This window comes from Stenella coeruleoalba (assembly GCF_951394435.1).
Source record: "Stenella coeruleoalba genome assembly, chromosome: 15".
Classification (NCBI taxonomy): domain Eukaryota; kingdom Metazoa; phylum Chordata; class Mammalia; order Artiodactyla; family Delphinidae; genus Stenella; species Stenella coeruleoalba.
The window spans coordinates 25,683,122-25,818,439 of record NC_137161.1 but is presented as its reverse complement, the minus strand read 5'-3'; the positions used below and the strand labels follow the sequence as shown (position 1 = coordinate 25,818,439).

At 48.4% G+C, this 135,318-nt stretch overlaps 3 protein-coding genes across 17 annotated transcripts; all 3 read left to right on the top strand.

Annotated features, from left to right (window-relative positions):
- Positions 1-30,595: 30,595 nt before the first annotated feature.
- DNMT3B (DNA methyltransferase 3 beta) lies at positions 30,596-54,409 on the top strand (the record flags this gene model as incomplete). Of its 13 annotated transcripts, none has more annotated exons than XM_079943990.1 (22): positions 30,596-30,625; positions 30,811-30,973; positions 31,902-31,963; positions 33,452-33,559; positions 34,695-34,820; positions 35,468-35,677; positions 37,032-37,190; positions 39,474-39,581; positions 40,481-40,625; positions 42,502-42,627; positions 42,763-42,807; positions 44,002-44,081; positions 44,384-44,496; positions 44,859-45,042; positions 45,583-45,667; positions 46,589-46,734; positions 47,064-47,154; positions 47,475-47,623; positions 48,459-48,544; positions 51,090-51,159; positions 51,901-52,019; positions 53,381-54,409. In XM_079943990.1, 22 exons carry the CDS (start codon positions 30,596-30,598, stop codon positions 53,520-53,522), a joined length of 2,547 nt encoding a protein of 848 aa, XP_079800116.1. In that variant the 3' UTR covers positions 53,523-54,409. The 13 variants fall into 13 exon arrangements, with proteins under 13 accessions (XP_079800116.1, XP_079800122.1, XP_079800114.1 ...); XM_079943985.1 differs by lacking the exon at positions 30,596-30,625 and adding an exon at positions 41,331-41,390 and having other exon boundaries at positions 30,784-30,973; XM_079943993.1 differs by lacking the exons at positions 30,596-30,625; positions 34,695-34,820 and adding an exon at positions 41,331-41,390 and having other exon boundaries at positions 30,784-30,973.
- MAPRE1 (microtubule associated protein RP/EB family member 1) lies at positions 51,141-95,568 on the top strand. Of its 3 annotated transcripts, none has more exons than XM_079944000.1 (7): positions 51,141-51,159; positions 65,029-65,152; positions 75,635-75,780; positions 77,486-77,693; positions 81,574-81,695; positions 86,484-86,636; positions 88,286-95,568. In XM_079944000.1, the coding sequence occupies exons 2-7, from the start codon at positions 65,032-65,034 to the stop codon at positions 88,340-88,342; spliced, it is 807 nt and encodes a 268-aa protein (XP_079800126.1). In that variant the 5' UTR covers positions 51,141-51,159; positions 65,029-65,031; the 3' UTR covers positions 88,343-95,568. The 3 variants fall into 3 exon arrangements, with proteins under 3 accessions (XP_079800126.1, XP_079800125.1, XP_079800127.1); XM_079943999.1 differs by lacking the exon at positions 51,141-51,159 and adding an exon at positions 59,997-60,110 and having other exon boundaries at positions 88,286-95,567; XM_079944001.1 differs by lacking the exon at positions 51,141-51,159 and adding an exon at positions 60,056-60,076.
- Positions 95,569-102,138: 6,570 nt separating this feature from the next.
- Positions 102,139-132,925, top strand: EFCAB8 (EF-hand calcium binding domain 8; the record flags this gene model as incomplete). Its single annotated transcript, XM_079944623.1, is given in 24 exon segments — positions 102,139-102,148; positions 102,679-102,834; positions 109,090-109,242; positions 109,382-109,392; positions 111,215-111,558; positions 112,941-113,005; positions 113,907-114,118; positions 116,829-116,934; positions 117,155-117,239; positions 117,774-117,870; positions 117,874-117,898; positions 119,873-119,946; positions 121,955-122,085; positions 125,774-125,841; positions 126,167-126,318; positions 127,705-127,860; positions 129,230-129,343; positions 130,496-130,578; positions 130,580-130,721; positions 131,487-131,557; positions 132,382-132,412; positions 132,416-132,527; positions 132,530-132,585; positions 132,911-132,925. Coding segments are annotated over 24 exon segments (2,469 nt in total).
- Between the last annotated feature and the right edge of the window lie 2,393 nt (positions 132,926-135,318).

Sequence of the window (135,318 nt, the reverse complement as noted above, 5' to 3'; positions counted from 1 at the left end):
GATATTTAGGGCATGCCTCCTAGATGCCAGGCACTGGGGATGGAAAAGTGAACAGGCAGGCCAAGTGTCTCTGGGAGAGCTTGGGTCAGAGCAGAGCAATGAAAGTTCAAACTTGGGCTTGCACCAGCATCATCTGGAGGGCCTGCCGATTTCTGGGCCCCACCCCCAGAGTCTCTGATTAGAAAAGCCTGGGATAGAACCTGAGAATTTTGCATTTCCAACAACTTCCCAAAGACCAGAGTTGGAGAAACTCTGGAGTGAAGGAAACACTGACCCAAAGAAGTGCCAGGAGTGTGATAGTGCCAGGCAGGAAGGTGGTCAGGTTGGTGGGGGAGATTATTGAGACAGTGATAATCACTGTAGCCCCTGAAACATTTTAACCCCCATGCTCTCTTCCCAAGGACCCCTTGCAGCCCGAGATAAGTATTAATTACCCTGATCCCCACTGGACAGATGAGAAAACCAAGACATGCTCCTTGGAATCTAAGACCTGAGCCCTGCAAGCCCCAAAGCATCTTCACCTACCCCTGAGCCCAGCCTTGAGGGTAGGGAGAGGGTTCCTAGATACCTGGGGTGGGGGAGTGTGGGGAGGATTGGCTGGCTTTCTCCACCAGGCTTTTTTCTCTACGCTTTCCTAAAAATCCCTTCGGAAATGGTATGAACAAATTCCTTCATACATTCATTCAACAGATAATCCTGAGTACCACCTGTGGGGCAGTTGCCCTGGCAGGTGCTGCGACACCACAGTGACAAAACCAGATGCAGTGCCTGGCCTGGGAGAAGTCAGAGTTTAGTCAGGGAGGTAGACACACACATGTGAAAAATCACGCGTGGGTGAAATTATGAAATGATGCCAAAAAGTACAAAGTGCTTTGAGAATGTATACGGGGCACCTGTCCAAGTCCAAGGTACCTGGAAGAAAGTAAACCTTCGGGTGACTGACAGACAGGGACTGAACTCAGACCCCCTGACTCACTGTCCAGGAATTTAATTTAAAAATAGTTTTAACCTATTAAAAAAGATCCCTATCAGGGACTTATATTTCTTCATATCTTTAAGTATTAAATCAACTTTGTTCAGGTATAAATTATATACAGTGAAATGCACCCATTTTAAGTGGTTTATTTTTAACTTAAAAAAAATAATAACCTTGAGGAAACCACTGGATTTCCTTCATTTCTGCTCCCACAGTGACTGGTGCTGAGACACTCAATAGATATGTGTGGAATTGAATGTGACAGAAAATAGAGGAAGGGAAAGAAATTCACTTGAAACTGCAGCCCGACACCGCAGTAGGACAGTAACTGTATTGTTTTCCAGTCTTTTTCCACATCACAGATCATTGGGACTGCTGTGATTTGTTTGGTTTTTACATATTCAGGGCTCTCCCACTTTGCCAAGCTATTTATTTATTAATTAATTATTTATTTATTTTTCTGCCAAGCTATTTAATCTCTGGTACTCAAAGTGTGGTCCTTGGACCAGCAGCATGGACATTACCTAGGAGCTTGGAGGAAATGCAGACTCCCAGACTTACCGTAGACCAGCATTTTAAACAAGATCCCCGGGTGATTCATGATCACATTCAAGTCTGAGGTACAAATAATCACCGTTTTAAAATGCCTACCACATGCTGGGCTTTATTTTATGCACCCAAAGACACCCTGTGTATAATGTTAATACTTTGCATTGTCTCTCATATTATTTCTATTTTAATGTTTATCACATTGTGTTTTTGCTGTCATTTACACGTGTCTCCTCTGCTTACTAATTATGTTGTCTTGGGCAAATTACTAACCTTTCTGTGCTTCCATTTCTTTTTTCATTTGTAAAAATGGAGACAATAATACAACCTACTAGAAAAGATGAAATGAGATAATGCTTGTAAAACACTTAGCACAGCAACTGGCCCATGCTAAGTGCTCAATAAATGCTTGTTATTCATAGTATTCCAAATTTTCAATCTTATAAAAGGAAGATGGCAATAAGAACCCTGGTACACAATTCATTTTCCACATCTGATTATTTCTTTAGGAGAAATTCCTAGAAGGGTTAAGGATATCATGTTCTGACTTTCAGGGTTCAAATAGCACTAGGATGACAAACTTTCAAGTTAGGGAGAGACTAGACCATGATTGATCTGAGAACACCCAGAAATTAGCATTTCAGCCTGAACAGGAACCCGGTAGCAGGTTCATTTCCCTGATGAGGACCCTGCTCTCCTAACCCACATTCCTCAACCCTGAGAAGAATTCCAAGTCCTCTAAGAGAAACTTCAAAGTCTCACACAACAGCATTCTTGGTTTCAATTATAAATGCTACAAAAACCTCATCATAAAATGCGGCATAATATTCTACTAAGCAAGAATACAATAATGCTCATAATGAATCCCCATTGGTTGCCTATTCAGATCTTTACAATTTTTCAATTTTATTATTAAGAAGTTGGCAACTAGCAAGGACAGTAGATAAAAATTATCTTTCCAATGTTGTCCTTCACAATCCACTGTCGGATAGAAAGGAGTCGTGATTATTGTTAATGAGATAACTTTGTAGCAGGAAATGCAGACCTGGGGCCAAGCCTCCTTCTAGAGAACCCCCGCCCTCAGCAGCTCCCATTTCAGCCTTAATGAGGGACCTTGCTCCCTTCATTCACTTTAAAATGTCCCTGCAGAGGGCAAAGGAGGCCCCCTCCCCCAACCCCTGCAAGTGAAAGGAGTTCATTAAGAAGTCCTTTCTCAGGCTGGAGGATTCCCACTGGGAATTTCACCAAGGGGCTAGGTTCTCCCTGGGAGAATTGTTGACACTTCAGGCTCTGAAATGCCAAAGGGCATCTTTTAAAAAATTAAACTTTTAATTCTGAGACAATTGTAGATTTACACTTACACTTTTAAGAAATTATACAGAGAGGCGCCTGTACCCTTTTCCCAGTTTCTCTCTATGCACAGATCCCATCTTGCAAAGCTAGAGCGCAATCTCCCAACCAGGATAATGACATTGATTCGGAGATACAGAACATCTCCATCACCACTGGGATCCTGCATTTTAGCAGGAGGGACAAACTCCAGATGCTCTTTCTACCAAAAACTAGGGGAAAAAGTACTGTGGATATTTTTATGTTTCCATTTGTGATTATCCTCATCATACCTTCAATATTATCTCCTTTATTATAAAAGATAACAAAAGCCACAAAATTACAGTTAGCCTAGACTCTTCAAAACACCTATGTCATGAAAGTCATTAACAAAGGAAGGCTAAGGAATTTTTCCAGGTTAAAAGAAACTGAAAGGATAAGGTGACTACGTAAATGTAATGTGTGATCCTAGATGGAGGCAAACAATTGCTATAAAAGATACTATTGGCACAGCAATATGAATATCCTTAACGCTACTGAACTGTATGCTGTACACTTAGGCAAAGGGAATTCCCTGGTTGTCTAGTGGTTAGGACTCCGCACTTTCACTGCCTAGGGCCCTGATTCAATCCCTGGTTGGGGAAATAAGATCCCACAAGCTGTACAGCATGGCAGAAAAAAAATGAAAGGAAAGAAGGAAGGAAGGAAGAAAGAAAAAGAAAGAAAGAAAGAAAGGGCTAAGATGGTAAATTTTATGTGATATATATATATTTTTTAAGCACAATTTTTAAAAAAGACATTATTGGGACAATTGATGAAATTTGAACATGACTTTAGATTGGATATAATATTGTATCAATGTTTAATTTCCTGAATTTTATCATTGTACTTGATTTATGTAAGAGAATGTCTTTTTTCTTAAGAAATATATGCTGAACGTATAAGGTAAAGAGGGATAAAATGGTTCAAGAAAAAAATGAGGAGGGGGTAGTGCAAACATGGCAAATGTTAACAATTGGTAACTCTGGGAAGAATATACAGGGATTCTTTGTATTGTTCTTGCAACTCTTTTGTCAATTTTGATTTATTTGCAGAATGCATTTTAAAGGTTTTCTTTTAAAAAGTTAAATGATCTTTGTTCCCATCCTATGATGAGAGAAATGGTTTTCTATTTTAACTCATATATCTTTGAGTACTCACTCTGAGAGAGGTGCCTGACATTTATATGCATTTTCTTCCTTAATCCTCTCAGTAACCCCACCAGGAGGTCATAACTCATCCTTGTTTTTATAGAAGGGGGGATGGGCTTAGAGAGGAAAGGTGCTAATCAAGGTCACTTGCTGGTTAGGGGCAGGACTGAGGTTGGAACCTCCCAAATGTGCTCTCAGGATCACTCTGGAATGGCCTATTAGACTTCTTTCTCCATGTTATTTATTTATTTATTTTGAACTATGGACTCATATATACACTGTTTACACTACTTAGCATCTTGCCTTTTCACTTAGAAGCATGTCTTGTAGCCCTATTTCCTTTTCAATAGCTGTATAGTCTGGATGAATTCTATCTGATTTAACCAGGCCCCTATTGATGGACACTTAGGGTTTTCCCATGTTCGCACTGTTACAAACAATGTTAGAGGAAACATTCCTCCCTGCACAGACACTTGCACTCTTATGAATGGAGTTGCTGGGCCTTAGAATGGAATTGCTGGGTCAGTACCTTTTTTTTTATTTTTTATTTTTTATTTTTTGGCCATGCCACGGGGCTTGCGGGATCTTAGATCGCTGACCAAGGATCAAACTCGGACCCTGGCAGTGAAAGCACAGAATCCTAATCCACTGGACCGCCAGGGAATTCTCCCTGGGTCAGTACCTTTCATCTGGGGAGGATTTGCTTAATGCCCAAGAAGATTTGAAGTCAGCTTTGTGGAGACATTTGTCCATTCATGGGACACGTCTTTATTGAACACTTATTATGCCCCCATCATCGTGCTAGATGCTGGTACAGAGCAGTGAACTAGAGACAAAAACTCCTCTGTTGGGAGGCTGTTAAGGGCAGAGGAAATGAGATGCTTAAAATAGGAAGATTTAAAAAAAAGAAAGATAGTAAATCAGGACCAGGTCGGAAGCAAATTCACCAACACATGGGGCAGCGGAGAGATTACTGATTAGTTTTCAAATTGGCTCTGAGCTTGTTTGCAGCCAGGGGAAAGGAGTCAATTCCACTTTTAGTTTTTAATCCTTATACATGTAAATGAATGTAAACAATCCTCTATTGTTAGACTCCTAGGACAGTTCCTATTCTCTGATTTTTGTATGGGATGTGGTGATATACTTGCTTGTCTGTTCAAAAATATTTCTCCAAATCTCAAGATTTTTCCTTGAGAAAAATTTGAGAAGTGGAATTCCTGGGGTAAAGTTTAAGCCTGTTTAAGATCCTTGGCCTAAGCTCCAATGGACATTTACACCGTCCCCTCTAGAAATTTGCTTTTTAAAGGGCCCTTTGGCAGTTCCTAGTTTTGAGGGTGGGGGTGATAATGCCTCCACCTTTGGGGAATCTCACCCCTTATTTCAAATTCAAGGCGGGATTCACTTTGCCTGAGAAAATGAGGGCTTGGATCCCTATTGTCTGCTTTGTTTTTCTCCTCAGGACTATTATAAAGTGAATGCCTGCTCTGGGCCCTGATTTAGGACTGCAATGCAAATTGCTGCTGGGTGTTGTGAACACAACCTGGGTGTAACCTTGGAGGAGTTCCCCGGGGGAACTTTCTCTTCTAGACCATTTTGATTATCTGAAGGCTGGAGGAGTCCATTGACTCCTTCAGACAGCAGATACTTATTGAGCACCTACTATGTGCCAGGCCCTGTGCTAGGTACCGGGGACACAACAGTGAACAAGACAGGCTACTGTTCCACCCCTGTGCAGCTCCCAATCTGATGGAGGAGATACGCCGTATCTGAAGAGTCACTCAAAGACATTACAAAGGGATAATGCTAGGAAGAGAGTGGGGGCTTGTGAGCAGGTTCAGTTGGGGTAGGGGTAGAGGAAGCCAGGCATGAGTAGACCTGAGAGATGAATGGAGGTTAAGCCGAGTCGTCAGGCCTTGAACATAGGAACTAAACAACCCAAGGGGAAAGCCCTGGGGTCTTAAGCATGTCACCCAGCCTTCTCCCACCACTCCCCAGGTCAGCACAACTCACAGTCATTTTCCAAAGCCCAGCCTGCAGGCAGAGTTATTGGCATGCTGTGTATATGGACTTCCTGCAGCTTGGAGGGAGAGAGCCTGCCCAGAAGAGATCAGGGAAGGTCTGGACATGGGGGAATCCATCCCCTCTATGCTTATCCTGAAACAAAAGAGGAGGCGGAGTCCAGATGCAGAGCAAACTCAGGAAGTAGAATCCTTCCTTTCCAGTCCCTCAGCAGCAATAACAGTTGTTATTATTACTACATATCAGGCACTGTGTTAAACACTTTCCACATGGCTTCTTGTTTAACCCTCAATAAACTTCTGAAACAGAGATCAGCAGGGCCAGGGAACTTGAGTGGCCTGCCCGAGGTCACACAGGTGTCTGAAGCCAGTGCCCTGAGCCACAGGACCTCTCCCTCTTCAACCTGTGGGCAGCACTCTATAACAGGCGTCCATGTACCATCTCACTTTCACAATGAGGAAAACATTGGGACCCCCACCCTTTTTTAAAAAAAAATAAATCTATTTATTTATTTATTTTTGGCTGCATTGGGCCTTCGTTGTTGCACGCAGGCTTTCTCTAGTTGCGGTGCGTGGGCTTCACGTTGCGGTGGCTTCTCTTGTTGTGGAGCTCTAGGTGAGCGGGCTTCAGTAGTTGTGGCTCACTGGCTCAGTAGTTGTGGCATGCGGGCTCTGGAGGGCAGGCTCAGTAGGTGTGGCGCATGGGCTTAGTTGCTCCATGGCATGTGGGATCTTCCTGGACCAGGGCTCGAACCCGTGTCCCCTGCATTGGCAGGTTGATTCTTAACCACTGCACCACCAGGGAAGTCCCGGGACCCCTTTTAAGGGAGGAATCCAAGCCTTAGAGAAAATGTGCTAGAGGTATGTCCCAAACCCCTGTTCCTGACTTAACCAAGAAATATTTCCTGAGCACCTACTAGGAGCTAGGCCCTGTTCTAGGTGCATCAGGAACAAAATATAGCAGTAGTCAAGCAGACAAATAAGCTGTCCCTCATGGAGCTTACACCCTAGTCGGGTAGACAGACAATAATAAGTAGGTGAATACACAGCAGATTGGATGATGGCAGGTGGAAGGGAGGTGCGGAGTGCTTGTGGAGGAAGGTGGAGGTTTGCTCTGTTAATGGTGGCAGTGAAGGAAGGCATCTTTAATAAAGTGACATTTGAGCAAAGACCTGAAAAAAAATGAAAAAATAAGCCACGCAACCGTATAGGGGAAGAATTCCAGGCATGGGGAGAGAAACTGCAAAGGCCCTGAGGTCAGAGTATGCTTGCTGTGTTCCAGGAAAGCCATGAGGCCAGTGTGGTGAGAGCTGCGAGGACGATGCAAGGTGAAGTCAAGGTCGGATTGGGTCAAGATCATGGGGGCCCTTGTGGGCCATCAGAAGCACTTTGGTTTTTGCCCTGAGATGGGGAGTCATGGGAGGGCTTTGAACAGAGAAGGAGGGTGGTCTGCCCTAGGTGTTGCAGAGACCCTTCTGGCTGCTTCAGAGGAGAACACAGGGGGCAAAGGAGAACACAGGGGCCAGGAGTCCAGGAAGGAGCCTGGTGTAGTCTTCTAGTGAGGAGGACGGTAGCTTGCTAGCTTGTACCAAGGTGGGGGCAATGTAAGAATGGTGAGGGTCAGGTTTTGGATCTGATTTGAGGGAAGAACTGTCAGATTTCCTGCTAGATCCAGTGTGGAAGCATGAGACAAAGGAGGCAAGAATGACACTAAAGTTTTTGGCCCCATTCCACGCTCTACCATCTGCCTTCAGTGGAGGAAGCAAGTGCCCAGAGGGGGGAAGACCCTTGCACGAGGTCACTCAGTGGGTTAATGGGAGACTAAGACCAGAGCCCCAGGCTGCCGACCTTCTTACCCCACCTCAGGAGTCAAGCCTGAGCTTCCAAACATAAGGGAAGGCCCCGGGGTACTTGCTGGTCTGTCTGAGAGTGGGAGAAAGATAATAATGAGTCAGAGCACCTACTGTGGGTAAATGGGGTCCTTGCTCTCAGGTAGCTCAAGGCCTAAATATGTGTATCCCAGAGAATGAGCAGTTAATTGTTTATTGGAACTCAGAGAAGGAATGGAACTCATCTGGCCAGGAAGAAATAAATTCCTTTAGGCATTGGAGAGGAGGTAGGATATTTTTTTCTCCCACTAAAATACAGAGAAAAAAAATACGTGAGTGTACAGGGAGTATTTTTTTTTCCTTCTCTTTAAAAAAATATAAAGCTCTAAAACAGGCAGTCCATGATGGAAAGTATTAGAACACTGATTGTCTCTGTAGGAGTCGGGGCAGGGATTGCCTAGGAAGGGACACCAGAGAACTTTCTAGGGTGATGGTGATGTTCTATATCTTGATAGGGGTTTGGGTTACACAGGCGTGTGTGTATACGTGTGTGTGTGTGTGTGTGAAGGTTTAACAAATGTACATCTAAGATTTGTGTGTACCTTTGTACGTAAAATTTACCTTGAAGACAAAAAAACTGTAAACAAACATTAAACTTTAGTGATATGCATGTTGAAATGTCTAAAGGGAAGTGTATTGATGTCTGCAAATTACTTTGAAATGTTTCAAAAAATAAGATGGATGGATGGATGAATAAATGGATAGATGTGTAACTTGGGTGGTGGGTATAAGAGTGTTCCTCATAATTTCTTTCAACTTTGCTGAATGCTTGAATGTTTTCATAATAAAATGTTGGAAAATTATAAAAATAATTAATTAATTGTTATATAGTCATCTGGGACAATTTAACAGTAACTCTTAAAACTGAAAATATCTGGGAGTTCCCTGGTGGCCTAGCAGTTAGGATTCTGGGCTTTCACTGCCAGGGGCCAGGTTCAGTCCCTGGTTGAAGAACTGAGATCCTGCAAGCAGTGCAGCTCAGCCAAAAAAAAAAAAATTGTAATGGATTATAATGGGGAGAAGTTGCAAACACACTCATTGTCCATTAACAGGATAAACTGTTAAATAACTTGCAGTTCATTCATACTGTGGAATTCATACAGTTTCAAAAGAATGACAGAGTCATAAGTGCTGACACAGCCATTTTCCCTTGGGTTGACCAAGGAAAGGGCAAAATGTGATACACACACAACATAACATGGCCTTCACCCTACCTCCGGGACTTTGGTTTTTGCTCTGAGGGCAACCGTGTACGAGTTCTAAGCAGAGGCTTGAGGGTAGTGGGGTAGGGGGACTAACGCTTTATAATTCAGCAGGACCCCTAGGCATCTGTCTGGTGGTAGCAAACAAATGGGAACTTCAGGTGGCAACCCTGGAACCTGGACAGTGGACGGGGGAGGACAGACATCTCCTGGAGGCCCCAGAATGCAGCTGGAATGGACACTAGGGCCTGGAACTTGCAAACAGTGAACATGGCCTTGTTCCTCGGCACCTGTATTCCCTGTCCCCATCACTACTACCGTCTCAGCTGACGTTTCTTCAGGGAGGACTCGAGGCTGAAGTCTGTGCTGCTGTGTGTGAGGACATATGTGAGGCTGTGCATCATCCCCTTCAATCCTCACCAGCCCCTGTTTTATAGATGGAGGGAGTGAAGCTCAGACAGGTAAGCTCGTCAGGCCAGATAACAAGCGGCAGAAACAAGACTTTTACAAAGAGCTTCCTAACACTAGAAACCTATCAACTGTGGATGAATCAAAATCAATGTTACCTCATTTCATGATCATCACAAAACTTGGAGGGGCCGTGGGGCACTCTCTAAAGAGTAAGGCACCGGATCTGTTTTTCTTTTTTTTTAAAGATTTATTATTTATTTATTTATTTCATTTTTATTTTTGGCTGCATCAGGTCTTAGTTGAGGCTTGCAGGCTCTCTGGTCGTGGTGCGTGGGTTTAGTTGCTCCATGGCATGTGGGATCCTAGTTCCCCAACCAGGGATCGAACCCGTGTCCTTGCATTGTAAGGCGAATTCTTTACCACTGGACCACCAGGGAAGTCCCCCTATCTGTTTTAAGGCTCAGGATGGAGAAAGCCATCAGTGGTTTAGGCCTGGGCTCCCAGTCAAAAGCCACAAAGACCAATTACGGACAATTCTGTGGGAGTTTCTTTTCACAAGGGCCACTATGAGGGGTGTGTTTCAGGGCAGTGGACAGTAGGGCTACGTTTCCTAAATCACATCTATACCTTTAAAAAATCATCATCTTGGGTAATTCAGGGGAGGCAAGTTAGGAGTAATGTTATCATTGCTACTACTACTACTAATGAATAACTTGAACATTCATTCATTTGATGTCTGGCGAAATGGGGATAAAATGTTATCTGGATCCAAAGACTTGCAGAATGAAGGGAGGGCTTTCTTTCTTTTAAAATTTTCATTGAAGTATGGTTGATTTACAATGTTGTATTAGTTTCAGGTGTACAGCAAAGTGAGTCAGTTATACATATACCCACTCTTTGTGTTTTTTTTAGATTCTTTTCCCATGTAGGCCATTACAGAGTATTGAGTAGAGTTCCCTGTGCTATACAGCAGGTTCTTATTAAGTTATCTATTTTACATATAGTAGTGTGTATATGTCAGTCCCAATCTCCCTATTTATCCCTCCCCTACCAAGGGAAGTCTTTCTTGCTTTCTGCTAGCTCCCACTGTGCCAGACACCATGCAAAATGCTTCATTCATATATGATCACATTACTAACCCGCCTGCTGAAAACCTTCCAATGACACCGCATGACCTGGCCCTGCTTTCTTCACCAGATTCCAGCCTCCTCTCCACTGCTGCAGCCACGTGGGCATCCCCTCAGTTCCTTGTGTGGACCAGGTTCCCTGTGCTCTAGGACATTAGCAAGCGCTGGTCTCACTCCCCCAAACACTTTCCTCTCCTGTAGCCTCCTAACTGCTGTGTTCCCTCAGATCGCTGCTTGGCCACCACTTTCCCAGGGCGGTTTTCTCAGGCCCCATCACTGAAAATCCTTCCTCTTATTATACCCTGTGCCTGTCTTCTTAGCATTTAACACAACTGTAATCTCATAATTTCTCATGAGATAAATTTAATTAATGTCTGTTTCTCTTACTCACTCAATTGTAAGCTCCAGGAGGGCAGGACCAGGAAGGAGTCTGTTTTTGTTCTCTGTTTTATCCCCAGTCCTACTACAATAGATTCAATAAATATCCACACCCCTCCTCCTCCAAGGCATCCCATTCAGTGAGGGTAACAAGGAAAGAATTTCTAAGCTGGCTTTGCAGGGGATGGAGAGGGTGGGCTCTCAGGACAAGGAGGCAGGGTATCCCCCACTTCTTATCCCAACCCCCATCCCCACTCCAGGGCACTTCCCTTTCTTGGAGGAGGACAAGGAGGAAGAGAAGGGAGATGTCAGCAGCAAAGCCGCAGGATAGTTTTCCTGGCTCAGAAGATGGGGCAGATTCACCTCCCCAGGCAAAGGAAAGTTCTGGAGCTGTGCATTGAGCAAAGGGCTCTAGGACCTAAGGAGACTCGGGATCCAACCTCCTGCCCACCAGTGACTTGCTGTGTAACCTTGGGCAAGTTACTGCTTCTTTCTGAGCCTCATTTTCCTAAGTAAAGGGCCTCCTGCTCAGTAATAAGAATACTAACAATAGCTAATATTTAAGGAGCACTTACCAGGCACCATGCTAAGCCTTTTATGGGGTAGCAAAGTGGTTAAGACCACAGCTTGGCATTTAATACGAGTTTGCAACACACTTCCTGGAAGTATGACTTTGGACAATCGCTCTACCTGTGAACCTCAGTTTCCCCATGTGTAAAATGCAGATACCACTCCTTCCTACTTCATAAGACTGCTATGAAAGTCCATGTGTAATACGTGTAAACCCCCCAGCTCAGGGCTTCCCCGGTGGTGCAGTGATTGAGAGTCCGCCTGCCGATGCAGGGGACACAGGTTCGTGCCCCAGTCTGGGAGGATCCCACGTGCCGCGGAGCGGCTGGGTCCGTGAGCCATGGCCGCTGAGCCTGCGCGTCCGGAGCCTGTGCTCCGCGGCGGGAGAAGCCACAGCAGTGAGAGGCCCGCGTACCACAAAAAACAAAACAAAACAAAAAAAACCAAAAAAAAACCCCAGCTCAGCGTCTGGTACACGGTTATTTTCTCGATACAATAGCTACTGTTAATGTGATTACTTATTTATTTATTATTTTTTTTTGCCACACCACGCGGCTTGTGGGATCTTAGTTCCCCGACCAGGGATTGAGTCCAGGCCCTTGGCAGTGAAAGCGCAGAGTCCTAACCACTGAACCGCTAGGGAACTCCCCCTAAGACGCTTATTTAATAATAATTATTATAAAGAATAATACCTGGCCAGATGCTGTGTACTCATCTAAGCAGGTATATTTAAAGCAACTATTTCAATGGCCCATTGGGGGATTTAAAAAAGCAGAAAAGAATTCCTTCCATCGTCAACTGGGGCAGAAAGGAGTCTGGGTGTTCCTGTTGAAAATGAAAGGTGAGGAACCCACTTAGCAAATGAACGTGGCCTATAATGACACTGCAATTAAGACTGAGTACCTTACAATGGGGTTCTTTCACATACATGGGCTCTGCGAATCCCCGCAGTCACTCCGGGAAGTAGGCATCACTATTATTATTATTATTCCAATTAGAAGGGGAAGACGACAGAGGATCAAACTCCTTAGCATAGTATATGTGGAGTGGGGGGGGTCACAGGTAGTGGGGGTCGAGCCAGGAGTCTAGTCCCTGAGCTGCCACCAACCAGCTGTGGCTCAGACAAACCGCCTCACCGTGCAGAGCCTCAGTCTCCTCGACTGTAAAATGGAGCTCATTATGCTAGACGTGGCTTGTTGAGGTGAACTGGGCTGGCCTCAGCAGCTGGGAACCCAAGGGACAGGGTTATGTCCCTGAGAAGGCAGGGAGAATGCTCATCTCTGCACCTGCCGTGAGCTGGGATGGACAGGAGCGCGGTGAAATAAGTACTCGTTACCAATAACAATGTATTTTTTTAATTTAGCAAGCACTTTTATGGTGGTTTCCATGTGCCAGGCACTGTTCAAAATGCCTCACATGTATTTTTTCTTTTTTTAAAAAATTTTTGGCTGCATTGGGTCTTCATTGCTGCGCGCGGGCTTTCTTTAGTTGCGAGGAGGGGGGCTACTCTTATTTGCGGCGGGCTTCTCATTGCGGTGGCTTCTGTTGTTGCGGAGCATGGGCTCTAGGCGTGCGGGCTCAGTAGTTGTGACACGTGGGCTCAGTAGTTGGCCTCACATGTATTAACTCATATAATTCTCACAACAACCCTACAATGTGGTACTATTACTACCTTCATTTTACAGGTGAAGAAATTGAGGCACAGAGAGGTGAAGTCACTTGCTCATAAAAATACTGACCATATATGGAGAAGTTAACTGCTCATCAGGCACTTTTCAAGTGTTATTAAAAACCTGTAGCTGCTCTAAAAGCTGAAAAGATGATGGTATAATTCTATACAAATATAATATTTAATCACAACACAGGCAAAAGCCCATCAATGTGTCGATTTATTAGCATGAGGGCATCAAGGATGTCTGTATGTATGTGTGTTTTTTCTTTTTAATGTTAATCTTTTGGGGGGGAGATAATCTTTTTATTTGAGATAATCTCTAATTTATAGAGGAGTTGTACGACTAGCACAAGGAACTCATGAATGTCTTTTTAACCAGATTCTCCATTTGCTTACATTTTTGCCCCATTTGCTTTCCATTCTCCCTCTCCCATATACATGCATATTATTGTTTCTGAACCATAGGAGGGCAAATTGGTGACATTGTGCCCCTTTATGCCTCAATACTTTCGTGTTTATTTCCTAAGAGCAAGAACTTGCTCTTATCTATGGTTTTTTGATGACAGAGCAAATGTCCTTTAAGCACAGAATTTTTGTCGTTTCCTTAATAAATATTGATTAACATCACATCATGATTGTGATCTGTTACAATAAATTTTTAAGTAAGCACCGTTGCACCTGTATGCAACCAGAGGAAAATGTGAAATCAATCTAGAAAAAAAAGTTTGTGCGCATGTAGTAACATCTATATATATATTTTAAATATCAAAAAGCAAAATCTTGGGGGTCTGGGAGACTAAAAAGCAAAATCTTTCTTAAAAATATTTCACTGGCGGCCAAAGCCTTGTCTGCCTAACTGGGTAATCCAGCATCAATGTGTTCATTTAAATGCATTCAATGGTCCCAGCAGCAATCCCCTGAAGTCTTCTCTCTCTGTGGCTGAGGAAAACTGAGGTTTGGAGAGACCAAGTGACATTTATCAGATTCACATGATCTTAGAGGCTGGATTCAAATCACAGTATCTGATGAAAGGTCCCCCTCTTGGACATGGGGCCAGTGCCTCTGAGAATGGATGCTGGGGGTGAGGGTGTGGTGTGGGAGATGTATATGGTACACCCTACCACCCAGACAGTGTGAAGAGCACTGGACAGAGAGTTGGGGGACCTGGGTGCCAACCCAGCCCGTGCTGTGACTCCACATTCACACGGCCAAGGCAGACCCACTGTGCTCCCCTCCAAATCCACAGTCTGCAAGCCTTCCTCATTTAGGTAAATGTACCACCCTTCGCGCTGGTGCTCAGGCTAAAACCCCAGGGGTCATCCTTGATGTCACTCTTCCCTTTACCCACTGGAGCCAGCAATACCACTTGGCTCATCCTCTACGATCTATCCCAAATCCAGTCACATCTCTCCACCTCCTCTGCTCCCACCACCGTCCGTAGTCTTCCAGATCAGGCACCAGACTTCTCCCCATCCACCTCCCTACTCAGGTCTGTTTTAAACATCTGAGTCAGAACATGGCTCACGTGGTGACATCCCCGCCATGGCTTGCCAGGTCTCACAGGACATGGCCACCCTGTTATTTTTTCCCTCCTTACTTCCTGTGCTCTGGCCACACTGGCCCCCTGGCTGTCCCTCCCACATGCCAGGCTGGATCCTGACCTGGGTCTTCCCCTGGCTATGTCTTTCCAGTCTCCATTTTACAATATCTTCTTCCCAGATTTATCCACACCCGACTTTCTCTTGTTTGTTTATTTGTGTTTATTTGTGTTTCTTGCCTGACACTCCCTAACCAGCGTGTAAGCTCTGAACCTTCCTGTCTGAATTCCTAGCCAGGTAGCCGCCACATAGCAGATGCTCAATCAAGGTCAGGCTGCATGGCTGACTCACTTTGCACAAGCCCTTCTCTTCTGTGGGCCTCAGTCCCCTCATCTGAAATGGGGCTCCCAATTCTCCTTGCCCTGGCTCCTCATGGAGTGGCTGAGAGGCTCAAATGAGGTGGTAAATATGACCAAGGAACTTTGCAAACTATAAAGTCCTGTGCCATGGGGAAACATGCCATTTTTCTTTCACCTCCTTTCCAAATGACAGGACAGAGACCATTTGCTAATTCAGACCTTATATGTTTTTCTTCCTGGAGTTAGGTGGTCTGCTGTCCCTAGAAATGCCTGCCATGTCCCCCCAAACCCTACTCTTTGGCATCTTAACTACACCTTCCAGGCATTCCTGGTGGTACACAGACATCCTTTGCCATGTGGCAGGTCTTAGCTTATGGACCAGAAAACAGAGACCCAGCAGCCCTCTCCACAGGCCCACGAACTTCATATAATTTCTTTCCTCTGAAGACTTACCACAGATGGTGGGCACAAGCCACAAGCCCTCTTGAGAGATCTTCTTCCTGCACCAACTGACTGGAACCCAATTTTGGATGTTTGTGCCAGAAGGTCAAGGAGTTCCTGCCACTCATTCACATGAGGCTTTCCTGGTTGCTGAGTCCATTTCACTTTCGAATCTCCTTAGCCTCTCTCTGGGTTCCTAGGTAGAAGAAGATCCAGTAAGTTTAGAAACGTTTGCCGCTTCCAGAGAATTTACCATTTACTCATTTGCAAATACCTGGTGAGAGATGAAGGGAAAAAGCTGTGGTTTTCGGAGTCCAGGAGTCAGGAAACCCGTGTTCATTCATTCAACAAACTTGTATTGAACTCCTTGTAGGCACTAGAAACAGAGCTTGGAACAGGACAGACAGATGCGGTTTCTGCCCTCATGGAGTAGAGTTTACAGTGTGTGTGTGTGTGTGTGTGTGTGTGTGTGTGTGTGTGTGTGTAAAACAAGAATAAGAAAGATGTAAACAAGGAAATATGCAAAGCAATTTCAAATGGCTATACGTGCTACAAAGCGAATGAAATAGGAGTGAAGGAGGGGAGACTGTTCAGGCAGGTTGGTCAGAAAAATCTTTCCAGAAGGTGACATTTTGGGAGAAAACTGAATGGTGCAGAGATCTGGGCAAAGAACATCCAGAAACATGCTTGATGTATTTGAGGAAGAGCAAGGAGGTGAGAAGATTAGATGAAGTGAGGGAGGGGTGAGGCTAGGAGACGCCTGGGAAGGCAGGCTGGAGCCTGCTCACCTAGGGCCTTTGTGGGCCATCTTGTCATCATTCATTTGTTCTTTCATTCATTCAACATTTATTCAGCATCTAACTGTGTGCTGAGACACACTGAGACCTTGCCCTCACAGTCTCATACCTGGAGACACACAATATGCAGGTAAACAAATACTGTCAGCGTAAATACCAGGTATGAGAAATAACAGGAAGTGGTTTCCAATAGTTCAATGCCCCTTTAAGGGCAGAGGCCGTCGAGACCTCTAACAGACTGGGGCTTCTCCTTCGAGTGATGCCAGTTGTACCCCAGAACCCAGCCAGGGACCTGTCTTCGCTCCTCTGCTCTCCCTCCCCTCCCGTCAAGATGGCCGACAAAGGGCCAGCGGGGTAGGAGGGAGGGAGGAAGGACTAGTCCGAGGGTCCAGAGCGGGATGACTGACCCGCGGGGACACCGCAGGGCCCAGGTGGCACTGCGGCTGGAGTGGGGGTAAAGGGGAGACCCGGCTGCTGTGTGACTCCGGTGGGGGCTCTTCCTTCTCTGGGCCCCCGCATCCAGACCTGCGCGTCTGTGTCCGTGGTCGGAGTGGGGGCGGGGAAGACGGGCCCTGGGAGGAGTCTTGAGGGTTGGGGGACGTCGGCGGGGTCCCCTTGAAGGCCTGTTATCCCGGGGGTGATTTAACCTGCCGGGGGGCCGGGAGGCGGCGCCTGTGGAGGAGGAGCGGAGGGGTGGCTCCGGAGTGATTTCAAATTTCCCTCGTCCCCGCCCCCCGCCCTCCGCGCCCGAGGTCCGGCTCTGAGTGGCTGCGGCGGGGGCGCCCCCGGGCGGGGGCGGGGCGAGTGTCGGGCCGGGGTTACAAGGGGACTCGGCACCGCCCCCTCCCCACCCACTCCAGCTGCCCGGTCCTGCCCGCGCCGCTTCCTCGCAGCAGCCGCCCCTCCCACGGCCCGGCGGCCGCAGCCCGCGTGGACGCCCCGAGCGCCCCCCGACGGACGCCACCGGCCCACCGGCAGGCGGGCGAGCGGGCGGCCGCCGCGCCCGGCCGGCAGCGCGGGGGTTAAGTGGCCAAGTAAACGTAGCTCGGCGATCGGCGCCGGAGATTCGCTAGCCGAGCGCCCTGCGCGGCCGCCCGCCGGCCTCCCGCCAGCCTGTCCGGATCCGCGGCTAGACCGCGGAGCCGCGCCCGAGCCAGGCTCTCGGCAGGTGAGCGCCCCGTGGCCCCGGGGAGGCTCGCCAGCCCGAGGATTCCGTGGGCTGGTGGGGGAGGGCATAGCGGCGGGGTCCCGGGACTGCAGGGAGGGAATCCCGTTCCGGGACCTCCTGGGGAGGCGGCTCCCATCCGGCTGGAGACCAGGCATGCTTGGGGAGGAGAAGTCCCTGATCCTACTTGGGGGAAACGGGCAAGAAGGATAAAATGGGCGGGGAGCATGTGTCTTACAGCGATACGAGTGGAAGGGATACTTGCTGTGTTCCCGAGACGCAGAGGAGCAAAGAGGTTCGTCCCCAGGGAGGGCGATGGGCGGCCTTCCTGGGGTCTACAGCCGAGGGGAGGAGGTCTCCCACTGGAGAGAAGTGGAGTTACTGGGGAGGGGTATTCTTACCTGGCCTCGGCTAGAGAGGGAGCCTCCTTGGGGAGGGGCACGGAATAGAAGAGAGTTCGGCCAAGGAGGTGAGCGTCCGTCCTTTATGACTTGTACCTGGGGGTTCTTCTGAGGGACTTTTTTTTTTTTCTTTTCCGTCCCAGGGCTAGGAGAGAGCTTGTGGATGGGTGCGGGCGAACAGGTGGGCCGGGGTGTGCGCGCTTCTCGGGGGCGTGTGCCAGAGGGGCGGGCTCGCGGGGTACTCCCTAGATGAGCTACGGAGAGCGAGGCGCTGCGGGGCTGCAGGGATGCCCTCGGGAGAGGCTGCCTTCTCCCTGTGCACACCTGGCCCGGGAGGCGCCGGTCCGGGGCGGCGCTTCCCTGCCCCGGCCACGCTGCCTGCCCTGGGGGCTCACTTTCTATTTTCCCCTCTTCCAGAGTCAGGCTGGTCCCACTTCCCAGACTTGCAAACTGAGCCTGAAAACTTCCAGCAGTACCTCCGTGCCCGTGTGATTGGTTCGGCGAGGGAGGGTGGGTGTTGAGCCCCACTTCACTGGGGAGAAAGTGGAAATTGGGAAAGAGCCGGCCGATTTAGCAAGTTAGCAACAGAGAGTTGCTCTTGGGCCTGGGTTTTCCCCGTTGGAGTCACGCACCTGTGGCAGGGAAGGGCTGCAGGAGTTCTGGGCCCAGCCTCAGGCCTGGGCCTCCACTTGGCCTCCTTCCCTTATCTGGGCTGAAAGAGGCTGGCTGGGCCGTTGTGCTTCCCCATCCCCTCAAGCTGAGATGTGTATGAATTAAAGAGAATTAAGGACAAGACTATGATTTCTGACTTTCCGCCTCCTGATTTCTGGATGCTGTGAGTTTTGGTGAACTGGTGGTAATTGTTTTTGGGATCCCTGGTGGGGCCCTTGCTTCCAGGGCCCAGGATGCCGACCTGCCTCTGCCCTCCGCCACCAGGACTGCTGTGACTTCTTGCACCCCAGCCATTGGAATCCCCAGGTGCAGACTTAATTCTTCCAGCGTTGAGATGACGCTACCTGTTTTATAGGGCTGGCATACAGTAATCCCTCAATAAAGGCTTGGCATCATTATCTAGTGTGTGGTCTAAGCAGGCTGCCCTCTTTTAGGGGAATGCATAGGTCTTTGGCATGTGTTTAAATCTGTCCCTGTAAATCTGTTGCCCTGTGTTCCCTAGTTATTACATCTGTGAAATAGGAACAATCGTGCTGATAACCCCAATTTGTGTAAGAGCGAAACTAGTTTTTACATGATTTAACCTCTAACCCTCAGTGTTTCCTCAGATGCCTGACAGAGGTAATAGCCCCTATCACATTAAGCTTGGGTTAGGACTCAATGCGATAGTGCTTGGCATAGCAGGTGGTGAACGTTGACATTGTACTAATTAACCGCTAGCCCCTCTTTTTAGGGTGGCCATTAATGAGAATTGGGGATGAAAGGAGGTACCTCCACTGGCCCCTCCTTTCCTGCCTTCCTCCACCAAGGTATTCCTCTGAGCTGTGAAAGCTTTTCCAAATCATTGTCTTCAATTTGGGAGTTGGCAGGAAGGAGTGCCTTTGTTCCTTTTTGAAAGGAACATGTTTTTGTTTTATGGGTTGGGGCCATTTTTACACCCCCGCCCAAGTTTGGGGCCTACCTTGAAGGTGTAGAGCTAAGTGAGATCCTTTCCCTTTCCCCATTGGGGTGGAGAAGGCTGAGACAAAGGGCCCAGGGCTGGGGCTGGCTGCCTCCCGCTCCTTAGAGCCATAAGCAATACCTCCACCCCTTGCAATGTTGGCTAGGAGGGGAGGAGGGTATCTGGGAGCTGCAGGGGGCGAAGGGGAGGAGCAAGGGAGGTGGGGCTGGGAGAAGCTGCTTCCCCTCCTTCCTCTCCTCCAGCCACGTGGGGCCTGCAACCCAGAGGGGCCTGTCGCGCTTTCTTACTGCAGCCCCAAGCTTCCTGATTGGGGGGTGGGGGGTGGTTTGGGGCAAGTTCTCCTTCCCAGAAAACTTGCCGTGGGACTGACTTCTTTGTCTCAGACCAGCACTCCTGCCAGCTGTCCCACCTCCAGGCTCAGATACTTGGAAATTTCACCCGAGATGGTCCTCACTAAATCTGAAACTCCTCTTGGTCCAACAGCATGGCAAGCGGCCCCACCTCAGCCTTTGAGAGGTACAGGATCTCAGGTTAGGCACACTCTTGGTGTTGAGCGAGTTTTAAAATCATGAATTTAGGGTGATTTTTCAGTTTCATGGTGGACCAGGGCTGGAGGACTACAGAGTTCCTCGTGTTGTCAGCACCCTCTTTGTAAAGTGATGGGCTGATGTTCTCACTGGGCCGAAAATTTGCAGCTGATGGAACTCAGGGAGATCCAGGTACTTCGGCAGCTTGGTGGTTAGTGCTTTTCAGAACTTTCATATCTGCCAGTATCCCAGGACAAGAGTTTGTCCTTCCAGAAGGGAACAAGCCCAGTCCAGGTGTTCAGATGTGTCTGGCTGTGGCTGGAGGGAAGTGGCCTGGTAAATGCAGAGGGAGCCCACACATGGGGCTGCTGTGCTGGATTACCTTTCTGTGACGTGGGTACAAGTACACACACACCCAGTAGAGTTGGTAGGAGGATGAAATGCAATCCAGGGACCTTTTAGCTTAGCAAGCCTTAGGGTGCTCTTTCACAAAATGAGTTAGGTGGGGGCCCTAAGTATTGTAAAAAGCCTGTTATGCTCTAGGTCATGTTAGTCATTGGAGTCAGTACACTCACGGGGCCTGGGCTTTGGAATCAAATCTGGATTGGTATTCCTGTTCACTCAGTTTATAAGCCGGTGATGAGCCCCAGTTGCTCCATCTGTAAAATAGGGATACGCTGTTGGCCAGTTCCAGGGGATGTTGAAGTCAGTTGAGACGCTATAGATTAAAAAGTGCACATACTGAGGATTCAATAAATGTCGCATTATGTGGTAAATACTGAAATATTAGCAAGTGGTCATTATTTACGTCTTGAGAGAAACAATCCTGGTTAGCATTCCTGAGATTTTCCTCAGGGAATAAGCAAAAAGTGAGGAGGACCTGTTCTGTGTAGGGAATTGGAATATTTCAAAAAATGACTTTTATTGTGTTAGATACAAATGAAAATCAAATTTACCATCTTCAGATGCCAAGAAAAAAACGGGTCACGGCCTATAATCTCACAGTCCCAACGTAATGAATGTTTTGCTTTCATTGGGGGAGAGGGTCCTCAATTTCTTCTAGAAGTGGAGAAAAGCGTAGAGAGGACCAGCAGCCCTTCCTTAGTGAAGGGATGAGAATGCAAGGAAAGTACAGAGTGGTGAGGAAAGGTGCTCAATTGGGGAAGGTGCCCACCGTGGTCACCTTTGGGGCCGGCTTCCCAAGCAGATGGAATTAGCCATTGAAAGATTATGATGAGCGGGAAGTTAGAAGTGCATTTTCAGAAACGACTGATAATTGATGGGTGTGAGGGATCCGTGGGGAAATGTTCTTGACCAACAAATTTCCTTTTGGGGACAGTTTGATGCTGACCAGGTGTGTGGGAGGAGGAGATAACGGGAGAAGTGGGCCCAACATTGTTGGGGACTCTTCTCCTGAAGTTGAAGGAATACATTTCCTTGAGCCATTATATCCCTTGTTTTTTTCTACTCTTTCTATAACTCTTATTTATCAGACGTGGTTCCTCCTGGCCTGGTAGAATTTTGGCCATTTGTCCTTAAGTTCTGCTTTCTGTTTTGAAGGGTTCTTGTCCTACAAATTCCATTTGTAATGATGTCTTCATCTTGTTTTTTGGACACATCCCTTATCTCCCTGAGAATCTTCATTTAGCTTTCAGTGCTCCCTCCAATGTTTCTGAGTATGTCTTTTTGTTTGTTTTCACTGCTTTCATTTCTCATATTTAAGTTTTGAAACTTATCTCCATATTTGAGAGAGACTGAAATTATCTGTGGGACTTAAACTGGAGGGTTTCTTTGTGGGATAGGGACTTGAACATGTCTTCAGGTCTCCCAAAATCTGAAGGAAGTTCTCTGATATATTGGTTTGTCTTATTCCCCGAGGCAGAGGAATCTTTAGTGCCCTGCCTAGAGAGATGTACAGGCCTGGCTGTGAGAAAAAGGTACCAGGGAGTTCTCAGTTTGGTGTTAATCTCTCCCCCTGATCAGGTCTCCTGTGTTGCAGCCTGGGTGGAGAAGTGGTTGCCTACCTGTTTCTTTTCCATCCCTCCCTGCAGCCCCACCTTCTGAGGTTAACTGCGCTTCCTAAGCAGCATTTATTTCCCATTGCGTTTGCTTCCTGTAGCAAATGGTGGCATGCTGGGGCCAGAGCCAGGGCCTTCCACTGCACTTCAGCTCCTGGGAAGGGATGATGCCTTCTTGGTCAGTGTTCCCATTCCTTAGCACAGTGCTGGGGCCCCTGATGTCCTGGCTCCATGAATGTGTGCTGCGTAACTTGAGTAAAGCAACAAAAGCTGGCCTCAGTCAAGCCTGAATGTCCTGTAGCTGCGGCACTGAAACCCAGAGGGGACACCGCAGGTGAGCAGGAGACCTCACCTGGGACACGGTGAGAAATGCAGTGGTAGGCGAGATGCCTGAACAGGCAGGTGCTGTCCGCAGGGATTTTATGGGTTGTTCTGGGTTATATGGGAGGCAGGATGATAGGATTTGGAAAATTCTGAGCAAATGTACATAGAGGTATGGGTGAAATCTTGTCCTCTGTAGTGTAAGAGCAGAACAGGTTTTGGGGGTGAGCCTACCTTGTTGTTATCTCCACTGTCCCCTGGCCCTCCCTACTCCCCAGTTCCTAACCTCAACCCCATGAGGGCAGGGGCTGGCTGGCCCTTGCCTGCCTTTGATACTCCTGCTGAATGAACATAGTTCCTGAAGCATAGCAGGAACTCCTATCTGAATGGATAAGCGTGGCCTTTTCCAGGGTCCTGATCTGTCCTAGGATGTTATGTGTGTTGGTCTGAAAGCACAGTACAGAGTGACTGCTCAATATTAAAATTGTCGCCCTTACCTAAGGCCACACAGCTAGCAGGGAGGGGACTCTGCATTGAAATGCTGTGAAATTTCTGAGCTCTTTGCCTCTTCCACCTGGCTTAGACCCACAGAACTGGCAGGATGCAGTTGGGTTAAGATGCTCTGGAGTTACCTGTCTGCTGACTGCTTTGTCTGCAGGCCTGATTCACCACTGCGTTGAGGTGGGCGGGCCCAAACCCCTACCAGGTAATTGTGGCTGGTTTTTCCAAAAGCCGTGTATGTGAGATATCATGGGCTTTTATGAAAAAGCCAATTTAGTGTGCAATTCCATTTTAACCTCATATAGTTACAACTTTTTTTCTTGTGAAAAAAGACCTTTTTTTTTTTTTTTTTGGCCTCGCTGTGTGGCTTCAGGATCTTAGTTCCCCAACCAGGGATTGAACCCGGGCCCCCACAGTGAAAGCCCCAAGCCCTAACCACTGGACCGCCAGGGAATTCCCATGATGGGAACTTTTAAGATCTACTCTCAACAACTTTCAAAGATACAATACAATTTTGTTAACCACAGCCACCGTGCTGTATGTTACATCCCATAGTAACATACATAGGGACTTAGTTACATGCATAGTAACATACATAGGGACATAACATAGGGACTTAGTAATAACTGGAAGTTCATACCTTTTCATCACTTTCCCCACTTCCCTCATACATTGTACCTAGTTTTTCTTTTTTGTCTTTTTTAAAAATAAGTAATGCTCAAGGACTAATTTTCTGATTAATCTGTAAGTCCTCTCACGGAAGCAACTAGGAATGATGTCTAACGTGCATGCTAAGCTCCCTAGAAAAGAAATCTAAGGGCCAGAAGAGGGAACTAGAAACAAGAAAACCCAAACTGGGGCTTCCCTGGTGGTGCAGTGGTTGAGAGTCCGCCTGCCAATGCAGGGGACACGGGTTCGTGCCCCAGTCCGGGAGGATCCCACATGCCACGGAGCGGCTAGGCCTGTGAGCCATGGCCGCTGAGCCTGCGCGTCCAGAGCCTGTGCTCCACAACGGGAGAGGCCACAGCAGTGAGAGGCCCGTGTACAGCAAAAAAAAAAAGAAAAGAAAACCCAAACTAAGGGATGTCCAAGACCTTTAAGGAGAAAATCAATGAAACTTCTCAATAAGGTTGGCAGGCTTGTCCTAGCAGGTATGAGCATTTATTATAAAGCTACCACGATTAAAAGAAGTTGCAAGGGGTAAATACCAAAAAAGAGAAGTGAACCCAGAGACATCCCATTTATATACAGGAACTTTATAAAAGAGGTGGAGTTGGGACATACTAGTTATTATATGTGTCTGGCTTTCCTTATAGGGAAAATTGAGATCCCTACCTCAAACCATATATAAATAACTTCTGGTTAACTAAACTTGAACAGTTTCAAAGGAAGAAATGTTTCTTGGACAGTGACATTTTTAAGTTGACATTCTGATTGTGAAAGTAACATGAGGATATGGTTGTCCATTCCCCCACAAGCTACCTTCCTGAGATACCTAACTTTTTACAGTTAGAGGAAAAATGCTGGAGGAACTTTGCTTAATGCACACGGTAATGAATTAACAAATGGGATTGTATTGTGAGGCAGACTTTCACTTTACATGGCTTCATCTAGCAACAGTTGCCCCATTCTTTGCTTCTCAGTGGTCTCCCCGGTGTGGCTGCATATAATTTAGTCAGTCTCCTATTGATCATTTGTTTGCAGCTTTTGCTACAGCAAAGAAAGGCAGTGCCGATCCTGCCCACAGGTTTTGGTGAGAGCTTTGCGTTGAGTCAATTCCTCGCAGTAGAATCCTGTGCAACAGGATGCAGACACTTGGCATGTGAGATCATACTGTCAGATTGCCATTCTCAAGGCTGAATCAATATCCCCATGGCATTGGTATGTGGATGGGCTGAGATTTAAGGCATAGGCTGAAGCAACGGGTGCAGCCTGCTGTGAGGGGCAGAACTGAGGGGGTAGCTTTTCAGAATAGTGATCTCCTTTCTTCCCTTACCCCTTGGGAAGAGGGCAGAGGGCTCTTTGGCTCTGGTTTTGCCAAGGAGGACAAGGCCACAGGAGTGGGCATGGCAGCTCCCAGAATCCTCTGCGTCTCATCATGCCCCACCTGTCATTCTGGGTGACCTGTGGCTTCCTTGTCCACATCTGCACGTCCTTCCTAGGGCTTCCCAAAGAACTTGTAGGGGAAGGGGGCTGTTTGCTTGCATTTTGTTTACATAGGGTAAAAAGTTTGACTCCAAACTCCAGTTTAAGCTGCCATATCTTTCGGATCTTTCTGTACGTTCCTAGGTTTTCCTGTGAATTATCTAAAAGGTAATGATATATGATTTTACCACAATCCATTGGCAAACATCCAGGTATTTGTTAGTATTTTGCTATTAATGAGCAATGCTGCAAGGAGCATCCTCATAGTCAACTTTTTTACTTGTCCAGTTTGACCCCTGCTGGGATCAATTCTTATGATGATTCTGATAAATATGCCAAGGACCAGCTATCACTGTACAATGACAGTGGTGCATGTAGCCATGACCCAGAGGCACTGAGCAATTCTCCAGACTTCGGAATCATGGATGAAGGGATGCTTCCCTTTGTGAGGCAGGACTGGGACGTCTGGGAAGACAGCACACGAGAAAGTGTAATCTCCAGGGGTTTTTTTTTTTTTGCAGTACGCGGGCCTCTCCCGTTGCGGAGCACAGGCTCCGGACGCGCAGGCTCAGCGGCCATGGCTCACGGGCCCAGCCGCTCCGCGGCATGTGGGATCCTCCCGGACCGCGGCACGAACCTGTGTCCCCTGGATCGGCAGGCGGACTCTCAACCACTGCGCCACCAGGGAAGCCCAATCTCCAGGTTTTAAGGTTTTGTCGTCTACTTTGGGATCTGTAGCACCAACCACCTAGGAATTAGGTGGGGTCACTTCATTTCACAGACTATCAAACTGGGGCTTGAGGAAGACAGGACTTTTTCTTCCCGCTTTCCTGTGAATCTGATCTCTTAGGAATTTAGTGGAGATCCCTGATCAGGCAAAGGCACTGAACTGGGACCCTGTGCTCTGTGTGCAGCCAGGTGGGCAGCCTATTTCTGGCCTCCTTGACTTGGTACTGTCCCTGCTGCCTGGCTGCCTCCCTCTCCACTCACCTGGGTGAGCTGTCCCTTCTGGGCTTACCTTTTATATCTATGCTTACTGCATCGTTTTAAAATGTCTCTAAGATCTGACTTCTGGACTAAGGCCTCAATCTCCATCACTTAGTCACTCTGGAAGCCTCAGCAAGGAATCTGCTGATCTGTTTCCTCTGAGCTTGTTTACGCATCTGAAAAATGGGGATCATAAGAGTAGCTCTTTTTGTGAGGTACATATTGATTGCTCCATCTCAGCTATTTCTGGGGAACAGCTAAGAAAAGCTTGAGTAGTTCAAGGGCAGGAGTCAGGAGTCAAGATATCCCTCCCACAGGCTGAGAAGGAGTTTGTTTTTTTTTTTTTTTTTTTTGAGAAGGAATTTTTTAAACAGGGGAGTTGGGATTATCTTTCAGCCTCTCCCTTTTTACTTCACCAAATCTCTAAGCCCTGGGTGGACTAACCATGGGTAGGGATGCCCAAGTGGCCTCCCCGCTTCCACCACTTCACCATCGTGCCCACCTTCCCCCACTTCCTGCACCGTGAGTTTAATTAATGCAATTAACATTTACAAGGTGCCAGGGAAATAGTTCTGCTGCTGGTGCCAGCCTGGAGGAAGTGAGTGACATCACTTCTCAGCCTTATAGCTGGGTTGGGGAGTCCCTCCCTGAGTCTAGGAGGCTCAGGAGCCTCCTCCCTGAGTCTAATTAGGGGTGCCACCCACCCTTCTGTCTGCCACATTGCATTTGGATACGTCTGACCTGGTTCATTCGGGACACAAGCACCCTGCACTAATGAGGCAGGGCCTTGCAGGGGGAGCCTTGTTGGTGAGCCCACCCGGCACTGCTGCCCACCCCCAAGTCACGTGCTGGACCCCAGCCTCTGGGAAAGGGTCAGAGTTCACCTGCATCACGAGGACGGACCACTACCTCCTGTGAAGGTGAACGCTCAGCTGCTGTACCATGTCCCTCAGCCATAGGGCTCCCGTAGCCCCTGGGATAGATGGTGCATTGTTCATAACTTGTCTTGGGCACAGCAGTTACAGGCACGTGCCCAGGGCTGCCCGGACGTGAGTTTGGTGCTTCCACTTTGCTGGGTGACTTAATTCATCTGAGCCTGTTGACAGCAGGTTGATGAGAGGACTTGCCTCAGGATGGGGTAGGGGTTAGAGGTTTGTGCTGCCTTTAGCGTACAGTAGGGGCCTGGGAACTGTTAGAACAGCCAAGCGGCAAGGCTGTCCTGAAGCTGGTATGTGAGCCCCTCTGAAAAATCCCTTAGGAAGGCGCCACCTCCGTCAGGGAGGTAGTCCGGCCAGTTTATCCTCCAGCGCTGGAACCATCAATCTAGATGAGGCAGCTAACTTGTGTTGGCCATGTTATCTGGGAAATGCCAGTTTTGACTCATTACAAGCCAAACAGCTTCATGAGGGAGATTTGTATCTACCATTAGAAACCGATGCCTGGTGCTAATTTCTTCCTGTTGCCAAGAGCATGTAGCTCAAATTCGTGTGTTCTTATTTAATTTCCCTGGACTCTTTGAGCACCTTTAAACAAATCTCACTGGTCAAGTATGTATTATGTTGCCTAACCTCAGTTTGCCCATCTGTTATACAGGGATAATAATATGTACCTCATGTAAGGATTGCATGAATTAATACAGGTAAAGCACAAAAAGGTGCCTGGCATATAGTAGTAAACGCTGAAAAAAATGATCAGGTGAGAGGATTCGTATGTCTACATGGAGAAGGCCAGATTATCACTTTCTGAAGCAGAGACCTATGAGAGAACCCTTCCTGGCTTTTTAACTGTGGTTTTTGAAATCTGAGTATGTGATAGGGAGAGATGGGGAGGGCTTCCAGGCCCAGGACCAGCAGCAGCACACGCCTGGAGCTGGATCTCTTTGACCTGTGTGTAACCTGGACGGGAGAGAAACCGAGCTGGGCATCTTTCAGTCATGCCGGTTCTGGACGCTGGTGCGTGTGGTGAAGCTAATGTCATTGCAAATCCAGGGTAATGAAAACTACAGGGAAGGAATTTTTAATGAAATCACATTGAATTATGCCACTAGAAGTAATTATTTTACACGCCCAGCTCACCCCAGGGCACCCAGGTAGCACCAACCACCCAGGTTGATTTCCTTTCCTGAGTCTTCCTCCAGTGCCCATGGGTTTGGTTCTAGGGGCAGGATTTTTCCTGAATGTTGAGATCTGGCTTTGGGAAGGAGCTCTGCTCACTTGTCCATCCCTCTTGGCAGGCTGGTGGACAAGTTAGCACTGCTGAGGCCCTGGGGAAGCCTGAGGGTGGTTAGTCATAGTTAATCATTGTCAGCTCCAGGCTGCAGGCCCCAAATGGGTCTATCTAAGAGGGAGACTCCCATTGATCCGGTTGGGGGCTGTCTGAGGGAATCCTGGGTCCCAGATGAGAGAGAAGTCTTGTCCCTTGATTTCAGCCTCTAACCTGATACCAGCTCCTCACTAGAAGCCCTTTCTGCCCCTCCCCCGTCTACAGAGCTCCCCTTGGACCCTCCTGGTATCTTGTACCCCATGGCCCAGCCTCCCACCCCCTGCCAGGCCACCCAAGTTATTTAGTTCACTGGTTTGGCCTGAGGCGAAACGCTGGAAATTAATCATTACTTTGAACCACACTCCAGCAGTTTTCCTGGGATACTGGCCACTTGGACTCACAGGAACTGGCCATAGGTCAGACAACGTGTTCTTCCGGGTCAGGGCTTGAGAGTGAAAGGGGCCTAGAAGTAGCTGGGTCAGGTGCTCCTCCTTTTCCCTGGGGCTGGTGAGAGTCCTTAACATGTGTTGAGAGAAAACACCAGGAACTATGAACCTGCATACATACCCTGGACCACATGGCGTGGTTAAACTATATCAGTGTATACGTTTGTGACCCAGGCAGTGTTTCTTTTCTTTTCTTTTTTTTTTTGCCGCTCCGAGTGGCTTGCGGGATCTTAGTTCCCCTACCAGGGATCGAACCCAGGGTCCCGCAGTGAAAGCGCTAAGTCCTGACAACTGGACTGCCAGGGAATTCCCAAGGCAGTGTTTCTTTAACGTGCATATTGATCACCCAGGGATCCTGTGAAAATGTTGATCATGATTTAGTAGGTGCGTGATATTCTGCAGTTCTAACCAGCTCCGGGGTGATTCCCTGGTCCTTGGTCCATATGGGGACTAGCAGAGGTCTAGTTGCCCCACAACCACACCTGGGGGATGGACCGGTGCAGAGGACTGAATTGAGAACCCACGTGACATCGCAAATCCTCAGTGGGACACTGCAGGCCACATCAGTGAGCCCCACAGCGCCCCCTGGTGGGTATGGTGCCAGTGTCACCACTGCAGCTTGCAGCCTAGACGATACTTCTGGAAGGTACCCTGGAGGCTAGCTTGGTCATCAGGCACCATGTGGTGAGTCTCCAAGATGGGGAATAGGGGCTGGCAGTGATCAGGCCCCATAGGCAGCCGGTTGCTGGGGGAACTTTTCCCAAGCAGGGGTCCAGGACAGGACAGCGTGGCACCAAATACTGGAGCTGTTTGGGGGAAACAAAGGAATGGGAGCCTGGGGGCCTCACCCTTCCGATTACATGTGGTTTCTTAAAAAAATTTTATTTTATATTGGAGTATAGTTGATTAACAATGTTTCAGGTCTATTACTGTGATTTTTTTGACTTTGGAGACTAATCAGGTCTGTGTGTCAGTTTTCCTTTTCTATAAAATGGGCCCACAGTCACATTAGGAGGAATAAATGAGAGCAAGGTGCAGGTTCTTGAGGCCAACATGTCCCAGGCAGTGGGCCAGGTCGAAGGTCGCACAGCCCTCCAACGCATCACTGAAGACCTGGCCCATCCCTGAAGACCTGGCCCAAGCTGGTCTTAGCTGAATAGCCTAGTGATGTTGCGGATACCAGGGTGGGCAGCAGTGGGGAGGCAAAGGCCCAGAGGTGGGATGTGGCTGGAGCAGATGGGGAGCATGCCCCTTGTTAAATGCCCCAGTCCTTCCTGCTGTGTCTCCTCCATCCCTTCCCTTCTTGGGAACTTGGGACTCTGAGCCCCAGCTGGTAAGGGAGGAGGAGAGTGAGCGACAGGCCAGCAGACCAATGGGCCCCTGAGGTTGGGGTGGGGCGGGGCTTGTGCTGCCATGGAGAGGAGAGAAGCTGTTCTGTGGGGGAGGAGGGGGCGGGTGGGAAGAGGACCTGGAGATTGAGGGGAAGGGAGAGAGCAAACAAAGGGGTCAGGAGGGAAAATAATGCACTGGCTTCCTGAGGCCCTGCAGAGGCTGGGCAGGGAGAGAGGGCCAGGGGCAGAGGGGACCAAGGCTGGCGGCAGGCAGGCCGGGGCAGGCGGGCCCTAGATGGCATTGTTTGAAGTGGCCGGCTAATTGCACAGAGCAGCCTGAGCCTCATACCACGGCCCAGCCCCCTCCTCTGTCCTGGGTGCTGGCTTCTGAGCCTTCAGGTCGAGTGGCCACATGGAACCAAGTCCCGATCCTCCGAGTTTGGTGAGGGGGCCAGGCTATGGGGGGCAGCCTGGGCGGGGTCCTTGGGCGGGAGTATCACCCTGAGGACAAGTCATGGGGCCTCTCTTGGCCTGAGGACCTGGAGCCATTGGCGGGAGGTTTGGGGGCGTGCTGCCCCCTTGTGCCCTTGCTTCCCTGCTACCCTCCTCATTCTGGCCCTCCCGCAGGAAACAATGAAGGGAGACACCAGACAGCTCAACGGAGAGGAGGACGCCAGCAGGAGGGAAGACTCCATCCTCACCAACGGGGGCTGCAGTGACCAGTCTTCCGACTCCAAGGACGCACCCTCGCCCCCAATCCTGGAGGCTATCAGCAGCCCGGACATCAGAGGTGGCAGAGGTGGAAGAGGTGGCCTGGCCTGTGGGGAGGACGGGTGGGCAGGCACTGGGGACCACAGCTGGCACACGAGCCTCCGAGCAGACTCAAGGCAGGTTGTGGGGCAAGAGCCTCATACCACGGCTCTGGGGAAGCTCCAGGGAAGGGAAGAGGATGGAGGCAGAGCCCCTGGCCTCCCTATTTTCCAGTCACCTCAGCTGGGACTCTGAGCAAGTGACCCCAAGGCGATGACCCTTGTTCTTTTCCTGACACGGGGGTGGTTGTGGCATAGACAGACTGAGGTTTTTCGCCCTTTTACAGGGGCACCCCTCTCCCCTAGCAGCTGGGCCTGTGATTTTTATGGGAAGAAATACGCTCGGGCAGGGAGCGTCTAAGGCTTGCTGCCAATCCCACCCTCTCCTCCCTTCCCCTATGCTGCTCCCAGATCAGATCCCTTGGGATCCTCCCCACTGAGATTTTCTGGCCCAGCTGATTCGGAAACCCCTGTATTGTCCCATCCTGCTATTGAGAACTCCTCAAATTGTGCTGTCCAATAGCACTTTCCAGAGGGTGAAAGTGTTCTATTTCTGCATTGTTCACTACAACAGCCAGGAGCCACGTGTGAGCACTTACTGTGGCTGCGATGGCAGGCACTGGAATGCTCATTTAAGTGGCGTTAGTGACCACTGACTGGGGCAGCACAGTTCTGGAAGGAACGTGTCAGGAGTACCACCAGTAGTGTTTCGGGTTCTATATTTCATGCAGGCCTTGGGTCCTGTTGCCTTACTGATACATTGAGAGGACTATGGGTCCCGAGGGGTTAGGAGTTAAGCCCTGAAGATGCCAGTGGGTTTAGGGAGACCCCAGGCCACAGTCCAGAGAAGAGACAGGACAGCCTGGCGGCTGCCCCTTCCTCAACAGACTTCGGTTCTTTCCTCCACAGGCCGCCGCTCAAGCTCACGACTGTCTAAGAGGGAGGTCTCCAGCCTGCTAAGTTATACTCAGGTACCCGCTCCACGCTCGCTTTTTGGGATTCGGGGGACTTCTCTTTGGTTTGCATCAAATAGGATACCTGAGGCCCACTTAAATTGGTACCCAGTAAATACTTGTTGAGTGAGGAATTTGAACATTGCTAGGCACACAGAAGACTTCCAGCAACCTCACTTAGGATGCCATTTGCTGCCGTGATTTGCCAAGTTTTTGAAATTATTTTTCTCTCAATCTGGATGATCAATTACATTGATAAATTCCTACTGTAGCAAGCTGTCCTTTTATTCCTGGAATGAGACCAACTTGCTCATGGTATGTTTTAAATTGGATGTACTTTAGCATCTATTCATGAGTAAAATGAATGTATGATTTATTTCTTGTAATAATATCTGTGTCCGGTTTGATAGCAAGATTGTATGGCCATGTGGCCTCAAGGATTTTTTTTTTTTCACGTTGGAAAGAATTTGCCTGGCTTGTTTTAGTGGATTTGCAACAATCACTGAAATATCTTTTACCACTTGTTGCAATATCAGTGTTTCTGCTTGATTAGTTTTTTCCAAGTTATAGTTTTTCCATGTTTTTTTCACTCTTGACATTATTTACGCCTTCTGTTTTCCTATTAATCATATTAGTTTTGTCCATTCGGTTACTTTTTCAAAGAACCAGTGTCAGGCATTGGGACAAAGTCATGGACAAAAGTTGTGGACCAATGAAAACCTACCCTCATACAGCTTCTCTTATCCTCATGGAGGACAACAAGTGGGCACCCATATGATGAGGAATGAGAGCTGTGTGGGGAACTGGGAAGGGACAGTGCTGGATCAGAGGCTCAGAACAGCTGTTTTAGCCTCTGAGCACTTCCTCTGTGCCCTGCCTTGGGCAAGCGTGCATTATTTGATTCTCATTATAAGCCTGTTGTTCCTTTATAAGGGAAGAACCATTGTACCAATTTTAAAGAGAGGAACGGACTCACTAGAGGCCTTAGTTGGCAAGTGAAAGTCAAGTTCTTAACACTCCGGCAAGACCTCGAGCCACTCACCACTGCTCTGGTTCTCATGCTCAGTTTTTGTTGGGTTTGGTGTGCAGCATGGGACATGCACTTGACACAGGATTGGCACCATTTCTTCTTGGTCACTGTAGCAAGAAGCATCTTCCTTGAGCCTGTGATTTCTCCCAGACACTGTTAATTGTGGAGATTACGTCTCCCTAGGTCTCCCTGCTGTGCACAGCGAGCTAGTCTAACCATGGTGTGGGCACGGAAGGCTTCACGATGCACTTCGCATTGACACCATTTCTTTGGTTTTCTAATTCCACCAAGGTTTCTCTTAAATTCATGATCATGTGGTAAGCCACTGCAAAATATCTTTTGAACAAAATGAGGTTGAAAATCTTTTTAAGTCACTCAGACCAATATTATGATTGTTTTCTATATGATTGGCTCTTCATTTTAAAACTATTTTGGTTATATGACATCCTAAAATTCATAATGTTTCATTTGTAAAGGATCTGACGGGTGATGGAGATGGCGAAGGGGAAGATGGAGACGGCTCCGACACTCCAGTGATGCCAAAACTCTTCCGTGAAACCAGGACTCGGCCAGAAAGCCCAGCTGTAAGTGCCAGCCCTAAGCCAAGGCACTTCAGCCACACGTCAGCCTGCGTTAAAAACCTGGTCCAGGGCCTCCCGGGGGGAACTTTGTTTTTGTTTTTTGCGGTACGCGGGCCTCTCACTGTGGTGGCCTCTCCCGTTGCGGAGCACAGGCTCCGGACGCGCAGGCTCAGCGGCCATGGCTCACGGGCCCAGCCGCTCCGCGGCATGTGGGATCCTCCCGGACCGGGGCACAGACCCGTGTCCCCTGCATCGGCAGGCGGACTCTCAACCACTGCACCACCAGGGAAGCCCCTGCCTGGGGGAACTTGGAACAAATGTTTTGAAATTGGAAAATGATAGCGAAGCTAATGAATTATCATTGTGAAGGTTTTCACATGGCAGTTCTCTACTTTTTTGGGAAGCACTCTAAGAAGTGCCCAAGGGTGACAGTTTGCAGGTGGATGATTCAACTGCCCGTTACCTTTGGGAGTCGCTTCTGTAGGTGGATCCTGTGACTTAAAATCTGGAAATGGGAAGGCAATTACTGCTCATGGTCACCCAGCCTGTTAGAAAGCAGGCTGACACTTGGTGACCATGGCAGGTGCAGTTGATAATCTCACCCATGTGATGTGTATCATCCCGTTTTTTTTACAGATGACAGAAGACGCCGGTAGTTTACTCAAGGTTAAACATTAACTCTTGTGTGCAGGATTTGAACACAGGTCTGCAACACCCGTGTTCATGCCATTTTTGAGAAGGAAGCATAAGGGCTTCTCATCCGTCTTGATGATCCAGTACCTTTGGGAGGAATGCAACAATAGTAATAATGCTTTTGGAAAAGAAAAGTGTTTGATTGAGAGTAAACTTGGATTTTATTTTTCAGTTCAATTTGCAGGTGCCAGTTTCAGCTGTGCCAGGCAGAGTGGGAACTGCTGTAGATGGTCAGGCAGCCCTGCCGGCCACCCTGATCCCTTATCCCACAGACTGGGGAGTTTCTGGGTGGGAAGTAACCAGTCCAGAATCCCTTCCTGCTAGACCACCTTGTTCACTTCTGTTGGCCTGAGGCTGCCTCCCAAGCCCAGTCCTCTGGGCCCCCTGTCTAAGACCCCAGCCTCCATTCACCAAAGGCCTCGTGCTTATCCTCTCTTGCTTCCAGGTCCGAACTCGAAATAACAACAGTACCTCCAGCCGGGAGAGGCACAGGCCCTCCCCACGTTCCACCCGAGGCCGGCAGGGCCGCAACCACGTGGAGGAGTCCCCCGTGGAATTCTCAGCTACCAGGGTTGGTTCCCCGGACACTCAGACCACTGCCCCCAGTCTCTAACTGGAAGATCTGCCCCTCTCACCACACCACGGAAAGTGGCCGCTGTTATAACCTGCTTCCTTTCTTCACACTTACCACCCTTTCAGGGTCTTACCTTTCCTTTCTCTCCCGGGTGCTGGGTAAGCTCTTCCTAAGCCTGATGACTTCTCTCCTGGCCCGATCCCTGGATGGAACCGTGGTGGGAATGCAAGAATTCCCTGTTGACTGGGTTCTTACTCCTCCTCGGAAAAAGCTCAAACCACTGATTCCAGAACTGTCTTGTCTCCTTAGTATCTTCAGTGACTCTCTTGAGGCAACCCCACGGGTTACAGCAACTCTCGACTCCTGTTGCAAAGCTGGGCACCAGGGAGCCCTCTCTGAGCATCACTTGTTATCCTGACTTGGTCCTTGATTCTGTCCTTGTCCTTAAGGAAGTTGCTTTCTCTCGCCACTTAAGGGACACTTACTTGTTCCTGGAAAACCATCCTTGGTGGTCTCTGTTTCATTAACTTACATCTTCACTCTGCTTCACTTCTGCTTGCTTGGGAAGCCATTGGGGGTACCACTGGTCTCTGGTCACCCACCTGGTCTGCTGTGGCCCAAGCCATGTGTCCTTTTGTCCACAGTCCCTGAGACGGCGGACAGGATCATCTGCAGGTGCGCCATGGCTGTCCCCTGCCAGCCCCTACCTCACTATTGACCTCACAGATGATGAAGTGGTGCCCCAGAGCAGCAGTACGCCCTATGCCCGCCTGGCCCAGGACAGCCAGCAGGAGAGCATGGAGTCACCGCAGGTGGACGCAGAGGGCAGAGATGCAGACAGCACTGAGTATCAGGTACCACTGGGGAAGGGCTGAATATAGGGAAAAGGGAACACTTACCCACAGGTGACTTACTACGGTTCTTGTCACTTTTATCATAATATTTGAATTCGCTCGCCAAGTACATTTTTCATATGCAACATGGTCCTTGCTGTATCCTTATCTCCTAGACATAACTCAAGCACCAGATTAGTTTACCATCGGATTACTGATTTTCTGAACATGACATCTTTGTACCTAGATATATATACCTTGTATATATAATTTATAATTCTGTTCATCATGTTTACATATACAATTGTTGATCTGCTTCTTTCCCTTATTAGGAACTGGAGTTGCCTCACTTTCATGTCTATAATCCATTGTATTGTGTAATCCATCTAGGGTTGTTCATAATTAACCAGTTGAGCTTGTTGGTTTCACTCAGGCTTTGCTACATACGCATGTGTATATGTATGTACACATATCATGTAGAAATCCTTTTTTCCATGTACATGACTTCAGAGTAGATCTTTTTTTAAAAATTAATTTATGTTTGGCTGCATTGAGTCTTCACTGATGCATGGGGGCTTTCTCTAGTTGCAGCGAGCGGGGGCCACGCTTTGCTGTGGTGCACAGACTTCTCACTGTTGTGGCCCCTCCCGTTGCGGAGCTTGGGCTCAAGGCACGCAGGCGTCAGTAGTTGTGACATATGGGTTCAGTAGTTGTGGCTCGCGGGCTCTAGAGTGCAGGCTCAGCAGCTGTGGCGCATGGTCCCAGTTGCTCCGCAGCATGTGGGATCATCCTGGACCAGGGCTCCAACCCGTGTCCCCTGCATTGGCAGGCAGACTCCCAACCACTGCGCCACCAGGGAAGTCCCAGAGTAGATCTTATAGATACATTTTAATAACCTGCATGATTCCATGGGCATCTCACCTTTTATGGCAAGTTTTTATGTGCAAGCGGCCAAATTTTTTTTTTTTTTTTGCATTTTAACGGCTTTGTAATATCCCATTTGATGGCCTGTGGTGGGAATATCCAGGTTTTTCACTCTCTTACTTCCTGTGAGTTTTCAGTTAATATCTTTCCAGATACTAGGTTACATGTTACAGGTTACATATTATAGATCCAATATAAAAAACCCCACGTTCCTGTCAAACAAGCAAGCCTGCCCACGCTCTGCCCCTTATTTTCAAGCCATTCTCACTGAATTTTCAACCAGGAAGTGTTGGAGGTAGGGAATTTCCTGAGGAACTCTGCCTGCACTTGCAGGAAGCCCTGTGTTAGACTCCGAGGCAGTTGCCGTTGGGGTCAGTGGGACAGGCAGGGTTTTTCCTTGGCCCAACTGGTCTGTCTTCATTGCGATTCCTTCATGTGGTTTTTCTTGCAGGATGGGAAAGAGTTTGGAATAGGGGATCTCGTGTGGGGAAAGATCAAGGGTTTCTCCTGGTGGCCTGCCATGGTGGTGTCCTGGAAGGCCACCTCCAAGCGTCAGGCAATGTCTGGCATGCGGTGGGTTCAGTGGTTTGGCGACGGCAAGTTCTCCGAGGTGAGTCCAGGGCAGGGTGAGCTTTCATGAGCTTACAGACCCACAGTGTTTTCCTTCCCTTCCTGTTACAGTTGCCTTTTAAGATAACGGCCTGCTTTCTGCAGATGGATGAGACTCTGACTCTGTGTGTCCAAAAGGAGGACAAAAACTTCCCTTGCTCATTGGCTCACACAGGCCCAGAGCTCTGGATCCATGGCCACCTGGGCTCTGTTGGTCCATTTCTCTGTGGCAGAGTCACCAGTATGAATTCTGAGGGGCAGAAGTGGCCACCTGGGAAGATACCCTCAAAGTATTCCAGTGGAGAAGCCTGGAAGAGACAGGAAGGGGTGTCTGACTCAGTCATTTAGTCCTAGGGGCAGAGTTATGGAAAAGTTCTTTGAGTGGTGATTTCAGTGTTTCTTGATTATTGATATTAGCCATTTAAAGCTCACCTTTTGTGTATATATATATATATATATATATATATTTTTAAATACTTTATTAAGATAAAAATTTGCTTTACAGTGCAGTGCATAGATCTTAAATGATCTATGATTCAATGAATTTTCGAAAATGTATGCACGTATGTAAACAATATCTCAACCCAAATATAGAACATTTCGACCTCTGCAGTACGTCCCCTGTACATACCATCCCCATAGGTGACCGCTGTTCTGATTTCTATCACTATAGACTAGTTTGGATTATACACAAACTTATGTAGATAATATAATATATACTGTTTTGTGTCTGGCTTCTTTTCATGTACATATATTTTTGAAAGTTGTCCTGTTGTAAAACTCATCTTTCTTTTTTTTGTTTTTTGCGGTACACGGGCCTCTCACTGCTGTGGCCTCTCCCATTGCGGAGCGCAGGCTCCGGACGCGCAGGCTCAGCGGCCATGGCTCACGGGCCCAGCCGCTCCGCGGCATGTGGGATCCTCCCGGACCGGGGCACGAACCCGTGTCCCCTGCATCAGCAGGCGGACTCTCAACCACTGCGCCACCAGGGAAGGCCAATACTCATCTTTCTTGATGAGAGTCTATGTTGGGGATGAATCAGGCTATTTTGATTCTTACACCTTTTTGAAGACACCTTCATAGACCTCCAGGTTTTGATTAGAATGCGGCAAACAATACTTTTCCTGTGATGTTGTCTTTAGCGCATCCCTCAATGTGTCCAGAGGTTAGGTGAGGAACAGCAGAACAAGTGGGCTGGGGTGGAGGCAGGTGTGGGAATGAAGGGCCAGCTAGTACATCTGTGGGACTTGGCCTCAAGTTGAGATTCTAGTTTTCCCATAAATTGGGCCATTTGCCATTAACACATTGAAGTTCTCAAAGGGCAAGAATAATATGACCTGGAGTATCCCTCATGGGGAGAGTCTGCATACAGAGGTCCTCCTTGGCCAGCAGAGGGAGCTGAAGGACAAATGTCCTGGGCCTGTGCTCTCCCTGAAGCATCTAATTGCAGGGCTATGACTTGTGTGCAATGAAATGAAAAAAAACATGGAGTGTTTGTAATTGCTTTGGCCCACTGAGACATGAAATGTGCTTAGCAAGACTTAGCAAGACTGCGTCTGATGCTAATATTTAAGATGCTGTTACGTTAGCATTATGGGATGGGATTGCAATATGGGGCCTGGTGCTTGGGCCGCTTGCTCTATTGAAGCAGTTTGGCATTGGGGTAGCACCTGCATTTCCATGCACAACCGTGTTGAATCCCAGTCCCTTCTCACCAGTAGCGGCAACACTCCTATGGGTGGTTGGGCTTAGAGATTGAGAGGGGAGCATGAGTGCCAGCACTGGGGAGAATGAAATGTCACATGTCTTGTCAGCTCTGAAACCTGAACGCCCAGTTTCATCTCATAACTGGCAACCCAAGTGGTTCACGCACGGCCTGGGGACTTGGGGATGAGACTTGTAGAAAATGGATCTTTAGCCCCAGTGGAATTCCTGTATCACCAATTCACGATTACTAAAAAGAGCGTCGTCTGTGCCAGGCACTGTTCTCTAAACACATCCGTTAGCTCAATTAATAAAAGGCTAAAGTAAGTAGACAGTAAATAGTAATCACAGCTATCTGTCATGCTCACGAAGGAGGAAAGAACATGTGCAAACCCCCTAAAATTGGAGCATCCGTGGTGAATTTCAAGACTGAGCTGCAAGGGGGTCACACCAGGGATCATGAAAGTCATTTGCTCTGAAAATATCTGTGAACCTGATCCCCAGGAATAAGCTCATGAGAAACCCAGGGCACCCGAGACACAGGCTGTAGGTGAATATTGATGATGGCTTTCTCTTCTAGATACCAGCAGATAAGTTGGTGGCCTTGGGGTTGTTCAGCCAGCACTTTAACCTGGCGACCTTCAATAAGCTGGTCTCTTACAGGAAGGCCATGTACCACGCTCTGGAGGTAACATGGTGGTGGGTGGCTAGGGCCTGGCCCCAAGACTGGGGTTAAAGCAAGAAACATACAGAAAGCCAACTCAGTGTGGCCAAGGATGGGTTGGAGGGGACTGGGGCAAGCAGGGAGGAAGGAGGTTGAAAGACAGTGGCCTGACAGGCCGTGCTGGGAAGGGAAGGAAGGGATTTGAATCTGCCCATGATTTCCCAGTGCTACCCCAGCTCCCCGCTGGTCTCCGTCTGAATTGCCCACTGAATGAGGAAGGAGGAGCCCTGGGAAGTAGGAGGCGCTGTTCGAACCAGTGAGCAAGCTTTTCCAGAGCTTGTGGTTCAAGGCCAAGAATGGGCAGCTGCTGCGGGTCAGCTGCTTCCTCCCCTTGTCCGTGGGATCCGTCAGGCTCTGTCCTTCCTCTACCTTGACTTGCAACTGAAAAGATCAGTGTCCTCTGTCCAGCATTTATGAGATAAGCTCTGTGCTTAATTAGACATGTAAGTCCTGGTGCTTCTGAAATAGGACTTAACACCTCCGCACCTTCATTAGGGAAATTAAACAAGAAACCTGGAGCTTTCTCAGAGGCCATGAGACAGTGCTGGCTGATGCTTCTCCTATAGCTAAAAGTGACGCAGCTAATTCTGACCCTCTACCCTCGAGAGAGAGCTGACCACTCCAGTTCCCTACAGGGAAGAGATCATATTTGGTGCCTGTGTGGGGAGACTTAACGCTCCCCCCATGGCCTGTCCCTGCACAGGGCGTTCCTCGCTGTCACATACCACAGCTCAGGACAGCTGTCTGGCTATGAAAGGGCCCAGTGTAAAGGGGAATGCAGGCCCCAGCAAGGGGCATCCCTGGGTGGGGCCAGGCAAGCACCCGCCCCTCCTGTTCATCAGATTCTCTCTCTGTCTCGGCAGAAAGCCAGGATGCGGGCTGGCAAAACCTTCCCCAGCAGCCCTGGAGACTCGCTGGAGGATCAGCTGAAGCCCATGTTGGAGTGGGCCCACGGGGGCTTTAAACCCACCGGGGTCGAGGGCCTCAAACCCAACAACAGGCAACCAGGTGGGAATGGCTCCCTGTGGCAGCATCCCTACTTCTGCTGGTGGGAGCACCCTGGGGAGATGCAGTCACCCCCTGCTGCCTCCCATCCCACCCCGGCTTTACAGCAGCCGGTCGGCCCTGGCTGGCTCCTTAGTTTAGTGAGTTTTTTCCAACAGCCTAGCCTTTTCTAGTTTCACTGGACACTTTCCTGCCAAAAGGTCAAGTACACATAACCGGGATTGAATCTGTTCTTTGTTTTTTATTTACTTTTTAATTGTTTTACATCTTTATTGGAGTATAATTGCTTTACAATGTTGTGTTAGTTTCTGCTGTATAACAAAGTGAATCAGCTATAATGTATACGTATATCCCCATATCCCTTCCCCCTTGCACCTCCCTGAGTCTGTTCTTAAAGCTTGAGTAAACAGAGTCAAGATGGAATCTTCACTAGCATCTTTTTTAAAAGGAAAAAATAATTAAGCTCTGCATATTGGAGAAAACTTGGAATGTGTTTTTAAAAAAACCCTACAAACACCCAAAATCTATAAGTCACCTCCATTCAGAAACGGGCATCGTCTATCCTCAACGTTGACCAGTATTGAATTTCCCCCATTATTAGGGATCTGTGGTTTCTTGTTGTCACTCTCCAGAAATCCAGGATTTGTCCTACAATCCTTATATTTAACGCAGTGTTTTCTGTTTTGTTTTGTCCCTCCCCGCCAAAAGTGGTTAATAAGTCGAAGGTTCGTCGTGCAGGCAGTAGGAACTTAGAAGCAAAGAAACACGGTATTCCCTCCCCATCTTTTGACTATGCACTCTTTTCTCTGCACTTCCTTTCAATTTCTTTGCATACACAGTGGTCACTGGAAAAGAATCAAATCTGTTAAAAGTCAACCTGAGCTCTTACCCCTGCCCCTTCACTCCAACCTTCACAGCTGCCCTTTAGGGCCATAGTTTTGGGTGTGCACGTCCTTCCAGCTCTTTCTGTACACTGGTTGGATTCCTGCTTTCCCTTTATTTCTCTATTTATCGTGTAAGCACTGTCAAATGTCATTTTCTCACTAAAGGGTCCTTATGATTTTTAACGGCTGTGTAATTTTCTCTCCTAGGGTCAGAGTCAAACTTAACCATGTCCCTTATGGATTATACTGTACAGGTTGAATAAAAATACAATGGAATTTATAGACATATAAACAGTAGCCACCTAATATAATTAAATGTTTTCTAGTAGCCACATTAAGAAGCTTAAAAAAAGAGTAAAATTAATATTCATCATACACTTAATCTATTTCCAACATTGTAGCATTTCCAACAGTCAGTATAAAAAAAATTAAGATATTTTACATGACCTTTTAACCCTATTTTCAATATCTCATTTTTGATGTGTCTTAGAACATCTCAATTTGGATTCTAAATTCTCATTAGAAATACTTGATGTCTATTTTCACAAATGTCCAACTTGTTCCAAATGAATTAGTTAATTGGATCAATTGCAGTTTTTAAATTCACATAGAAGTTAAATGTAGAATGCAGTTCCTCAGTCATACAAGTGACGTTGCCAGTTCTCAGTAGCTACATGTGGCTATCAGCTCATTGGGGATCATAGACAGTGTCAGGGTTTCATCTATAGACTGAGCTGTGTCTAATTGTCTTTGTGCTGGGTCTAGAGCATGTATTTTGCAACTACAGCTGTTGAAGACCCTGTACGTGGGTTAGCTACGTGAGGAGTTTTAAATTACATCCTCATGCAAATTTTCCATAGAGGGGCCTGAGACACCCAGGGTAGACTCATGTCATGGCCGGATGCAGCCGGCACCCAGGCATAGCAACTAGGGTCCTGTCCTCCCAGCACCCTCCTCCCACCCAGCCATGGCTGCCTTCTCCCCACCTTTCACAGAGAACAAGACACGAAGACGCACAGCTGACGACTCCGCCACTTCTGACTACTGCCCCCCAGCCAAGCGCCTCAAAACAAATTGTTATAACAATGGCAAAGACCGAGGAGAGGAGGACCAGAGTCGAGGTGATTGTGGGGCAAGGAGGCTGGGGGGCGGTCCATCCTCAAGTGGAGTGGGCAGGTAGTGACCACCCCGCAAGGGCGTAGATGATCAGTAAGAGGCTCCCCGACCTCATCTCACCCCTTCTTTTTTCTAAACAGAGCAAATGGCTTCAGATGTTTCCAACAACAAGAGCAATCTCGAAGGTAAGGCCCTATCCCTGGTTGGCTTCCCTGCCTGGGTAGTGCTCCCAGCCTGTGCTCCAGGCCTGCTGGTCTGCCCGGCGGAGGTCCACCCCCAACTCTGCGTTGACCTCAGGTCGAGGCGTGGACATCTTACTCAGATGCTACTTAGAATGAGTTGCCTGATTTTCACTGAGGCTGATTCCTAAGATCAGTGAGCAGGAAGTGTGCCTGGGGACAGAATGGAAATGAGGATGCTTGGGCCGGGAGAGCCCCAAACCTGAAACCATGATCTATGGCCTCGTGAGCCCCCTGAACAAGCACTGCAACTGGCTTTGGGGTGAAAGGCAGGCACGCTTCACCACTGTCACTCTCCAGCCAACTCTGGTTCTTTGCCCTGGCTGGGAATTCCGCTGGGATCGAAACTGCCCAGTACTCATCTAATGGAACTCGGAATGTGTGAGGACAGCTGTCTATTGCTTCCTCAGCCCGATGTCCTTTAGTCAACAAATAGTAAGTGGTTAGTCAGTGCTGGGTAGGAAAACAACAGAGCTGTTGACCCAGGGAGCCCCGATTGGAGCAGGCCCTTTTGATTCTGGGAACCTGGACCCATGATCCTCCTATCCCCCAAGACTCCTTCATCTGTCTGCTTCCTGGCAGGGGGTGCTTGGTATTTATTTTGCAGGCCCGGTCCACCTGGTCAGGGATGTAGATCAGTAAGACCTGCTGATGTGAAGGGACAGGATAGCCTATAGTAAAAGGACCCGGGCTCTGAAATTCCAGCCATGGCTCTGTGTAGGATTGGTCACGGGCAAGTCCTATCATGATGAGACAACAGGCAAACTGGCATCACCACAAATTCTCCAAAAGTCCCAGTCTGTAAAGAGTCTTTAAAGATTTTTCATACCAGACCCTCCAAGCTTGGTTCCTCTGCCGGCACAGCTGCTCCTTGTTCTGTTCTGTGGACACCACCCTGCCCCCCCACTTCTGGGTCAGACCTTTGCCCGTCTTGTGGGACCTTCTGCTTGGGGCTGTCGATTTAGCCTCTCCATCTGTGGAACGGAGATGGCAACTTTGAAGCACAGTCAAAGGAGCAAATGGTGGAGAATCTCTGGCATATTCCTAACGTGGAGTCAATGAGAACAAAGAGACACAAGGCTTCAGCAGCTGATCTTGGGGCTGTCATCGCCACAAGCTGCATCCCTGTCTTTCTTACAGATAGCTGTTTGTCCTGTGGTAGGAAAAACCCCGTGTCCTTCCACCCTCTCTTTGAGGGTGGACTCTGCCAGACATGCCGGGTAAGACCAATCCCCACCCTGGACTTTCCTGCCCCTTCCCTTCTTCTCAACTCCCCTGCACTTCCCTAGGATGAAGCACCTGCGTGTAGGCGGTCGGGAAGGCTCTAGTGGGGCCGACCGCCCCACCCTTCACTCCGAGGGGCGGTGCCCCGCAGACCCCAGCCAGCTGTCCCTGTAAAGAGCACCAGGCCGCCCATGACCTGTTCTGTGGCTGCGTTCTAGGGCCTCCGCCAGTGAGCAAGCGAGCGGGGCCTGGAGGTCCCTGGTCTCCGATTTCACAGGCATTTCTCTCTGGCTGCCAGGACCGGTTCCTTGAGCTGTTCTACATGTACGACGACGACGGCTACCAGTCCTACTGCACCGTGTGCTGTGAGGGCCGCGAGCTGCTCCTTTGCAGCAACACGAGCTGCTGCCGGTGAGCACGGGGACTGGAGCCTCGCTGACCTGGGGACGGGGCCCGGAGTCAGTATTATATCTGTGGGGGCCTGTCCTTGAAGTCTCTATGTCCCTGAAGTAGAACTGAGATGTAGGGATGGGTTTCAGAAAGGCAGGGAGCGGGCTAGAGAAGGATCCCCAGAGCTGCCTGTGGACTGAGGGTGCCCAGGTTTCCAGGGAGAGGTTGCTGTTCCTCACACACAGGGCCTTCCCGCCCATGGCGAAGGGCAACTGGGGGCCCGAGAGGGTTTCAGCCAGCACACGCCAGCTCCGTGGGGAGGGTGGGGTTCGCAGGAGAGCCGCCTGATGACGGGCACCCCTCCTCCCCGCTACCCGGCATAGGTGCTTCTGCGTGGAGTGCCTGGAGGTGCTGGTGGGCCCGGGCACGGCAGCGGACGCCAAGCTGCAGGAGCCCTGGAGCTGCTACATGTGCCTGCCCCAGCGCTGCCATGGCATCCTGCGGCGCCGCAAGGACTGGAGTGTGCGCCTGCAGGCCTTCTTCACCAGTGACCCGGGGCTCGACTACGTAAGCCTGGCACCCGCCCCAGTCCGTGGAGTTCACAGAAACAAAGCTCCGCTGTACAGAGGAGCGTCTGAGAGCCTCAGACTGGAGCCCCGGCTAATTGTCCCGTGTGCGCTTCCCAGGCAGCTCCAGTGTTCTTCCCTCCCCTCCTTCTTGGCTTCGCTTTTTCAAGGGCCTGCTGAAGAAATAGGAATGGAACTGAACCAACCTTAGTCTCAGTGGAACTGCAGAGGGGAGGGAAGCCTGTGACCTACTCCCAAGTCTTAGTGGGCATATATGGCTTTTCCTGGGCTGCAAGTTCATGGAGGAGCATGTGTCTTTTTGTGGGTGACTTTGCACCCGTGTCAGAGCCTCATCTGTTCCGTGTCTAAGGGTAGAAGGGTCATCTGTGCCAAAGCTCCCCAGGGCATCCCAGCGAAGAAAGGGCAGAGCTCAGGGCTTGTGTCCCTCAGAGGAAGGCCAGCCCTTCCTCCTCCCAGAGCTTGAGTCCCCCTCCCCATACCCACACCTTGACCTCCATGACCTCTTTATTTAACCTGGCAGGAAGCCCCAAAGTTATACCCTGCGATTCCCGCAAACCGAAGGCGACCCATTCGAGTCTTGTCCCTGTTTGACGGAATTGCGACAGGTGAGTTAGGAGTTCACCTGGGGATGCTCACCTGATCCAGGTGTCCATTCTCAGTGTCAAGAAAGACCCCTGGGAAGTACCTGTTGGTCACCTGTTCTGAGAAATCCACTGGCTCCTTGTTTCTCTCCTCAAACCTCTCCACCATTTCGCCCACCTGGTTCGCTTTTGGTCCTTTTTAAGGGCATGGATATTTTAGCCTCTGCATTTTATTTTTTCTTATGTACAGGAATTTTGGAAAATTATTTTCCGTTCCATAAGCATAGATATATTGGGGATTATTAATTGGGCAACTCTTCTCCTAACATCTCTAACCTCGTACCCTCCCGTTTCCTCTAGGTTTCCCGTGTATAGAATAACCATAGCCAACATGCATGTTTGCCCCGGGACACTTTGCCTGATTTAACTCATTTCATTGTCAGAACTGCCCTGTGATGCATTGTCAGGAACATTTCCCTTTTCCTAGAGCAGGAAGCAGTGAGAATGAGTTGCTCTGTACTTAGCATCACTTGTACTTCTATTTGTTCACCAGTGTCCGCCCGCCTGAAACACTGACAGCTTTTAAAGCTTTTTTTTTCTCAGCATGGTTTTGGAGAAGATACCCATTCACGTATCTGACTCTGCTGGGGTGGTAGATGGGGGGCCTTGGCTATGTGCCTGTCAGTTTTAATAAATGCTGCCAGTAGGCTATACCAGTTATATATACATATTTTCTTCCTGAAACTCCACAGAGGGCCTGGGGGGCCCAGTGTGCAGTTACGTAGGGTTAGACCCTGCCATCTGCAGGGGTCCACTTGAGGACTGCCATGGCCTTGCTGTGTCTGGTCTGAGTTCTGGAGATGGCCTAGAGTCACTGAAAGGAGGGACCCTCGGCTGGACAACCCTGATGTCTTTTCTCTCCCCCTCGACCCCCCCCCCAAACAGGGTACTTGGTCCTCAAAGAATTGGGCATCAAAGTGGAGAAATATGTCGCCTCCGAAGTATGTGAAGAGTCCATCGCCGTTGGAACTGTTAAGCATGAGGGCAATATCAAATATGTGAACGACGTCAGGAATATCACAAAGAAAAATGTGAGGGCAGCCCCCCTCTTCCTCCACTCCCTGAGTCCCCCACGTCCTCACAGCCACGTTGCCACCTTCTCCATGCCCGGGGTTGTGGCAGAAGAGAAGGTTTGGTTCCATCAAGCTGCACTGTTAGACCCGCAACTTGGAAATCATTCAGAATGATTTAGATCTTAGCGTATCCTGAGCATTTGGTTTTCTTGGGTCAAAAGTAGAGTTGGGAGACTGAAATCACCAAGCAAGACCTAGAAGTGGGTTTTCTTCTAGCTGGTTACCTGGAACCCAGGCTGTTCATCTCTCCATCCTCACCCCTATCCCGGACTGTTTTTCTCTTGCAGATTGAAGAATGGGGCCCCTTTGACTTGGTGATTGGTGGAAGCCCATGCAATGATCTCTCAAATGTGAACCCTGCCAGGAAAGGCCTGTATGGTGAGCATCCCTTCTTTCCCGCGGTCCCAAGAGACCCTGTGTTCCCTGAGTGCTGGTCCAGGAGGAGTGGGCTGAGAAGGAGCTGTTAGCTTCTGGCCAAACTTACCTGTTGTCTCTGTTCATGCCTCATAGTGACTCCCCAGTCCCCAGAGATACAAATGAGTACCGCAGTGCTGATGCCTGTCATTGCAGAGGGTGGCAGGGAGAAGGGACAGTAAGGCATCAGCCTTAGCTAGTCATCGGGAACCCATTGGCCTCAGTATGGAGGGGTGAGCTGAATGGTTTGAACCTGGCTCTGCCGTTTTCTTTTGTGGGCTCAGAGGGCACAGGCCGGCTCTTCTTTGAGTTCTACCACCTGCTGAATTACACACGCCCCAAGGAGGGTGAAGACCGGCCTTTCTTCTGGATGTTTGAGAATGTGGTGGCCATGAAGGTTGGCGACAAGCGGGACATCTCTCGGTTCCTGGAGGTGAGGGGACCCGGGGTCTTGATTGTCAAGATAACATGAGCATGAAGGCCCTGCTGGCAATGGGGGTGTAGGGTATTTCCAGTGTTGGGAATGATTTCCGGGTTCCCCATGGAGGGCATGGCTAGGTCTGAGTAATGGAATGGAGTCGGTTGGTTCTCTTTGGTACTTGGAAAACATTTGATCTCTCACCTCACCCCAAACCCACTGAAGTCAGATGATGAAACCATCACCTACTTTTGGAGGCATCATGAAGGAGATTTTTTACTCTAGAGAGTTTTTTTTTTTTCTTCTCACCCTTGTTCCCAGAAACTCTGCATTAGGGACCATGGGCAAGTTAATTATTTACCGTTTAATATGCATCAAGCATTGTGGTAAATACTTTATGTACATACTTATTTCCCCCCAACGTTAGAGCTAAAGTTCTGCTAGTGAGGTTATAGAACTGGCTGGTCAGTTCCCTCATGCCCTGTGAACCTGACCAATCAGTGGCAGAAGTCAGCTTTTGCCGACACTGCACTTCCATAACAAGGACCTCAACCTGCTGGATTTCAGTTTTGAGTTGCTTTCACCACTGTACACAGTACACTCTGTAATAACATGGCGTGCCCCAGTGGATACTTTCTCCTATAACCTGCCGGTCTGATCTGGTCTCTTTCCCCACCATTAATTTGGGGGCACTAGCTATGTCCTTCAGTCAGATTCTTGAGGGGAATTGGTCTGTCCCTTGCCTGACAGGAACCATGCCTCCTCCACAGCCAGGGGACTGCCATGTCACCTGTCTGCCGCCTGCATTCTGCCATGGGCTCCCAGCAGCTGCCCTTCTCTCTCCCTGCAGTGTAATCCAGTGATGATTGATGCCATCAAAGTGTCTGCTGCTCACAGAGCCCGATACTTCTGGGGCAACCTGCCCGGGATGAACAGGTAACAAGGGGCTCCGAGTGGGGCAGGTAACAGCCAAGTTAAATATAACTAACGGTATGAGCCATTAACCATCGACTCTTATGAGAGAGACACATTGGAACCTTGTAGAAAGAGCTGGCTCTGCTGAGAAAAGGCCTCACCCTCTGCTTCAGACCAACCCCTTCAACCATAGGGTTATGGTTGAAGGCTGTTAGGCTGTACACCAAGTGTACCTGAGAATCTCAGGTCAGGATTCCTCAGTACGTTTATTTCTGCTCTGCCTAGGGACCTGGTGCTTAAAAGTGCCATGTGTTGGAGCAGCTTCTTCCCAGCAAGGGATGCTGACGTTTCTACACCCCACCTCTCCTCCCAGTTACGGTCCATTGGGAAATGAACTTAATCTCCCCGCCCCTGAGAGGAAGTGATCCCTGGACCAGGCCTGTGGTGACCAATCAGGTGGCAGAGCTGAGATAACAATTGGTAGCCCAAAGCCTGTCTCCCTTGGATTTTCTTGACTGAGATCTTTCCCCAACTTTTCATTAGTCCTTTCATGCTGAGAGCCACAAGGCAAGTGGCTTGGCTGTGGGTTAACTGTCTCCTTTATGTGGCTTCACGGAGGCCAACCTTCTAATTAAGATACCAAATGTGATGGTAATATAACTTGCAAATGAGTTAGCTTCAAAAAAATTCTTCTTTAAAAGGGAGTGTTGGAAACATAACTTTCAGACATTTAGCAAAGTGTGGACAGAGGTCAGAAGGTACTGGAATAGCTTGGGATTTCTGTTGGGTGTCTTATATTTTCATTATCAGCCCATCAGATGGTGCAATGTTCATGTGTGGAATGAACTCCGCTTATTCACTCCGTTCCTGAGCTGTCACCCTGCCAGACACTTCTGTCCCTGCTGCCAGTTCCGTGGTGACTAGATGTCAGTCTTGGCTCTCACAGAGCCAGTGAGGGAGGCGTAGAGAAGACAAATGATTTCAGGGTCAGGATTGGAGGGGGCACTGGAAGAGTTGATGGGGAGGCTTCTCATCGAGCAGGACCCAAAGTGATGGAGTGGAGACATGCAGTTGAGAGCAGAAGGGAGAGGATCAGGGAGGCCAGTGACGGGCATTCGCAGAGCAGCTTGGAGAACGGTGTTCCAGGGGTGGGGAGTGGGTGTGGAGTGGGTGTGAGAGGAGGGCTGAGAACTCCGAAGTATGGGCCAAATTATGTGAGGCTTGTAGTCATGGCAACACATATTTACTTTGACCCAGGAGTGCACGTGAGATTTTAAGCGGATGAGATGAGTTGTGTCTCTGGTTCTCAGGGTTTCTGGTGGAAGACTAGACTATCACGTGGTGAATGCAGAAGTGGGGAGGCAGCTGAGGTGTTGTTCAGAGGAGGAGGGCTCTGACTTTGATTACTGTGTTGTGCTCAAGAGGTACCATCCACATGCACTGAACACAATGAGAGCAGTGGCTCCAGGAGGGTGTCCTGTGGGATTACAGGGAGGGATCAGATTCTAGATAATGGGATTTGCTGAGCACTATCTGAGCTGGGATGAGAAGTGAACTGCTACAGGTGGGCTGTGCAGGATCCATGACTCGGCCAGCGTCAACCCCGGGTCACAGACCCAAATCCAGCCTTTAGACCAAACATCTTGGTTGTTAAGATTTCAGTCCTAGAATCAACAGAAGGTAGAGCAGGGCTGTGAGCCCTTAGCTCCCCTGGGTCCATGGAAGAGTTGGGAATGGAGAGAGGGTGAGGTCAGCGAGGCATTATTCTGTGTTCGATGGCCCCTCTTGCGGGCACCATATCCAATCTTACGTCTGATTTCTTTTTGGCCCTGGAGTTCCTCACACAGGGATGCTGTGGCGTTCATCAACTCTGTGCATTCAGACCTTTTGCTGGTTTTCTGGTCTGGACCTGCTTAACCACTTCATTTTCTGAAGTTCTATCCATTCTCCTTCTCAAGCATCTGTTTTCCTCTCTCTGCTTTTGCAGGTTTCAGTGGTGACAGTTACAAGGGGGAATTAATTGTAGTCCTTTTGTGAACCACCTTTTGTCTTCACTTGGACCCATTATTAAAGCCTCCTGAGGCTGCACTCCAGCAATAAGCAAGCAATCATGGGTTTGATGTGCTAGTTGGAGTGAGGAGACCCACAAAGACCTAATCCAAGCTCCTGAGGCCCAGAGAGGTGGCAGAACTTGTTCAAGGTCATTCACTCAGCCAGTGAGCCGTGGGGCTGAGACTGAGGCATCTCCTGCCTCCTCCAACAATGTGCTTCCCCATCCTGCTCCCCTCAGTGAAGGAGCTTTGACTACTGTTAACATTTGGGAAGGAGGAGCATTCACTCCTGGACATTGGGCTCCCCGCCCCCCGGCCGCCATCAAGGGGCTAGTCTGTCCCTGGCTCAGCACACAGGCTCGTGCTCATGCCAGGGCCATTTTTATCATGTATTTGTAGCAAAGTTCACTGCCAGAGCACATTTTGCAGCTTGGGCTCTCACTCCCACCTTGGGAGGCACCTAGCCAAGGCCCCTTTCCAGGGGGTAGGAAGTAATGGGTTTTGGATGTTCTCAGGCCTGTGATAGCATCAAAGAATGATAAACTCGAGCTGCAGGACTGCCTGGAGTTCAATAGGACAGCAAAGGTAAGATGTGCTCTGTGCCTGGCCCACTGGGAAATGCACTTGGTGATCTCTAATCGGGACTTGACCTTGGTGTCCAATTTGTTCCTGCCCCTCCCCCCACGTGACTCCCTGGTGCTGGGCTTCTTTCCCCACATAATTGTTCTATCCTGTCTTCAAGTACAGCGTAGGAGAGGTTCTTGATAAACAAATCACTATGAGAAAAGGCAAGTAGACTTTCCGATTGTGAAGGCACACTCCGCAGAGACTCAGCTCATCCTCCCAGTGAGAAATGAGTACACTTTTGCAGGAAAAAAAAAAAAAAATCTATGGTTAAGTCATGGATAATTCTATTAAGATCTCCATAAACTTACTTTTCAATGTTTCCATTAAGCTAAGCTCCATTCATTCAAACCCTGGTTGACTATCCTCTACAGTCTGGGTGGACTTTTAATTTTGCTTAATCTTGCTTGATCAATAACTCTGTTTTCTTGGCCCCCATGTGATCTCATTTGTGGTCATTTGTTGTTTATCTCTTGTTCTCTCTGAGGCTGGTCCCTCCTGTTCATTAACTTCTTGGTGTTTGTGGGAAGCACAGAGTGTTCTTGTCCTTCCAACTTTCCTTTTCTCATTCCCTCTCAGAGCCCGGCCCTGACACTCTCTCTCTGCCACCCACCCTCCCTCCTCCTTCCCTTACCTGCTTCTGAGCCTTGACCCAGAACCCTTCATTCTGTGCTCACTCCATGATGTCGTTTTGTTCTCCAGTTAAAGAAAGTACAGACAATAACCACCAAGTCGAACTCGATCAGACAGGGGAAAAACCAACTTTTCCCTGTTGTCATGAATGGCAAAGAAGATGTTTTGTGGTGCACTGAGCTAGAAAGGTGAGCAAGGCTGTACGTGCAAAGGGGAATCAAGCAGATAGAGAGAAAGGGGAAGAAAACATGGTTAAGGCCAGCAGTGCGAATGGGCAAGTGCTTGCCTTAATTCCACATGGTCTCAGTGACCTTCTATGTTAGCAGGGCTGGGAGTAACCTTTTCAGTTAGTGCTTATTTCCTAGCAGAAATGGCAAAAGGGTTGTGGTGGTGAGGAATCCAGAACATGAGGTCGTGAGACGGCACATCTGTCTATGTTGGCTGTGTTGCCCTGGCATTTGCCCGCCCCACCATGCTGGGACACTAGGATGCATGAGGCTCCAGCTACAGGACACCCCGCCGACATGCCGTTGCTCTTTCTCAGGATTCCTCCTGCCAAGTCGCTTGTTCTAAGCTGATTCCTCCTTAGCCACAGTCTGTCTTCTCCCTTATCCATTTATTTGACTAAGTTGGTAGTGTGTCTATTTTGATTCAGGGAACCAGCTCTGAGATTTCATTTCTCCTGTTCTGTATTTAATTTTTTTTCTCTCACTCCTTTTGTTTTATTTTGTTATTGTGATTAGAATGCAGTAAGGGCTACGAGTATTCCTCTTTACATTTTTGGCTGTGTTTTGTGGTTATTTGATAAGAATATTTACATTCCAGATATGTTAGTTCTACAACTGGATTTATTTCTTGGTTTAATTTGTGGTATTAGATTGGAAACCTGGGAAAGAATGAGGTCCCGTGTATCTGTAGCCTCTTCCCAGGCCTGTGGTAGAGTTCCATGCAGGAGGCTGTTGGTATATTGGGTTGCCATCTACCGTTAAGTCCAGCTTGGCCCTTGATCCAGCAGTTTGCTTTGAAGAAGGAAACAAAGTGCAGGATGCCTCAGTTTACTCACAGTAAATTATCTGAGCATCTGATGATTGGAAACAGGTCCATGATGTGAGTGTCCTTATTCCTTACTAAGGCAATTTGCCTAACTTCTGTCCTTGTGTGGTTTGAAAAGAGGTCTGTTTCTGGCTGCTGGCTGGCTGGCCATCTTGGCATTCATTCATTTGAGAAAGGTCCACTGAGCACCATCTATGTGCCAGGAGCATCGTGCCAGTCAGTGTAGGGGCGTGCACAAGACAGGTGCCCTCAGAGAGGGACCATGCCCTCATGACAGTCATTTGTGCTGAAGAACTGGTGGGCCTGACCTCTGGGGCTCAAGAGAGGGCTCATGTGAAGGCCTGGTGGGCCTGGTGGAAGGGACGGGTCAAAGGGCAGGAAGAGCAGCGCCACGTTGGCTGCCGAGGCGAGGATCTCCCAGAGGCGTTAAGCACGCTGGAGGGGGCACATCTGACTCCCTGTGTTTTCACTGTGGTGCCCCCCTCCCCACCCCCAGGATCTTCGGCTTTCCCGTACACTACACAGATGTGTCCAACATGGGCCGTGTTGCCCGCCAGAAGCTGCTCGGGAGGTCCTGGAGTGTACCTGTCATCCGACACCTCTTCGCCCCCTTGAAGGACTACTTTGCCTGTGAATAGTACCCCAGGCACCAGGGCGTGTGGGCAGAGCCACGACCCAGGAGGTGCATCCAGGCTCTGCCCTTCCCAGCTCAGCTGTGTGGGGTCGGGCCGAGTACCTCGTCGGGAGCAGAGCTGCCTTGTCCCCTCCTGGCAGGGGGACCCCGAGGTGCCATCTCCTTGTGCACAATTCAGACCTGGCCGCTCGGAGCGGCCAGACACGGTGCTCATTTTGTCTTCTAAAATTTTAAAACTTGAAATAGGTAGTAAGATGGCTTTTTTTTCCCTCCTGGGCTTACCGCTCAGAGAAACGATGGCTAAGATACCAAAACCACAGTGCCGACAGCTCTCCGATACTCAGGTTAATGCTGAAAAATCACCCAAGACAGTTACTGCAAGACTTTAATTTTTTAAATGTCTGCAGCTCCTTGTTTCCAGGAGTGTGTGGCAGTAGACATGTAGCTAAGGGACCTTTTAAGGGCCTAGGATGGTTTCTTCTAGGGCTAGCAGAAGAGGACATGATGTCCATGTCTGTCTTGAATTTTCCCCGGCACGTTCCCCTGGCCTCAGTATAAAGGGCTGGGATCCGGGGCCCATTTAGAGTATTTTCCACAAGGATGGTGATTTCAGCCGGGATGACATCATCATCACTTTCAGGGCTATTTTTTTTCCCCATAAACCCAAGGGCAGGGCTACCCTTAGCTAAATCCCTCCCAGTGACTGCAATACAACGCTCTGGAAGCTCAGGAAGGGGTGGGCTGGGTTATAAGCTGCCATGTATTGTGTAGACAGGTATGGCTTCTCACTGTCTTCCCCCCTTCCCCGTGTGAGGGGGGAGAAGGAGAAGGCTTAGGTAAGACGCCCCCCACCCGTCCCCCCACCCTCCAGACTACTACGCAGGCACAGGTCCCCAGATTAGAAGTATGACACCCCAATTCCTTAGGCTTCTCTAAACTCAGCAGTGACAGCCAGGGGCAGAAGCACATTCCTCGCACTTTCCCCTCATCTAAGAGACTGCAGGGGGAAAACTGCAATAAAAGCTCGACCCTCCCTCCAGAGATTTTAAAGTCCTTTTTTATTCCATGATAAATCGATAAATCGTTTTTAGGGGGAGTGGGAGGTTGGACAAGCTGCATTTCAGAAATGCTGTCGTAATGGTTTTTAACACCTTTTACTCTTCTTACTGGTGCTATTTTGTAGACTAAGGAACAATGTTGACAGGTTTTGTGGGAGGTTTTTTATACACTTTTTTTTTTAAATCTCAGACATCTATTTTTGTTTTAACATTTTCATAATTTTTTTTTTTTTGTAACTGGAGCCATGTAACAAAGTATGGGGAAAAATTGTGCCTTGTTTCAACAGTTTTGCTAATTTTTAGGCTGAAAGATGACAGATGCCTAGAGTTTACCTTATGTTGAATTAAAATCAGTATTTCTCTAACAGTCTGGTGTCCCTTTTGTTCTTTTGCAGGTCAGATGGGTGGGGTATGTGAGGGCCTGGTTAAAGTGGAAAGGTGGGTGGTCGCAGTAGGGTCATTCATCAACAAGCCCAGTACATAAGTACCACGGTGACCCCCAAATCTAGTGCCATGGTCCCCAAACTCCAATGTATCAGCGTTCCCTGGAAGGCTTGTTCAGTGGAGATTTCTGGGCCCCATCCCCAGAGTCTGATTCATTAAGTCTGGAGTGGAGCCTGAGAATTCCATGCTTCTGGTCCAAGAACCAATCTCGGCTAGTGAATGGGTTTCTAAATCTTGGTTCCCCAAACAAATAACTGGAGTGCTTGAGTTCATTTAAAGCCTTGATGTCTGGAACAGCCATCTCCAGATTATTACAGCTCTTGGGTAGCTGGTCCAGATGACTCAAGAATCCCAGGGCTGATCCTCCAGTTCCTTGTCCCTCTGTAGGCTTTCCCTGCACCCTGTTCCACTGCTCCCAAGTTGCCATATCACAGTTCAGCCACAGTCAGTGAGGGGACTTGTTGGGAGTGGCCCATGGTCCGAGATTTTAGCATAGCTGCCAGTGGCCCCAGCTCTTTGGGTGGAATGTGTATCTTGCTTAAGCTTAACATTGCAACTCCCTTCAGTAGTTCCATCTTAAAGTTTACCTGGGGCCACCCAGCCAGGTGTCCCAAGCCCAGAGCCCATCATGCCATAATCCTCATATTTCACTATCTCTAAGCATGGGTCAGGGCAAAGGAGCTGATTTCAATAGCTCTCCAGAGGTTAATATCGGTCAGCTGGTGTGTGCAGAGGGAGAATGGTGTGTAAATGGGATGCACATAGTGTATCAATTGAGCCTCAGTTGGACTTGGCACCTCTGAACCTGTTTCTTCACATAAGATAGGTTATAATCATGGCCACCTCCATGATTGGAGTTATGGGCCTTAATAAGGCCAAGTTCAGAAAGGGTCTGGTCCAGGGTTGGAGAATGAGAAACCAGCTATTTTTTTAGGCACTTGCTGGGCTAGGACAGCTCAGGTGCAAGTTGCCATGGTGAGACGATTGTCAATTAGCAAGCCGAGCCAGGCTGGCGCTCTGCTCAGGTGTTCAGGCCCCAGGGGCCTTGGCTGCCCTATTAAGCCATCTTGTATACAGTACTGCACCAAATGCCAGGCCAGGATGAAGCAAAATAAACGGCCTCGGCCTCAAAACCCCAAGAGAGGAGATGAACTAGCTCTTCAGGTGAGGGGCCCTTGGGTGTCCTGGCCTCCCTGTGGGCAGGCTAGCGGGGAGACCTTGTTGGGGCTGCCGGGGCAGTTCTCTGTGTTTTCTCAAGATGGGGGCCAGGTTTGGATAGCAGTGATCCCAGGTCTGGGGCCAAATGGAGAATGTAATGAAAATTCTGATCTTGGGGAAGTAGTTGGTTTGCACCACAAGTAGGCCTTTTCTGAAAAAGTCTTCCAGTTGCCTGCGGCTGTATCTGGGGTCTGGCATGTTGTATCACTTGGGCAGGTGACCCTTGGAATTTTTCATCTCTATAAAAGTGGGAATCATAAATCCTACCTACTTCCTAGGCCTGCTGTGAATGTTCAAGGCTGTGATCCGGGTAAATTGCTTTGCCTGGTGTCTGGCACGTAGTAAGCCCTCACATGTGATAACGAAACCCATTAATCAATGCAGTGTTAATGACGGTGCTGGTAGTGATGGTAACATCCAATATTAATGTATTAAAGTCTTAAAAAGGAAGGACAGGTAGTATTCACCTAGGTGTTTCAAAGGAGCTGGGCTCAGATGCTAACTATAGCAACAGCAGCATCTGGCATTGAAACTGTGTCCGTCACCCCCCTTCCCTCCATCATATTGGGGTCCCCGTGCTCCTTGTTAGGGAGAGTTGATGGGGGTGGCTTTGGCATCCGGCACTCAAGAGACCTGTGGAAGGGATCTTGCCTGGGGGTGCAGGGACTGACCTCTGGACAGTTTCTCCATGGCTGTTTGGTGGGGGATGAGCACTAGATAGAGAGGGTGCCCCACTCTACCTCAGTCCCTCTGGTTTTCCAGCCAACTGCTTCTTGAGGGATTCTCTGTTCCAGGCCTGTGTTTCATCCTTGATTCCTCTCTGCAGCCAGACTGGATGCCTCTCCTGGCTTCACCCCCTCCTTATTTGTGACGTTGGATGGGCTCCATAGCCACTCTGTGCCTCAGTTTATCCAGTGTAAAATGGAGATAATAACCTCATAAGGTTGACGTGTGGATCAAATGATTCAGTGTCTGTGAAGCACATGCAGAGTGCTTGCGGGTAGTGAGTGCGGAGTAAATGGCGGCTGCTTTATTGTTTGCTGTTAGAGAATCCTCCCAGCAACCCTGGAGTGAGGCAGTGATTATTGTGATCATAGGTAAGAGAACTGAGGCTCAGAAGTCTAACATACCCAAGGCCACACAGCCAGTGGCAAAGGAGGTGTAAGTTAGAATCTGTTCTGTGAATCCATTGGTCTCACCTGCATCTCTCTCTCTCTCTCTCTCTCTCTCTGTGTGTGTGTGTGTGTGTGTGTGTGTGTGTGTGTGTGTGTGTGTGTGTGTATGTTTGGATCCTGAAATTACCTGCTGGCCTTTGCAGCCTATGGTACAATTTACCTTTCTTGCTTCTTTCCCTTCTTACTTTTTTCCAGCTTACCTTCCCTCCCTCCATTCTGCCTTCTTTCCTTTCTTCCTTCTTTCTGTTTAACTTTATTACTGGAGTTGGGACTACTTACTCTGAGTCTTTGCATGTGCTGTTCTCTGCCTGGAACAGCCTTCTCCACTTTGCCAGACAGGTCCTCCAGTTCTCACCTCTTCCAGGAAGCCTCCTTTGCCTCCACTCTAGGCAGCATTAAGAGACATCCCCTAATCTCAGCCCTCCTTCCCTGTGGACAGATAGAAGAATCCATCTCAGCACAAAGCACTCTGTATTATCATTTCTTACTTTTGCAGTCCTCTCCTCCATGAGCTTGTGAGGTCCTCAAGGCAAATGAGACCTGACACCATTTTTTAGTTCAATAATCTTGTCATACATTTGGAAAACTCGGGTCTTGAAGTTATAGTGTTTTGGTTTTGTTTTCGGAGAGGAGACTCACGATATCTATCTGGGAAAATGAGATTACCTCATACTTTAAAACGGTAGCTTAAAGACGCATAGTAAAGTCTCCCAAATTTCACCTGCTGGATGGAAGTTCTTTTTTCTGTTTACCCTCTGGCCTTTCTCAGTCAAAGCTTAATCTGACCCAGACAACCTTGGCTAACCGCCTCAGGGAGGAGGGTGGAGCCTGAGGAGATCACGTGACCCTCGCTCTTTGGGGAGCTGTCTCCTGGGAGGGTAGATGAGTTTTATTTCAGAGGCCCTCGCTCAGAAACCTGTGATGTCCTGTGTCTCCAGAACCAGGTTCAAACTCTAGACTGGCACTTGAGGCTCTTCTTGACTTGGCTTTCATTCCCCACACCCATTCCTCCCCCACCCAAAATGGCTTTTAGGTACTGCTGAGAACAATCAGTTGACAGTAATTGAACGTTGACATTAATCGAAAGGGACTTCGAAATCACTAACATTTATTGAACACACACTATGTGCTAGGAGTGGTCTAAGAACATTACACACATCATTTGATTCTAACTCCTAGCAGAGTCAGGATTTGAATCCAGGCCTGCTGGCTTTGCTACTTATGAAATTCACTGAAACTGTTGGAAACTTAATGTCCTTGTGTATAAGATGATAACACATTATATTGCCCAAATCACTTATGAATATCTGTACTCAATTATCCAGACTTCGTATCAATTCACTATAGTGCTAATATTACTACTACTGCTGTAATCATATGGTTACAGGGCTCTTTGCTGCATCCTCTTGTTTGTCTATTCCTACCCTTACTCTTGTGCTGGGTTAACGTCTCATATTTTAGGACAACTATCAACTCTGAGAAGCCTTCCCATACTCCTCAGGTGAGGTCAGGTCTCATGCTGCACTCTTGGAGCGCTGCGTACCAGAGAGACTACCCAGCTGTATACTGGTGGTTAAAATATTGAAGTGCCTCCTGGCCAGTTGATAAATAGCTCCTACCCCAAGCTCCCCAACCTATTCTTCCCTGAACATCTCTCCAGGCCTCAGGGGAGGGAGAGACCCAGCCCAGAAGAGGCCTCCGGGACCCCACCTCTTGCAATGCAGGCGCCATCACTCCTGCCACAGCCTCCTCCTGCCTAACACTGTCTGGTTTGTAATTAAACAGTGATGTGTAATTAGTTATGTGCTTTGCCTTCCCTGCTGGACTGGAAACTTTAAGAGCTCAGAGGCTATGTCTGGTTCTTGGTCATCACCAAAATCCTAGGGCCTGATTGATCAGGGAAAATAAATATTTGTTGAACACAAGAATAAATGATATTTGGACAAGGAAACCAGCTAGAAACCTGGATCAGTCTTTGTGATGCTGGGCAGTTGACCTCTCTGACACTCAGTTTCCTCTTCTGTAAAGTGGGTGTAATTCGTTCTTTGAGCAAGTCTCTACTAAGAACCTCTGTATCAGGCTCTGGGACACGGTGGGAACAGGACTGAGAAAAGCCTTGCTTCCGTGGAACTAACGGAAAGGCAGACAATAAAGGCATAAACAAGATGATTATACTAAGAAAAAAACGGATGATGAGGTTGTAGGGTCATTCTAGATAGAATAGTCACAGAATGTGTCTCTGAGGTGACTTTTAAGTCCTTCCTCAAAGCCCATATTGATTTATTTTTTATCCAATAACTCATTTTTGTAGAAATTCATTGTAAAACCAATTTTTTTGGCTACTGGGGGTGTAGAATTTGTAACTGGATCCCGCCTTCTAGGCGGAGTCACACCGGCACGAGGAGGGATCTCATTGGTTGCGGCAGACCACGCGGCTGCATTGCCCCGGCAGCCGGCGCCCCGCCCCTTGGGCACTCCAGCCGTCGATCAAGTGTCGGGCTCCGCCCCCAGTGCGCGGCTTAGTCCCTCTCTATAAAAGGAGCCGGCGGGCGATGACGAGCCTTTACGTCGGCGCGTAACGGGGGGGTGCGTGTGAGGTCATCGCGCGGGCGGGCGGGCGGGGTCAGGCGGTTTGAACGAGACGAAGACGGAACCGGAGCCGGGTACGGGCAGCGGACGCGGTCCAGCCGAGAGCCGGTGAGCCGGCTAGCGGGCACGGGGCGGGCGGGCGGGCCTCGGGGCGGGTAGAGCCGGCGGGTTCTGCGAGCGGTGCTCGGGCCGCTGCCCTCAGCGGTGCCGTTCGGGCCGGGTGGGGGAAGGGCGGGGCCGTGACCCGGCGCGCGCGGGCCAAGCTGGGGGAAGCGCGCGGGCCAGGCTGGGGGGCGCGCGCTCTCCGTTCTGCTGGGGGGCGGGGCCTCGGGCCGGAAGTGGGGGCTGCTGCTCGGCGGCGTGGGGGCTTATGGGCTGCGGCCGAGGCGTGGATCCCGGACGGCGGAGGTAGGAGGTTCCGGGGTGGCTGTGCCGGGTAGGGGGCGTGTGTAGTTGAAGTGGGTCCTGCTGGGAGCTCTGAGGACCCCCACTGTAGGAGACGGTGCTGCCTGATTAAGAGTTCGGGTTTTGGATTCATACCTGTATTGAATTCCCTGCTGTGCGATCTTGGGCAGGTGTTTTAATCTCTCTGGGCCTCAGTTTTCTCATCCGTAAAACGAGGGACACAAAGATACTACATGCGGAAAGCTCTCGTCGTGGTACATAGCAAAAAAGCAAAAAGCAGGCCAGCTCACTGGACTTCCTCCTTTCTTCATCGGTATTTGTTGAGCGTCCACTAGGTGCTAGGCACTGTGCTAAGCGCTGGCTATACACCCAGGAGCAGGAGGGCAAAGACTTGCTTTCTGGGAGTCTACATTATGGTGGGAAGACAGGAAATGAGAAAATTAATACTTGGAAAAGATAATTTTATATGCTCACTGGGAAGATAATATAACAGGGTGACATGAACAGTGCTTTTTCAGTCCCTGCTTCACAGCTGACCTGGGGTGCTGCAGGGCAGAGCTTGGCTTCTCCTCCATTTTGGGAATGAGACTCCTGAGGCCCGTTGAAGGAAGGTACACCGGCCCTGCCATCCACCTCTGTAATGGGGTATCTCTAAGAGTAGTAATAATAGCTGTTTGCTAATTGGGCACTTGCTGTGTGCCAGGTGTTGTGTGGCATTATGTCATTTAATATTACACTGTCTCTAAGAGTTATTATCTTCAGTTTACAAATTAGGGGACTGAGGCTCTGGGAGATGATTTGCTTTATGGTGTCCAGCAAGTGGCTGAATCCACGTCTGTGACTTTCTTTTTTTTTTTTTTGCGGTACGCGGTCCTCTCACTGTTGTGGCCTCTCCCGTTGCGGAGCACAGGCTCCGGACGCGCAGGCTCAGCGGCCATGGCTCACGGGCCCAGCCGCTCCGCGGCATGTGGGATCTTCCCGGACCGGGGCGCGAACCCGTGTCCCCTGCATCGGCAGGCGGACTCTCAACCACTGCGCCACCAGGGAAGCCCGTCTGTGATTCTTGAGTCCAGGCCCTTAACCTCTGTATTATGCTGCCTCCCTGAGGATCAGATCTAGAGGGCATGTTTTATCCAATGTGCCCTTTGCGGTGGTGTGTCAAAGTGTGTAGTGGTTTCTGGCACATAAGGAAGCTTAGGACATGCTGTGCTTTCACTCAGATTCTCATTTAATCCTCACCACCACCTTGTGAAGATATTGTTCATCTTTTACAGGTGAGCTCTTTGTGATCCGGAAAGGTGAAGTATTTACTTAGGGTCACATTGCTTTTTTTCTGGTGGCACCTTCCTCCCCCTCTTTCCATAGGGCTCAGTATGGTGCCTTGAAAGTAATAGGTGCTCATCAGCCATCAATGAATCAAAGTGGGTTTGGGGGCCTGCTAGGAGACCTGCTGAAGGAGAAGAGATACCTGGAGAGGCAAGGGGGAGCTTTTTTCAAGGCACTTGAAACATGGATCAAGGAGCCTTTTAAGGGGGTGAGGTTTGCGTGATGGTCATGGGGTCTTCCATTGAGGCCAAGCAGTGGGATCCTTGTAGAGGAAGAGTGAGCTGTCACGAGCTGTAGCTGAGGCTCTGAGAATTGGGCTCTGTTTTGATTGCCTGGAAGAGCCAATTAAGTAGTTGAGTTAGTGGATGTTTACTGCACATCTACAGGGTGCCTAACCCCAGTGGGGTTAGTGGCTGCAGAGTTTGCAGAGCACATGGGGCCAGGTATTAATGTACTGCTAATGAAAGAGTTTTGAATTATATGATGATGAAAGGCCATTAATGTTTTCTGAGCTGGGGTGTGGTCAGGAGACACACGTGGCTTAACCAGCTGCTTACACTTTATGGCAGCGTGACACACACATTACCCGATGTATATATATATGAATGTCACCAAAATAGATTACAAGTGCTCAGCCTGGGATGTGTCTCACCTTGGTACCTGATAATAGCATTTTGCGCACAGTATGCATTTCATTTATTCATTCATTTGGGGATTTTAAACAGAGGAGACCCTTGGTCTGATTTTTGATCCAGAAGATTCTCCCTCACTGCTGTGTAAAAACAGTTTGAGTTAGAGACTAATTTGATGGCTGTTGTGGTGGATGGAGATGAGAGATGGTGGTGGCAAGTCTCAGGCACTGTTTTTGGCGCTGGAGATAGGAGGATGAGTGAGACAAGGTCCCTCCCCGCCCTGGCGCTTGTTTGTTTAATACGAAATAATTTTTTGTGCATTATCTCATTTAAACCTCACCTCACCCTTTTCAGATAGGTAGCATTAACTCACAAGATAACTGAGGTGTATTGAAGTTAAGTAACTTGCCCAAGGTTATACAACTAACGAGTGACAGCCTCACGTTCAAACCCAGGCTTCAGATACTCAGCTCTTGGTATGGAGCAAATTGCCTACTGGTCCAGATCTCATCCGGGAGTGATTCAGAAATGAAGAGGTAATGACAGTTGCAGAGGTTTGAATGAAGTGCTGTGGGATTAATTTCCCAGTGGAGTTAGGAACTAAATTGTATTGGCTCCTTGTATAACGTGGTTTTCTCATTTGAGTTTAAGTAATAGTGTTGATAGTTTGCTTTCTGAAAAGAGTTTACACAGACACATTTTTCTCTCTCCTGCCAGCCTGAAAACAGGTAGCATTTACTGAGCCCGTTGTGTGCAAGTCAGTGTGCCGAGTGCTGCGGGGAATGTGGGATGTGAGGGCACAGACCTGCCAAGTCATTTATCTCTCTAGACCGCAGTCACCTCTGTTCATAAAAAGGGGATTGGATGGGAGATCTTCATCTTCTGGCTCTCACATTCTGTAGCTGTGTGACTCGTGAGGCGTGCAGGAGACACGTGGAAGTCTAGCTAGTTGCTAGGTGAAGGAATGAAGGGCCACAAGAGAGCATGGCGGCCCATGATGGTTCCAGATTTGCTCTGAGTTTTTTTCCTCCTGTTGGTCATATTGATGTCACATGAAATGAGGAAAATTTAAATGTCAAGATCATCTTGAAATTTAATATTTCATAGTCATGTGTCCTCATGGTAATTGCCCAGGGATTTCATTTAGATCTGGATACACCTCCCCTTATCTCATATTGCTTGAGTCTTCCCTTCCCACTGTCTGTTCTCCACCAGCTGTCAGGGTGATCTTTTTCTTTTTTTTTCTTTTTCTTTTCTTTTTTTTTTTTTTTTTTAGCCACACCGTGCCAGCGGGATCTTAGTTCCCCGACCAGGGATCGAACCCGTACCCTTGGCAGTGGAAGCATGGCGTCATAACCACTGGTCTGCCAGGGAAGTCCCAGGGTAATTTTTTCAAACTTAAACGAGAGTGTGATTCTACCCCACTTAAATCCCCACAATGGATTCCTTAACAGTTAAAGAATAAAATCTAAACTCCTCAGCACAGCCTGCAGTCCTAACAGGATCTGGCTTCTTCACTTCTTCTCCCACTTCTGTTCCTGCTATCCCTCTACTCACTGGCCTGTAGGCACCCTTCTTCCACATCTTCGCGGGGCTGCCTCCTTCTCATTCTTAAGCTCAAACATCAACTCCGAGAGGCTTTCCCTGACCACATTCCCCTCCACATTCATTATGTAAATGGTTGCCTGAAATGACATTTGTGTATGTGGTCAGTGTCAGACTTATACTAGAAAGTGAGCTTCCTGTGGACAGGCAACTTGTCTTTCCTGCATATCTGTTTCCCCTAGAACAGTGCTTGGTAAACATTTTCAGTTAATGTGTTTCTCTGTGCTTGTTGTTTTGAATTGGAAAGCCTGGCAGAAAGGTGAGGGGCAGATTTTCTAGGGGCGGGGAAAGAATGTGGATGATGGGGCCGGGCAGACTTGGCTGCCACTTCCTAGGGCTTCTGTGCTGCACCTTTTTCCTTATCTGTAAAATGAGGAGAATAAAGTGAGCCTTGCAGTGAGTTGTTGGGTTAAGTGACAAGTGTCTGCTAAGCTCCTGGTGCTTAGTAGGCCCTCAGATGCCCTGTCTTCAGGAGGCTCAGCAGAGAATTGGTACTAAGGTCTCTTCACTGTGAGGTCATTGCCAACACCTTGTAGTACTTACGTTATTGAAAAGGTAATTTACTTTTTTGATTATAAAAGTGGACATGGTCTTTAAAGAAAATTTGGAAAACTTTATAGTGGAAACTAAAGAGAAATTAATACAAAAGCCCACCATCTGAAGAAAACTGGTGTAAACATTTTGATATGTTAGTGGACAAACTTGGATTGACGTTTTCTAAGCAGAGAACATTTTTGCTTGTGCATCAGCCTCCCTTCATAAAACAATCATTCCTTTACTTAGTGTCTTTTGTAGCTTAAAATTTTATGCCAATCACATTAAAACGGGGCCTGAATTTTAGGCTGGCTGGTGTTGGGTATTTCATTTCAGGTCATGTTTATTCATGGAAATCCAGGCTTGTGGCTGGAATCCTAGTGTCTCTGGTTTGGCCTGTTGGGGAAGAAGGTGAGGCTTATAAATTGAGTGTCCCCACAGGTCTGCCCTGGTGACTCCAGGAAATGCTTGCTCCTTCTTGCTGCCCAATAACACGAGTCCTTCTCTTTTCCTCACATGTGTAGAAGATGGCAGTGAATGTGTACTCAACGTCGGTCACCAGTGATAACCTCAGTCGACATGACATGCTGGCCTGGATCAATGAGTCTCTGCAGTTGAATCTGACAAAGATTGAACAGTTGTGCTCAGGTAAGAGAAATCAGTAGGCCCCTTTTCCAGGAAAGTCTGCGGGTCCTTCAGGGATGCACAGGCCCGTATCTGATTGCAAAAGGTGCAGGTTCAGGTTCTGTGTTGGGGCTGCCCGGTTTCTTTCAGCTCTGCCCTGATTCCACTTCTGAGAGGAACTGTGCTTAAAAAGAGCGTGCTCTGTTCTGGCCTGTGTGTCTACCGTCTCCTGCTGTAGAGGCTCCATTCTGAGGCCTGCAGCTTAGTCCCAGCTTCTCCATCTGCACTGTTGTGCATCCAATTTGAAGTGACTTATTTAAGGACAATAATTATAATTGTTCTAGTTCTATATTAGTTTATCAGTGGTGTTTCTTTTTTTATTTATTTATTATTTATTTTTGGTTGCATTGGGTCTTTGTTGCTGCGTGTGGGCTTTTCTCTAGTTGTGGCGAGTGGGGGCTACTCTTTGTTGTGGTGCGTGGGCTTCTCATTGCAGTGGCTTCTGTTGTTGCAGAGCACGGGGTCTAGGCGTGCAGGCTTCAGTAATTGTGGCATGTGGGCTCAGTAGTTGTGGCTCACGGGCTCTAGAGCACAGGCTCAGTAGTTGTGGTGCATGGGCTTAGTTGCTCCACTGCATGTGGGATCTTCCCGGACCAGGGCTCGAACCCATGTCCCCTGCATTGGCAGGCAGGTTCTTAACCACTGTGCCACCAGGGAAGCCCTCAGTGGCGTTTCTTATTCCCAAGTAGCACAAGCCCAAACTCAGGCAAGTTTGCCATTTCAGCCACAACTTTATTGACCTACTGTTTACTAAGAATCTGGCAGAGAGGTAATGATTTAAAACAAGAACAAAAACATGTTCTGTTTCTGTCTATACTAATTGTATAACCTTTAGAAAACTAGAGAGAAGAAAATAAAAAATGCCGGTGGTTTCATTTTGAGAAAGCCACTGATTGGGTGTTTTCTGTGCACATATATATTTGTATATATTCCAGCTTTTTTTCACTTAACATTAAATTGTGGATATTCTCTAGTTTCTTTCACTGTCTTGGAAATAATTACGTTTAATGGCTGTATACTATTTCTTTCTGTAGATATGGTGGAGTTGTTTAATATCTTCCCAATTTTTGGACATTTAGGTTATTTCCAACTTTTCTTTCTTTTTTCTTTTTTTATAAAATAAATATTTATTTAGTTTTGGCTGAGTTGGGTCTTAGTTGCAGCATGCAGCATTTTTTTTAATTAAGTTTTGTAAACTTTCAGATGATTGTAGAAGTGTACAGGCATACCTCGTTTTTTTGTTGTTTCTGTTTTGGTTTTTTCTTAAATTTATTTACATTTATTTATTTAGCTGCGTCGAGTCTTAGTTGCAGCATGTGGGCTCTTTGCGACACACAGGCTTCTCTAGTTGCGGCGCATGGGCTTAGTTGCCCAGCGGCATGTGGGATCTTAGTTCCCTGACCAGGGATCGAACCCGTGTCCCCTGCATTGGAAGGTGGATTCTTTTTGATTTTTTTGGCTGCGTTGGGTCTTCACTGCTGCATGTGTGCTTTCACTAGTTGCGTCTAGCCGGTGCTACTCTTTGTTGCGGTGCGCGGGCTTCTTATTTTGGTGGCTTCTCTTGTTGCAGAGCACAGGCTCTAGGCGCACAGGCTTCAGTAGTTGTGGCATGCGGTCTCAGTAGTTGTGGCACACGGGCTTAGTTGCTCTGCAGCATGTGAGATCTTCCTGGACCAGAGGTCGAACCTGTGTCATTGGCAGGTGGATTCTTTTTTTTTTTTCTCTCTTACATAAGTTTTTTTTTTTTTTTTTCTTGCGGTACGCAGGCCTCTCACTGTTGTGGCCTCTCCCGTTGCAGAGCACAGGCTCCGGACACGCAGGCTCAGCGGCCATGGCTCACGGGCCTAGCCGCTCCGTGACATGTAGGATCTTCCTGGACCGGAGCACGAACCCGTGTCCCCTGCATCGGCAGGCGGACTCTCAACCACTGCGCCACCAGGGAAGCCCTGGCAGGTGGAATCTTAACCATTACACCACCAGAGAAGTCCCTGGAAGGCGGATTCTTAACCACTGGACCACCGGGGAAGTGCCCAGGGATCTTTAGTTGTGGCATGCGAACTCTTAGTTGTGGCATGTGGGATTTCGTTCCCTGACCAGGGCTCGAACCTGGGACCCCTGCATTGGGAGCGTGGAGTCTTAGCCACTGGACCACCAGGGAAATCCCTCCCCTGTGAGATTTAATCTCAGTTTTATAGATAGTCAGAGAGGCTAGATGTGAAGTTGTACAGTGAGACAGGGTTGCCCAGGAGTCATGCTTATTAAACGTCAGTTGCTTTGTTAGTCTTAGGCACTGGCTGTTAGTCTTAGATCCGTGCTGCTTTCCCCCTGCTTTCTGTTAATTTCCTCAGTTTCACTGCCACATCCCCATTTGTTGGAGGCTTTTAAAGCACTTGTTTGCCTGGTGATTAATGGGGGGGATGAGGTCATCTTAGTTTTCTTTGGAGCCAGCTTTTTCACCAGCAGTTTCTCCCTAAAAATTACCTCTTTCTATTATAAATATACTCCAAGATGTATTTCACTTAGTTAATTCAAAAATGAGATCTCTTTTCACATGTAGATAAGTTGTATATGTGCGGATCTGGCTCCAGATTTGTCTCATTCAGACAGGGAGCTGTCATGAGTAGTCAGGACTTGGCATGAAGAGACTTCAGTCTGCACTGAGCCATGTGACTTTGGACGAGCCCCATAACTTTAAAAAAAAAATTATTTTATTCTTACTTATTTATTTTTATTTCTTGGCTCCTCCGTGCAGCATGTGGAATCTTAATTCCCCAACCAGAGATTAAACCCACACCCCCTGCATTGGAAGCACGGAGTCTTAACCACTGGACCACCAGGGAAGTCCCAAGTCCCATAATGTTCTGGTTCCTCATCTATAAACTGGGGTAGTAGGATCTGGTTCACCTTTTGCGCTGTTGTGAGGCTCACCTGTAAAAATAGCTCTCAGATACTGATTCTGCACCAGACCCTTGAGGTGAACCTCGATCTCTCAAGGGGCAGGACACATTCTCGTTTTACACAGGAGGAGACTGCGCGGGGCACAGCTTAGACGTTATAGAGCCTGATTTTGAACCCGGGATCTTTCTGACCACACAGCCTATACTCTTTCTGCTGTATACATGCTGTGTCTTTTAAAAGAAGCATTTGGAGGAGAGTTGAACAAATGTAAATTACATATTATCATTTATAGTGATATTGTCTCATTAAAAATCTGTGAAGAGTTTCAACTTTGCCTGCTGCCTGCCATTTTTCTTATCCTAGATAAAGGGCTTTTCCCCAGTAGAACGTGCAGAATACTTCTTTTTTTTTCTTTGAAAATTTATTTATTTATTTATTTTTGGCTGCGTCGGGTTTTCATTGCTGCGCTCAGCCTTTCTTGTTGCAGCGAGTGGGAGCTACTCTTCATTGCGTTGAGTGGACTTCTCATTGTAGTGGCTTCTCTTGTTGTGGAGCACGGGCTCTAGGCTTGCGGGCTTCAGTAGTTGTGGCACGTGGGCTCAGTAGTTGTGGCTCATGGGCTCTAGAGCACAGGCTCAGTAGTTGTGGTGCACGGGCTTAGTTGCTCTGTGGCATGTGGGTTCTTCCCAGACCAGGGCTCGAACCCGTGTCCCCTGCATTGGCAGGTGGATTCTTAACCACCAGGGAAGTCCCAGTGCAGAATACTTATGCACGTGATTTATAAACAAACTTCTGTTCACAGCTAGTTCACCTCTTGAAAGCCGTGTGGAACTTTTCTCAGAGTATGTAGAAGGTTGTGTTGTGTTTCACATTGACGTGTAGGAAATGGGGTCTCAGCTTCCAGTATGAGACCAAACAGGATGAGCCGCAGACACCGTGTCCCTGAAAAAGGTCTGCTGCCTGGGGATTGGAGTCAGAGAGAAAGTGAGGCTCCTCAGATTCTCGTGTTTACTGAGGCCCGAGGAGAATCCGAGTGACGTTTAACACTGGAGCCTGGTCCCTCCTGATCTTACTTCTGATGAGCAGGGGGTCATGCAGATCAGAATTCTCTACCAAGCCCAAGCTTTGAAAGGTAGGAATAGGTTTTTCCCTTGAGAGGGCAAAGCTCTGAGGTCGTACACTACTCATGTGCTGGCTGCCTGTGAAATGGCTGGGTTTTATCAGCATTGTGGGCTCCCTGCCTCCAACAGTGAAGTGAGCCATTGCTTAGCCTTGTAGTGAGATAAGGTGAGGATGACTTTCAGTGATAGAGTGGCCGCTTGTTTCAGGATTCATTACATTCCGTAGTCTCTCTGTTTTGGAGAGTTAGTCAAGTATTTTGAAAAGATAGTCATCAAGGGAAAAACCCCGATCACAGAGAAAGATTCTGATGGGATCGCTTGTGTCAGAAGGGGGATGCTGAAAAAAAAAGGGAGTTCCTTGGTGGCCTAGTGGTTAGGATTTTAGGCTTTCACTGCCGTGGCCTGGGTTCAATCCCTGGTTGGGGAGCTGAGATCCTGCAAGCCAGGCAGTGTGGCCCAAAAGAAGGGATGGGGGTGGGGGTGCCATTTGCTTTCCATTCCTCTCTTCCTTCGATTCCAGTTCACGATCAGGCCCCTCTGCGCTTTTCCAAGGGCTCAGCGTGGTGCTCTGAACATGTCAGGTGGCCCTCACTGAATGTTCTTGGATCCCCCTTCCTTGCCTTCTCCCCTCCATCCTGACCTCCTTCACAGTTCTGTGCTGTACAGAGTAGAAGAGCTGTTTGGATGCTCCCAGGCAAAAGCTAGGTTTCCTTTTTTCTTAGCTCATTGTGGGGCCCTGCCAGCCCTCAAGTTGATATAAAATAGCTTGTCAGTCTTGCTCCCAGAGCTGCTCTGAGAGTGAGACCAAGAGCCTGACCAGGCCTCACCCATTTTGTTTTCTGCTCAAGTTGGGCTCCCTTTTCCAGACACTCCATTTTGGGCCATAATTCCACCATTCTTCTAGTGTCGCAGGCCTGAGAATCATCTTTTTAGGCTAACTCACAAAATTCTCTGTGTCTCCTGCAGGGTCTTTTGCTGTAACCCCTTCTCAGTTTGCAGGCTGCTGCCATAGTGGCCTCCTAACAGGGCCCTACGTTCCCTGCAGGCTCCCCTCCCCCACTCTTCTTTTACTGTATCAGATAGTCTGCAGCCTTTCAAAGAGACCATTTTTTATTGTCACTTCTCTGCTCAAGGAAGTACCTCTTTAAATTATTTTGCCTAATTCTTCAAGTACCTCTTGGTGTTAATTAAAGCAAGAGACAAGAAACTTATTTTCTTCTGATTATAAGTAATGAGGTCTTCTTCATAGAAACATTAAGAAGAAAACCATAATCTGCTGTATTGTCACAAGTGATAGTTATTGTTATCTTTTAGCTGCATTTTTCCCCCTAATTATGGTTTAATTTATTGAACTCTTACTATAGGCCAGGCACTTTCTAAAGTGCTTTACCTATATAACCTCGGTGTGGGGGGTGGGGGGGAGGTAAGGACTGTCATCACCATTTTATAGATGGAGAAACTGAGACAGAGAAGTTAAACAGCTTGCCCAAGGTTACTCATTTTAGCTGTACGTTCAGTATTTTCTATAATTTTAAAACATAATTGACATACTTTTTGAATAACTGAAAGTCTCAAATGGTTTACAATTCAAAAGGAACAAAAAGATAAACAGCAAAAAGTCTCCCTGTGAAAAGTAAGCCCATCTACTAGCCACCCAGTTCCCCAACCCTGAAGTAACCAGTGTTATCAGCTGGGTGGCCTCCAGAGAGAGTGTATACAAGCAGAAACATCCATCTGTCTGTGTTTTGTGTGTGTGTTCTCTTCCCCCCTTTTACACAAGTGGTAGTGTTTAATTGCACTGAACACTCTGGAGAGTGTTCCATATGCATGTAGCAGGTGCCACTTTCCTTTCTTTTATGGCTGTGTAGTGCCATAATTTCCTTGGATCAGTCCCCTATTAATGGACATTTAGTTTGTTTCCAGTCTATTGCTATTACAGACTGTTGCAGTAAGTAACAAATACAAGCACACAATGTTGTATGGTTTTGTTTCTTTTAAAATTAAAATAGGATTATGTTTCACTTGTTAAAATGTCTCGAGGCCGACATTTTTTTTTTTTTTTTGCTGTACGTGGGCCTCTCACTGCTATGGCCTCTCCTGTTGCGGAGCACAGGCTCCGGACACGCAGGCTCAGTGTCCATGGCTCACGGGCCCAGCCGCTCCGCAGCATGTGGGATCCTCCTGGACCGGAGCACGAACCCGCGTCCCCTGCAATGGCAGGCAGACTCCCAAACACTGCGCCACCAGGGAAGCCCGAGGTCGACTTTTAATGTCTGCATTAATGACTCCTCACAGCCTTCTATTTCCAAATTTTATTCATCCTTTAAGATGACTTAAGCCTCACCTACTTCCAAAAGCCTGAACACTTTTACATTTAATAGAGTGTTTCCTTTGTGTAAAACTTTGAGGACTCTTAATCTAGAGTTTTCTGATAGGAAGGCATTTATCCTTTTTTTTTTTTTTTTTTGGCCGTGACGGAGCATGTGGGATCTTAATTCCCTGACCAGGGATCGAACCCATGCCCCCTGCACTGGAAGTGCAGAGTCCTAACCTCTGGACCGCCAGGGAAGTCCTGAAAGGCATCTATCCTGTGTAGAATATTGACTTCAGCTTTCATCTAATTCTCCAAGGGACCCTTGACCCAAAAGGGTTGAGAGCCAGTGCACTTGAGATATTGCAAGCTTTTGGAGAAGGGGCTGCATTGTGCCCTTGTGTGTTCTGTGCTTGTAGCACAGATCCTGGCAGAATAGGGCTGCAGTCAGCGGAGACTTGGTGGTTGGTGCCATGACACAGCTGGTCCAACGCTAAGTCTGTCTGCATTTTCCAGCCACAGATTTGACATAGACCTGTTCTCCTGCCCCAGATCATTGGGACAGCAGCCATGTAAGAGGGGTCCTCTTCTTTTTTTCTTTTTTTTAAATTTATTTATTTTTGGCTGCATTGGGTCGTTGTTGCTGTATGTGGGCTTTCTCTAGTTGTGGCGAGCGGGGGCTACTTTTCGTTGAGGTGGATGAGCTTCTCATTGCAGTGGCTTCTCTTATTGCGGAGCACAGGCTCTAGGCGTGCAGGCTTCAGTAGTTGTGGCATGCGGGCTTCAGTAGTTGTGGCTCGCGGGCTCTAGAGCATAGGCTCAGTAGTTGTGGTGCACGGGCTTAGTTGCTCCGAGGCATGTGGGATCTTCCCGGACCAGGGATTGAACCCACGTCCCCTGCATTGGCAGGTGGATTCCCAAGCACTGCACCACCAAGGAAGACCTGAGGGGTCCCCTTCTTACCCTGCTTATGTTGCCAGCCTTTGTTATTAAGGCAGAGACTGGAAGGAGAGCCCCTTTTAACCTCTTCTGAAACAAGCTGAGACATCTACAGGCCAGGAGTTTTGAGCCCTTTTGTAAAAAAGCAGCTGACAGACTTCTTTGTAAAAAACATTTACCTTCTTTTTTTGTGTTTGATTATAAAATAATTCATTGTAGTACATAATTAATATTTTAAAAATAGAATGTATTCAGTACCAGTCCCCAGAGATGGCCACTGTTCAATCATTTTTGATCTAAAAGCAATAACTTTGTATGGTTTAATGTAATACATTGTGTTTTTTATTTTTTAATATTTATTTATTTAATTTATTTATTTTTGGCTGCATCAGGTCTTAGTTGTGGCACGCAGGATCTTCGTTGAGACATGCGGCATCTTTCCTTGCATTGCGTGGGCGTCTCTCTAGTTGTGGCATGTGGGTTTTCTCTCTCTAGTTGTGGCACACGGGCTCTCTCGTTGAGGCACGCAAGCTTAGTAGTTGTGGCTAATGGGCTTAGTTGCCCCGTGGCATGTGGGATCTTAGTTCCCTGAGCAGGGATTGAACCCACGTCCCCTGCATTGGAAGGTGGATTCTTTACCATTGGACCACCAGGGAAGTCTCCACATTGTGTTTTCTTCTAGTCTTTTTTTTCCTATGCATATATATTAAGGTGGATATTTTTACATATATGAAGACATTTTATAGATATGTTTTTGTATCTTGCTTTTTCTTGTAATATTAAATCTTGAGCTTTTTCCCCCACAATTGAAAAAAAAAATGTGCTTTGAATGCTTGCATAATATTCTCTTAGGTGAAGGTGTGCAGATTACATAATTGATTGCTCCTATTTTTGGACATATAGGTTGCTTCCATTTTTTACTCTTGTAAATAAAGTTACACAAGTTTCATGTGTAAATCTTTGCTGTATTTTTTTTAAATTGGTATTACTTTATTAAATTCACTTTTTTTTTTTTTTTTTGCTGCACTGGTGGCTTGTGGGATCTTAGTTCCCTGACCAGGGATTGAACCCAGGCCCTCGGCAGTGAAAGTGCAGAGTCCTAACCACTGGACTGCCAGGCTATATTTTCTTAAAAATTCATTTCCTTAGGTTGGCTCCCGATGTGTTTATCAGCTGTTTACATTTTTTTGTGTGAATTGTCCAGTTGATTTGTCTATTTTTAGTGGGGTCTCAGCGTTTTTCTTTGTTAAATCTTTTTCAGTCAGAGTGTAGCAGCATGGTATACCTCTTTCTTCCCTGATTCGGGAAATGCTTCTTTATTCCAGGGTAAGGTGTCCTAATATGGTGGATAATGACATGGAAAAGAGCAATGGACCAGAAGTCAGGATACCTGGGGTCTGGTTCTAAGCTTGGTCTCTTGCCTCTGTAGTCTTTGGCCACAGTTTTTGGTCCTCAGTTTTTACATTTATAATGGCTATAAGGATTCTTCTATCACTAAAATAAAAACAACATTCTTCAAGCAGGTTTTTTCTGAGAAGCAGATGACTGCCGTTTTGAATGGAAAGTCCCACGAATGGCCTGAGAATTTAGTAAATGCACATTATTTTGCTGGTTCAGAAAGAATATCTTTCATGTGTAAAGCAGTGCTGTGGGTATAGATGCTTAATAGATTATCTTCTGTGTGTGTGTAAGTTGATTTGTATGCATCAGGATCCGAACCAGATCTGTATATTGCAATTGGTAAATTATGACTTTTAAATCTCCTTTATTTTTTTAAAATTTATTTATTTATTTTACTTATTCATTTTTGGCTGCGTAGAGTCTTCGTTGCTCTGAGCAGGCTTTAGCTAGTTGCGGCTAGCAGGGGCTACTCTTCGTTGCGGTGCGCGGGCTTCTCACTGCGGTGGCTTCTCTTGTTGCGGAGCACGGGCTCTAGGTGCGCGGGCTTCAGTAGTTGTGGTGCCTGGGCTTCAGTAATTGTGGCTCGTGGGCTCTAGAGTGCAGGCTCAGTAGTTGTGGTGCGTGGGCTTAGTTGCTCTTGCGGCATGTGGGATCTTTCTGGACCAGGGATCGAACCCATGTCCTCTGCATTGGCAGGCGGACTCCCAACCACTGCGCCACCAGGGAAGCCCAGTGCCTCCATTTTAAGAAGCATAAATATTGCTAATTCATTGCCTGGTACGTAATTCCCACAGTATATTTCTGTTGGATGAGTAAATAGCCACCTCAAGAATCAGGCTTTCACTTTCTGGTGCTCTTTTCTACTAAGCATGTCACTCTGGTCATTGAAATGCTTCTGCTTTCTTTGTATCTTTCCAAAAATAATGATAATGACACTGTTTATGCCAGATCTGGCAGAGAACCAATTTGGCCTGATGTAAAATAAGTTGAATATGCATATTAAGATGGCCTCGTTCTGCAGAACACCTATTGCTTAGTCGCTGGATTTCTTGCCTCCTTTCCTGAAAGGGCAGTAAGTGCACATGAAGCCTGCCCTGTATTAGGAGAGTGTATTTTGGTAGGCATTAGAGAAGTAACATTCCTGGAAATATTAAGTGCCAAGAAAACACTTTTGGGGGTGGTGATGGATAAAAATGGGCAAGTGGAGGAAAAATCGGGGAGCAAATGAGATGAAATATATGCAATAATTTCTTATAGTGGCCTTTAAAATTGAAAAAATTTAAGTGGAGGAACACAAAAATGTCTTCTATTCACCTTTGTTTATAAAATAATAGGTAAGTTTATTTAGAGATGTAAAAAGCTCAGGGAGGCAAACATCTTAGAAAAAACTTTTTTTTTAAACCTGTGTCAGAGGATGGATCTTTGAAATACAGGGGAAATCCCTCCTCCCGCTGACATTCATTTTTCTTTGTAGTTGTCATTTTATTGTCATGCTGGTTTTCTTATAAAGAATAGTTTTAAAATTTCATGGGAACATTCCTCTTTTCATCATGGGGTTCCAGGTTGCAAGTGTGTTGTAGAACTTACCAGCTAAAACCACAGTCCTGTTATCAATTTCGAAGTCAAGTGGTAATGAAGCTTTGGGGTTTTGTAGGTCCACTTCACAACTTTTAAAATTTAGTGGGTTAAGCAGGTTTGGGTAAATTTTCACTCTGCTGCTTTAATAGCTACTGCATTTAATGACCTAGTGTGTATTTTCTTCTGTTACTCATTCAGGGGCTGCCTATTGTCAGTTTATGGACATGCTGTTCCCTGGCTCCATTGCCTTGAAGAAAGTGAAATTCCAAGCTAAGCTAGAACACGAATACATCCAGAACTTCAAAATACTACAAGCAGGTTTTAAGAGGATGGGTGTTGACAAAGTAAGTAAACTTTATTCTTTCATTTAGGGTGTTTCTTAACTAGTGGTAATTACTAAGGATACAGATTCTGGGCCATGACTTTGGACATTTTTGTTTTTCTTTTCCCAATTTATATGGTTATCTTTTCTCCAGTTAACAGAATTTACTGGGAGCAAAGTTTCCCTCTGCTCTCCTACCCCCGGTTCCCTTACGGTCTTCTTTCTTCATTATGAAATTGGTAACTGTCTTAAGGATCAATCTGTAAATCTCTACCCATGATTTTTTAAAAAAATTTTATTACTGTTTACTCTCTATTAGTCTGAGGTCTAACTCGTTTAATCTCTGAATTTACTTCTGGTAAAGCATACCATATGGTAGAATAAGTAGCTCTAATAGAGAAGATTCTAGAACTACTTGATTTTTATAGTAAAGTACAAAGAAGATGGCTGGCAGGTGCTGGAATGTTCCCTTTTGCTCCCAAGGTTATTTGAAGCTACCAGAAACACAGACCACCAGGCTTCATTAGGGTAAATAGCTTTGTTTTGGTAGATAACAGATTATTGCAAAATTAAGTAGTTTCCCCCCATTAGAAGGGCTTATCCTTTAAGCCATTTGGGGGGGGCATTTTTTCTAGTAAAGCTTGTAATCGTCCCCTGATTATCTTACTGCTGTATCTGGTTTTTATTTACTTTGAAATCAGTCTTATTTTTATTTTAGTTTTGTCTCTGTACAATATATAAAATACACATTTGTGTTGGAAGAATATCATTTAGTTATCAGGCATAGTTTAAACTAGGTGTAGCTTATTATATGCAGTAATTTTTCTTTTTATGGAATTTATTTTTTTGAATAAGGAAAATTTTTGAAGTATATAAGTTAGAATAGTGCAGTGATCTCCCATGTACCTCAGTGATTATCAACTCAGGGCCAATTTTGTTTCATGTATACCTCTACCCCTCCCCCTGTACTCGTGGATTATTTTGAAGTGAGTTACAGACATAACATTTTATTTGTAAATGTTTCAGTATCACACAGAGAAATTTTTAAAAAATTATTTGCTCAGATGGGTGGGTATAGTTCAGATTGTAACTGGAATCCTTGAAGAGTTAAAAGATAATTAAGCTCTGGCCAGCAGTCCCACCATTTGAAGTAATACCTGGTAACACAGTATTCTTGTACAATAAAAAACTTACAGGTCCTTTGAAGTATGTTTAATAGGACTGGAATTACTTGAAAAACATACCATTTTGTAGAAGTCTATCCCAGGACTGATTCCGTACGTTGACCTATTTTTAATACAGAATTTTTTTTAGCACAGTTCATCGTGGATGCCTGTGGTTAGTTTGTGCTCTGGATTTCATACCTTGTGACAGGCACCGTGGCTGTGCAAGTTCCATGGGAGCTTTACTCTTTACAGTGGAATGACATATCTTAGGATGTGTTTGGATGTGTATATGTGACTTAATGTATGATACTTGTTTCTTTTGCATTTCTGATTTCTTTTGATGGACTTGGAGGGGGACTGGCTGTTGTTAAGTTCTCTGTGGAAGGCAAATTGAATGAAACTTGCTCTACAAACTTCCAGGGGCTTACTTAGCACTTAGTTCTTGCCTCTAAATATTTTTTTCTCCTTTGGCAGAACTTTATACTGATTTGATGGACATGTTTGATGCTTGACAGAAGCTTCTTCTTGCTTTGGGCTAAATAGTCTTTTGTTTCTCTGCAGATAATTCCTGTGGACAAATTAGTAAAAGGAAAGTTTCAGGACAATTTTGAATTCGTTCAGTGGTTCAAGAAGTTTTTTGATGCAAACTATGATGGGAAAGACTATGACCCTGTAGCTGCCAGACAAGGTCAAGAAACTGCGGTGGCCCCCTCCCTTGTTGCTCCAGCTCTGAACAAACCGAAGAAACCTCTCAGCTCTAGCAGTGCAGGTAAAACAAACGAACAAACAAACCAAACAAACCCCAAAAACCCCCACACAAAAAATACCATTTCCAAATACATTCATTCTTATAGTAGTCAGTCAGAAGGGTTTGGGTAGCCGTAGGCTTAGGGAGCTTAAAGAGCCTAAGCCCAGCCACATGGCCGAGGCATGGATTGTGGCATCAGGGCCCTGTGTTTGTTCTTAGATCTCTGGAGGCCTGTGTAATCACTTCACCTCTACCCTGCTGTTTCCTCCTCTGTAAAAGGGGAATTTCAGTACTTGCCCCTAGAGGGCTGTTCTTGAGGCCTGAATGAGTTACTGTATCGATTTGGCCAACACACTTTAGTTGGAATAGACGTCCCTCAGGTTAGCTCACATAAAAGAGAGTTAGTTTGAACACAAGGGCATTTCATCTTAGAGCCCTCGGATGGGAAGTTACAACCATACCTGAACTCCCAGGAACTGAAGGAGCTTTCTAGGTCTCTTGGGGACTGCTCTTGACTCTGTGTCATTGTTCTGTCTGCGGACCAGCTTCCTGCGCTTACTCACGGCTTCCCTGCCGTCCCTAGAGTGCTAAGTTCTGTGCTGCCAGCAGAATCTAGGAGTCAGGGGGAGGCTGTTTTTAGACACTTTCTTTAAAAGTCTTGTCCTGGTAGGTTTCCCCAAATTGTTTGCAGTAGTACACTCACAGAACATATACTTTGGGGCAGGGTGGATGTTCTGCAGATGCTAACTCCTCCTCAGAAGGTGGCAAGAACGTTACTTAAAGTCGTGTAGTACCTTGAGAGAGGCTGATCCATCTGGTAGGTAGAGAGGGACATTGAGTACTTTGTAATTTTGATAGCTCTATTGAGCTCTGATTCACTTACCATACAATTCACCCATTTAAAGTATACAATTGAATGGCTTTTAGTACATTCGTAGGTGTGTTCTACTATTGCCATAATCAGTTTTAGAACATTTTCATTACCCCCCAGAAGAAACCTCATGTGTGCTTAGTAGCGGTCACTTCCCATTTTCCCCCAACTCTCCTCCTTCCCTGCCAATCCTAAGCAACTACTAATCCACTCTCTGTCTATGGATTTACTTATTCTGAACATTTCTGAGTGGGATTATAGAATACATAGTCTTTTGTGTCTGGCTTCTTTCATTTAGCATAATGTTTTCAAGGTTCATCCATATTGTATCATATATCAGTACTCCATTCCTTTTATGGCTAAATAACATTCTATTGTATGGTTGTAGCACATTTTATTTATTCATCAGTTGATGGTGATTTGAGTTCTTTTCAGTTTTTAGCTCTTAGGAACAATGCTGCTGTGACCATTCATATACAAGTTTCTGTGTGTGGGCGTATGTTTTCTCTTGGGGTATATATCCAAGAGTATATACTCTTTTTTTTTAAAATTTTTTTTTAATGTCTTTATTGGAGTATAATTGCTTTACAGTGGTGTGTTTCTGCTTTATAACAAAGTGAATCAGCTATAAATATAGATGTATCCCCATATCTCCTCCCTTTTGTGTCTCCCTCCCACCCTTCCTATCCCACCCCTCTAGGTGGTCACAAAGCACCGAGCTGATCTCCCTGTGCTATGCGGTTGCATCCCACTAGCTATCTATTTCACATTTGGTAGTAGGTATAAGTCCATGCCACTGTCCCACTTCGTCCCAGCTTATCGTTCCCCCTCCCCCTGTCTTCAAGTCCATTCTCTACGTCTGTGTGTTTTTTCCTGTCCTGCCCCTAGGTTCTTCAGAACCATTTTTTTTTTCTTTAGATTCCATATATATGTGTTAGCATACAGTATTTGTTTTTCTCTTTCTGACTTATTTCACTCTGTAGGACAGACTCTTAAGTCCATCCACCTCACTACAAATAACTCAATATCGTTTCTTTTTATGGCTGAGTAATATTCCACTGTATATTTGTGCCACATCTTCTTTATCCATTCATCTGTCAGTGGACACTTAAGTTGCTTCCATGTCCTGGCTATTGTAAATAGAGCTGCAGTGAACATTGTGGTACATGACTCTTTTTTTTTTTTTTTTTTGCGGTACGTGGGCCTCTCGCTGTTGTGGACTCTCCCGTTGTGGAGCATAGGCTCTGGACGTGCAGGCTCAGTGGCCATGGCTGACGGGCCTAGCCGCTCCATGGCATGTGGGATCTTCCTGGACCGGGGCACAAACCTGTGTCCCATGCATTGGCAGGCGGACTCTCAACCACTGTGCCACCAGGGAAGCCCCATGACTCTTTTTAAATTATGGTTTTCTCAGCGTATATGCCCAGTAGTGGGATTGCTGGGTCATATGGTAGTTCTGTTTTTAGTTTTTTAAGGAACATCCATACTGTTCTCCATAGTGGCTGTATCATTTTACACTCGCAGCAACAGTGCAAGATTCCCTTTTCTCCACACCCTCTCCAGCATTTATTGTTTGTAGATATTCTGATGATGGCCATTCTGACTGATGTGAGGTGATACCTCATTGTAGTTTTGATTTGCATTTCTCTAATGATGTTGAGCATTCTTTCATTTGTTTGTTGTCAATCTGTATCTCTTCTTTGGAGAAATGTCTATTTAGGTCTTCTGCCCATTTTTGGATTGGGTTGTTTGTTTTTTTGATACTGAGCTGCATGAGCTGCTTGTAAATTTTGGAGATTAATCCTTTGTCAGTTGCTTCATTTGCAAATATTTTCTCCCATTCTGAGGGTTGTCTCCAAGAATATATACTCTTGGAGCAGAATTGTTGGGTCATATGGTAACTCTGTGTTTAACCTTTGACAGAACTACCTGACGGTTTTCCAAAGTGACTGAATCATTTTATTTTCCCATCAGCAGAGTATATGAGGGTTCAGATTTCTCCAAATATTGAGTACTTTTATTCTTTAGCTTCTTAGAATGGGGAACTGCATAGATAACCCTGTGCATTTCATGTTTCAGATGCTGCTAACAGGCATGTGGAGACTTGCATTAAGTATTTAGTCTTCAGGTTAAACATATGCTAGAGATCCTCCAGCGGAAATGCCTGTTACTGTGGGTGAAAGGCCTGATGGTTATTGAACAGTTTGGGATGTCAGGAAAATGAGATATTTTTAAGCCTGGCATAATGTACAAGCTTTACAAAATACTTGCTGAATGAATAAAATCATGAATGATAAATTTACCTTGAGGTAGCCCATTCTTGATTATTCTTAATTATTTTAACTTGTAGATAGATTGGCTCCTTGTCGCTTTTTCCTCGTCTTTGTCTGTTTTGGCCATTCATACTGAGAGAAATCTTTAAGTACTGGTCAGTGTGCTGCTTTTCTCTCCTAACCCTTCTAAACACCTTTTAAAAGGGAAGCAGGACGGGGTTTTGAAGTCATTAGTGGTCAAAGCAGGCTCTACCCTCTCATCTTCCCAATCCAAGGAGCCTGAGGTTCTGAGTTAGGAGGCACCTTACTTTCCAGATGGGGAATTGTGGGCACCCCACAACAGCTGGGATTGTGAGCTCCTGGCCTGAAGTTTTCCTTTGCTCCATAAAGCTGCCCTGTCTGTGGATGTGGTTGGAGCTGGGTTAAGGTAGATCATCTGTATGTACCAGGATGACTTTGCCTCTTTCAGATGATAGTCCTGTCCACCCCAGCGGAAAAAAGGCCACGCCAAAGGACTTATTCCCAGCACGAAAGATCGTGGCTAAAATTGGTACTTAAATGTGCTGCCAGGATGAAAAACCACTTTGGGCAAACATGGGGTGCAGTCTTGCATGCTGGGCTCTCTCTGTTGGGTCTCCTCACTGCATAGCTGTGGAGGGCAGTTGGTCACAGCCTCCTTTTGTTGTCTGGTGGGTTCTTTTTTGTCTTGAAATTTCTCCTCTTAAAAAAAAAAAAAAAACAACTCTGCTCCTCTCAGCTCCACAGAGGCCCATTGCAACACACAGAACTACTGCAACCCCTAAGGCTGGCCCGGGCGTGGTGCGGAAGAATCCTGGTGTGGGGAACGGGGATGATGAAGCAGCCGAATTGATGCAGCAGGTAGGCACCTCTTGTGTCCAAGACAGGAGCCACCTTGGGGGAAAGGTGCTTGCTGCCCTGACCAGGGAGGCTTGTCTGTGTTCTTGTGGGAAGACCTGCCTTGTGTGCATACCAAAGCAGTCTCCATGGCACGTGTGAGCACTTTGGGGCTGGTGGGCACTGCGAGCCTGGAGGTGACGATGGAAGAGAGAGGGACCCGGCATTTTTGAGTGCTGTTACATCTATTTCTGTTAGAAACCCATGTCTGTTTGGAAACCTGCCCATACGATGGAACCCTGTTGAAAGTCTTTGGAACGCTGTCAGGGTTCTGTGGGATTCGGAGAATGTCTCCTGAATTTTGGCTCTGACAAAAGATAGATTTCCCTTCTAAATGATAATTTAAAAAAAGATTCCGCAGTCTCTCTGCTGAAATCCTGGGCCACTAGAGTATCAAGTTGAGAGTGGAACTGGTATGCAAAGCCTATTGCTTTTCTGTTCTTAATAGGTCGATGATTTGAAACGTCTTCAGGATTAAATATCCTGAAGGTACTTGGGAGAGGGCTCTGTAGATCAGAACAAATTTTAGACTTTTAGACATTTTCTCACTAATTCTTATAGTTTTATTTGTTTGTTTGCTTTTGGATGATTCTCTTGATTAATTCCAGATTTAAAATCAAGGATGCTCTGTGATTCCTGTGACTTCGGGATTGAACCCTTTTACTTTCCTTTTAAAAGCCAAGTCCTAAAGCCTGGAGGAAATGGCCTCACTTTAATCCAGAAGCTCTTGTGACCCAGATCATACTTCTGGGAAATCAGGACACAAAAGCCTGCTCAAAGATCACATTTGGTCTTTTTCATTCTTTGATTTGTGTGTGCCTCATGGTCACAGGTGCCTTGGGAGCGTGGAAGTGACAGGGTCACCATCCCCATTGTTGTGGCAGCCTCAAGCACCCTGTGGGCACTGTCACTGTGAGTGCATAAGTCCTGGAGAATAAGGAGCCTTCCCTGTAACTGTTGGTGTCCAGGCACAGGTGTACACAGGAAGCAGTCTCAGTGAGAAATAGGGTAAAGAGGTGTCATTGCCGAGGCCTGGCAGCCAGCACTGGGTTGGCCTTGTGCTCTCCAGGAGAAGATGCAGTGGGTTCCATGGGACTGCTGTTCAGCTGGTGTCCGGTGTGAGGGAGCACTGACTTTGGGTTGCGTAGATTTGGGGCGCATCCTGGCTCTGCCACTTAACTTCTACTTGGGGCAAGTCAGTTAACCTCTCCGAATTCACTGCCTCGTATGCAGTGGGGCTAATACTTTGGTCACGGTATTTGAGCGGATTTCATGAGGTGATGTTTTGCCAAGTACCTGGAAGGGTGTTTGGGATAAATGGGGTAAATGGCAGTGGATGAAAGACAGTTGTGATTGTTACGGTTCTTGTCTATGGGCTTGATAGAGTGAAATAGGTTCTGAAGTATTTTTTTTTTTTTTTTTTTTTTTGCCGTACGCGGGCCTCTAACTGCTGTGGCCTCTCCTGCTGCGGAGCACAGGCTCCGGACGCGCCGGCTCAGCGGCCATGACTCACGGGCCCAGCCCCTCCGCGGCATGTGGGATCTTCCCAGACCAGGGCATGAACCCGTGTCCCCTGCATCGGCAGGCAGACTCTCAATCACTGCGCCACCAGGGAAGCCCTGAAGTATGTTTTAAAAGTTCATAGGAGTTAGATTTTTTTTGGTGAAACCCACAACTGTTAATAGCAAAAACAAAACTACTGTTTTTAGAGTGTGAGCGCCAGTGCTCTTCTAAGCATTTTCTTTCATTTTTGCAGCAGCCGTGTGAAGTGTTACAGAGGACAGTGCGGCTTGGAGAGGTTAAATAGCCTGAGTTGAGGTTTGGACCCAGCTCACAGCCAGCTGGTCCAGCCCTGCCTCAGAACTGATTTGTTTGGCCTGAACAGGGTTTTGATTTTTATTATTATTCTTTTTAATATGAAGGATTTTAGATTCTTTCCAGGTTGCCAAAGTCCTGAGCACACCCTGTTACTGACTCCCATGGCTCATTTACATGATGTCTCTAACCCTGAAAGTATTTGAAGTGGTGACCCTTCTTGATAAAGGTTTGGAGGTCTGGGGGACACGACTGATGTGGGGAAAGTAGAGCCACATGGGCTTGGTGGGCTAAGAGGAGAACAGTGTATGCTACATAAATTACCTTGTGGTGTTCATAAACTTTGGGAGATCTGCAATGATTCCACACTGTTAAGTCATCCTGGAGAAATGTTCTTTTAGTTGATTTTAGTCCAAAGCACTGATGTTCAGTAGAAATAGAATGTAAACCAGAAATGTGAGGCACATATAGAACTTCAAGTTTTCTGGTAGCCACATTGAAAAGAGTAACAAGAAACAGGTTAGATTAATTCAAATGACACATTACCCAATATATCTAAAATATTAGCATTCTGACATGCGATCATTAAAAATAATTATCAGTGAGATGTTTTACATTTGAACATTGTACTAGGTCTTTGTAATCCAGTGTGTGTTTGATCTTTACAGCCTGTCTCAATTGCACTGGCCACATTTCAAGGGCTCAAAACACCACATGTGGCTCATAGCTACCTTATTGGCCAGTGCAGGCCCAAAGCATTCTCCTTGGGCTTCTTAGGTTACAGCTGTTACTTAACTATAAGAGAGTGTTCTAAGAGTGACGCTGATTACTGGCCACAGATTTTTAATAACCTTATAAATAAGCAGTTAGAAGAGTGCCAAGTGAAAGCTGATGACTTAGTCTATGCGTGTTGTTACTTGTGGATTCATAGTTATTGAGTGATGTCAAGGAGGGCTGCTGCTTTGGCCTTGTGGGTGGGACCAATCCGGCTGGGTTCTGGTGCCCTTGTTGATTTGTAGGCCAGAGAAGTGTTCAGTGGGTTTGTGAGGGAGGCACTAGTGTAACGTGTGTGTACAGATGGACTCCAAGCCACCGTGCCTCGTGAAGCTGTTTTGACTTCCCTTTCCTTCTCTTGTGACTAGAAGGCCTCTTCCCTGGCTCATGGACCTTGGGCTGAAGATCCAAGGCAGCTTCCACTACTGGGGATAGTCTACTCTTGCCCTTTTGTCCCCTTCTTGTACTCACTCCACTTTGGGAGTGACTGACAGTTTAAGGAAAGGCAACAAATAGCAGTTAAAGCAGGGGTGGGGAGGGTGGGGGCAGATGGATGATTTCGTTTTGCTGGTGACTAGGTGGTGTTAGTACTTTATTGAAACTTTCAATTATTTTTACTTATTAAAAAAAATTTTTTTTTGGATTACTTTTTGGCCGTGCGGAATGTGGGATCTTAGTTCCCCCACCAGGGATCGAACCCATGCCCCCTGCATTGGAAGCGCGGAGTCTTAACCACTGGACTGCCAGGGAAATCCTTTCAGTTATTTTTAAAAGTGATTTCTGTGGTTGCTAAAGGAATAGTGAGAGGGTGTCTAGAACCTTGACTCTAGTTTGGTCTTTTCAGGCCTTTGATGTTGAACGTTGAAATTAATTCTTTGACAGAATGGTCCTGGTGGTTCCAGTCACCTGCTTCTGGATCATCTCTGGATGCTTCTCAACTGCAGGTTACGAAGGGACAGGATTTGATCCCTTCGGTTGGGTCTGGCTTCTTCATCAGGGAAGCTGGATAAGCTGTTTCCTTGTTTTTGCAGCTAGAAGTTCAGAAGGTAGACTAGATTTCTCTGGTGTTTCTGGCTCTCAGAATTCCCTGCTACCCAAATTGTTCTCAGCAGCTGTACCTTTGATTCCCTGGCTCGGCCTTCCATGGGGCCCTAGCCTGTAAGGCCTGTGAGGATTTTATGCTGCATCCTATGCCATGTATTTTGCATTCGGTGAGAGTTAAATTGAATTCACATTATAGATTTGAGTATACTGGAACGAAGACATACCGTGCTTAAAATACACAAAGGGCTGTGAGAGTTGTTACGACTTCTATTACTTGTGGCTGGATAGAGTCCTGGCGCAAGCACTGAGATTTATTTCTTCATTGCCCCTTTGTGGAAATTAGAGTCCCTCAATGGGGCTCCTGGACGATCCTGCAGCACAAGTGGTGTGAGCTGACAAGATGCTCAGGGGAGCTAGCGGTGGAATGTGGTGGGGTCTGCTCCCTGCCTCTGCTGTCTTCTCTCCCTTTTGAAACTCTCTTGGGAGAGAGAGTGATGCAGGGACCCTCTCATCAGAGGATGCTTTTCTTTTGAGTCATGGATCGCCCCCTAGCCCCAACATACTGGGGGGAGAAAGAACCATTGAGTTTCCATGCCCAGGCCTGCCTCAGTGCTAGCTGTCTTTGGCTAGTATTAGTCATCTTTAGATAGTTTTCCCCTCCTGGCTTATCATTTCTACCCTGCTCCCTTGGACCAGACCCTCTCTTACCATTGACTTCAACTTGCAGAAAGACCTGAACTTGATTGACCAAGTGCCCTGGTAAGGACTCAGTATATGATGGGCAGCCACTCTGCTGGGCCAGGTTGTAGATTCTGCTTCTGTATTTGTCTCAGGCTCCTATGGGTTTTTCTCTTTGATCTTGTCTTAGTCCCTGAGAAGTTCCTGCATGTTCCATGATATAGCCTGTCCTTTCCTGGGAATTGTTATAGTCAGGGTGCCATGAACAAGCCCATGTTATTTATCTGGGGCTGAAGAAAATTGACATTAAACTAAAGTGGGGTTTTGTCCTTGTTAGAGAGTTTGATGAAAGCCCACATCTCCTTTTGGGTTAGAAGTTTATCTGATGTGTTGTTGGTGCACGAATGCCAGGTGTCTAACCCTTTCTAATGTTTTGTGCAGGTCAACGTATTGAAACTTACCGTCGAAGACTTGGAGAAAGAGAGAGATTTCTACTTTGGAAAGCTAAGGAACATTGAATTGATTTGCCAGGAGAACGAGGGGGAAAACAACCCTGTATTGCAGAGGATTGTGGACATTCTCTATGCCACAGATGTACGTATTGACGTGAGGATATTTTCTTGCCATTTTGCCACCTAAGAGAAGATAGAAATATTTTTTCTGGTTGGTTTCGGCAAACTCAGTACTGATGCTTGCTGTGTTTCAGCATAACATTCATCAAAAGACTTCATCTTTGACCCTTAAAGTCAGCCAGAGAGGGCACTACTGCCCAGCTTCAGCCTCTGCCTTGAGGTCTGTGAGCCTTTGAGGCAGGCATAGGACACTCAGGTGGCTGGCTGCCCTGCTTCTGTAGTTTGTGACCACTGATAGGTCATGAGTGCCACAAGGTGCTCTTAACCCCCCTATCCCCACTCCACCCCTTTCAGCTTGGACCCCTCAGCCTGAGGTCTGCCTTCTTTTTAATAGGGCCCTAGGCGTGCCCTGGAGAACCAGGCACATGACCCCTATTTGATGTCTGCTGCCCACAGCTGTCAGAGTGTACCTTTTTCCTCCCAACCTGGAGTGTATCTGGTTCCTATTTCCCCAAAGTGCTTTGTGGTCAAGTTTCTTGGGATCCATGTGTATTACACAGCCATATCTGCTGATATTAATCATGCTATGTTAGCTGAACAAGGAAAACTGATTTTCCCTAGATTTAGGATTTGACATCTTGCTGTGTCCACTGTTCAATGGCTGCAATTATTTATAATTCTTCTGCATGCCTAGCAAGGTCTTTAGGATCAAACTACAGTATATGTCTACGTGTTTCATAGTATGTGGCAGTATACAAATATAAGGCAGCATTAATGCTGTTACTAAGAGTGTGCTCTAAACATATCAAGTGAATTTGGGGGGATTAAGACAGATGACTGAAAAGTTGATAATTTGTTCAATAAATCCTTATTTCGGGCTTGCTCTGTGCCAGATAATACAAACAAAGGGGTTGAAGATATGGGTGTCCTCAATCTAGTCTGAGTATTATTTTAGTAGAGTCATAGCTTAAGTAAATTTAGCCATAGATATTTAGTTTAAAAAAAGATGGGGGTTGAAGGGGAAGTCTAAATTCTTATGGCATTGTGGCCATTAGCACATGCCAGATGCCCTGGAGTAAGTTTGAGGTGGGAGCCATGGGTGTGATGTTTTCCCATGCTTCTGATGTTGGCTCAGCCTTGCAGCTATTACGTGTGTTGTGGGTGTTTTGGGTAAACAGAACACCCACAACACCTGCAGTAGCATGTGTGCATGGTTCCTAAGTGCAGGCAAAAGAATGAATGAAGGAAAAGCTGGCTGTATGGACAGTTATTGAGAGGAGATGGTATGGCACCATTATGGTGACTTCAGGGATTTTTGAGGGTAAATTTTCTTAAACAACTTTATTGACATAATGAACTGCACATATTTAAGTACAACTTGATGTGTGAGATCATCACCATAATCAAGACAGTGTACACATCCATCACCCCTGAAAGATTGAGAGTAAATTTGTGCTCAGTTTTTGCCTTTTGTGGGATGTGATTCCACTGCCTAATTAATAAAATAGTGGTCACTTGGCCTTGTGCCATTAAATGCCAAGTGTGTGGTAAAGACAGGACGAACCGTTGACTTTGAGAGGCTTTAAATATGAGGAAAGTGAACCCACAGTAGAAACTGATCTTTCATTCAGCCTTGAGTAATAGCTTTCCCCTCTCATTTTCCCATTTCAGGAAGGCTTCGTGATACCTGATGAAGGGGGCCCGCAGGAGGAACAAGAAGAGTATTAACAGCCTGGACCAGCTGAGCATCATCCGAATTCTTCACTCCAAATCATGTGCTTAACTGTAAAATATTCCCTTTTATTATTCTTAGAGGACTCACTGGTTTCTTTTCATAAGCAAAAAGTACCTCTTCTTAAAGTGCACTTTGCAGAAGTTTCACTCCTTTTCCAATAAGTTTGAGTTAGGAGCTTTTACCTTGTAGCAGAGCAGTATTAACATCTAGTTGGTTCACCCAGGGAACAAAGAGGCTGACCATGGGGCTCACTGTGTGGATGCTGGTAGCACTGATGGCTGGAGAAGGGGGAGACCTCAGTAGAGAAGTGTAAAGACTGGTTTGAATTTTAAGCTAATGTGAAATCTTGACAGAGGACGTTTTAATAAATAAATGCCTTAAGAGTATTTAAAAGATGCTTCCATATTTCAAAATGTCAAATGTAACATGGCAGGAGCTTCTGTGTGTTTGACATTGTGTCTGGGAAGGAAGGGCCAGAACCTGGAACCTTTGGGACCTGCTGTTCCCAGCCCTCACGGGGCTGCCTGATCCTCATAGGCCCAGACCTTGGCCCAAAAGGAAAGTTTGAAAAGTTGCTTTGTAAAGCCATTTAGTGTCCTTGACCAGTTGCATCCCTGATAAGAAGCAAGAGGCATTGTTGCCTGGATGAATAGAGGGGTGTGTTTCAGCCCTGAGACATGTTGAGTCGAAGAGCTTGATTTTCATAGAACATTTCTCTGGTGATTTTTCCAGTTATCCCTGATATTTCTATGTACTGTGTTTTGTTGTTGTTGTTTTGTTTTTTTTTTTTTTTGAAATGAGGTGTGTCCAGTTTTTAAATCTAACAACTACTTTTGGGGACTTGCCCGCATCTCTGGGATTTGAATGGGGGTTGTGTCCCATTTTACTGTCTTTTAAGTTTACATTTAACATGTTTCTCTTCTCTGCTCCCCTTGCCCACTGGGGACTCCTCTTTGGCTCCTTAAAGTTTGCTGCTTAGAGTGGAAGTTCAGCAGGCAGGTGATCATGCTGCAAGTTCTTTCTGGACCTCTGGCAAAGGGAGTGATCAGTGAAGGAAGGCCACTGCTACCTTGGGATCTGCAAGGCTGGGTGTTTTCGGTACCTGCTGTCCACAGCCCTCCACTGTTATCGGAATACTTTGCCAGTGCACTAATCTCTTCGGAGATAAAAATGTTAGCGTGTTACTAAATGTTAATTTTCTTTTGCAGAAAATACAGTACCATGTCTGAGTTAATTATTAATATTTAAAATATTTCATTCCTTAACTCCCTCATTTGCTTTGCCCACAGCCTATTCAGTTCCTTTGTTCGGCAGAATTCTGCAAAATGTGTTACCCACTACTGAGATTGTTCTGCCCCTGATGTATTTGTATTGATTTGTTTCTGGTGGTAGCTTGTCCTAAAATGTGTGTAGCAAGCAGGTATTTTATGATAAAATTGTTGTGTAGTGCATGCTCTGTGTGGAATTCAGAGGAAAACCCAGATTCAGTGATTAACAATGCCAAAAAATGCAAGTAACTAGCCATTGTTCAAATAACAGTGGTGCTATTTCTCTTTTGTGGCCTTTTAGACTTTTGTTGCCCTAAAATTCCATTTTATTGGGAACCCATTTTCCACCTGGTCTGTCTTGACAGGGTTTTTTGCTACTTTTAAACAGTTTCTAAATAAAATTCTGTATTTCAAGAGTGTCATGTCTTCTGAAATTTGTCTTGCCCTGGGTATATTATTTTAGGTTCAAATGGTAAGGTACCCACGCTTCCTTCTTAAATTAGGACTGATCTTTTGAAATCCTTCACTGTTTTTTTTTTTTTTTCAAATGTGCTTATTTGTAAGGCTGTTTCTTTTTTCTCCATTCTTCACAGTACATTTCTCAGCCTCCTGCTGTTTCACATTCTCATGTTACTGTGAGAGGTCTTTCAGAAGTCCAGGGTTTGGCCTAGCTACCGTGAAACCTTTTCAGGCTGTTTCCTCCAGAGGTATATAGGACAGAGCTTGGTGGATACCATGGGGCAATACTTTTTTTCCCTGAAAGTATGTTTCAAAGGCAGTGAACACAGTCAATCTGTAACCTGAAGTCATCACCATTTTTCTTCCCTTTTAAAATTCTGTGCTGTAAGAAACGAGTTCAGAAGGCGACGTGCTGCCATTTTCAGTATAAAAGAAAGTTAAATGGTCAGAAGGTAGTTTTCTATATGATGTGTAGGGTACCCACCACAATTATGGATGCTCTGTAAACCCAACTAGATGATGATTTTGACTAGGGTTACACCCACGTTACTTCCTGTAGAAGTTAACGGTATGAAACCTTCCTTAAAATGTTACACATCTTCAAGAAGGAATTGGAAACCACATGTGTTTGTAATTTACAAGAGGCTACCTCCAGGAGTGCATGGAGTTTGCGAAGATAATTTTGGGTAATGTCAGCTGAGACGTTACCTTGGGAAGAGTGAAGCTGTTAACTGTGTGTATCTCTGACCTAGTAAGTCCATTGGCCTGACTCTTTAGGCTGAGGCACAGTCTTCTAATGTGACTAATTCAGGTTGGGTCACTGGTGCGGTGAACTTGAATTAGCTGCTTAGTTTGCTTGGCAAGTTCTGTGTTGCATGCAGTATAGGTAAACAGATGGCTGGATTTAGGATTCACTCGTGCTGGTGGTCCTCAAACTGATGGGCTTCAGAATCACCTGTAGAACTTGATTGACATTCATTTCTAAAGTCCAATCCCAGAAATTCTGAGTCAGGAGATTAGAAATCTGCATTTTACTGTATACCTCAGGTGACCGGGGCTTAATGTAGTCCTCAGACCTGTACTTTTTGGCCTAACATTTATGCCTGCAAGTTCAAGTCTAATTCTGGCAGGGGGGATATCAGATTGGAGTCCTTGTAGGTCCCTCCTAGCTTTGTGACTTTTGAGCTAATTGATCCCTTTTCTTGTTCTGACCTGCTAAACAGGGATGATGGTGTTGGCTGCAGTGCCTCCCTCACTGGGTGCTTGTTGAGATCAGAATGAGTTGAGAAACAAAAGGTGACCACAGCGTTAGGAAGCCCTGCACGGGTTCTTGATCCAGTCTGAAATTGTTTATAGATCAGAAAAGCTTAGGGCACAATTCAGGAGGGTGATCCTTAAGATAGACTTGGAGTTATTTTGTAAAGTAAGTAACAAGTTCTTCTAATGTTTCTTTTTCAGCTTGCGGGGGATTGATGAGTCCAGCTCCTTTTAGTTTTCAGACTATGATTTTCATCCTGTTTTTCCCCCAGGTGAAATTGTGTTCTAAACACACACCTTTCCCCTTTTTCTTTTAAATGAAGATTCATTGATTCAGTAATTGATTCATTGATTTAAAGATAGGTATTTCTTCAGGGTTTACTCTCTAGAATATAATATGGTGTTGGAAAGGAAGCAGTTTTCTTTTGCTATAACCAAAATGAGTCTAGGGAAGTTTTTCTTTAAGGATTGTTTTGTGAGATTTGGTATGAGGAGCTCCTTTTGTGATGTTTACCATAGTTCACCATAGTCTACAAACAAAACCTAGGCTTTAAGCCTGATCAGCCTAATCGGATTAATTTGCTAGTATGTGGGTGACCCAAATCTGACTGCTGTCAACAGAGTGGAAGTAATTGCTTTGCAAGCTGAACCTGAGCCTTCGGTTAGTGTTCGTGAGTCACCAGTCATTTTGCTGGTCTGGCACTGTTGCTGTTGTTTTAAAATTAGGAGTATGTCGTACTTTTGAATTCATACATTCCAGTTATAAAATTTTAAAACCCGATGAGTTCATATTTATTTCTTACACTTGCAGCTTTTTTCTCAGTTTTCATATGTGACAGTATAGATGAATATGCAGAGTCCTTGTCCGAAAGAAAGCCCACAGAGGAATTCTGTGCTTTTACATTGAACTTGACTATGCTTAGAACCATTATCCCAGATGCCTTCAGCCAGATTGTTATGCAGGTATAATTTGTGAAGGTCTGTTTCCCTTTTGGCTTAATCTGAGTTGGAAAGCAGTGTTACCTTAGCCTGGAGCACAGAGCTTTCTGTTGAGGTTGTGGTCAGGTTGCCTCATTAATTTCGTTATGTAGGTAAGCAAGTCCAGCCCTACACACACACATTTAAAGTAACCTATATTTCTTTTGTATTGGATGCTCTGATGTTCTGAATTGTAAAATGTAAGTAGCCTTCACAGACATGTTTCTGCAGGTAGGGAGAGGCAAATCTTTGTCTTGTGATCAGTTGAAAAGCAAAGCAAGTTAGCCATCAAAGCCTAGAACTTTGTGAATGGTATCAAGAGATAGATTTAGAATTACAAAGTGATCTGTTAGCAGTTTGGAATTCTGTAGGATGTCTTACCTTAAAAGTTAAAAATTTTTTTCCTTAACTTTTTCCTGGTTTACTTTGAATATTTTTCGCAGTCTGTAGGAATTGGTGAGGATAGGCTTAGGCTTGATGTAGGTATGAGGAAAAGGAGGAAGAGCAGTTTATTCCATTTGCTGATGTCTTTAATTTTTAGTTTTGGTGGGAGAAGGAGATTTGGGAAGCTGTAGTGAGATTCAGTCCATCGGGGTAGGTCTTAACAAAGCTGGCTTTGTGGCTCTTACTAGTTTCCAGCGGGGACAAAGATGAGTTTCTAAGATTCAGCTTTCATGGATGATTCACAAATTGCAGTTTAGACTATTAAAGTTAAGCCAAGGTCAGGCATGCAAGTGGGTAGACTGAACATATAAAGGGGAGCCCTTCTCCAAAATGAACAAGGGAGAAGTGCTGTGATCAGGAGGCCAAGGATCAGGACCAGGGTCCTTCCCAAGGCCCTGCATCCTTGGTCTGCAGAGCATGGCTTTTCATTGGCTCAGTGAAGAGATGAGCGAGGATGGTTTCCCTAGGAACCTTTCTGAGCCAGGAAAACTTACTTAGGTCTGTAAAAGCCAGTAGGATACCAGAGCCAGAAAGAGTGGGAGAGTGCCCAGTTCCAGCAAGTGTTGCCTCTGGAGGCCAGTTTTCAACAGTTGAGAAAGTTTTGGTTCAGAGATGAGCACAATGTTTCTCAGCATCAACTACATACATTTTGCATGTGAAGTTTTGAAAAAATTTGCACTGACAATGAAATGGTTTGTAAAGCGTACATCCTTTTGTATTTTAATAAAAGTTTTGACTCTAAAAGAAGAGATTTTGACAGATGAAGTAAAAAGTGGCTCAACACATGTGTTTGGCTTTTTTCCCCACAGGCTGCAAGCTGCAGGGAGAGCTTTGCTTAATACATCCATCCCTGAACCACCATTTAGTGCAAGAATCTAAATATATTGCACCCAGGATCTGTCACCGTTTATCCCAGGCTAAGCTTGGGTGACCTTCAGATTTCTTTCCTGTCTTGCTTCACAGTTGTTTCATCACGTTCATATTTATATTTCTCCGATTGGGCCCATTTATATATTTTGGAGTAGTTCTAGTGATTTTAAGATCCAGCATACCTCAGGGTCATCTGGATTTTAGCATTCTAAAGGTTTCTAAACTGATATTGCCTTTTTTTTTGTATTTTATATGTTTTTTTACAACGTAATGTGAATTAAATGTGTAATTATATATGACTCCTGTTTTTACTTTGAAATTTTAAACCCTACTAGGAAGAATGGAATAACCTGTTTTTTACAGGTAGCTATAGGCTAATCGCAGCTTGCCCCTGTGTGTGCGCCTCCCTCCCTAGTAATTTTAAAGGCTGAGAGAAGAAACAATAATTCAACGTTGAATGAAATAAAAATTATTTTTAGAAATTTCCTAAGAATTTGTAACTCTCTGACTTAATTTCTTTTCTTTCTTTCTTGGGGAGGAGATGGGTAATTAGGTACTGAACCACCCCAAGAATCTGCTGTTTTTCTTGAATCATGGTATTTTGAAATCTTTGGTATGTGAATCCTGAGTACTCTTTGGCAGTGTGGTAGGAAGAGCATTGTTTTAAATGTCATGTGAGTTGAGTTGTTAGTCTCAACTAAAGGTGTGATCTTGACATTAATCCTCAGGGTCCCCTCCAGTTCCAATGGTCATTGGCTTCTGTCTTGTTTATTCGATTTTGAAAAGAAAAAAGCCTCTCTTCTTAGCTATCAAGTTGCGCCTTAAAATTTTCAATAAATTTTATAAAGCTGAGAAGAATAATTGCAGCTTTACTGAAGACTAATTCACACATATAAATTGTATGTTAGGTTACAATTTTTGACGTTTTAAATCCCGCAGTGGTAAAGCTGGCGAGGACAGAGTTGGCGCTGCTGCTGAGTGGAGTGGAGCTGCCTTCCCTGGAGCAGTGACTGTGACCTTGAAGCCTTCCGGCAGCATTCCATCTCCGCTTTTAGGGAGCAGAGTAGAATCTCCTTAGGATCGGCAAGCGATGCCTGAACTAGTCTCAAGTAGGACTTTGAACTTTTTTCCAGAATTATTTTGTGCAGAGGTTTATCTACGAGATTTTTTTCTTCTTAAACACCTTCCCTCCTGCTTCTTGAGTTAATAAACTTGAATTATTGATGATCACGATTTTATTCGTTTTAGATGTGGGTTTTCTGAACTTTTCCTTACCTAAGAAGTGGAATGAATGCATCTTACTATTTCCCCTTTGTTCTCATGTTTCTTCTTTGGGAAGGAAAGTTACATTTATTGTGATAGAATTTAGCATATTTTGGCCCATGTAAAAATGTTGATAAACGCAGGGGCTGCTGTAAGTAGAAATGATAACATTGGATTGGAAAATGAAAGCCCCAAACCAAAAGACAGTGGGGAATAGTCAAATCGGCCTTGTCTCTGTTTTTTTTGTTGTTGTTATTTTTTAAATAAACCCTTCTCGTTTATTAATACCTAGTTTAATAAAACTCTGATTTAAAAGACCTGCATCTTTTATGACATTTCATTTCATTGAAAGTCTTTTGTCTCCACTGTTGATGAAATGGGAGCAGGAATTTTTTCTCTATGTGGGTGCTCTCTTTGTGGTGAAGATATGGGGAGGGGTCTTGGCTTGGTGAACAGTTAACATTTTGGTAACATCTAGGTCATCGTGAAATGTGATTCAGCTGGGTATCTTTAAGTCTGGAATCCATGTCCCTGATTGAATTCTGCCCAAGAGATTTGCCTTTGGCCAGCTCATGCTGCTGAATTGTGCCAGGGGCAAGATTGAACAGTGCTGTATCAAGTCCAGGCCTGCCATGAAGTCTGGGTTTATAGGACTCCCATCTTACACACAGTGCTCTTGTAGTCTTCCTCTTTTCAAAGAGTTGCAGCTCACGAATCTTATGTTGAGAGAGCTGCTGTGCCTTCCACTGTCCTCCAGCTGTGGGGGCTAGTTGGCCTTTTGGTTTCGCTGCTTTATCATTAAGCTCCCAGGCATTTTCCACAGTTTCCATGAGTTGTGGGCGCTCTGTGCTGTATTTGTCCTATGGGCCGTTCTCCACTCATACTTGTCCTGGCTTTGTGTGCTGTAGCTCCTCCTGTCACTGTCTGCTGTAAGTTCAACTTCATCCGTAAAAAGAATGTCTCAGATTAGATGAAGCATGGCTGTGGTTATGGTTTGTGGGATGGATTCTGCTGTTCCGTTTTGTGTTCTGCGTATGGAATTCTATCTCATTTTCCTGGTTCTAAGTGTGGCCAGCTGACCCTGCAGTCAGGTTGAGGCCCTCGGAGTTCACAGAGACTTCATAGAGGAGCTACTTTGGACTTGGGGACAGCTGTCAAGATGTCTCTGTCGAGAAGGAAGTTGAAAACCAATAAGCCTCTGTCAAATATAGCCAGCAGTGTTAACTGGGGAGAGCAAATTGGGTCAGGGTGAGTGAGGGTTTGGGGTTAAAGTCATCTCCAAAAGATTGGACACCTGGGCCCTAAAATCCATTTGCCTGAGATTAAAGGCCGAACAGGAGAGCTGAGCCTGTCTGAGCTAGATTTCCAGGACAGCTTTAACTGCATTTGGCCTTAAGTCATCTGCCCCTGTAAATTCTTACAAACGAATTACTTAGCAAACCAGTTTTTCTCCCATCCTCCGCCTACTTCCCTAGTGGCAGTTCTAAGCTCTCACCCCTGTTTCCAGGTTTGTACCGAACCCCACACCCTGGCCCCCTTCCCCTCAGAGGAGGCTTCCTCTGATCTTACCTGCTCTCATTCCAGATAGATATTTAACTCTACAGCTGAATCTTCTCTTCCTTCCAGTATCAGAGGACTAGTACTTCTCTTTGCTTCTTACTCTTGTGCTTTGCTCTTGGGTATCTCTGTGGCCCTCAACCAATATTTTTTCCCCTTTGTGGCCTCCGTCCATGAACATACAGAGCTCCTCCCTTTCTCATAAAACTCGTAGTTTTAAAATAATTATTGTAGTTTTAAATAATTATTGTAGTTTTAAATAAATTAAATTATTATAGTTTTAAATAAAATAATTATTGTAGTTTTAAAATAATTATTTATAAAATAATAAAAAGATTTAAATAGTTGTGAGAATAGTATAAAGAACTCCCCTTTGCCCAGACTGACTAATATGGTGAACATTTTGCCGCATTTGCTTTATCATCGTATGCATTTGTTGAACCATCTGGGAATAAATTACAGATATTGTGTCCCTTTACCTTTAAATACCCAAGTGTGTATTTCCTAAGACCAAGGATGTTCTCTTGTATAACCACAGAACAGTTGTCAAAAGCAGGAAACAACATTAATTCAATATTATCTAAGAATGTAGTCATGTTTAAATTTTGCCGATGGTCCTAATAAAGGCCCTTAGACCTTTTCCCCACCCAGTCTAGGATCCAGTTCAGAATCACGCATTGCCTTTAGTTGTCAGCTCTCTCAGTCACCTTCAATCTGGAACAGTTCCTTAGGCTTTGTTCTTCATGACACAGATTTTAAGAGTAAAACCCAGTTACTTTGTAGAATGTCCTGCAGTTTGGGGTTGTCAGGTTACATATGTTTGCGGAGGGTACCGCGGAAGTGGTGATCTTGAGACCAGCGCGGCAGGAGGCAGGGCCTTCGGCTCCCTCATCAGTGATGTTAACTTTAATCACATGTTAACCAGGACTTCAAAGCAAAACAAAGTATACTTGATTTCTGTATACATACCAATGCTTTGCTGCTTAATATAATTGTGGTGATACACGTGCCTTGTGTTAGTGCACCTTTTTGTATTCCTTTATTCTTGGCCTACCTTTTTTTGCCACATTGGCCCCCAACTCCCCATAATGCACATGTACTCATAATTTTGTATGTACTGACAGTACAGTACCCCCTTAGACCCAGGCAAGAAGGGCCTCTGCCCCGGGCTGAGCTTCAGGGCATCCCACTCTGTCCCTCCTCTGGCCATGTCCCTCTCCACCAGATGAGGTAGGTTCGAGGGGCTAAGCGGATGGCCACTCAGGCCCCACCGGTGTGCTGCCCGCTCCCCCACCCCCCGTCCCCTGCTCTAAGTACTGGAATTCCCCACCCAAATCACTTCGAAGCTGATTCCAGAGTCTTTGTAGGCCTGTTCCTCAGAGCGTCGTTTTTGAGGGCAGCCTTGCCAAGGCTTGCAGTGACCATGGAGCAGTGGAGGCATGGGGGAGATGCAGCCTGGGTGTATGGGCTGGGGTGTCCGTCCACATGCCACCATCCACAAGCCCCCTCAGCAGGATGGAGAGGACATGGGGTTGGGCAGAGGGCTTGGAGGCCACACTGCCAAATTCTGTCAGTGAGCTGAGGAATTCAAGAGTTCTAAATTTGAACCTGGCCTTCCAGCTTGTTATGAAAGTGTATTTGTGAAGGTAGGAGAATAGAATGTATTTTATTTAGCAGTGTAATAATTTATAAACGTTTTAAATAACTAGACTTGCTATGTGGACCAATATTTGTTCTTCTGCTCTTGGCCCCATAATTATTAAGGGTAGTCCCATTTACAGGTGTGTGTATGTGTACACACGTACTTGTATGTATAAGCATGTACCTGTTTGTCATTCTTTTATAAATATTGGCATCATTCTGTGCATTCTTTTTGTATCTCATGGAAATCCCTCCTAGCCGTCTGCCGAAGGTCAGATTCATCCTTTTGATTCCTTGGATAACGTCCTGAGTGCAGGTGTACTGATTTATTCAGCCATTCCTCTACTGATAGTCATTCACTTTATTTTTTTGCTGCTCTGAACGATGTTGCAGCAATGACTTTTTTTTTTTGCTGCACTGCATGGCTTGCAGTATCTTAGTTCCCTGACCAGGGATCGAGCCCGGGCCCCAGCAGTAAAAGTGCCAAGTCCTAACCACTGGACCGCCAGGGAATTCCCAGCAACCACTCTTGTACAACGGTCTTTCACAGATGAGTAAATTGCTACCCACCATTCACTCCCTTGAAATAAATCTTCTTTTTTTTTTTTTTTTTTTTTTGTGGTACGTGGGCCTCTCACTGTTGCGGCCTCTCCCGTTTCAGAGCGCAGGCTCCGGACGTGCAGGCTCAGCGGCCATGGCTCACGGGCCTAGCCGCTCTGCAGCATGTGGGATCTTCCTGGACTGGGGCACGAACCCATGTCCCCTGCATCGGCAGGCGGACTCTCAACCACTGCGCCACCAGGGAAGCCCGAAATAAATCTTAAAGATTGGTATGAACCTTTTTTGAATTAAAAAAAGAATAGAGAAATGCATGATTTTAGACTATAGAAATTCTCTGTAATCTCACCTGCCAGAAATAATTGACATTACATTTGGAGTTTATTTTTCCAGGCTCTCTTTCCATGCAGGTGGCAACATATACAGGTATATATTCTGAACAGAAATGGACTTATGAATACACGTCTGCAGCTTTCTCACTGGTGACCTTTCATCGCCGTGTTCAGTGGCCTTCATTTCTTATCACCTTGGCTCACTCTGGAGCATCCCAATCTTCCTGGTTGACTCATCCTGTCTTTTGTGTGTTTCCCCTCCTCTCTCTATGCCCTAAATGTAGCCACTCAAGTTTCAGTCCCCGTATTTCTAGGTATTTGTTTTTTATTTCTAATTGGACAGCCCAGCATCACATGCATTAAGCCACTTTCCCTCATTGCTCCGTTTTCTGGAAATGTTTCTGGCATTTCCCTCAGTTACCCTGGTTCCTGGCTTCCAAGTCTCCTTTCCTTTGGCTCTTCTCTCTCCTTTGGTCCTTATAGCTGAGCTGTCGCCAAGACACGGTTAGGTTAGGACACCATGGGCCAGTCTTCCTCCTCCTCTCTTCCTCCATCTTATGCTGATGAGTTTTCATAGTTGCCTTCATGAAAGTTTTCATGCCATCCTAGAGTGCCCTCTTGATTCCTGCTGGTGGTACTTGCTGATGAGGTGGATTGACACTCCAGTAATCCTAACACAATGCTGTCTTCCATCATCTGTGGAGGTGCCATTGACCCAGTGGAAATGTGCCCTTTGTATTCTCATAGCAGAGCTCCATGGAATGGACCCCTCCCACACACACACCTGACCCCTTGCTGCGTGAGGAGAAGTCCTGCCTCCAGGGGCACTGAGGGCAGGTGCGTGCACACAGTGGAGAGTCAGGGGCCCATCTTGCCCCACCTTTGGTGCATGTGTTTGACCCTTTGGAAATGTGCTTGCCCCAGACCTTATTTCCCTAATCTGTGAATTATAGTTGGACCCCCACATGGCCTCCTAAGCCTTTTCTAATTCTGAAGAAAGGGTGACTCCCTTTAGGAAGCCTCTGGCATTAAGCCAGGAGTATAGTAACCTGAGAAGCCTCAGGGCCTCAGGACAACTCTTTCCCATCAGAGGAAAGGCGGCTCACAGGTATAATAAGCTCTAGAAAAACTCCCTGTTGGAGGATCCCCTATGAGAAGAGGGGTGCTCATCAAATACGGGCTGGGGGTCCATGGGCACGGGGCAGCCATCCTCTCCCTTGACCTTGACTTTTTTCCCACCCTCCTGTGACTCAGCTAGGTCAGCCTCCCACATGGTCCTTACAAAGACTGGAGTTAAAGCAACTATGATTCCCTATTCTAGGTCAAGACCAGTGTCTTCTGAGGACTTCAGAGAGAGCTCTTTATCTCAAAAGGTAAGAAAGCCATCAGAATTGATAACGGGAGGGGGTGTTCCAGAGCCACCAGACATCACTCATGGGCATCCAAGTCTGTCGGTTATCAGCTTATCAGCCTCTGCACGGGGAGTTGCAAGCTGAGATATTTACAAAGTAACAAGTCTACTGCAGTAGGCTGGTTTTCCCTTTTAAAGCATTGTGTGGGCCAAATGCAATAAAACTGAGGCCACCAATTTGCAGTCTCTACATGGACTGTACTTAATTTTGTCCAGCTAAGTTGTGATAATGGTGGGGTGGGCTGTACAAAGTATTATGAAGCCAGATGAGTATTTAGTGTCCATTATGTGCTTGGGGCTGGGGAAAACAGAATTAGTATAGATTAAACCAAGATAATTTTAAAATGCCCTGGCCTTCAAAGAGCTCACTGTGAGATGGGGAGTAATAACAGGAGTTCTCATTGATTGTGTAATACAATTTGTTGGGGCTTCACATGTGTTCAGGTGTCATTTTATCTCACCACAACCCTTCAAGGTGGATACTGGGGAGAGATTTTGCAGATAAGGAAACTCATGGCTCAGAGAAGTGATGTGATATGCCCATGATAAATTAGCTTGGGAGCAGGGAGCCAGGCAGAATTCTAGCCCAGAGAGCTCTGGGACTCTACAGCCGTGTGTTTCCCATCACACCTTGCTGTCACACATATGGATAGACATGCTCAGGTGTCAAGCATGCAAGGCAGATAGGAGCAAAGAGTTTGGAAGCACAGAGGTGGCAATGATGACTCTCACCTGAAAGTTATTGAAAAGCTCCTTGGAGGAGGTGTCATTTGAGCCAGAGTTTGAAGCATGGGTAGGAGTTCATCTCTGGGGATGATGGTCTGTGTTGCATAGAGGGAAAGACGTGAGGAGAAGTGGAATGCTGTCTGTGTGTTGGGGGGTGGTGGAGAGCAGTTGGCGTGCCTGGACCATGGTGTCTGCATTACAACTAGAAAGACAGATCAGGGCTACATTGCAAAGGGCTTTGAGTGCCACACTCAGGAGTTGGGGATGATGGGAGTAGCCTGGAAAGTGTCAGCTGGGATCGAGTCGTGATCAGATTTGCCTTCCAGAAAGATAATTTGTGCGAGTGTTTTGGGAGGTGGATTTAAAGGGAAGACCAAATTCTGGTCCCAGTTGGGGAAGGTCATTGTACTTGTCCCAGCAAAAGGCTAGGGTTTAGGGTGGGGCAGGGATGTGGGAGAGGAGGGTCTAGATATAGGAGATGGATCATAGTAAGAATCAATAGGAAGGACAGTAAGAATGCAAGGGAGGCAGAGGGAAGAACCAAAGATGGCGGTGGGATTTCCAACCTCGGGGCCTGCGTGGCTGGTGAGAGCATTAACTAGCTCATCTGTTGGGCTCCGTGAAGGCAGGTCTCCACTCTGTTCGATGGTGTGTCCACAGTGCCTGGCACTCAACGAATATGCCTAGACCCTGAGGGAATGAGGGAAAGTTCACAGTTGGAGGAGCACAGCGTTTGGTGTGACTGGGGTGGGGAGAGTGAGTAGTCCAAACTCCACCTTGTCTTTTGACTTTCTGAACCGAAGTCTTCTTCACTGCCCAAGGCCCAAAGCAGTGCATTTCAGTGGGCAACACCCAATGGTTATCACATAGTCCACACCTGGAGTCTTTTGGGGGAGGTGGCCTTTGATGACCTGAGTCTTCAGGAACCTGCAACACTCTGCTAAGGGTCAAAATGAGTCACGTGTAGGGGCGGCAGAGGGGAAGCTTTGTTGAGGGCTGGGGGGATGGGGAAGGCTGGGTGGAGAATGCGGGAAGGTGAGCAGGAGGTGGCGGAAGCCTAGAGCCCCCGATGGAGGGGACTGCGTGAGCTTGGCTGTCGCGCACAGGTGATCTGACCTGATCCGGGGTGTCTGGGCTGGTCAGCACAGAATCACAATGGCTGGAGAAGATGGAGCTGGATTCCTTGGGCTCTTGAGTTCTGACCACTGAAGATTTGAAACTATATAGTTACTCAACTGAAGCACCTTGTCGAGTCCTGTGATGTGTGAGGTGGGACCTTGGCTGTGTCTGCTAACCTCGCTGAGCCTCAGTTGTGGCATCTGTAAAAGGGGAACAGTAGTTAACTCCCCAGAGTCAGGAGAAGCGGTCTAGATCTTCCTTGGGCTTCCTAGGCCTAAAAGTGGTTAAAGACTTACTTGTTTGCATCAGTAAGTAACACACCACAACACTACCTACCCCAAAGGTGTGCTCTTTCAATAAGATGTGCTGAAACTGTTCAGCTCAGGAAATCACCCCTCTCAGGGCCTGGTTCCTGTAGTCAACTGTGTTCCAGGTGTCCTCTGCAGGTGGGTCCCAGAAGAACAAGGAGGTTCTCAGCTCCCCGACACCATCCGTCTCCCTTAGCCAGACATCCGACTTCCAACACGAGTCTCAGCTGTTCACTGAGCCACACCTGGCCCAGATGGAGAAAACGTTTCAAGATGAGGTCGACTCGACTGGAGGTGAGGCTACGTCATGGGCTCAGCCTCTGGCTTCTGCACAGGGAGGGACCCAGGACCTGGTGTAGGTGAAGGGTGCAGACTTGACAAGTGTTTTTATATCCAGTATCTCCTTTAAAACTTTTCATCGTTATACTGTGTGGGTATTGTAAGCCTACTAGAGGCTATTTGGGACCGAGGAAAAAAATACCCCTAATCCAAACACTTGGGTAATCTCTATCAGCATTTCAGTATGTTTTCTTCCAAACAGTTTCATATGTATGCTTCATTTTCTATTGCTGTGTAGCAATATTCCCACAAAATTAGTGGCTTAAACCAGCACTTGTTTATTATCTCACCATTTCAGTTGGTCAGGAGTCTGGGCACAGCTTAGCTGGCTTCCCTGCTCAGGGTCTCACTAGGCTGCAGCCAAGGTGTCAGCTGGGGTTGCAGTATCATCTGGGGCTTGACTGGGAAGGATCCACTTTTTTTTTTGCTGCGTCGGGTCTTAGTTGCAGCAGGCAGGCCCTTCGTTGTGGCACACGGGCTCCAGAGCGCATGGGCTCTGTAGTTTGCAGCACGTGGGCTCTCTAGCTGAGGCGCAAGGGCTCAGTAGTTGCAGCGCATGGGCTTAGTTGCCCCTCGGCATGTGGGATCTTAGTTCCCCGACCAGGGACTGAACCCGCATCCCCTGCATTGGAAGGTGGATTCTTAACCACTGGACCACCAGGGAAGTCCCGGAAGGATCCACTTCTAAGTTCACCAGGTTGTTGGCAGAATTCATCTCCTTGAAGCTGCAGGACTGAGGGCTCTTGTTTCTTCCTGGCTATTAAAGGGCCACTGTTTTCAGCTCCTGGAGCCGCCCAGTTCCTGGCCCTGTGGGACTCACCAACACGGCTGATTTCAAGACTCAAGTCAGGCAGGAAGATAGCAACTCCAGCACGATGTGTGCTACAGTCTCATAGTCATGCACACACAGTCCCGTATATCCTGTCACCTTTGCCGTATTCTGTTGGTCAGGAGCAAGTCACAGGTTCTGCCACACTCAAAGGCAAGGGATCACAGGAGGGCATGAACGCCAGGAGGTGGCCATCATGGGGCCACCGTCAGCCTCTCTGCCCCAGATGGCTATGTGTGTTTTCACGTGTCTGTAATTGTACTTTATGTAATTTCAGACCCTTCTTTTTCTCTTAATGTTAATTCCTTAAGGGTTTTTTCATACTTTATGTGGTCTTCTGAATCATCATTAGCAGTGAATGCAAGTGCTCTACTGGTTGACTAAGCCATTTCCCTAAATGAAACATTTAGGTTTTATTGAGTTTAAATAACATTGTGAAGAACATCCTTTGTGCATCGAACTTTTTTTCTCTTTAGAGCTTGATTTATGCCCTTGGGAAGATACACATAAACTTAAATTATTCCTATTGGAATACTTAAAGTCATCTTCATTTCTGTCCACTAGACTCTGAGCGCCAATGCTGGGGCCATGTCTGCTTGCCCCCTCAATTTGAGTTTTACAGCCACACCGTGTTTTGGCAGGAAAGGGTAACAAATGGTCAGTTTAAGAAGAGCAAAGTGAGGTGGGGGAGGGACAGTTTGTGTCTGACCTGAAACTGAGATTGTCCCTAATCAGAGTTCTTCGGGTGTCGGTATTTGGCGGCCAGGAGGTGCCACCACTGTGTCTTAGAGGACCCGACAGCCCCAGCTTTAGCCACAGTTTTTATTCTGTTTTGTCTTTTGTTTTGAACAGGTAATATAGGCACACAGTTCAAAATTCAAAAGGTGCCGTTATCTCTCCCTCTTTTCGAAGCAGACCACCATGCAGTATTTTTACAATGCTGCATTACAAACGTTTTCCAAAAAAAAAAATTCAAAAGGCACTTTCCTCATGATACCTTTTCTTGGTATACAGAGAAAATGTCTCCCTGGGCCAGACTGTGCTGCTCCATCCAGCATGCAGTCCCTGCAGGCGTTACTGCCTTCTGTTTCCTGTGACCTTCAGAAGCACAGAGTGCCTGTAGTTGCTTCCCCCTCCTTTTCATATGCACTACTGTCTACACTGCTCTATTCCTTGCTTTTTTTCCTCCAGCTTTATTGAGGTATAATTGACAAATAAAATTGTAATGTACTTAAAGTGTGCAAAGTGATGATTTGATATCCGTATACATTGTGAAGGATCTGCACAATTGTCTACTCCTTGCTTTTTTAAAAAATAATTTTTATCTAGTTTCCCTTCTTGAATATGTCTTGACCTAATATGTCTTGAAATCTTTTCCTATCAGTGTAAAAAGAGCTTCCTCATTTTAAAAAACAAAACAGAAAACTGGCCGTGGTTTTAAAATGGAGGAAAGGAAAATTCACTCTTAGCTGATGGAGGGTAAGGGAAAATAGGACCCTTTTTCAGAAACCTTTAAAAGAGGTGAATTCTGAGCATGGGCTTGAAACCGTTTCTCGGGAACCCTGGCCATTTGTGCTTGCCTCGGAGGGAAGAGGGGAGATACATGGTTCTCTTCCCTGTTCTGCAAGTTCCCTTTTTGGGCTGTAGTGGTTTTGCTGGTCTTGAAAGTGTCCACGTACCCCTGGCCCGCTGCCCGGTGGGGCCTGCCTGGGGGAGGCTGCAGGCTGCTCAGGGGTCGTGGGAGAACCATCGGGCTAGGGGGCCCTGCAGCTCGGCCTGCAGGCAGGGGGAACTTACCTTCTGCTCAGGTGCTCCTGGGTGGACGTGGGTGGCACACAGTCTGAGTGCCACCCACCCTTTATGCCAACAGACATTTTACCAAGCTCTGCCGGGCCTTATGGTTTATATAGGCCTCTGCTGGATTTTATTCAGTTCTCCCAGAAGCCCTGTAGCAGGGGTCCTGACTGTCCGCGGGAGGCACCTGGGGGCTCTGCGCAGACAGGCATCAACCACAGGCCCCGACAGAGTGGCCAGTCCTGTGGCACCAAAGCCTGTGCCTTCTCGGGCACCCCCACCATGTGGAGCACCTCAGATGCTAAAATAGATGAAAGAAGGCCCCTTCAGTGAGAGCAGGGCTGTAAGTCCAGTGTGCAGCATCATCCTGTCCTCCATGATCTGTGTGCTGAGAAGGGCAGGCATGCGCTCTGGACAAGCGTGGGGAACAGGTACTTATTTCCCCTGGAGGGCAGAGTGGAGGCTAGGAAACAACATTTTTCTTTTCATTTCTTTCTTTTCTTTTTTTCAATTGAAGTATAGTTAATTTGCAGTGTTGTGTTAGTTTCAGGTATACAGCAAAGTGATTCAATTACACATATATATTATTTTTCAGATTCTTTCCCATGTAAGTTATTATAAAACAACATTTTTCTTAAGTATTTTTAATTTAGCATTTATTTTTTTAGATGCTTATAAGTATATAAAAACAGAGATAAATAATCCATTATCCTACCTCTTGGCATTACAAAGAAAGGAAGAGAAAGGGGCGGGGAGCTGGGGGCACTTGGCACTGGAAGAGTACATGGGTAGAAAGTTCAGACAACACAGAGAGGTGTGGGTGCAGCGGGAGCCTTTCCCCCTTCCTCCACCCCTGACTCCTGCCCCACTGTGTTCAGAGGAGGTCATCCTTGACCTGCCTGGAGAGGTGAAGTGGGAGTTTCCCAGGAGATGGGGAACAGGGAGGGTCAAGGCAGGGGCCTGGCATAGGAGAGGTGTTGCTGGGCTAGAGGGCGAGCGGGGCATCCTGGAGCAAGGCTGGGGGGCCAGGTGGCCCTGGGGGGCTGGTGGGTGCCCTCGGGTCACAGGGCCCTGAACTCCGGCAGTGGGGCTGATGGGGAGGTGGCACATCTAGGCCTGTTTGAGAAAGGTAAGTGTCATGGTGGCCAGGAGGTCGGGCTGGATGTGGAGCCTGGGGGGGTTGTTGAAAGAGCTCATCATGTGATGGCCTCACATGGGGTCCTGGAGATTATAACAGAGAGGAGAAAGTCTTCTGGTTTCAAATCCCCGCTGCACCACTGTGTGTCCTTGGGCAAATCCCGCACCTCTTGTGCCTCTTGTGTGCTCATCTGTAAGATGGGGAGAATGACAGTGCACCATTCTAGGACCACAGGACTCACCCCTCAGGTGTTCTTCTTGGGTGACTGGGTGGAGGTGGTGCCGTTAGCAGAGATGGTAAACACAGGAAATGGGAGCAAGTTTCGGGATAAAGATAAGAAATTGGATTTTAAACATGCTGAGTTGAAAGGGCCGGGGGGACACTTGGAAATATTCAGGGACATGGAGAGAAATTCTCTCCTGAGATGTAGAGATGGGTGAATAGATGAGGTCGTTCAAGGAGAGTGTCCAGCAGAAAAGAAAGGGACAGTGATGGGAAGAGCTGAGGCACGTGACGAGCGACAGGACAGAGCAGGTGACGGAGCCTGGGGGAGACGCAGCAGCCCGGGGAGGCGAGACTGGCTGGTGCTTGGCTGCCAGAAGGGAGGAGGCCCCGAGGGTGGGGTTCGAGGTCACTGGGGCCAAGAGGAGTGAGCTGGCAGGAGTCAGGGAGCCGCCCAGAAAGTCCCTCCTGCCTGATCCTAGGGAACGTAGGGGCCCCCTCCGCAGGGACATGATATTTCCACTTTTGTGCTTCGAGAGCTGTTAGTGAACCATTTGGTGTGAGGGGTGAGCACTTCCTTTTAGCCGTGATGAGCAGGGGACCTGACTGGCTCCCACAGTGTACATTTCTTTTCCAGGACACCTTTGTGTCTATTCTCTTGTTATACTCAAATTTTTTTCAGTAAACTGTTTTTAAGAAGGATATTAAAATAATACAGCAGTGGACAATATATACAAGTTCTTAAACACCAATGAAAGGGACTCTCCCTGTAGTGTTGTCAAGAGGAGTTTGTTCATTAAACCCGCACAAAGGCCCTTTGACTGCCAGCTCTTTCCAGAGGGGACAGCTCTGTGCTCGGGGACTGTCCCCTGACATCCATCTGATACACGGAGGGGCTGTTACATGTCACTCAAATGTGTAAGGCTCTTGGCTGTCGCTTCAGGTCAGCAGGATGGCTCCTTCTTTAAGCAGGGCAGCTTTCGTTCAGGCTTTCATTTGTTCCTCAGTTTAGCAGTAAATGTTGCTGTAGTGACGTGCTGGGTGTTGTATGAGGAGCGTGGAATAGGGTGAGAGCGTGACCCCAGCTTGCTGGGGATGGTCTGGGTGCCACCACTCACCAGCTGTGTGACCTTGGGCACACGATCCCACCTCTCTGTGCCACAGTTTCCTCACAGCACCCCCACCCCGCCCCCGCCCCCACCCGCCACCATCAGGTGATCAGTAAGAATAAACGCAGAAGGTAGTGGTCCCCAGTCATAGTCATCATGTCCCAGTGCCAACAGAAACACTCTGGGAACAAACATTTGCTGCGTGCTGAGGACCCAGTCAGAGAGGGGACAGGCTCAGCCCTGCACTGCCCGAGCTCATGTCCAGGCTGGTAAGGAGGAAGGTTTGGGGGGAAGTAGGAGCCAGGCATGGGGCTGGGCCGCCCCCTTCGAGAGTCCCTGGGAAAGGCTTCCCTGTGGAGGAACCAGATGGTGCAAAGGCCTTGAGGTGGCAGGGTGAGAAATGGTGTGGGGACATGGTGGCTGGAGCAGAGAATGAAGGGGATGGTGGTGAGAGGTGAGGTCCGAGAGGAGCAGCCTTCAGGCCATGGCGAAAGCTCCAGATATTTGGAGGGGGTTCTAGAAGTTCTTTTTAAAAACTGTGATTCTTTTTAAAAAAATCTAGACAGGAGTAATTGATCCATTTGCAGACAGATACCCCTGTAGCCACAAAACCCAGCAGGGGAAGAAATTTTATCCCAGCCCCTCTGCCTCTCCCCTGCCCATCTTTCCCTCCAGCCCAAGTTTGTATTTTCATTGCCTCTAAAAGATGTGTTTCACCTCTTCCTCTATAGCTTTGAATTTATTTATGTCCGTTTGTTGCCATTGTTTACTTATGTTTTTCTTCTTTCTGTATTTATTTATTTATTTTGGAGTTTTCATCAGTTTTCTTTGTCTCAATGCCTGGTCTGTCTGATTTGCTCAGAAATGGGATCTGATCTTTTTTAGTACCCACCCCCGTCACTGCCGTGGGACCAACATGGTGCTTTCACGCGGCAGGTGTGCAGCCAGTATTTTTGGGTGATCGCATGTTGAACAGATGAGATGCAAAAGATGACCCGGCAACGTGATCCTCTGTGTGTTCCCCCTCAGCACCCAGATACCCAGGAACGCTGTGGCTGGTGATGGGGCCGAGGGACTTTTGGTGAAGTGGACGGTGTTCTTCCTTCTCTCTTTTGAAGCCCTGGACATGAAGACTTTCGTTAAGGCTGTGAAGAAGATTCTGAGCAATGCGTCCATCGAGATGATAGAGGCGCTGTTTTTGAAGGTGGACATGAACTGTAACGGCCTCACCTCCGCTGCTTCAGGTGGCTGGAGGGTGCAGTCCTTGGCTGGTCAGTGGGGCACGTGGAGGGCTGAAGAGGGGGGTAGACTCTGGGGGGCTTGCTGGATAGAGAGAACACTTGGAGTCTTTGAGGGGGCCCTCCCGAGACCCCTGTGAGCTGGGCTCACTGCAGCTTGTTCCCCTGCCAGGGTACAGGAGGGTATGTGACAAACGCTAGTGACCCCTGCCCGAGACTGGCTGAGCACACAGCAGTGAGCGGCAAGGACCCCCGCCTGCCACGTGGCTCTCCTGCACACCAGCCTCCCATTTGGCTCAGGGGATTCCAGCCGGTGCCACAAACATCTCTTAGCCCTTTATGGTCACTCAGTGGCTGTTAAATCAAAAAATGTCAGGGTTGGGCTTCCCTGGTGGTGCAGTGGCTGAGTCCGCCTGCCGATGCAGGGGACACAGGTTTGTGCCCCGGTCCGGGAGGATCCCACGTGCCGCGGAGCGGCTAGGCCCGTGAGCCATGGCTGCTGAGCCTGCGCGTCCGGAGCCTGTGCTCCGCAATGGGAGAGGCCACAACAGTGAGAGGCCCGCGTACCGCAAAAAAAAAAAAAAGTCAGGGTTTTAGAGCATATTAATAATAATGCTTTTTACCCCTGATTTTAAATGTTCTACAGTGCATGTACAGCATTTAAGAATGCAAAAGAACACAGTAAAGTACAAAAAACCAGTCTGATGTATTGATGTAGCAATGCTGACAACGATAACTAGCATTTACACCAGACATTGTGCTAAGCAGTTTATATATTATTATACTTAAACCTCACAGGAATCCTATGGGGTAGGTGCTGGTAATGTACCTCCATTTGACAGATTGGGAAACTGATGCAAGAGAGGAATAAATTGGGCCAGGGTTACAGAGCTAGTTAGCAGCCGGGCCAATCTTCAGACCCAGGGATTTTGCCTCAAGAGCCCATGTGTTAACAGCTCTGTCATACCTCCCCCTCAGCATAGATGTACATTCTGTTTCTTTTTTTTTTTTTTTTTTTTTTTGCGGTACGCAGGCCTCTCACTGTTGTGGCCTCTCCCGTTGTGGAGCACAGGCTCCGGACGCGCAGGCTCAGCAGCCATGGCTCATGGGACCAGCCGCTGCACGGCATGTGGGATCTTCCCGGACCGGGGCACGAACCCGTGTCCCCTGCATCGGCAGACAGACTCTCAACCACTGCGCCACCAGGGAACCCCTACGTTCTGTCTCTTTATGTGTGTTTTTTGTTTTCATTTCTCTTAATACTCTATAATAAATATGTTTCCAGCACTCTGTCATCTACACAGTGATCTTTCTTCATAACTCCCTGTTTTTTTTAAATTAATTAATTAATTTATTTTTGGCTGCTTTGGGTCTTCGTTGCTGCGCGTGGGCTTTCTCTAGTTGTGGTGAGTGGGGGCTACTCTTCCTTGCAGTGCATGGGCCTCTCATTGTGGTGGCTTCTCTTGTTGCAGAGCACGGGCTCTAGGCGCGCAGGCTTCAGTAGTTGTGGCATGTGGGCTCAGTAGTTGTGGCTCACGGGCTCTAGAGCGCAGGCTCAGTAGTTGCAGCTCGTGGGCTCTAGAGCTCAGGCTCAGTAGTTGCGGCTCGCAGGCTCTAGAGCGCAGGCTCAGTGGTTGTGGCGCACAGGCTTAGTTGCTCTGCAACGTGTGCGATCTTCCCGGACCAGGGCTCGAACCCGTGTCCCCTGCATTGGCAGGTGGATTCTTAACCACTGTACTACCAGGGAAGTCCCCTGTCTCTTGTCATAGCTTCATATGGTGGCCCATTTCGGCCTTGGCCATATTTTCGTGAGGCTGGTCAGTAGAGTCTAGATTTGCCTTCGTGGCCTGGCTTATGGGTCCTCCCCAGCTATTGACTTCTTGATATATGAGCTGGGGCAACTCATCTATACTTATATGGGTCTTAGTCTTATTATCCATAAAGTGGGGTGAATAAAGAGACTCAGATGCAATGGCAAATGTGGAGTGATGTGAGGATTATCTAGGATTACAGAAACGCGTTGAGGGAGGCGCTGCTGTGCTGTCTTCACAAATGCACGCACAGAGGCCCTTTGCCGATCCAGATCCAAGAACAGCTCTGGTGCTTGGCTTCTTCCCTCGGCCAGAGCCTCTGGGGGCTCCCGGAGCCCCTTGGAAGGGGCTGGGAGAGACGGGCGAGGCACTGGAAGCCGGTGCTCTGCCAGTTTGGCCGACGCCCTCCCTGCTGGCGTTTCTTCCTGAGGCAGCAGGAGTACCTGGACTACGTGATGCGTGAGTTCAAGGGGAAGGAGAAGATGATGAGAAGCCAGTGCTACCTGCGCTTCCACCTTCCCATGAGGATCATACCCCTGTAAGGAGCCTCTCCCTGGGCTCCCTGGACTGAAGGTTGTGTCTGGACCAGGCTGGGGCCAGCCCTGCATCGCCCCTTCCTAAGTCCCCGCGCCTGTCTGTGGGGCCACTGTGGGCCTGGCACCACGCCTGCAGCTCTGTATTCTTCAGCTTGTTTCAGCCTCACAACCCCACAGGTGGGCTTGAGCAGCCCCTCATTGTGTCCCCATTTTTCAGACAAGGAAACTGAGGCTCAGAGAGGCCAAGTGACAGTGGTGGGGTTGCTCTGTTGGACCCTCCGTATCCACAGCATAGACGCTGCTCCCACTTCCTGCTCTGGCTGGGGCTGAGCAGGTCTGTGGTTTCATCCACAGGGTACAGATGGCTCACATAGCGGGGACAGGGCTTTCCCTTGAGGTGACAGGAGTGAGGGCCATCACAGGAGACTGCTCAAGCCCGCACCGGGCCTCGGGAGCAGCCCCTGCATCACTCCTGGCGCAAGTGGCTCCTGTCCCTGCCTTGATTTGTGCCTGACCCGCGGGCGCTCTCCTCCATGTGGCTCCTTCTCTCTCTGTGCCCTGGCCCTGTTTGCCCCCACCCCTCCAAACTCCCTAAGAACGAGGAACATTCTAGTGGATCCAGCCCGTGGGCCCAGGCTTCCTGAGCTGGGCTGCTGCAGGCCTCTTGCTCTCCTCCCGGAGTCTGCCTTGGTTGGGGCACCAGATGCCCCATGCAGGCGGCCGGGGCCTGGGAGCCAGGTCCTGTGGTAACAGGTGTGGTGGCCTCCATTTGTGGCCTGGTTATAACCAGAGGGGCTGTGGGTGAGTTTGTCTCTGGGGACCACACCCAGAGCAGGCCACGGAGAAGACCACAAGGGTGTCTCTGCCCTCAACCAACCTGAAGTTTAATAGAGAAGATGGTGCGATGAAAACCACGGAAGGGTAACTTTGAAAACAATTTGGTCAAGATTTGAGGAATAGCCAATAAATATGAGTGATGACACACTTTGCAACCGTAAATTTCTACATGGAAACTTTGCTGGGTGTCGTCATACCTTTGCTGGTCTATTTCCTGGGACGTTTGATTCCCCAGGGTGATCCCAAGGGCCTGAAACAAGAAGCTTGTCCCTGTTTTCTCCTGTTTATTTGCTCAACCTCCTAACCTGGAGGGCATGTCCAGCTTGGTGGAGAAAATAGCCAAATAATATTTCATCACCATCAGGAAGGGGTAACTTTGAAAACTGGCTCACCTGGACTGAGCCTGGGCCAAGCTCACCCAGCGCACCATCTCCTTGATCCCGTGGAGGTGCTGTCACTGTGGAGATGAGGAAGCTGAGACCTCAGGAGGGGACAGCTTCCTGGGGCACTCTTCAGAGCTCTCACCTCTTGGGTCTGTTCCCTACAGTCCCTTGGCCCTGACAGAGGAGGCAGAATTGGAAGGGACGGCTAGAGAGGTGACTGAGAAAATTGGTCAGGCTCTGAGCAGAGCCGTGGGCTGAGGGCAAGAGAGAGGGGAGAGCCGTGTCCAGAGAACGAGTCCCCGTTTCTCGTGCAGAGTCTGTAACACAGTAGAATTTCCCAGTGACGTGGGTTATCCTTAAGTCATGGCTCAGCTCACATCCATGGCAACGTGTGGAAAGGGCTCTGGCTGGAGTCGGAGTCGAGGTGCCTGGGTTCTAGTCCCAGCTCTGCTGGGAACCAGGACATAACTCCAGGCAGTTAGCCCCTGGCTCCCTGTAGGGTGAGGCAACATCACCTGCCCCGCTGGGGCCCAGAGGTGTGGGCACATCGAGTGGGAGAGAGTGTGCTGTGCTGTGTCTGGCCCTTTAATAGCCAGTTGGCTTAGCCAGCTTGGGGACGGGAAAGAAGCCACTGGAAGGTGGCGTTGAAGTTCGCTGGGAAGGCTGTTCAGTGGCTTCCTGTGAGGCCAGGCATGCCCCAGGAGCTATTAGCTATGCTCAGGGCATGATTTTGGAGATGAAGAGTTGGGTTCACAAGGCCCTGATTTCTCACTGTCCCTTTATCTACTTTTATCTCGTTCTTGGACCCTATTCCCCCCTCCATCTCTAAGCACTAGAGTAGTTGCTGGAAACACTGTTATTTTGCAGTTTTCCTCACAAGCCCCACTCCACTCGCCTCCTGTGGGCTGTTTTTCCTGTGAAAGGACATCTGGCCCATCCCATCATGAGGAAGCTGACTGGCTATTTCATGGGATAAACTTACTGCTCTGGGAGGCCCGTGTCACCCCAGCATCCCATGTGGGTCTCCTTTCCTTCTGGCCACGGTTGTCAGCGGTGACAGTCCCCTTTGGAGGAGGGGCAGAGCCCACGTCTCACAGAAACTCACCCGAGTTTCTCATGGTGCCTGTGAGGGAAGCTGTGTCCTTCCTCCTCTGTGCTCTTTGCTCTGGTTTGGTTTGGGCTCCTCTCTCTTATCACCTTCCGCAGGAATCATGGGTGTGAGATTGTGAAAGTGGAGTTCTTAGTCCAGCGGCGCAAGAAGATAGGGCATTTCCTGACTGTCACCAAGGACGGGATCCTGCAGTTCTGGTCGGAGTCCTTCTCGCTGACCAGCTCCTTTAGGGTGAGTGGGGCCCACGTGGGTGGTTGGAAAGTCTCTGCCTTCATGCCCTGGACCCGAGTGGGCTCCTTCTCTGGACCCGTGGGCTAGACAGCCACACTTGCTCCTGGGAGCAGGTCCTGGCTTCCCCATGGGACCATGAGCCTCGCATTTCTTTTCTGAAAGCAGGATTCCACCTGGATGTCCATTGCACTTAGATGTCCAACAGATAACCTAAACCCACTTTGTTCAAATTGAATGTCACTGTAGCCCTCCCTGCCCACCAGGCTTCCTTCTCCTGTGCCTCCAGGTCAGTGAATGGCATCATCATCCACCAGGGTTCTCGTGTTGGAGATCAACCTCCTTTCCTTTCTCTGTCACACCCATTCCACCACCAAGTCCTGCTGGTTCAAATCCTCTGCTTGGACCAGGGAGGAAGTCGCAGTGACTGTGAACATGGGCTCCGGAGCCCAACTGCCAGACGTAGAGCTCTGACTGTACCACCCCCCAGCTCTGTGACCTTGGAAGTTACTATATTGCTCTCTGTGTATCAGTTTCCTCATCTGTCAAGTGGGGTTAATAATAGTATCCCCTACAGGCAGGGTTGTTGGGAGGATTTAATGACATAATCCATGCCTGGTGCTGGGAGCAGGGCAAGGCACGCAGCAAGCACCCGATAAACATAAGCTGACATCGTCATTGTCATGGTCGTTTGTGCCGTCAGCTCCTGGCCAAGCGCGGTAAATGATAGAATGCTCGGGAAAACCCCTGTGTACTTGCCTTTGCCAGGCCAGGCCAGAGTCCTCCAGCAGATGAGGAGGGCCCAGCTCTGCAGAGAAGGCTGAGTGAGCATGCTCTGTGCCTGCAGAGTGTTTCCTAATTGCATCAGGGGTCATCCTTTGGGGCAGGAGGATTCTGTATCATCCCCCTGACCCCAGTTGCCAAGGGAGAGAACCAAGGTGTGTGGAGTTCTAGTGACTCTCTTGGGTGCACTTGGTAGCCTGGGATCAAAGGGGATTCTCACCTGTACTCCCGAGGCTGGCGTTTCTGGCACATTCCCCCCTCTTTTTCTCTGTGTGCTTATCAGGGGGGCACATCATAGCCTGAGCTCCTGCTTGTGGCTACAACATGGTCACCTCAGCTCTCCTGAGGGCCAAAGCCTGGGAGGGCCAAAGAGGACAGAGGGAGGCTCCCCAAGAAGGCCCACAGACCTGGGCATCCTTCCCTGAGGGGCTGCTTTGGCAAGTAGATGTTGGCAAGAGTGAGCCGCCAAGCACCATCCTCGGGCACTCACTGCATGGCCATGGTTGTGCAGCCGGAAGGCCCTGGAGTCTGGGCTTCGCTTACCAGCTGTGCAACCTTGGGCAAGTCTCTGAGTCTCCCCAGGGCTCTCAGTTTCTGGTGTGAACGCGGGTCTTGGGGGTGATGAGCATTACCATCACCTCCACTGTGTGTGGGTTAGACCCCAGCCCTGGGCCAGAGGGGGGCCTTGGGGGCCCTGGTGCATTGTTTTCCCTGCCCCAGCCGTTAGCTCAGGCCCCTGCTCTTGGTGCTCTGAGCTCTGATGGGACAGTTTGGAGCCCGCGTGGCGCTACTCAGGGAGTAAAATACAAGTTCCGCCGCTGGCCACACCTCACTCATGGCCCGTCCTCTCCAACCCAGACCTGTCGGGCTGGCCCCCTCTTCCCTGGGCGTGGCAGCTCATTTCTGCTGACTTGCCTTTGCTTGTGGTGTCCCCTGCCTGGAGTGCCGGCTCAGATTCTGTCTGTGTAAGGGTTGTGTGAGGTTGGCACCAGGGTGGGCGGCACCCATGCCGGCCCAGCTCCTCCCAACGCCGGCAGCACGTGGATGCTTTAGCTGTCACGGTTCCATTCGTTCCTCACAACCTGGCAGGACGGTTTCTCGTTAATAAGCCACTTGGACCAGGCCACACTGGCAGGTGGTAAACAAGATTTGGACAAAACAAACAAAACGAATACCAGTGTTATACGTCAATTACATCTCAATAAAAATCAGAGAAAAAAGATTCAGGCAGAGAGGGGCAGGTCGTGGAAAAGTCGGTCTTCCTCTCTCAGACCCTAATTCCTCTCTGGAGGCAACTGCTGTGGCCACTTTGGGGGTGCTTTTCCGTGGACAGCCTGTACATACACTGACCCCTTCTCTTTAAATACACAGATGGTAGCACGTTATAATGCTGCTCTTCACCTTGCTTTTTCACTAGTAACAGGTCTAGGCAACTATTCTGCATTGTATGTACACAGCTCCCGCGTTCTTAATGTCCGGGCCGTGATCGGTGGTGTGGGTTTGTAAGGCGTCATTTCCAGGCAGACTCTGGCCTGTTGCTGCTGTAGCTGGGCAGCAGTGCCCGTTCCTGCTTACACTGCTCTGTGAGTACCTGCAAACACACCTGTAGATGCCTCTTGGAATGGATCCTGGGATCACAAACTATGCACATTTAAAACTTGATGAGCTTGTCAAACTCCCTAAAGGGTTGTGAGGATGAGTGTTCTTTAAGCTCATTTCACAGATACGGAAACTGAGACTCAGAGAGGTCAGGGAGTTTAGCCAAGACCCCACCGTTGGTAGTTGGTGGTAAGGCTGGGCTCCACACCAGGTCTGTGCTTGGCTCCAGGGCCTTGGGTGGCAGGAGAGGGTTTGCGGGGAGGCTGTGCTCCTGGCGTGCTCTCCCGGGGAGCCTCCGCAGCCCAGGTCTCTTCTGCTCTCCCTCTGGCAGCTTTACCAGATCCATCCGCTCCACAACCAGCAGATGCGGGTCATCGACATGGTGTGTCTGCACAACATGAACCTGGTTGCGATAGTGTCGACCGACCAGAAGATAGGTGAGGCCCCGAGGTTCCCCAGGCCGGTGCCTGGCCACTGGAAGCCATGCCTTTGCACTTGGAGAGCCCTGTCACCCAGCCAACTGTGAGCATGAGTTAGAGTCCCCTGGGAGTATTGCTGGGTGGTGAGTAGTGAGGCTTCTCACTGTCACCAGAGACTCCTGAGGCCTGGGACATGGGTTTGGGTTCATGTGTGCCTCCCCTTCTGTCTCTTCCCCAGAGTTCTTTGATATCAGTAACCGTAAATGTGTCTGGGCCTTCACCTTCATCGATCTGGACAGTTGCGTCCTGACCTTGAACTACTGGTGAGTCTCGTGGGAGACCGGGGCAGGGGCTTGGCAGCAGTGGGGCTGGGACCCCCAGAAAGCCTCTCTGGAAGCAGCACTGGAAAGATCCCCACCCTCTGTGCCTGTGTCCTCTTCCCCTCAAGCTGCTCCTCTCTTGGGTCCCCTTTCATGGTCACTCAGACCTCAGAGTTGTTGTTGGCCCCTCTTCCTTTCACCAAGTCAGCCATCAAACCCAGCCTGTCCCGCTGTGTCTCTGGGAACATCATGGTCCATCAGTAGGGTGACTTGACAAAGAGCAGCTGAAGGACCAGGGATTCATTTATTCTGGTTAAGAAAAAGTGCTGATTTCTCTTGGACCTGGTTCACCAACGGTCTGGATCTGGGCGGCTGGGCCCACGTTTGTCAGCTGTTGAGGTCAAGGCTGGAAAGTTGTGTGGGATCTGCCCTCGCTCCCAAGGTGGAGAAGGGCCTTGGAGGCCGGCGAGGGGCGGAGGGTTGCACTGGACACACCCAGCCGGCTCCGTGGCCTCTTCTGTCTCCTTCTTTTCCCAGGTCTGACTATCACAGGGCTGTGTTCTGCTATGGGGACACCAAAGGCAATGTCATCGTCTTCACCTCCAACGATGTGACCCATGGGCTGTTCAACCCCTGAATCCTCCCCAGGACCTCCAGATGGGGTAGCGGAGATGTGGGGAGTGGGGGGAGATGGTCCTGCCCTGGGAGCTCCTTCCCCTCCCTGCTTCCCGGTTCGAGAGTCCCTGGGAAGGCGGTGCACCCACATGCTCAGCTCAGAGCCGCCTGTGGGAGATGGGGTGATGGCGTGACAGCGGGACACGGGACGGGGCTGGGGAGATGGGCAATCTCTCTGGAGGTGGGAAGTAGTGCACGTGAGGGCCGGGGCGGAGGTGGGGGCGCTTCAGGACCCTCCTCATACCAGGAAGAAAGAACCTGTGGCAGCTATGTGACCCGCTCTGGGCCCTGGGGAGGTGGCGCTAGCTTCCTCCATGGCGTGAGGAGGGTTCTGCTCTCCTTGGCTGGGAGCTGCCTGTGGGTGGGTGTTGGGGTGGGGCGGAGAGGCTGCCCAGGAGGCTGCGCTTCCTCGCAGCGCCTGGAGGAAGGCCCGACTCCGCACGAGCAGCGTGAATCAGCACAGGGACACTTGCGGAGCCCTTGGGTGCTGAGCGCTTTGGGCAGTCACCTCCTGCAGTTCCCGCCTGCTGCCAGGAGGGGCTGCTGTCGTCACAGCCTGTTAAGGGAGGAGGAGCCGGAGGTTTAGGGGGAGACGCGCTTACACTGGCCCCACAGTGGCTAAGCGTGGCTGAGATCTGAGGCAGGCAGTCTGCGCCAGAGCCTGCACTTGAACCACTTGCTAGGCTGTATCCCAAACCGACTGAATGCTGGAGGATGCTGTCTGGGGCTGCTCTGCCTAGGGGCACGAGATCCCGAGGCCTCGGGGCCTGGGGCTGTCGGGGACATATCTGAACTGGACCCTGCCTGGGATCGAGCCTTCGACCCGCAGTGTCAGGCCTCCAGGCCGCACCGTGTCCATCTGGAGGGGGCCCCAGCCCCCAGGGACACTGACTCCTCTCCATCCAGGACTCCAGAATGGCCGCTTGGGCTTCTAGCCAGAGTTTCTGAGCAGGGGCTCCAGGGGCCCCCAGGCCTCAGTGACACCTCCTGCCCAGCTTGTTGGGGCAGCATCCGCCACTGGCCGGACAGAAGGTGGATCCTGCCCTGGACGCAGCAGGGGGCTGGCACCCTGCTGTGTCCTGTCTCGTCTGCCTCTGCCCCTGGTGCCCGACCTGCCCTGACCCAACCCACCGTGGTCGCTCTGTGCCACCCTGGGAATTGGCACAGGAGTTGGTGGTCTTTGAGCTCAGTGGTGGACAGGAAATTGGAGGGGAGGCAGATGAGGCTAGAGTGTTGGATGGGAGTCCTTCCATGCCACATGCTGACTGAAGGCTGGGGACAAACAGGAAGGGGGGCCCAGCAGCATGCTGACTTGGGAGGGGCTGGACAGACCAGCTCTGTATGACCTAGATCCAGTTGCTTAACCTCTCTGTGCCTCAGTTCCCTTATTCAAATGGGGTAAGCACAGTCAGTTCATGGATTTGTTAGAAGGTGGAAGGAGAGAAAAGTGGGAGGGCAAGGCTGTGCTTACTGCGCCAGACACGCTTGCTTTACGACGCATGCGTGCAACTTCTCCTTCTTGGAACTTGTATTTGCCAGACAAGGGGGGGCATGTATTCAGTAGTTTGAAGCATGATGGCAAACTCCCAAATGATTATTTTCAGAATGAATAAGAGCCCAGGATCTCAGTTCATTCTCCACTCCAGCAGAGTCAGAGCTCCCTAATGGAGACTCAACCAGCTGGGGAGAGTGAGGAGCCCCGAAATCTGGTTCCAGCTCTGCTAGGAGCTGGCAGGGGGACTCTGGGCAGCAGTGTTTATTGGCCCCGGTCTGTTTTCTGGGTGCCGACTTCACCCCACTGAACTTACGAGGACACAGGGAGGCTTGAGTGAACGTTTGGATGGGAAAGCCTTTTGGGGTGCATGGGAGTTGCAAACCAACTCAAGGGTTCTTCTGAGGTCTTGCTTATTCTACAAACAAGGAGAGCTGGTGACATGGGCCTTGATTTTCTCCCCTATCAGATCACTGGACCGATGTTTCCACACGGAAGCTCTTAAATGAGAAGTCCCCTATGTATAGAAGTTACCGGCTGAGGGTAAGTGGGATCTTTCCTTGGCTGTAACCATGGTAATTAGCTGTACACAGGTTAAAAAAACAAAAATGCAGCAGGTGGATCTGCCCTTCGGTCTCTGCCCTTGGGGCTTGGTCTCTGGGGATGGGGTGGAGGCAGCTGCTGGATCCCGTCCGCTCTTTGTGCAGAAGCCAAACCATCCCAGGTGTGACTGGTCTCTCTCACCGCCTTCATTGCTCAGGCACCAGCCCTCCTGGGTGGCTGCAGCGGCTTCTCGCCGTTTCCCCACGTCCTTTCTCTATGCAGTGCTTTCTCCATTCAGCAGCCTCAGGAATCCTGAGCTAGAAATACAGTCATGTCACTCCTCTGCTCAAAATCCCCCAGTAGCTCTCTTGTCTTGCACAAAATCTCAAGTGCTCCCCACGACCATCAGGACACGAGCGGACCTGGCCCCTGGCTTGTTCCCAGTCTCGCTTTCTACCTTTCTCCTCCTTTCTCTAACACAGAGACGCCAGCAACCTGGCTGTTCTCTGAACACGAAGCCCTTTCCCACCTCAGGGCCTTGACACACGCCGTTCCTTCAGGCTGCTGTGCTCTCCCCCCACATACTGTACGCCCCCCTCTACTTCCCTTGGGTCCCCAACCAGCCAGCCTGGAACAGCCCTGCTCCATCAGCCTCTGCCTTCACCCCTTCATCTGCAGTGCTTATAGGATTCTGACACCCGTTACAGCGTGTTTTTTTCCCACATCTCCACGCGATTCTCTGACACGAGCTGGGTGTCCTACAATTGAACTCAATTCTGACACTGTCTACCCCAAGATAGCGTCAGAGCCCGCAGTTTCAGGGTCCCACAAGACTGCCCTCCCCTTCAGATGCCAGTCCCAAGTTCAGGTTGTTACCTGTGCTTCTGACCCACTGGCATTAATCAGAGGTTTCCACGACCCCCTCCTTGGGTTCGATTAATTTGCTAGAACAGCTCAGAACTCAGAGAAACGTTTTACTTTACTAGATCACTGGTTTATTAGAAAAGAATATAACTTAGGAACAGCCAGATGGAAGAGATGAGGATGGCAAGGTATGTGGAAGGGGCACGGAGCTTCCATGCCCTGTCCGGGTCTGCACTCTCCCTGCACCTCCACATGTTGTCCAGCCCAGAAGCTCTCAGAACCCCACCTTTTGGGTTGTTACGGAGGCTTCATTACACAGGCATGATTGATTATGTCATTGGCCATTGGTGATCAAATCATCCTCCAGCCTTCACCACGACAGACACTTGGTGAAACAACTCATGCAAAACCCAGCTCACCTCGCCTCCATTCTTGTCTTGGAGAGGAAAATCTCCAGATTGGGAGGCCAAGCACTGGGCCAGAACACAGAACCTGTCCAGCCAGGCCATGCCCTTGACCTGTGGGTCCCAGACTTTATTTTTTTTTTTCGCTATACCACGCGGCTTGCGGGATCTTAGTTCCCTGACCAGGGATCGAACCCGGGCCCTGGCAGTGGGAGCGCGGAGTCTTAACCACTGGACCGCCAGGGAAGTCCCAGTCTCGGGGAAGTCCCAATCTCGCCCAACTTGTACCAGATAACATCCTCGCTCACTGCAAACCACTTCCCGACAAACAGGGACAGCGGTGGGGCCGGGAAGCGCAGGCTCACCCATGGTGGGCGCCCCGTGGATGACAGCGACTGTGGACTAGGCGGACTTGGATCCATCCTCCCTCCCCCTTGGCATGGGGCCACAGACAGTGGTATTAGGATGGGCCAGACCTTGCCTGTCCTCTAACTTATAAGCGAGAGTTCACCTAACAGCAGATTTCAGTGCTTGTAACCTGTTCCACTGATAAATGGTGGCCACACACCCCTGATCACATGACCTGGGCTAGGACTGTGGGGCTGGAGCACTTTGTCAGAGCTGTGATAACTAGAGGGGCATAGACTTGGGGATCTCTTGGCCCCTCCAGCCCATCTGGTGGCTGGGCCCGGATGACCGTCCTTGGGTTGGGTCTCCCACCACCACTGCTGTCTTCCCAGGCTCTCCACCCCAACTGGTGTCAACAGGTCAAGTTTATCCCCCAGCTGAACCTGGTGGCTTCCTGTTCAGCCATCGAGGAGTCCTCTCTGGTGCTGACCATATTGCCGCCCGAAGTCCCAGAGAGCCTCAAGTAAGGAGCACCTGTCTCCAGGCAGAGGTGGTGGGGCTGGGAGGGGGTGGGTGGTGACAGTGACTCCGGGACTCTGGCTTCACTTCAGCCGCAGGTGGCCATCCCTCCTGAGAGGGGACCTGCCTCCGGGACAGTGGCATCTCCTGTGGGCAGTAATACCGTGTCCTGTGGATCATGCTGGGTCCAAGGAAGCACTGTGTGTCCTGTGGGCCAACAGTGAGGTGTGGTGGTTAGAACATGGGCTCTGGAGTCTGTTTTTTTTTAAATTGAGGTTGTCAGTTTTGAAAATTGACATATAACATTATATTAAGCTTATATTAAGACGCATAACATAACGATTTGAAATTGTGAAATGATCACAAGTCTAGTTAACATCTATCACCACACACAGTTGTGCATTTTTTTCCCTGTGATAAGAACTTTTATGGAATCTGGTTTTAATCATTCTGGCATTGCCACCAGCAGCAAAAATATGAGGCCTCTGTTATCCACCAATTTATACACAAAACTCAGCACAGAAGCTAGCACATAGTGTAAGGATACAGTCAGAAAAATGTTTTCTGAATGAAGGAATGAATGTGAGTTGCTTCACCTCTGTGAGCCTCGGTTTTCTTGTCTGTAAAAGGGGGTGATAATAGCCCTTCACTTACCTCAGGGCTTACATGAGTGAGTGTTGTACATAGCGTGTGTTCACTAGTTGGCCACATTAATTCTTTGGAGATGGTTCTAATCTATTTCCTTCATTCTAGATTCCTCTACCCCAGGGGGCATCTTTTCATCTTCTGTCTTTTTTATTTTTTAAAATCAGCTGTTGGGAATTCCCTGGTGGTTCAGTGGTTAGGACTCTGCACTTTCACTGCTGGGCTCGAGGGTTCAATCCCTGGTCAGGGAACTAAGACCACGCATGATGAGCAGTGCGGCCAAAAAAAAAAAAAAAAAATACTCAACTGTTAGTCACACAGGTATACGTACATATGTAAAAAATTCAAGCACTAAAAATAAAGCCGGAATCCTGTGGGCTTTTCTCCCCGTTCCCTTATCCAATCCCCAAGTCCTAGAACTAACTGCAGGTTGGAGGCGGGGTGTGTATGCCTGTGGCGGTGGGGAATCTTCTGTCTTGGTTTTTGTGGTTTGAGTGGGGCGGTGTGGTGGGATTTTGCTTGGAGCTGGTTTGCCGAGGTCCATCTCTCTGCTTTGGTGGGAGTATTACCTCATGTCTGTGATATGTCTTTCAGCTTCTTGTTTTATTGGGTCTCAAGGGCAGGAGGCTATGACAGGCTCCTTGGTCTGCCTGCCACCTTCCCACTCCAGCCACACGGGGCCCCCTTGTGGCTCACACATGTTCCTGCCCCCAAGCCTTTGCATTGCTCCTCTCTGCCTGTTTTTTTGTTTGTTTTTGTTTTTTAAACATTTTTATTATGAAAGATTTTTAAACACACAAAAGTAGAGAAATAGTATAATGCTTTAATATCACTAGTACTAGTCCAAGTTAATCTTTACCCAAGTGTCTCAAAAATATCTTTTTATGATTATTTGAAATCAGATATAGACAAGGTTCTAGGATGGTTCTGAGCTGAGGAATGGTGTGCTCTGGTGTGTGGGAGCATCCTTCTGGCTGCTCTATTGCAAGTGGAATGTACGTATGTGGGCAGGAGGGGAGATGGGGACACCAGTGAGGATGTCATTGTAATAATCCAGACTACATGTGATGGTGGTCTGGAGTCTGCCTGGCGTGGAGACGGAGAGATTTGAGATATATTTTAGGGGTGGGTTGCAGAATATAGTTATACACATGAGCACACACCCCGTTCCTTCTTGTCTGTATGAAGTACACACACTGGCCAGCAGGTGGCACCATTGACTGCTGGCTGGTCTCTTGTTCTGGTGATGTTCTCTTGGGGTGTAGCCTCTGCAGGTGGGGCCTGGCACTGCCAACCCAAATTCTGCCTCTGGAGTGGCCTTGTAGACTTCTTCCCTTCGTCCCCTCTGACCTTCCAGTCCCTTCTCTGCACAGCAGCCATCTGTGCAGAGACCTGGTCTCCTCCAGCCAGCCGTCATGTCAAAGCCACCTGCTTATTTCCCTGCAGGACTTGCCATGATGTGTACATGTCCGTCTCCCTGTCCCTGTGTTCCTTTACTTGCACAGGCTGTTTTCCTCTAGAAGAAAAGCTCCAGTGAAGGCAAGGGCATCCTGTCTGCACCTCTGGTCATCCTGGAAGGGCATAGGAGCCAGGAAATCTTTGTTGAATAAATGGGTGAATCAGGCTGAAATGATTTCTAGTAACGTTTTGTGACTGTTCTTCCAGAACATTTCTCTGCACACATAAGCATGGAGGGAGACTTATCTGGTTTGACAATACAGGTATTTGGTATGCTCTTCTTGAAGTTTTCTAATGTCCTTTTTTCTTTTGGCCACACGGCGCGTCATTCAGGATCTTAGTTCCCTGACCAGGGTTTTTTGGTGAAGTTTTGACTTTTAGAGGAATCCTTCTGGCTGTGGAGTGGGGAGCTCAGGGGAGTGGGAGCAAGGGGGGAGGTTAAGAGGCCCTCCTGGGAGGCTGATGCAGAAACGAGGGGGCCCTGGGCTGTGGTGGGATGTGAACAAAGAGGATTTGGGGCCCAGGTGAATAATGAGAGCGCAGGAGAGGGAGCCTCTAGGGTGATAACCAAGCTTAGTTCCCTGGGGAGTAGCAGAGGTGCAGTTCAGGGGCAAGTTCAGTGGAGAGCATGCTGCGTTAGAGGCCTTGGAGTTGAGTTTTGAAGGGAGAGTTTGAGTGGAAAGAGCTGGCGGGGCAGGATGTGTGGATGTGAGGGAATAGCACACGCAAGGCACAGAGCTCCCAGGGCTCTGGGGCCTGTGAGGGCTGTTGGGCCTGACCTTTCCCCTGATCTTCCCAGAAGCCCTGCCTGGGTCCCCTGGCCCTCCTGAGCACCCCGACGGCCTCCTGGCTCCCCATCGCCCATCCCCCGGGCCTCCAGCCCTGCCACACCGTTTCCTGTCCTGGAGCTCTGGTTCCTGAGCCTACTGCCTCTCCCTGCCACGCCCACCCTGGGTCTGAACACTGACCCCCCCCCCCCCCACCTTGCCAGCCATGGGACCTTGGGCAAGCTCCTTTATTTCCTTCTGTGTCCTCATCACGGCACAGGGCTCATGACAGTCTTCAGGGTTGTGTGAGGGGTCCAGGTGACTCACAAGACAGCACCCAGCACGGGGACCAGCACGTAGCAGGGACACCTTGTTCTCTTCCCCTAGCCTTTGGGGGATCCCCTTCCACCTTTTGGTCTGTGTCATGGGTGGGAGGACAGCCGTCTCCCACCCATGTATAGTATAGTGAAGGTGCAGATCGAGTTAGGTTTGCCCTTGGAGCGAGGCGAGCGTGGTGCAGCTGCAGGAGTTGCTCCTGCTTCGCGGCTGCTTTCGCCTTCATGTGCAGGCGAGAGGTGGGCGTCTCCTCCAGGTACTGCTGGTTTCGGGCTGAGCGGGGGCTGCCGCTCTGCTGGCGGTGCTGGCCCTGCCTCGGGGGCAGGGTGAGCCCAGGGCAGGGTTCTGGGGGCCGCTCTCTCCTTGGGTGGAGACGTGGTGACTTCTCCCTGGCCTCCCGGCGGCCCTGCCTCTAGCTCCTCCACACCCCAGCCTCAGAGGCTCTCCGAGGCCTCCGGTCACAGCCTTCCCCCTGTGCTGTTGTAGGTTTTCAGTGCTGAATTTAAGAAAAGGGATTCTTTGCTTTGCTTACTGCCCAGAAAAGAATGTCCTGGGTAAGTAACGTTTGTATCACGTGAGGCTGCTGGTCTGGCGGAACTAGGGTGAGGGCTGCTGGGGAGGTGGGGCCCATCAGAGCGGAGGCGGAGGCCCTGCAGCGTCTGCCGCCAGCCACTCTGGTCCCCGCCCCTGGGCACCTGGGGTGGAGTGGTGACAGGGGCTTGCTTGGCATGGTGGCAGAGGAGGCGGGACGAGAGAGGCAGAGGGATGGATCATAGCAACACCCCCCACCTGCCGAGCCTGGCTGGAGTCCGAGACCTGGCCCCAGGACAAGGTCCCAGCGCAGGCCCCCAGTGGCTGATACCCGGTTTTCAACTTCAGTGACTGGTGGCCATGACCCCCTCATCTGCCTGTGGAACCCCTTCTTCTCGAAGAAGCCTGTGTGGCTGATGAAGGGGCATGAGACCTCGGTGACACACATTCTCGTGAACAGCAAGCACAGCAGCATCCTCCTCAGCATCTCCAAGGACAAGGTGTCCTCAGGGAGCTCGGCCCTGACGCCCGCCACTAGCTCCTGTTCCCCAGCAGAGATGCTGGCCCAGGGAGAACGATCGAGCTCAGCCAGCCAGGGAGCTGGCTGCAGTTGGCAGGAGCCTGAGGCCCAGGGCAATGGTGTGACCTCCCTGTCCATGGTCCCACCCTGGCCTGAGGCCTAGAGGCAGGTACCCCAGGTGGCACCATGAAGGGGCCGTGGGTCTCTGACCACCCCCATAGGGGCCTGAGCCCAGCTCTGAGCAGCCCACCAGAGTTGGGCAGGGCCCTTCCCTTTATGGGGTCTCAGTCTCCTCATCCAGAGAATGGGTGTTGAGTGGTTTAGAGAAGAGCTGCTGGTGAAAGAGCAGAGGAATGTCTGGCGCATAGTAGGTGTACAACAGATGTGAGCCTTTCCCTCCCCACAGACCCGAACTTGCTCCTCTCGGCTCTCCCAGTGACCACTGCTTGGCTGCCCTGGCTGCAGGGCCTGACTAGACCTTTTTCAAATGCCCGGGGTTCCCCTGATCAGGCCCGCTCCTCTGCTTCTCTGAGCTGTGGGTTTAGGGTCTCTCCCTACCTGCTGGGGGATGCAGGCCAATGGTTCCAGGTGCCCTCCTTCAGGGGACAAGTCTGTGTCTTCTGGGACTCAGTAGATCAGGAGCTGGCAGGGCCCTGGTTCACCAGGCCACGCTGCCCACACATCCCCACACTTGGTACTGTCTGGAATTCTCCTGGCAGCGCTGGGAGCTGGGCATCGGCACCTCTGATGAAGGCTCCGAGGCTGGAGGGGTCGGGGACAGAAGTAGACTTGCCCAAACCTTCATGGGCAGCGATGGGCAGAGCCACGGTGTGGACGGCAGTCTGTGGACTCCACGCCCATGCCGTGTCCAGCTTGCTGCTGGCGCCCCGAGTGAGGAGTGTCCTGGAGGGACTTCCACGGGGCCCCTCTGGGGACACTTCCTCAACCTGGGAGGAAGTCGAGGGGAACAGGTGAGCCTTTTGGGCAATGATGTTGGCAGCTCTTTCTGTGCCCTGCCTGGCTTTACTCGAGGGAGGCTGGGGTGGGAGCTAGTGAGGGTCTGCAGGGGCAAGTGCTGCCTGTGAGGTCTTCATCCTCAGCCGATGAGCAGCAGCTACTCGAGCAGGGTAGAGACCCTGGGGGAGGCTGGGCGGGGGGCGTGCCTCGGTTTCCTCATTTGAGCATAAGCACAGCGTCTGTCTTAGGGCTGTGATCCATGGCAGTCACTTAGCGTGGTGGGTGTGTCTTGGAAGTGCTTGCACTGGGTGCCCTGGCCCCGCTCCCAGGAGAACCCCAAGGCCTCAGGTGCCAGCTGCATCCCCGAGAACCCACTCTTGGCCTCTTTGCCTGTTTCTCACCCCCGCAGAATATTCGCGTGTGGGACATGCAGGACTACGAATGCCTCCAGTCCTTCTGCGGGAAGCATTTTGCCCTGGGACACTGCCCCATCACCAGCGCATACTTCCACAAGGATGACGACAGCCTCATCTGTAGCACCTACTCAGCGCTGCACGAGAGGGAGGTGGGACCGTGTCTGCACCCAGAGGGGAGGGGCTGCAGCCGTGTTCTGCAGTCCCATGGGACACCGAGGGGTGGTCACATCCCGTCCGTCCTGAGACTGCTTCGTGCCATGAGGACAAAGCTGCTAGACTCTGTGGGCTGGTCCTCAAAGCTCTCGTCTCCTGGGATTTCCTGGGGGACTGTTGCTAGGCCCTCAGTGGTCACCCTCTATGCTGCTGTCCTCCTGACCCGTGCATCCTCCGGACTCTCCTCAAAGCCCACCTTGAGGCCCGGGCTGGCTTAGAAGACCCCGCCCGCCCCCACCGCTCCACGCTCCCTTGCCTCCCCTTGATCACGGCCCTTATAACTCTGTCCTGTCGTGGTTACATGCCTGTCCCTCCTGCCAAATTGTGAAGCCCAGGAGGGCAGGGCCCACCCCCGAGCAGCCCCTCTGAAGGAGAGAGCCTGGAGGGACCTGCTGTGAACACTGTCTATGAGCCATGACTTAGCTGGTGCCCATGTGAGGTCTGTCCTGACTCTGGAGGACAGGACAGCCTGGGAGAAGCACAAGGGGCTGACCGTCCAGGGTGACAGGGGGACCTGTGACAAGATGGGAGCTGAGGGGACTGCAAGGACAATCAGCAGCCAGTAGAGGGGGAGGTTCTATCTAGAAAGGGCGGTGAGGGTGTCATTTGTGGTTGGGAGGAAGGGGAAGCCCCACTGAGACCTCCTTCCCTCTGTTGGCCGGTGACACACACGCTGTCCTTGTGCCCTTGGCTGGCTCTCCCAGGTGGCAGGTTTTTCTTGAGAAGGGAGTTGGTGGGTTCCTTCGTCTCTGCTGAGTGTCAGACTGGCTGCCAGCATTTGTTGAATTAAATAGACCTTTGAAGTTCATTTCAAATCATCACACATTATCAGCCCTCTGCTCTTTGTCAGGAGCAGAGAATATATTAATTAGGCACTGTCCCATCCCTCAAGGAACTTATGGGGTAGTAGGAGAACACATAACTTTAGTAGAAAATGCCGTGTGTTATGATGGAGATGTGTGCTAGGTGCTTCATCGAGCACAGAGAAAGGATCCTTAGCCTAGCCTGAGGCAGAGGTAGTCAGGGAAGGCTTCCTGGATGAGGGGACACCAGATTGAGGCTTTATGCTTTTCAGAAGTTATAAAAGGGACCTTGGACTTGCATTTTGATCTTGTGGGAACACGAGGCTTTGGGAGCCCTGATCTCAGGAAGTGGGGGCCATGGAGTAGGGGTGAGCTATCAGCAAGCCTGTGTGTAGTTGAGGATATCTTGATGTCTCAGGTTACTGGAAGTTTCTCCCTGGGGCAAATCACTGAGGGCAGGCCCCTTCTGACTGCCCAACTGTCTGCCCCTCCTCACCTGTAGATTGGCATCCTAAAAGGGTACCTGGAGACGCAGGGGCCTGGGAGAGCAGAGGAGAAGACCACGACTTACAGCACGCCCCTGTGCGCCATCCTCTACAGCAAGGTTTTCAAGCAGGTAAGTGGTCAGCAGCTCGTCTCTGAGGCCAGCAGGGGGTGGGGTGGGACGGGACGCTCATAGCTTGGGTGGTGGTGCAGGACAGTGGGAGGTGGGCGAGCAGCAACCCTGCAGAGGGGTCACCCCGGGTAAGATAGGAGCTCCACCACGTGGTCAGCGGGTCACCAAACTCCTGTGAGCCTGTGCGCCCCTGGCTACCACCCCAGGTCAGTTCTGGACAGGCAGCCTTCTTTATACAGTGTGAGATGGAACACAAGGTGTGAGCTGCTCTTCGAGGCTCCCTGGGTGGGTGTGGGTGCTGCTCCTGGGGGCCATTTCCAGGGAAGCCCTGGTTCAGCACTGTCCATCGTGGGAGGGGAGGGAGGCCCAGGCTGTGGACAGCCCCCTGGTCCTGAGTAGAGATCTCTGCATTGGGCAGGGCAACTGGGAACATGGATTCTGAAGTGTGGGGATAGATAGGGCGCCTGGGCCCTCTGCGCACTGCCGCTGGGACCCCTTTCCTGGCCCCACTGCGTCTGCTGCAGCATGGCCTTGGCTGCGCGAGGCCAGAGCTCACCTCTTTGGGTTTCCCTCTCATTCGGACCCCTGGCACCAGCATCCCTTATACCTTAGGGCTCTTCAGTGCCTTCCAGCAGTTTCAAAAAATTCCCCTTCCCCAGCTTTCTAGATGTTCTCATCAGGAAGGTTGGTCTGAAGTAGGCTCACCTGTTACTGTTTCATTGTAATAGTTGTCGCCTTAGGTGGAATGATGTACCTTTACTCAACATTTCCCTACTTAGGGGACAGTTAGTGTATTTCCTGTTGTTTTTTTCTATCCCCCGTGATTAATGACTTTGCAGTAAATTTTTTTTCTGAATTAGAGATTATTTTCTCTGGATAGATTCTGATAAATGCCATTTCTGAGTTGAAGGGGATTTCACCAGACTGGTTCCTTCTGAAAAAACTGTGCCTGTTTGCACCGCCGTGGGCCTCAGGGCCGAGGAAAGCCTGTTTTCAAGAGTGGCTTATCCCGCAGCAGGAGGGCCCAGAGCGCCTGTCTTCTCGGTACACAGAGTGGCAGCGGAGCTACCCGCAGTCACGCCAGCTGGAGGCTGCCCTTGGGAGCGGGGGCCCTCTCCTCTCCAGGAGCCCTGGCTGTGTGCACCCCCACAGGTGGTGAGCGGCTGCCTGAGCGGCGTGGTGAGCGTGTGGGAGGTTGTGATGGGCAAAAGGATGACAGAGTTCTCCGTGACGCGACCAGCACGTGGAGCTGACCGCCACGCCCCTGGATGAGTCAGAGGCCTGCCTGCTCACGGGTCTGCGTGATGGCGCCACGAAGATGTGGAACTCCAGCGTTGGTGAGTGCCTGCTGACCTTCCCCAGCCCGGACCAGATGGAGGTCAGTCTGGTCCATCAGCTGGGGCCTGGGGGCCCCTCACAGCTCCTGTGACCCTGGGACATGCTATTGTCCGTGCCTCTCTGAAAGGTTGTGCACACAGACTGCCTGGCCTCGTGCCTGCCTGACCCTTTGTGTCCTTGTGCAAAAAATGAAGACAGGTAACAGGGCCTGTCCTTCATAGGTGTTCTACAAATGTTAGCTACTCTTGCTCTTTTGGTGTGTTAGCACTTCTTACCCTACCTCTTAGAGCTTTGGATGGCATTGCTAGCAGTGGGGTCACATGATTCAGAGCCACCCGTACCCCTGTTTGGGAAATGACTGCCAGGGTTATAGGGATGGTCTGTGGGTGTGGCAAAGTGCAAAGCAGCAGTCCCACTTTGGGACTTGAGCCCGTTAGTAACCCCTGTGACACAGTCCTTTAACCAACCCAGAAGGAGCACTTGGCCGAGAAGCCGGGGATTTGGAGGACTGGCCCAGATCCTATCACTCAGTCGTTTGACCTTAGCCAAGTCACTTGTCTGTTTCCCTGCTATCCCCCTGTAAGAGGGACATGGATACCTACCCAATCTGCCCACTCCAAGTCCATCAAATGGATAATGGGATGTGAGAGCACTCTGAAAAAAATATGGTGGTATCACATCTAGGGAATTCTCATCATTATGGGGAGTTTTGATTTCTTGCTTGGTATAATTAGGAAGACATTTGGGGCCTGGAGCCATTTCCTCTGAGGTACCTTAGAGTTCTGTCTTCTTTCAACTTCAACAGATTAGTGGGATCGTCCGTATGAACAAAGTGTTCTACGTGACCGGATGGAGTAAGAGAATCACTTATTTCACGTGAGTAGCCAGGGTGCACATGGGAGGTGAGGGCAGCTAACTGTTCTCTCCTGACTTCAGATGGGTTCCTCCATTCCTAGCTTTGCTGGTGGTTGGAACACCAAGCAGGAAGTTAGTGCTGGGTGATGTCTGTTGCTTCACCCTCTCATCTGTCCATTTATTCATCACTCCATGCAGCCGATATGTTCTAGGCTTTGTACTAGGTGCTGGGGACGGGCATAAACAAGCATATGGAGTCTTCATCCTCCTGGAGCTCCCAGGGGGAGGCAGACACTAATCAAATAACTTCATTTGTGATAGTCTGTTGAGTGCTATGGAAAAAAGAAAAAGTACAGGTTTCTATGGGGAGGGGACAGAAATCTGATCTAGTCTCAGGGGCCGTCAGAAAAGGGTCAGCTGAGGATGTCGGGTGGAGTGGGATCTGAAGAGTGAGCAGGAGGGGTCTCAGTGAGGCAGTGAGGGGCTAGGGACAGGAGGGACGTTGCAGGCAGAGGGAACAGCATGTGCAGGGTCCCTTCCTCTTCAGAGGGCTTTTCTAGGCCCATGGTTTCCCCTTCTTTCAACCTGAATCCTTACTCAGGTGTCTGAATGGGGCACATCTGTAAGACTAGTGTATATGAAGCCCCTAGGACCGGACCTTTAGAGCAGGCACATAATAGGTGCTTAGTAAATGCAGTCGCAGGGCAGAGCTTCATCCCTGATCCACACCTCCTCTGGAGTGTCCTCCTCTGGGTCAGCGCTCCAAATCCTAGAGGCCATGAGGGTCTCCCAGGAGACCAGTGAGGCTGAGCTCTCAGCCCTTCTGCCTCTGGCCATGTGTGCAGGTTCCACAAGACCAAGCCGATGCTCTTGTGCTAACACTGGCAGACCTTCCACACGGAGGATGTCCTGAGCATGGCCAGGTACCAGAACCAGTTCCTTGGAACCTCCTCCTACAATGGGGACATCCTCTTCTGGAACATCGCATGTTCGGGCCCATCCTCCATTTCAACGCCTCTCAGAGCCCCTTGCCCTCGCTGCCCAAGAGGGTAAGGTCAACAGAAACAAGCTGTCCTCTTCCTTCTCTCTCAGCTGTGGGCCAGAACCACGTAGGGCTTGGGGGTGGGTAGGGGACACCCTGGGAAGTGGAGGGAATGGTGGTGGCTTGTTCTGGAGGAGGTTGGGAGCTAGGGACGTAGGTGGTAGTTTTTATAATTATCCTCATTTGACAGATGAGGAAACTGAGGCACAGAGAGGTTAAGCATCTCGCCTAAGGTCACACAGCCAAGAAGTAATAGATCCAAATCCAGGCAGTCTGACTCCAGAGCCTGGTGGTGCTAGTCCTGTTCTCCCGAGATTACTGTCCCCTTGAAGGTGGCTCACTTCTGACCCATCGCTACTACAGCTTACTGCTCCGGTCTCACTGGGCTCTTGGTAGGACTTAGGAAGCCATACAGTCTCTGAATGACCATATCTTTGCAGATTAAAGCTGGAAGGGGCCTTCGGGGTCACCCCGTCCAGTAGTTTTCCAGACATGTTGTGGAGAGATGCTTGGAGGCTATTACAGCGGCTTCTCCAGAGCACTTCAGCTTTTTATCTATTTTACACTTTGGAGTTTCCCTTCAGATTAAAAAATACCTCAGAAATACTTGGAGGGCTTCCCTGGTGGCGCAGTGGTTGAGAGTCCGCCTGCCGATGCAGGGGACACGGGTTCGTGCCCCGGTCCGGGAAGATCCCACATGCCGCGGAACGGCTGGGCCCGTGAGCCATGGCCGCTGAGCCTGCGCGTCCGGAGCCTGTGCTCCACAACGGGAGAGGCCACAACGGTGAGAGGCCCGCGTACCGCAAACAAACAAACAAACAAAAAAAACATTCTTGTTAATAACGAGGCCGGTTCTCATAAAAACTATGGAAATAATGCCAAGTTGCATATGAATAGCTCCCAGGTCCACTGGTTGCTGGGAGGGGGCAGGGAGTGGCAGGAGGTTGAGGTGACCCCTTGAAGCCACCCTGACCATGGAGACCATTAGAGGCAGGCCCTGGGACTGGGTGCTGGAGGGTTCCCAGGGGCTGGTGAGGAGCCTGCCTGATGGCCAGAGGGATGGGTTCTGCTGCAGGACAAGGGCCTGTCCGGGGTGCTCTCCCAGGAGATAGTGTATTTCTGATTTATCCGCCCTCCTAATGTCCAGCTGAACCCTTGCCAGCCTCTCCACCTGCCTCCCCCTGCCTGTATGGAGTCCCTCCCTTGTGGACTTTGCGGCTTGAGCAGCCGGCCTTTGCGGCTTGAGCAGCCGGCCCGCTTCTAGCACAGCGTCACCCCGTCCCCGAGTACTGGACCTCCTATCACCCCCCTGGGGCCAGAGGTTAACAGTGATCATTTACCTTGGTAATCATTTACCCATCATTTACACAGCACCTACTGTGTGCCATGCTCTGTGCTGAGAGCTCCATGGGTGGAACCGTGATAGATACTCACAGTAGATACTGGCTTTAGTACTTCCATAAGCTCTTATGTAAATACTAGAACAGGTGAGACTCAGCTATGACAAAGATTATGCACATAAGGAATGAGTGACTGATTGAGGGAACAGGAACAAAAAAATATTTACATCTGCATTTCTAATCGTATACAGTGATGACATGGAACACGCTATCAGAATTTATAGAATTTTCTTACAATGTTTCTAAAGTTACCCAGAGTTTTTCCTTTACAGGATTTCAGATATTTTATAATTTTTTTTCAAGGTTTAAAATTGTGGTAAAGTACATGTAACATAAAGCTTATCATCTTAACCTTTTTAAAGTGCATAGTTCAATGGTATTAAATACATTCATAATATTGTGTAACCATCACCACCATCCATCTTCACAGTTCTTTCCATTTTGTAAAACTGAAATTCTGTACCCAGTGAACACTAACTCCCCGTTCTCCCCTCCCCCAGCCACTGGCAACCTGTCTACTTTCTGTCTCTATGAAGTTGACTACGTATCTTATAGAAGTGGAATCATACTGTATTTGTCTTTTTGTGACTGGCTTATTTTATTTAGCATGATGTCCTCAAAGTTCATCCAAGTCATGGCATATTGTGGAATTTCCTTCCTTTTTAAGACTGAATAATATTCCGTTATATGTATAGGCCACATTTTGTTTATCCATTCATCTGTTGATGAACACCTGGGTTGCGTCCAGCTGTTGTGAATAATGCTACTATGAACATGGGTGTACAAGTATCTCTTTGAGACCCTGCTTTCAGTTCTTTTGGGTAAATATCCAGAAGCAGGATTGCTGGGTCATATGGTGATTCTATTTTTATTTTTTTTGTGAACTGCCTTACTGTTTTCCACAGTGGCTGTACACACCTTCCCACTAATAGTGCACAAGGGTTCCAGTTTCTCTGCAACCTCATCCACACTTACTGTTTCTGGTTTTTGTTTTTTTGGGTTTTTTTTTTGATGATAGCCATCCTAATGGGCGTGAAGTGGTATCTTATGGTAGTTTTGATTTGCATTTCCGTAATGATCAGTGATGCTGAAACACTCTTGTGATGGTCAAGTGTGGGATTTCTCATCTCCCACATCATCTGATACAACAGCCATAATTCTGTCCCCATTGTACAGATGGAGAGACTGAGAGGGCTGGGTCTTGCCCAAGGTCACACTCAGGTCAGGGGCAGAGCTTGACTTGAAGCCAGGAAGCTGGGTCATGTATGGGCATCAGACTGCCTGGGGTTGAATCCTAGTGCTGCCATTTGCTGGCTGTGACTTCTGGCAAGTCATTTTTT

Bases quoted from the DNA above. Each gene is read 5' to 3' on its own strand.
- MAPRE1 (XM_079944000.1), top strand. From the start codon at position 65,032: ATGGCAGTGAATGTGTACTCAACGTCGGTCACCAGTGATAACCTCAGT. The intron at 65,153-75,634 runs GTAAGAGAAATC...TTACTCATTCAG, and splicing joins GATTGAACAGTTGTGCTCAG to GGGCTGCCTATTGTCAGTTT. The intron at 81,696-86,483 runs GTAGGCACCTCT...TGTTTTGTGCAG, and splicing joins CAGCCGAATTGATGCAGCAG to GTCAACGTATTGAAACTTAC.